At 42.9% G+C, this 144,179-nt stretch overlaps 5 protein-coding genes and 1 pseudogene across 8 annotated transcripts in view; 1 reads left to right on the forward strand and 5 right to left on the reverse strand.

The window, feature by feature from the left end:
* Positions 1-24,472: 24,472 nt before the first annotated feature.
* Positions 24,473-29,059, reverse strand: LOC123832072 (annotated as a pseudogene).
* Positions 29,060-29,109: 50 nt separating this feature from the next.
* On the reverse strand, positions 29,110-42,346 carry RRAGC (Ras related GTP binding C). Its single transcript, XM_045859892.1, has 7 exons — positions 42,026-42,346; positions 39,763-39,966; positions 38,906-39,105; positions 35,708-35,822; positions 34,598-34,740; positions 32,425-32,573; positions 29,110-30,620 (listed from the first exon to the last, which is right to left on the reverse strand). Exons 1-7 carry the CDS (start codon positions 42,260-42,262, stop codon positions 30,469-30,471), a joined length of 1,200 nt encoding a protein of 399 aa, XP_045715848.1. The 5' UTR covers positions 42,263-42,346; the 3' UTR covers positions 29,110-30,468.
* Positions 42,347-45,546: 3,200 nt separating this feature from the next.
* On the reverse strand, positions 45,547-52,220 carry LOC123832183 (MYC binding protein). The gene is made up of 5 exons (XM_045859739.1): positions 52,089-52,220; positions 51,836-51,908; positions 48,362-48,410; positions 47,994-48,123; positions 45,547-46,753 (listed from the first exon to the last, which is right to left on the reverse strand). Exons 1-5 carry the CDS (start codon positions 52,170-52,172, stop codon positions 46,709-46,711), a joined length of 381 nt encoding a protein of 126 aa, XP_045715695.1. The 5' UTR covers positions 52,173-52,220; the 3' UTR covers positions 45,547-46,708.
* A 1,102-nt stretch (positions 52,221-53,322) lies between these two features.
* GJA9 (gap junction protein alpha 9) lies at positions 53,323-54,802 on the reverse strand. Its single transcript, XM_045859585.1, is given in 6 exon segments — positions 53,323-53,468; positions 53,471-53,602; positions 53,605-53,793; positions 53,796-54,173; positions 54,176-54,588; positions 54,590-54,802. Coding segments are annotated over 6 exon segments (1,353 nt in total). The 5' UTR covers positions 54,685-54,802.
* Positions 54,803-60,559: 5,757 nt separating this feature from the next.
* On the reverse strand, positions 60,560-115,371 carry RHBDL2 (rhomboid like 2). 4 transcript variants are annotated; one of them, XM_045859736.1, is made up of 9 exons: positions 115,129-115,371; positions 114,257-114,349; positions 88,316-88,559; positions 85,419-85,567; positions 82,386-82,498; positions 68,012-68,112; positions 66,261-66,321; positions 61,889-61,950; positions 60,560-61,119 (listed from the first exon to the last, which is right to left on the reverse strand). In XM_045859736.1, the coding sequence occupies exons 3-9, from the start codon at positions 88,553-88,555 to the stop codon at positions 60,940-60,942; spliced, it is 906 nt and encodes a 301-aa protein (XP_045715692.1). In that variant the 5' UTR covers positions 88,556-88,559; positions 114,257-114,349; positions 115,129-115,371; the 3' UTR covers positions 60,560-60,939. The 4 variants fall into 4 exon arrangements, with proteins under 4 accessions (XP_045715692.1, XP_045715691.1, XP_045715690.1 ...); XM_045859735.1 differs by lacking the exon at positions 114,257-114,349; XM_045859734.1 differs by lacking the exons at positions 114,257-114,349; positions 115,129-115,371 and adding an exon at positions 105,696-105,742.
* Positions 115,372-135,992: 20,621 nt separating this feature from the next.
* Positions 135,993-144,179, forward strand: part of AKIRIN1 (akirin 1) — a 10,818-nt gene continuing 2,631 nt past the window's right edge. The window contains exons 1-3 of the mRNA XM_045860039.1: positions 135,993-136,335; positions 140,707-140,847; positions 143,176-143,310. Of these exons, the coding sequence (XP_045715995.1) occupies positions 136,119-136,335; positions 140,707-140,847; positions 143,176-143,310 (493 nt within the window). The 5' untranslated portion in view covers positions 135,993-136,118. The remainder of the gene's footprint in view (positions 136,336-140,706; positions 140,848-143,175; positions 143,311-144,179) is intronic.

Consider the following 144,179-nt stretch of genomic DNA (forward strand, 5'->3'; position numbering starts at 1 on the left):
AGTAATGATAAGAACAAAACCTTTGGTCTGTCGACCACGGAGACAGATTTTTGGTCAAACTAGAAATAACGTTTAGGTTTCAGTTGTGTTTCAGCTCCAGGGCCAGAAAAGCAGCAAAACCAGACAAAGTGATGCCATAACTGACATCAGGACCAGCTATATTGACTAATGACCCCTAAGCTGGTAGGTCAAACCAATCAGCAGAGACCACAAGCCTGAAAAGGACAAACTTGGATCCTCCCCTGAGACCTCCCCTAAAATCCTCACCTTTGGAAGACAGACAAAATCCCTTAGGGCGAAGGACCCAGCGCTCTCTGGCGCTCGCGTGCTCGTTCACACTCTCTCTCTCTCTCTCTCTCTCTCTCTCTCTCTCTCTCTCTCTCTCTCTCTCTCTCTCTCTCTCTCTCTCTCGTACCTTTCCTTCCCCTTTCTTCCCTCAAGGCACATACCCTTGCTTTCTTTCTCCTCAGCTCCAAGAGCCCTTCTTTTTCCTCTGTAAGTTGTTTTACTGAAACCACACAGCCCAGCTGGCTCAATTCTTCTACCTCTGTAACATTCTAAATAATTTTTCTCTTATTATTAGAGTTCTTGACTGAATTCTTTCTTAACCAAACTCAAGGACCAAGCTCTAACGTTGCCGGTTACATCTGGCGCCACTCACCCTTAACATTTGTGATAGTTGCACAACTTTGTGAATATACAAAATCACTGAATGGTACACTTAAAAGAGTGAATGTTAAAGAATGTAAATTATATCGAAATAAAATTATTGCTGATAAGAGTAGGGGTTCCCTGACTGGTGTGGCTCAGTGGATTGAGCACTGGCCTGCAAACCAAAAGTTTGCTGGTTCAATTCCCAGTCAGGACACATTCCTGGGTTGCGGGCCAGGTTCCCCAGTTGGGGGTGTGCGGGAGGCAACTGATCAATGTATCTCTGACACACTGATGTTTCTCTCCTTCTCTTTCTCCCTTCCTTCCCCTCTCCCTAAAAAGTAAATAAATAAAATCTTTAAAAAACAAGGGAGAGAGACAGGGTTTATGCATTAAAACCCAATGCAAGTAAAACTCATTTTAAAAGTTAGGTAGGTTGGACAGCAAGGATAAGCGAGTTCTAGGCAAAGGGAACAGCATCTGTGAATCAAAGCCTTGACAGCAAGAGAGGAGGTAAGATGGGGAAACTGGAGGATGTCAGAAGGGCTGGAGAATAGACTGTGAGGAGGTGAGAGGCATGCAATTGGTAGAAGACAAATTCCAAGGGCCAGGTGGTAGGCCCCGGTAAGGAACTGAGGCTTTCTCCCAAGGACAGCGGGCAGCCAGCTTGTCCCTCTCACTGACACCCACCTGCACGGATCTGGACTCACACTCTCCCACGCACGGACCCAGCCTATGAGTCCCATCACATCCCTCAATACACCATCTTCTCTTACCTCCACACACGCTCCTCCCTCTGTCTGGATCTCCCATTATTCTCTCATCCACCTGACTGATACCTGTCCCTCAAGATGCAGCTCAGATGTCACAGCCTCTGAAAACCACCCCTCCAACCTCCCACTGCCTGCTCCCACCCCCACCAACCTAGCCACACCCCATCTCTTCCCTCTGTCAGAGGGCCCAGAGCAGCCTCTGTCCTCGGGCTTCTCACACTGGGTTGTGAACCCTGAGCCTCATGGGAGAGTGCCATCACGTTCACTGCTGAGAACCCAGCGCCGTCCCCATGCTAGCGAGTGCTCTCTCTGCATCTCTGTTGAACAAGCGCCTAAATGCCAAGGTGAAAGGATGACTCCTCACGGGGTGTTTCAGCCTCAGCTGGCCTCTGTCCCAACCTGCCCGCCCTCCCTGCTGTACCGTCCACTCACGTTCCCCTGGTCCCTGGAACACGTCTCTGGGCTCCAGCAAGCCCCTACACTGAAACCTCACAGGCACTGCAGACAGCGTCACCGTGGCCCCTCCTGGCTGTGTGAGCTTGCACGGGCTCTCCTGAGCACTTGCCAAGCAGCCCTCAGTGTTTGCCTGACTTCCCTTCCAGGGCTATGAGGCTAAAATGGAATGTGGCAGGCATTGAGTACAATCTTCAAATTCAAGTGTCCAAGGAATATTTTTATTTTTGTTAAACATGCTTAAGTCCAGCTCTGAAGATCCGGCCCTCTAAAACCATGAGAAATTGAATCAGTTGTTACTGGGGCTCTTCCCTGCCCCAGGGTTGCCCCGAGATGCTGGGGTCTTGGACAGCTCCAAGCCTCAGAATGACCCTCTGGTCACCAGCAGTCATCTGTCCTGCTTGTTCCTGAGGACATGCCCATCCCGAGAACATGCCCAGAAGGCCCAGCCTCACAGCCCCTTTGGCCTAACAGCTCTGCTACCTCTATGCCAGGCAGTCTGCCTTCTAAGGTCATATTATCTCTACTGGAAACGGGTCCCTGTGGTTTCCTTGGAGGGACCCGCTACCTTCTTCCATTCCAGGTTCATGAAGGCTCTATCCTCTGTCTCTGAATGCTTTCCAAGCCACTCCCCACTCTAAGACACCCAGCATCATTTATTCAAGGAGCCTGACTTCTGCATAACAAGAGCTCTCTCTTCAATCAACTGCTTTGCCCCATTCAAGAAACCCTGAGGCAGAGGAATTGGTAGGGCCAGGCTGTTGGCTTGGAGCATAAGGATTGGGGAATGGGGTTGGCGGGGGGGGATGCATTCACCTATCAAAAACAGATGCTGCCACAAGCACACACCAAAAGCCTTATGAGATCGTGCAGGGCCGGGCCTTGCACAGGAGCTGCATGAGGCCAAGTCCAGTCTGCACGGTGCTTCCATTCCCCCATGTGCTGACACCATTTGGGAAGTGCCCGTCGTAGTGAGCCCTTAACAAACCATCATTTGTGGGATGGATGAAAGAACAGAAAGATCTGACTTCTTCATTCCCAAGCAGCAAGCGTTTCTGACTTAAGCAGGGCTGTCAAAATCTGAAAATCAGATGCTCGACACCTGACATCAGCCTTCAGGCCCTGTTTGGTTTCTCTGTTGTTCTAGATCAAGCAGGATCTGCAGCCCAAGTGCCCGTGCTGATGGCCCTGCCTGGGCTGCTACTTAGGAGACAGGATCTTCCTGAGCCGCCTTTGGAAAACCCACAGTAGTCCTCACATTGAAGTAGTGCTCACAAATGCCAGGCACCCTCCTGCCTTCAATACAGTATTTTGTTTAAACTGCACGAGAGCCAATTGCATTCCTCATTTTACACGGAGAAAACTGTAGCATGAAGAGGTGGGTGACAGCCTACATCTGTCTGACTCCAGAACCCGTATTCCTCACCGCAGTCTCCAGGTGTCTGGGGTTTTGTGTTTAAGTCTAGAAATGTGCCCATGATGGAAGAAGCAAACTCAGTAGCTTTGCAGGGAGACAGTTACTGGTTTCCAGCAGAAGTTTGAGGGAAGGGGCTGCCCTGTCCACTCAGCACAGGCCCACAGCCAAAACCAGTAGGGTTCCTGAGTCACCACAGCTCTGGTGTGGGTTTTACTGCCCCTGACGCTAACCTCACACCTGGGATTGCCCTGTGGTTCTGGGGCTCAGAATACAAGGTCAAAATGCCAAGGTGGTCCCTACCCTGCCACACCTCTGCTCAGACATCTTCAGCGGCTTCCCCTCACCCCCATAAACAGACCCCGGATCCTTTGCCAACCAGCTGTGCAATGAGTACCAGTCTGCAGTCTGGGAACCTGAGTTTTGTTTTCCTCCTGGAAATGTGGCTTCCTTGTCTGTGACACGAGAGTCCCCATCTCCCAGCCCTTCTAGCTCAGATGGCTTGCCTTACTCCATGAGTGACTCTGCAGCCTCGTCTCCCAGGAAGTCCCTTCCTGTTCCACCCAAAGCCCTTGCCTTGCCCTGGATTCTTCGTGCCTTCTTGCCTCTGGGTCTTTGTTCACGATGCTCTTCCTGTAAAACCTCTTCCTTCCCTTCTCTGCCCAACCAGTCCTCCCAGTACTCCCAGTCCTCCCAGCTCCAGCACAAACACCACTTCCTCCACAAAGTCTGCTCTGATCCCAAGAGGAAGCAATCCCATCTCCTCGGAACTTTCCTAGCACAATGCCTGTGGCTGTCCCAAGGGACACAGCTCCCTCACCTTCTTTTAGTGGAGTTTTATGCCCTTGCAAGAGGCACAATATTATTCAAGTTAGCAGCACAGTTTTGAGTCAAATAGACCTAGGTTCCAATCCCAGGTCCCCCGACTGGGATAATCTTGGGCAAATGACTTAATGGTTCTGAATTTCACTTCCCTCAAGTATAAAATGTGACTAACACAGTGTCTCCCTCAGAGGGTCATCATGAAGATTAAATAGTAGGATGCACATAACAGCTCAGTAAACAGTGGGTATTGCTATTGTCTTGCCTTTCCTTGTGTGCAAGCTCCCGAGGGCAGACATAGCTTCTTTCTCATCTTCTTACAGAAGCTCAGCACAGGGCCCTTTCTGAACATGGCTACACATTTTTAGAATAAATGAAACAATCAAAAGTAGTTTCAGGCTGTATACCTAAGTTCATAGCAGTGTTACAACAGCCAAAATGTGAAAGCCAGCCCAAGTGTCCATCAACAGATAAATGGATAAACAAAATGTGGTACCTACATAAAATAGAACATTATTCAGCCTTAAAAAGGAAATTCTGACATATGGATAGATGAACCCCGAGAACATTATGCTAAGTGAAATAAGCTAGTAACAAAAAAACAAATACTCCTGCCAGTGGATTTAGTGCCGGCCTGTGAACCAAAGGGTCATCAGTTCAATTCCCAGTCAGGGCACATGCCTGTATTGGGAGCCAGGTCCCCAGCAGGGGGCCCGAGAGAGGCAACCAGACAGGGAAGTTTCTCTCCCTCTCTTTCTCCCTCCCTTCACCCTCTCTAAAAATAAACAAATAAAATCTTTTTCCAAAACAAACCCAATACTATATAATTCCACTTAAATGAGGTATCTAGAGTAGCTGAAGTCACAGAAACAGAGGGTGGACTGGCGGTTTCCAGGGGCTGGGGGAGTGGGGAATGCGGAGCTGTTGCTTCGTGGCAGCGCAGCCTCAGTTTTGCAGGACAGAAAGCGTTCTGTAGACCGGGGCACAACAGCGTGAACGCACTGCCGAACCATACACTCCGAAGCAGTTTAGTGGTCGATTTTACGTTATGTATATTCTACCACAATTAACACTAAGATGTTAAATTAATAACTTGTTTAGACCTTTTTTAAAAGTAGTAGCTTTAGGCTGAGTCCCTCAAGGGTCTCAGCAAAAACAGAGCAGCTGAAAGATGCACTTCGAGTTTAACATGTTTGGGTATAAATTTTTTTTTAATGTCTGTGAGTCACTCGTATATACACACATACACTCAAAATGAGCTCATTTTTCTTCTTTTCTCCGCTCTGAAGGGTGACATAGAAATCATCAGCCCAGGAAGGATCTGAACGACCTGCTGATTACAGGATAATATTCATACAATGAGGTTAAAAGCACTGGCTGAAAAGTTCTTTCATAAAACCTGCTACATGAGAAGAGAAAATAATTTATGAGAACATGAACAATTAGCACTTTGTAAAAAAGAAATAATGCACTTAACTTGATCCCTATATTTAACATCAATTAAAGATTATCCTCATGAATGAAACTCGACCTGGAAATTAACAAGGGATTTAAATTGCATTATGCAAGCGAAAGAGAGAAGCTGGTGCACCAGTTCAGGGCTCCTGACGTTCAGCTGGAAAGGCATCTGTGCAGCGAGGCCCAGCCATCTCTTCACATCGCTCTGGGCTGCAAGGTGCTGCTGCCACCGACAGAAGCATTTCTTTCAGCCCGAAAATCCTGTGATAAAAATCCCTAGGTAGCTACAGGGACAAGGTTGACACCTTTCATTTTTAATAATAACTTCTGGGTCATTTTTTTTTACCAATAAAACTAACCAAGAGACTCCCTTTAAAAAGATGTCTGCACTGCTCCTTGGTTTGAATCTGGATCGTTTCCCTAGACCTATTCAAGTGAACAGACAGGGCAAGGCCAGATCAGAAATTATATCCTGGGTCACCTGCTTCCAAGTCAAAGAACATTTTATTCCCTGAAATGAGCAGCTCAAAGGGTGTAAAACAGGTCTTAGAAAACAAGTGTGGACTAAAGCGATGTGTGGTTTTTTAAAAATAGTTACCACATACAGGGCCAGACTCTGAGCTAAGCAACCCACACACAGCCCACGAGGCTGGCATCCTTACCTTCAGTTTACAGATGAGAAGACTGAGGCCGAGGAGCTCAGTTATCCGGGTTCCCGCGGCAGATCTGGGCCTGGGACCCCGGTGCCTCTGTTTCCATAGCTCACAGGTAGTCACTGCCCTTCACCATGGAGGGCAGATAGGATGGCAGCAGCACGGAAACCCTCACACGGGACAAGCACAAGTGAGTCCCCTCCCACCCGCAGTGTTCCAGGGCTCGTATCTAGAACTAGACGCTGAGCTCCCTCCGTTTGTCTCCTTCTGATACCAAGCATCCTGCCGCTTCCCAGGGGATGTGTCAGGACCACAGCTCCGATGCTGATTGCTAAGAATTGCCCCACCGGGAGGAAACAGAGAGCTTCTTGCTATCTTCCAGACCCCCCGGAAGAAAGGGTCTTGTTCACAGCCCAGAAAGTGCCCCCTGAGAGACAGGCTTTGGTTTGGGGGGTTGTTGTTTTTTTTTATCACTGTCACTCTTGCTACATCCAAGTTTTCTGGTTATTTTATTGTTCCTAGTGCCAGATCCGGGGACAATTTACCTCTTTGCTGAGAGAGAGAGAAACTCGGCTCTCATAATCCTGGCTTAGTGTGTGTGTGCGTGCAGAGCACAGGTTTCCCCATTGTTATCTTGGGAAAAGAGAAAGCAGATGTTAACCATTACCCCTTGAGAATTCACCTTGCTGTGCTGTAAAATTCTGCATTATTAACATTCCAAAATCCTTCCACTCTTGTATGCGTCTTAGATGGGAGTCAATTTTTGAGAATTCAAAAATGTGAAGAGGATGGAGGTGGCAGAAGTTTATTAAATTGGCCCAGGGCAGTTTTGAAATGTGAAAGTTTCTCACTCTTTCCATGGCTCTGGGCCAACTCACAGCCAACTCAGCAGAGCAGCCTGCGTGGAGGTGTCTCATTCTCGGGAGGTGAAAGGCCAGTATGGAGGGGGGAGGGCACAAGGGAGGACAGATCTGCCCACCTGCGGCTGGACTCTGGGTCCCTCCGGGAAGAGTGACCAAAGGAAGACATTCCAGATAACTTCACAGCAAGTGCATTAAGTATTAGTTAAATTAATGGCCGTTTTCTTAGGGCAAATACTGGTATGGTTATTCTAAGGCAACTTCTCTTTATAGAAGCCAGCAATGAAACTCAGCAGTTTCTTCTTCCTCTGACCTGGCTGACCTGTTGAAAGTGAGAACTGGTTTTTGTTTTGTTTTGTGCTTTGCTCTGTTTTGGGAAAAAACAAGGGGTGGGGGGTGGGGAGGAGAAAGGCAGCAAAACCAACATCCATTCACTGCAAACTGTAAAATAATTTTAAAGGATACTTCCCGACACACACATGTGCTTTGCAGTAAGCTCCCTGCAAGTCTGTGAACCAGCAGAGCGGAGTGAGGGCGTCTAGAGCCTTCAAACCAGAAGGCAGGAGGAGCTTGCCCTCGGCCCCTTTCCAGCAGTGTCGTCTTTAACAAGTTCACTGACCTCTCTGAGTCCCAATTTCCTCTAAATAGGAAGAGCAATAGCACCTGTTTTATCGGTCTGCTCTGAAGATTAAGATAGATGACGGAGATAAAGCGCACAGCACCCGGCACATCGTGGGTGCCCCAAAACTGTGGCCTGCAGTACAGTATTTTCCTCCTCATTGTTACTGTTGGTGAGACGGTTTTTTAAGCACCCTGCTGTATTAGCATCCACGCATGCTACCCCGAGGCCACATCTGGGATTTGGTTCTGCATCATGAACTAGACCCAAGGACCCCCCGCCCCACATGAGGCAAACTGTGAAACAAAGGCTGCTCTGATAGGAGGAGCGCCCCCTCCCCAAGCCTCACCTCCAACCCCAAGTGTGTATTTCAGAATTCCCAGCTACAATAGATTTACTAAGGACATTTGGGGGTAGGGAGAGAAGAAAGTCAAAATAGAATCCAATTCCTGTAATTAACTGCTTAAGTAGAGGCCGCAATTAATGGAATTTTTAAATGCACTGTTTTTTAAAGAAGAGATGAGCCGTGCTTTCTGATCCACCTTCAAAGAGGCAGTTGTTCTCTAACCCAAGCGCAAAGTGCCACCCAGAGAAACCCGAGGTGAGTCCGGGGCCCTCCAGAGCCTCAGGCATCTGAGGAAGGAGGACCCACGTGGGTTTGTTGTGAAAGGTTGGGCCAGTGGAACCCGGAGGAGGAGATGGACGTTGGTGCAAGATTGCTACAGATCAGAATGAAACAAACAAACAAACAAAAAGATGGCCTAGTTAACGCAAAATAACCTTCCAGGTTAACTGACCCAGAGCCCACAGTCCCTGGGTATGTGAGGAGAGGGAGTCTGACGAAGCCGCAGAACCAGGCTGGCGTGGGAGGCTTAGCGCGCTCCCTGCAGAGGGAGCTGTGCGGGCGTTCCCCGCCTGAGTAGACAGCCATCCATCACTTCAGGAAAGGCGGCGGTGGGGACGTGAACTCGGTCACCTCCTCCTCCTCTCCCCTCCCGGGTCGGCTCTGAGTTGCCGAGGCGGCGGCAGCGCGAGGAACAGAACGCACTGCAAACTGCTTGGCTACACCCTTTGCAAGACTGATGCCGCCGACACAAGTTTTTCCATTTCCCCAAACAGCCTCTCCGGCTGCCAATAAAGACAGCCAGCTGCTCCAGGCCCTCGCACGCGGTCAAAGGGGGCCTTACCCAGCGGGTTCAGAGAGGCCCTTTCCGCCAAGAGCGTGCGCGGGGGCCCTGGGGACACTCACCTTCCCTCTCCGTCTGCATGGCTGTGTGGAATAATTACCGGGTAATTTGATGGCGGGCCTGATAGATGCCGGGTCCAAGTCCCCTTCGAAAAATCGAATTCTGCCACCTTCTGCACCTATAGCACCTAGGATCCCACATTCACAGGGTGTGTCTAAGCCATTTCTGCCTAAGGCAAGTTGACAGGCTGCATTAGAGAGCAGCTCTGTCATGGAAATTGTGATCTTAACAGTGGGGTAGGTGGTGGGTACCAATTACTCACAGCTCCCTACCCCACCTGGCAGGTCCCTTTCCTAGGGACTGCTAACTTACGGGATCAGTGGGTATTCACACCACAACTCCCTGACTCCACAGGCCTGCAGGGTCCCGGTTGGGTAAGGCATGGCCTGGAGTCCCACCAGTGAGAGGGAACAATGCCCCTTCGACGTTGGACCCCACTCCTGGGGCCCACTGGTCCATGCATTCTTGGACAAAGCCTCAGATAATTCTCAAAATTAATGCCAAGGGCAGAGTTTGCAAGGACTGTCAGCTCTCAACTAGAAGTCTTTTGGGCAGGACTCACAGCAGCAGCAAGAGTCCTGGAGTGAGAGACCTAGGTGCCCAAGAGTGGCCTCGACAAAGCCCTGCTCCTGAGCTCCAGTGCCTCCCCCTCCGTGTGCCATGACGAGGCCCCTAGTCCGTCCCTGAGCAGCTCGGGTCCATCCCTGGCCAACGCATCAAGATGGCTACTAAGCCAAGACAAATTCTGGCTGAGACCCCTGCCTCCTGGAAAGCAGAGAAGCAACGCCTTGAGGATGATGTTGACTGGAGGAGGGAAGCGAGAATGTTTGTAGACCTCACCTGCCCAGGAGGCAGCTCTCAGCAGCGCTATGCAGGACCCTTACAGGCAGAGACTCTAAGACTTGGCGCCCAAAAGAAAGGGGCCAATAAAGTGAACCCATGAATTCTGTCAACATAAGAAACATCCAAACCTGGGGAGAATGTTTATGAGTTCCTTGGAGCCAACCACTCACTGACGACAATTGCAGGGAAGCAACATCTCAACGGATTGAGAAAACACTCCAGAGAATGGCGGGTTTTGCACCTTATTTTATACATTAGAATCAAAAGAGAAGACAGAAGGGGATTACATGAAATCTACTGGCGATAGGTTAGGGAGAAGGGAGAAAGCAAAGTGGGGAAGTCCCTGGGACTGGATAAAAAGAAAAGGAATGGACACAGACTTCTTTCACACTGGTGGGTACAGGGTAGTTAACAGTGAACAATTAACACGGTGACAGTAACAATGGGGGGTTCTGTGGTCTCCTGCTCTGGTGCAGTGATTGTGCCCCCAGGGGCCTGAAAAAGTGACACTACCCCGACACTCCAAAAGTATGTTCTGTAGATGCAAAAAGACAATAGACAGGATCAGTTCAAGTAAAGATTGACCTTGGTCAGGGGGGAAGGACACCAGGCCAAGAATGTGACTACCTGCATGACTCACTTGTAGTCAGAAAGCTTTAATTTCAGGCCATCCTATGTGGTTTCTTTTGGTCTGAGTTTGCAAGGATACCATGCGGGCCTCCCCTGAGCTTGTCAGGTTTAGTATGTGGCCCCTTTTCATGCACAATTTCGATACAGTCCAGAGACAAGAGGACTGACCCCAGCCCCCTGGGTCCCACCTCCTCTCTACTTTGGGAAAGGCAGTGTTGGCCGCACCACCACCCACATCTCTCTCCAGCTGCTGGACCCAGGCCCCGAGATGTGCCAGCTCAGACATGCGCCAATCCCAATCACTCCTTCCCTAACTGTGTGGCCCCAAGGATGGGCAGAGGTGACTCCACCTGCCATTGGTCTTGGGTCAAGGGAGCATCACTGTGTCTGAGAGGACGGCAGTGACTGAGCCAAGTCCCCACGCAGCTAGTGCGAGCCTCAGAACGCCTAAGTCTGGGGGAGAAGTAAAGAAGAAAGCTTAACTGTTGGTCACCTCCAAAGGGGCCAGGTCAGAATATGTCGGGTGTCTTCCTTCCACGGATTTCACCTCACACAACCTCATCAACACACCCCACGCCGCCCCTTAGTGCCCTGTGCGTGCACCCCAGCTCTCTCAGGTCTGAAAGTGTCTGTCACCCCGCAGACTACTCCAGAAGCCGCCATGCCCTGACACCCAGTTGGAGAGCCGGAAACAAGTCCCCATTTCGTTTCAGGCAGGGGAGCCTGAACTGCTTCCACCAGCCCTCCACCTTTGCTCACTTGGACCCTGTAAACCCGGGCTTGGGTGCCAACGGCAGCGCCTCTGACAGAACAGCCCACGAATCATCCAGCCAGACCCTTCTGAACTTGGCCGCCGCTCCCGCGGAGTGCGGCGGAGACCAAGGCTGCCATCTAGCGGGCGCGCCAGGCAGGTGCCGAGGGTGACCGGAGCCGGGCCAGGGTGGAAAGGGCTGCCGGATCTGTGGCAGCTGGGCTGGATCTGGAGGCCAAGGACCCGCATGCAAACTTCAGCACGAGCTGTGTGACTTTAGACAAGTTTCGGGCCCTCTTTGAATTAAACCTCCTTTCCCGGTTCCCCCAAAGACGGGAGAAGAAGGAGGCTCTGTGGAAAGCCAGCAAAGCAGGAATGCGCACTGAACAGCAGGATCCTTTTCTAGGAATTGTAAATCCAGAATTGTAAATAAAATGCTAATGATTTATTCGTGCTCATACTCCGGGGGCTGCATCGCAGCTTTTGAAGACGATTCCAAGCGAGGCTTTCCAGGAAGGCGGGCCTCCCCTTCTCACCTTCCAGGGCTCCGTGGAGCTTACAGGCTGTGGTTCTGGCTGAGAGCTCAGAACTGCCCTTCTGAGACATGGATAGGGGTCAGAGGTTATTTTCCTTCACTCCACAACTGAGTCAGGCCCCTCAGCGATCACCCGCATTTATTCAGCAAATATTTACCCATTACCATGTACCTACTGTACTAATCCGTTACCTGAATACTGGCCAACAAAACAGAGGTAGGATTCACATCTGGGTAAGGTTGATTTAATGAACAATCTAACAAATAAATATTTGCAAATTATAGTGAGTGCTTCCAAACAGAAGTACAGTACAGATTTTTAACTTCTAGGATCAATTCCATGAAAGTTCTGGAGGCCCCAGGGGCCCTGGAGGGGTGGCAAGATTTGATCCTGCGATAAGCTTTGATTGTCCTAAGTATTCTAAGGTATTTCTTTAAGGATGAGCTATTTTAAAATGCCAGAACGATTTGCATGTACATCTTTAGCTATCATCGAGACTGCCCTGATGCCTGACCTGGCTGGGTAAGGTGAAGGTCCCTGAGCACCAGCAGGTGGAGAACACAAAGAACCCATCAGTCTGCTGTCCAGCCAGCTCAACCCATGGAAGCTGCAGGGACAGGCTCACTTTCAGCTTCCTCTCCCCACCAAGCAGGAGGCTGGCTCATAGACCCTGGCTCAGAGCCACCTGGAGACGCTTCCGTGGCCACACACCCTGCCCCACAGAGCAGGAGACCTGAAACAGCCCCACCCAGCTCTCCAGTGGCTCCCTGCAAAAGCACATTGCAGGCTTTGTTTTTAATAAGAGATTCTCTTCCCACACTCCCTTTTATGTAATTTCTTGAGAAATGGTGAGTCTCTGGCTAACACCGACCTTTCTAAGGTTCTTTTGAACATAAGATACAAATGTACTAAGGATGATCAGGGGTCTTGCCTTTACCACGAAGCTGATTTGTCTTTTGTTTTTGTTTGTTTTTGCAACTGGGGGCCTCTGCCAGCCCACCAAGGAAATGGTTCCTCGGCCACTGGTCAATGAAGACCCTATTATTGAGGAAATGCAGGCTGAGTGACCTTTACTATCTCTCCTACTATGGATTAACTATACTGGGCCTTGGAGATAAAAGAGTGAAAACAGTTCCTGCCCCCAGGGGGCGCACAGTCTAGATCAGGTGCCTCATTGGCAAAGCAAGGAATTCTGGGATTCCTTTTCCCTGCCCAGTCACCTGGAGACCTAGAGCTCCACACAACCCTGTTCCCCTTAAATTACTGTATGTTTTGAGGGAATTTATGAAATGATCAGGTCCCTAAAGCTAAATAGAAAGAAGTTGGTACTTGGTCAGGACAGCCAGAACTAAAGTTCAAAAATCAACCTTTTGGGGGCACCCTTGTTCCAATACCCACCCCTTAGGGTGAATTACGTTTAGATCACACTTTATTTCACAGGGGCAGGCTCAATGGGTTTCTTTAAGATAATTTTCACGTAAAAAATGCCAGCAACGAAAATGAATGAAATTCAGCTAAGGTGACACCACTAATGAGCCCCACAATTAAAGAAGACACAAAAGAGCACATGTACCCAGGACGGTTCCCTTTACGCAGAGTTTAAATGCAGGCAGCAGTAAGCTGTTTTTGTGGAAAAATTATGAGGAAAGGCAAGGAAATATTTATCACAAAAGTCAAGATTACTTCTAGGAGGGGAAATTTGAGATAAGGGGGGCACACAGTGGGCTTTTGACCTTGCTGGTGGTTGCAAAGGCACTTACCTTATGGTGTATTTATCACATCGTAGCTGTTTTATGCACTTTTTAAAAATGTGGTAGCACGCTTAAAAATATATTCAAGAAAAAGGAGGAAAAGGAATATACAGTATGCAGCCTATTTTAAAACATGATTGTTAGAAACGGGATTGTTCACTTTGGGTGTCTATATCCTGCCTGAATTCTCTACGGCTGCTTGTATCAACCCTTTGATTCTCTCATGTGGCTGCAACAGAGTGGAATCCTGACTCAACTTCATAGATAGAGGGGGATGAAGAGGTTGGCCCAGGAGACTCGAATTCTAGTTCTGCAGCATTACTAATTCACTGGATGACCTTGGGCAAGGCCCTCTCTGGGCCTCAGTTTCCTCTACTGCACAAGGAGAAAACTTAGAGGAGATGATCCCCCAGGCCTGTAGCTCTGTGAAAGATGCCTCGTATGTGGGGTGAGGTTTTCTCTGTTCCAGACCCCCTTCCATCTCCTGCAGCACCCACCCTGGGAGCCTGGGAAATCCTGCAGTGATGTCACACTGCACAGGCTGTGAGCATCCCCAAAGCAAAGCCATCCAACACGCAAAGTGGCTGTCCGAAACTGCCACATAGGCTGTTCCTGGGGGTGGGCACCCACCCCACCCCACCTCCCAGAGTCCACGCAGCAAGCATCACAGCTCCATCAGTTCTCAGATTGCTCCCCTCTGCCGACACAAGAGCTGTCTTTGGGCCTGACGTCCCTCGGGAACGTGAGCACCGCTAAAATCCCATTGATTAATCGGGGCCCACCCTTGGATCAATGGCTGGCATTAGGCGAGCTTAGCACAGTTTTATTAGTCTGGCTGCCCTCTTGCAGATGTTATAGATGAAGAAATAAAACGAGGAGGAGAGGGAAAAGGGACAAAATCATTAGTCTAAAAGGAGCAAAAGAGCATCTTCTCTATTTTGTATTCAGATTTAGAGCTGCGCTGGGAGCACACACAACAATCCATTTTTATGCTCTTTCCAGAAGTTCAGCTCAGCCTCCTGATTTCCCATTTTGCCCGATATCTCAGATCCCAGGAGCATTTGGTTGGTAGCAACTGCCAGCCCAGCCTCTGAAACCATTTTCCAGAACCCAAGAAAACACCTGAGGTCCCATTCATTCGTTCATTCATTTCTCACAAGGGCTTTTGCATGATGTAAGGAAACAGGCCTAACTGTTTGCCAGATAATCCATCTTGAAAGCACCATATTTGCTCTGAAGGAACTGGTCCTTCCACAAGTCTTGAAGAGAGAAGCCTGCTATATATACACAGTCCCCACCTTGCCAAAGCTTTAGTTCTGACGGAGGAAACCTGTGGCCTCTACTCACTGAAACTCTCCAGAGAGGCGCTTTGAATGAAGATCAGAAATGCTTTTAAAAGACATCATTCGGTCCCTGGCCTTCTAATGATGACCTCTTCCTTAATTTTGCGATGGCTTCTTCTGCCTCCTTCGATCATCTCGGTAGCTATAAAAAGCTAAACACCTCCTACTAATCCCATTAGGATGAAAGTGGAGGATTTTATTATTCATTTTTAATAGGAAGAAGCTCAAACTCCCCCAGGAAGTATAAAAGGTAGGCTTTTGATGTATCTGGTATGGAGAGGTTGTGACAAAGCAGCACCCCCACCCCCGGAGTGGATGAATGGAAGTGATCAGGATGACGGGATCACGCACAAAAGTGAATGATCTCCAGCAGCCCAGACTGACCCAAGGCCCCCGAGCCCAGCAGCACAGACTGACTGCAAAACCAGCCTGGGAATCCAGGAAAAACCCAAATCCCCCCGAACATCGTCTCCTGATAATTGTGTGTTAAACATTTGCAACTCGCACACAAAGGTAACTAAGTGGAATGGCTCCCTCTAGAACTGCGCTGTTCATAACAGTAATAAAGCCCCCGCCACAGAGAGCGGCATTATCCAAACGCCATCAACATCAATATTCGTATCAAATGCCATCTGGCAAAGGAGTCTGCAAACCTAAACCCCTCCTACTCGGAGACTTCACAGCCCGCCCCTCTCAGCCTGATGCTCAGGGCAGGGGAGGCCAGGCCAGCCAGCTGGTCCCTGGAGGGCACTAAGGTATACAGGAAAAGAAGGGCAGGGAGAGCGAAAAACATCCAAGTCTAATTTATTCACTGTCATTGACTTTTCTTCAAGTCTTAATTATGAAGATGCAACCAACTGCTCCTTCACATTGTCATAATAGGAAACTGATTGAGTATTTATATAAACCTCAAAGGAATCATTGTTTTGAAGAGAAACAGAACTTAACCTCCCACCAGTCCTCTGGGTTGTCTTGCAGACAGCGTCACATGCAGAACCCTATACTTAAGTTGAAAGAGCCTTCTGTGGGGAGTAATTACATGACCTCGGAACTCCAGTTCTTCCTGGAGAGAGAGTCTGGGTGCCTGCAGCACAGCTCAGCTCCTCCTCTGGGCTGGATCCCGCCTCCCCAGCCACTGCATCAATGACACCCCATGGCCTCCTGAGAACTGGAGGTCACCCAGCCATGAGACTCAGCATCTCTGAACCGGGGCATGTGAAAGGAAGGACGAAGGCAGGAGTCATGGAGGTCTGGCCTTGACAACATGATGCTGGGTGCAGGCAGAAAGAAATACAACAGCAGCCCTGACCAGGGTGGTTCAGTTGGCTGGGTGTTACCCCGAAGAGCAAAAGGTCACCAGTTTGATTCCTGGTCAGGGCACATGCCTGGGTTGCAGATTTGGTCCCTGGCCGGGGCATGTGTGAGAGGCAAACAATCAATGTTTCTTTCCCTCTCTTTCTCCGCCTCTTCCCCTCTCACTAAAAATAAATAAATGCAAGAACAGACTTTAAGGACATCCTAACACCATGCTGAGGCTCATCTTTCCTTCTGTCAACTTTAGCTATTATGGCTATAAAGATCAATAAATGAATAAATGAATACCTGCTGTATAGGGTTATGGTGAGATTTGAACGAAGTAGTGATGATGATGATGATGAGAGCTACCATTTACTGAGTTTATTTATCTATTTTTCCATTTACTGAGTTTAATATGTACCAAGAGCAAGTCTGAGTGCTTCACATCTCATCTCATTTAAATCTTACCACAGGCATGCAAGGTGAAGAAGTTACTTAACTCCATTTTATACAAGATGAAATAAAGGCTAAGAAAAATTGGGTAAGCTACCAAAACTCATCCAAACTAAGTAAACTACTAAGTGGGAGAGCTGGATTTTGAGCCCAAATCTACCCAACCACAGTGGCCACCCTCTTGACCACTATCCTGTGCTGCCACCAAAGGTATTTTGTAAACCCTGATACACCGAGCACAGGGTTTAGAGTTGGAAGGCCAGGGTTCTCATCCTGGCTCCACTGCTTCAGAGCTGTGTGACCTTGGGTGAGTCACTTTGTCTCTCTGGATCTGTTTATCTGCCAGTCTCACGGACTGGCGGTGACATTCTTACTAGGGCTGAGACTGACGGCTCCTCCTGATGGGTAAAGCACTGCACAGATGAAAAGAGAGACCACAGGAGCTTCACTGTCAGGAACAGCAATGACAGCAGTAACCAGTGGGGAAGCAGCAGCCACTGCAAAGAGGAGTAGCTTTAAGGGAGGGCGGGGGGCTGAGCCCAGGGCCTGGGGCAGTCAAAAAGCAGGACAACCATTTCCAACCGCTGTAGGCTCTCTAGAGAGCAACCAGGGGCCAGAGAGAGGCTGCTTGGGCCACAGACTAAAGACAGGACTTTGGCCCCACACAGACCTACCTGGGGACAATAATATTCCCAGAACAAGGAACCTCGACAATCGTGACAGGCACATCATTACTCTTAGCAGCAGCTGCAGCATCATTCATACTGAGGTGTGACTGGCTGGTAAGAACTGCTCTGACTTGTACTGTCTCAGGGAAAATGAAGGAGATGTTATAAGGCAGGAAGCCCTTCTCCACCCCCACTCTAAATCCTTGCAGGAAAGATACAGCTCTCAGTAAGTTCAGAAAAACGAAACAGAAAGAAGTGAGCCTCCCAGCATTAGAAGCATCCACACACCACCCACCAAGGATGTCCCAGGGATGGGTTTCTATTTGAGAGGGAGGTCTTCAGTCCTACAATAGCCCTTCCTTTATTTCTTTTTTTTTTTAAGATTTTATTTATTTTTAAAGAGAGGGGAAAGGAGGGAGAGAAATACCTGACATGTGAGAGATACATTGATCAGTTGTGTCTCGCACGCTTCCAACTGGGGACCTAGCCCACAACCCAGGCATGTGCCCTGACTGGGAATGGAACCAGTGACCTTTCAGCTCGCAGGCCGGCACTCAGCCCATCGAGCCACACCAGTCAGGGCTGTAATAGCCCTTTCTAATCACCCAGCACAAAGCCTTCTTACAGGAGACAAGGACAGAATTGGAGAGACGCATCTATTCTCTGGGAGAATCTTAAGTCTTTGACCCCATTGCAGTACTGTTCACATTCTACATGTCTCCTGGGAGAAAGTCCAGTCGTTCCGCACCCTTCTCACTCTCCGCATGCCTCCTGGGGCTGGCGTGGCAGACACTTGTCAAGGGCTAGAATGGGGTGGGTCTGGAGGCCAGGATGGGTGGGTTTCCCTGGCCTGGGAAAGAAGATGGTACTGCTAGAGAGAGCGGAGTCAGAATGCAGCTCAGTCCAGCGAGGCAGTTCGGGATCTCATGGGAAATCTGCGAAATCACATCGAATGTCAGCCAGCATTTAGAGCTCCCCTTTATGGCCCATGAGGACGTGCCTCACAGCCTGGTCAGCCCAGTTCAAAAGGAGACTGGGATGGGATGGGTGCCTGGCGTGAACGGGATCGGCTCCCAGCACCAAGCACCCCGATGCCGAACCCTGCCCTCGGCTGCCTGCAGTCCCCTCCGAAAACCTCAGGCACGATTTTCTCTGCCCGCCCCCCACCCCCGGTACTACAGCCACCCTGGCACAGAGAACTTTTTCCGCTTCTCCCTAATGCATCAGGCAGAAGAGTCATTAACACTTCACAAGAAATGAAAAAAAATCAAAGGAGGAAGATAATTTTTTTTACTGTGTTTTTTAAACATTTGGGAAAGAAAAGTCAGATGTCAAAAAAAATCCCCGTTTCCATCTTCTAAAATATGAGCAATTAATATTTTCCATGGAGGTTCATGCTCCCTCTCTTCACTCCGTGCGCAGGGTATTGTTAAGCCACGCTTTGTAATTTGTTGCTTGTTTAAATATTCAGTCTGTGTTTCATTTGGGCTACACATTTAATTCAGCCAACATGTTCATTTTAAGATCAATACTGTCATAACTATGCTGAAAAATTAAATTATTGTAACTTTATTTACATTTCTTAAAAGTACTGTGAAAATTATTCTTAACCAGGACCTAATCAATGTTAGAGTCTAAAAATATGCCACTCTGCGTGAAGCTATAAAAAGATTAATGTACATTTTTTTACAAGAAATTAGTAGCTTAATGAAGTGGATAAAAACGCTGTCACAATTTTTATTGGATCTAAATTGCATAGTAGTGGAGGTACAGTAAGTGCCTTCCACATAATGACATAATGAGTCATGACTGATGCTGGAAGGCTAATTTGCCCTTAACTGACACAAAACCAGGGAATTAACATCCCAGTCGCTCGACGCCAATAGCAGATGCATTATTTCATTGCACAGCAGGGTTTTTAACTAAACTCTTAACTGTAGAAATATTGATCTATTCTTCTGTGAAATGATGAAATTGGAATTTTTTAAAAGGACGTCTTAAATTATGGCTGCGGCTGTGACATTTGCTTTCACAGGAGCAGCCTGCCGACGGAGCAGAGGCGAGAGGAGTTTGGAGAGGCTGGTACCTGGGTTTTGGAGTCTTTCGTCAGAGGAGAGAGGAAGGGAGGACTTTGCAGGAGAGCCAGTGCTGGCGTTTGAGAGAATGCCTGTCTACAGGTACTCAAGTTCTGGAGTAAATGTTCTTAAACATGTCCTAGCCCATACATTGGTTTACTTTGAAGATTATTTAGAGCTTGCAAGTTGTTGGGGGTAAAACATCACCAAGACAGTGATACTCAACTTAAGTCTGAAATAAAAACTTAGTGGTAAATGGTACAATGGGTAGAAGGAGCTAGAGACCCTTATTGGAGACAAGTATAGAGACACAGTGCCATCCCGGTTTCAACCTTGTCATTCACTCATTTATTTATTCATTCATCCATCTATCCATCCGTCCTATATTAGACACCGACTAAGTGCCAGAGATAGATAAATGCAGTAACTATCCTGGGGTGGCTAACTACTGTTTCTGTCAAATAGTTCAATGCAACATATTTCTTTATTTAACCAAGTGAGTCAAAATTCATCTTGCTTTCAAATATTTACAATAAACCTGGTACTAACTGTAGATACTTTGAGCAAACGAACATAAGCCAGGATTTCAGAAGAAAAAAGAATGGTGTACTAACAAATACACAACTGATACCTCCTCTGTGTGTCTCTCTGACACATCAGAAAGGAAAAGGAAAAAAGGAGTGGTAAGACCAGGATTCTTTGCACTTGAGGAGCCGGGAGACCAAACCTGTTTAAGTCCATTCAACAAGCCTGTATTATGTCACATGACCTAGGCCTGGGTGAAGAGCTAGATGTGGTTAGATCCAGCGGCTCTCAACAACACTGACATTAAGTCACATGGGGACAGACTTATTTCATTGGTTTGGGATGGACCTGGTACCACTATTATTTAAAACCACCCCAAGTGGTTCCAGAGTGCAGCTAGGGTTGAGAACCACTGCTACAAAGGCACGCACCATGCCTCTCGAACCAGAGGACGTGATGACCAGGCTCTGATCAGGAGCTGCAAGGCAGAGAACCACAGGCAGGCCGGGTGGGGAGGCACAGGAGAGCAATTCGACACAACGGAAACTGCGGACAATGAATACAGTCCCCTACTCTGGTTCTAGGACCACGCTCTCTTGCAGGTTAAAAACCAGTCAACATCTCCTCTGCATCTTTCCTTCAATTGCATAGGATTCTTTAAAATACACATATGTTCCTTGCTAATTATAAAAACAGGATACATGTTCACGGTAGAAAAACTGGAAATCACTGTCAAAGATGTATAAAAAAGAGACTTTTCAAATCTGTTACTTTAAAGAGGTACAAATCAATCAGTTTAAAAACATCCTAAAATTGATTGCAAAATCATGTGTGAAGATTCTGTTCTTGAACTCTCATCAACACGAACATCACCCTTTGGGGGAAAAAAATGCCTGTTTGATAGAGAAAGGGAAGCCCTTTGTCACTTTCACATGCATTTCCCTGTTACTTACCAGGCTCTGTGGCTTCTCGGTGTGGGGCCTCTTCCGCTGTGCATGGGTCACACGCTGGTATCTTTTCCTCATTTTATTTTGGAATGTGCTTCTTCCCAGTTTGTGAAGTTGTACTGAGAATATTAACTTTTTCTATTATACACTAGCAAACATTTTTCCTAAGGGTTTCTCCTGTTTTGTGTATAGTACTTTTGACATAAAGCTTCCCATTCTCATTATTTAAAAAGGGCAATAAACAGAACTCTTTGTTAAACTATTTCTAATATCTTTTGTATCTCTCCTCTCTACCTTCTTTGCGTGTTGACAAGCCCCTGGGACTTGGAGTTCGAAGATGGACAGTCACCTACAAACTGTGTAATTTAGGGCACACCACTTCACCTTTCTGGGCCTCCGTTTTCCTCCATCTGCACCCCAACTTTTGTCTGAATGAAATTCAGTCATTACTCTAATGGCAAGAACGTTGCTGTCTTACTCACCGATAGATCCCTAGCACCTAGAACAGATCTCTGCACCTGGCTAGGTACTCACTAAATATTTGTTCAATGATGAATAAATATCCGGCGTGGACCCTAGCACAGAGCAGGCAACCCGTAAATACTGGTCACCCACGGCAAGCCCAGACATCACTGTTCCTGAGAAGTCTTTCACAGGTCACAAGTGGTATCTCCCAGTCCTGCCATTTACATTTTCCCCTTATTCCCAGCACAGCAAAGTAGGTATTGGGTGTGCAGTAGAAGGCCAGGCCTATTCTGAGCACCCCTGGCGAGTGCAAAATGCATAGAACCTACCTAAGCCTAGTGCTGGCCCTTGCAGGATTTCATAATACATGTAGAACCATTAAAAGAGGAGGTGAGATGGGCAAGAACATGGGCCGGGAGCCTCACGGAGAAGGGAGATCAAGAAGAGGAAAGCAGGGGCAGGGAAGGCTCGTCAGAGGAGAGAGCACCAAGGGACTTGAAGGATGAGGGCACTTCGACACAGAGAAGAGGAAGCTGGCAGGCCAGATGGTAGAGCACGATCTAGGCTGATTTTCATCCCTAAGACTATTGGCCGAATGCGCTACTTGACCACGAGAAAAGTACATTTTATATTCATGGTTTCCCTCACCCGGGCTATTTTACTGGCTCATTGACACTTGTACCATATGCTAATGTATTGGTTTCAAGAAAAGCTCTCCTTTTATAGTTTTTACACATACAAGGGGGAAGTTTGGAAACCTTATAAAAAAATGTGAAATCCAGAACACTCAGCCAAATCAAGTTTTTCTTTTCTGTTCTAAATATGCTTCCTGAGTGGTTCGTGTTCAGATTCACAACTGGTTCTTCACCTTTTTTAGTACAGACCCCTTGGAGAAAACAGAGAAAAGACAGACTCCTCTGTCCAATCGGTACACGTAATTTTGCACATAAATTCGGGAGCTCTCAGAACTGCTATAGCCCATCCATTGACTCCAAGAGCTATACAGTGAACTCCTTGCATTAGAAGTTGGCCCTGAAGAGCATCCAGCAAACCCCAGACTTCAAGTTCTGTAGTCATAATCACTTTGGCTTAAAAAATATTTTTAGCATTTTGTAACTAGCCACAAAAACTGGATCTTTCCAGTTTACTTCTTTCCAGAGGTTATACCATTTTTCACTCGCAACCTACCTGAGCTCCTAGCCAAGAATCATGACCCATACAGCATGTAGGTGCTAAGTTAGGATAATACCAGCTGCTATGACAAACAAAGCCCCATGATCTGAAAGTCCTCACATAAGAGACATTTATTCATTGCTTGTGCAACTGTCCAGTGCAAGTGTTTCTGTTCAGCAGAGGAGCCTTCCACGGTGTGACCCAGGAATCCAGATTCCTTCCACATCAAGGCTCTGCACTGGCAACAGTGTTGCTGTGCGCATGGATAGCAATCTGGGGGAAGGGGAAAGGATCATGCATGGAGGATCCCACATAAGAGTGTTTTAGAGGCAAGGCCTGCAAGTGGTATACATCGCTGCCACTCACCTTCTATTGGCCAGAACTCAATCACAACACCATCCCCAATTGCACAGGAGGCTGAAAATGTCATCCCTGTGCCCAAGAAGAAGAAATGTGTTTGGTGAACAGGTATCCTGCCTCTGCCACAATGGGTGTCTACAGCTACTTTTGAAGAGCTCTGGGGCAAGCTGTCCAGAGTCCCCATGTAGCCATTATCCTTCCTCCTTATGTAGACTGTTTCTAAGGAGCTCTACCACTACCTAGAAGGCAGATATTTGCTCTGGCCTGAGACACATGGGACTTCAAATACAAGCTCTGCTAATGATTAGTGATATCCTTACTCCCTCTGTGCCTCAGTTTTCTCATCTGTAAAATGGACCATAATAATAGACCCAGCCTCATGACATTGGGTGGATTATATGAAAAGACACAAGTGGACCTCTTAGCACAATGGCTGACAAGTTGTAAGCACTCAAATGTCATCACACTAATGATACTAATAATTATTGTAACAAAATAATACTATTATACTATAGGCTAGTCCAGATTTTGAAAATAAAGAGAAGCTAAGAGATAAGCTAAGGCTCCTGTAAGAACTGAGAAAAACTGATAAGGTCTGGCCTGGATGGGGTAAAATGAAAAAGAATACCAGTTAAACAAGTGCTTCTATAACCATTATCTTGGATCAGAAAGAAATCAAAACTAAACAATTTGGGGATTTAAAGATACATTGGGAGAAGAGATCAGGACCTACAGAAATATAAAGTGACCCAGATCTCCAGTTTGGAGGTCCTTCAAGGCCACTCCCAGGCAAAATCAAGGTCTCTTATTTGTTCTCATTCTTCAGGTCTCTGCCACATTTCACAGAACACCTGGTTTTCCTATCACTGCAAGCGTCATTCTGACTTCTAGCCTAGCTATCCTCCTTCCATCGACTGACCACGCCTTCCCGGAGATCTTCCCCTGTCCCCTCAGTGTGCAGGCTCAGTCTTCAGCTCAGCCTGTTCCCCTCCATCCAGCCTCATCCCTGCAGTCGTCTGGAGAGCATTGCCAATGAGATCCAGTGACCCCTGACACCTAAATGAGTTCCTTTTCGCCGAGTAGCCTTTCTCAATTATCCTATTTCTATCAATAGACTGCCACAGGGGCCGTGCAGTGAGGAAACAGAGCCCAAGGAACCTTCAGTCCAACCAGGAAGAGCTACAGTGCAGCAAAAAGGCAGCCTCTGAGCATGAAAATGGCAAAGAGCTCTATTTCCAAAGTCAAGACAGGTATTAGGGGAATGGTCAGTAGGGCTGTAAGCCCACTTCCTAGGCTGTCTCCCAAAGCTGTAAAGCCAATGAATTTCCTGGGACAAAGCCCCAGTACAGAGAGTTCCACCACTGCTTTTCAGAACAAGATAGGTCCGGCCTGCTCAAACACACTCACATTCCCTTCTCAGCTGACTCAGTACCTGGAACACCAAGTTTGCATATCTATTTGAATAGAGACCAGAGGACATGGAAATAAAAGAAAGAATATTTACAATTTACCAAAATGAGTGTGTTAGTATCTTTTAAAACAAAAAAATTGTAGATTAAATTCCATTTTTATAGCCCAAGTTTCCGTCTCTTCTACAGGTTGTGTTATATTACATCAAATTAATTTTCTGATATCTGATCACTTTAGCTCAAAAGATTTTTTTTTAAGAAAAACTTTTTTTTTAAGTGGTCTCTGGGAACAGAAGTTTAGTCTATTTGGGCCTTCAGTGTCCTGGTGATTTGTCCTTGTCAATGATATGAGCAATGGCTCCCGTGCCTGGCACTGCGTCACAGTCCACAGCGTTCGGCATGGCGTGTGAGATGGTTCCAAACAGGTATTCTGGATCCACACTGAGCTCCCAGAGGGATTCGAACATACTGTGTATTCGTTCGGCGCAGGTGCCACTGACCACAGAGTCACCATGGGGCAGCCAATGGGGTCTACAGAGCAAAAGAAGAGCTTCAAGGGCTTCTGGTCCAACCCAGCAATGACTGGCTTGGGGTCGTAGGGGCCAAACAGCTTCTCATACAAGAGGTGGGCCACCATGCTCATGAGGGCGATGAGGCTTGATCTGCCCACCTTCCTTCAGTCGATAGAACTTGAGGCGCTGGGCAACAGTCTGGATATCGGTGGCTAGCCCAGCCAGGCCAATCGCCCACGGGAAAGATCTTCTGGAAATCCGTGGTCACCATCTGGGCCTGGATCCCTAAGTGCCTGCTGGCAGTGATGGCCACACAGTTCTTCCCCTCCATGGACACGACGGCCCGTCCATTATAGGGTGTAACAGACAGGATTGTGGTGTAGTAGGACCTCCAATCACCACAATCCAGGAGATGTTTTTGAAAGTGTTAAGGCTCTTCTCTTTTCCTCCCTGGCTGCTTGAAGACGGGCCACCATCACAAACGACACAGTAACTATCTGGACCACAAGTTCATGAACAACAGACTACTTCAGCAGAAACAAGAGGTCATCGACGTCCTTCACCGTGGGAAGGCAACAGTACCTGAGACAGAAATTTGGGGGAAACGAGCCAAAATGTGCAAGACCACACCGGACGTCATCTTTGTGTCTGGATTCAGGACCTGTCTTGGTGGTGGCAGGACAAAGGGCTTTGTCACGATGTGTGGTTCCTTGGATCACACCAAGAAAAACGAGTCCACAGACTTGCCAGACACTCTGCACGAGAAGCGCTCAGGAGCACAGAGGGAGGAACACAGGAGCAAAACGGGAAAGTCAGGGGCCTGCACAGCCCAGCACCGGCACCAGCAGAAAGCAATGCTGGGCAGTAGGAGTAAGGATTCCTCAGTGACTGCCTGTGTGAGTGTGCAGATTTTTCGTGAGAGGACCAATAAACTAAGAACTTTTATGTGAAAATAACAGTGTAAAGATCTTCAAGAAGTAGCAGCACTTTTAGGCCAACACACTGGCAATAACAGGCACTGAAGTTGGGGAGACGGGCTCCAACTACTTCCCTTCTCGATTCCTCATTATAACTGTCCTTTTGCAAATTTCTCAATTATAGTTTAAACAGTCCAGAAGATGCACTGATGTTATCTAATTCTGTTTACATTAAAATCTGCCTTTGCAGAACAAAGTCACAGCTGGGCATTGTGGAGAGATATGGTTCGGTTCTAAAAGAAACAAAAGCAAGTGTCCATGGTAGGACAATGGGCTGTGGCCTTTTCCTTTGCAATATTTTAACCCCTAAGTGCGAAATGATTACAACAAACCTTTTTTGAGGCAAAGGAAAGTGATGAAAGCAGACATTTTTATTCAGATATGTGGCATTTCTTTCCTTGGGAGCATTTAAGAGTACATACGTCTATCTACAACAGATGGCGTGTGTAGCAAGCAGTTCGCCTGCTACAGGAAAGTGGACAGAGTGGTCTTCTTAAAGCCCATTTGTAACCCATGATCCATAAAGCAAATGATGCTGTGACCTTTGTTCTAGCCAACTCTTTGTTAAAAAGTGTTAACAGATACGATAAGGGAAAATCACAAGCTGCTCTGGTTCCAAATAAAATGCCCCAAATCAGCCCTGAATATTATTTCAGAGGAAATAATGTCAGCAATTCTTTGGATCTCGAAGTTAGGTGTACACTTGGGGTGATACAAGCAATTCCAACTTTGAACAGAGCGGGTAAGTATGAGCCAGGAAGCTAGAAGCCATGCTTAAGTGATACAACACCACCACCTAGAGGTTAAATACTAAGGAACTGGACGCTACAGCTAAACCCGGGGAAAAGCTGGACAAGCACCGCCCAGACCAGAAAGGCACCCCTGCCTGCCTTCACACTGAGCTGCAATGAGAGAGGATTTAAATGAAAACGGGTTTTCTTCAACATATGAAATACTGAGGAAACATTAGAGTACCAAGACAAGGTTCCCCCATCACCACCTACAGACCAGGTCTCAGCAGAGAACAGGCCCACCCATGGCAAAGTTCAGCGAGGAGTGCAGTAGCCTTTTGTGAAGAATGTGGCATTTAAGCCAAGCTTAGTAGGGTAGTAGTTTCTACAGCCCAAGGGAAGCAAATTCCAGGCTCCAGGAACAGCATGAGCTACTGAGCTCAACTGTGAAAACCTACAAGCTTTACAACCAGTTCATTGAAGGTTGTGTAGACACTTGAAAAATGGAATAAAAATCTTTTTTATTCCACAGAAAACTTTTTAGTAGAGTATCCTTCGGTACACTTTATTATATGCTGCTTGAATAGGCACTTCATAGAGGGTCAAATAAACTTAGGAACATGGGATACAGACCACGGCAGACCTTTCCATTGCAGGTCTTCTCAAATATTGCGGAGCCTTCAGTATTTGACTGCACATAGGGACTTCCCAAGAAGAGAGTGCAGAATGCTGTTTCCCAAATTTAACTATTAAATTCATTTTCTGCAAAACATCTCCTGAGCAAACCCTCCCTCCCCACTGGGGAAGCAAGGTCAAGTGGCAGTTGAAGGATGCAGGTTCTACAATCAAACTGCACAGATTCCAGCTCTAATACCACCACTCACACCTGAGCCTCCCTCGGACTGTTTCTGCGACTGCAAAATAGCGACGACGTACACCTACCTTGCAACCTATTGTGAAGACTGCAGAAGGTAATACACACAAACCACTAAAATCACTGGTCCCTCCTTATGCTCAGTCTCCCAACCCTGTAGGAGCACTTCAGGGAAGAGGCTATTAACAGAAATGTACTCCAGCTATGCCCAACCGCTTGCTGCCTACATTCCCTGAAAAAAACTATGCTCTTTCCGGCTCTCTCAGGGTGGGAAGTGTTTGTTACTTTACTGGCTTGGATGGAAAACAATAATGTAATTTACTAACCTCTCTGGGGAGTAATTGGAAGAGCTTTCAGCATTAGCAAAACAAAGCAGGACAAAAAACTGTTAACAAAGCCTACAGATCACACACATTGCTGTCCCCAACTACAAAGTTTGTAACTACCAGAATTTTATCTTTGAAATCACTTCTGTGTAAGTACAGAACTCAAAATTTGGAAGTAGATTAGCACAACTCACGGACACCATTATACACGTCTGTGTGTTTATGTGCATTGTGTGTGTGCAAGAACACACAAATGTGTGAATGGGGGAAAAAGTGCTGTGTGGAACAGATGGAAATACCTTGCTGCAAAAGACTTTAAAGGTTTTACTTCACCATCTGTCCCAGCTCTCTCTGAGGTAGCCTGGTAAAGGTAAACATCCATTGGGGTGGAAAAAAATATCAGGCAAATCCTTTTTACTAATTTAATGATTCTTCCACTTCCCTTCTTCTGAGTTATCTCCTTTCCTCATTCTTATTTCTATTTCATCATTTTCACCTCTTCTCCTTTCTCCGAACTTATAATTTACCATAGTAGTGATTAAAAATATTTCTTAGGCACTTATGTGCCACGTTAGTCATCTAGAGGCATCACCTGCATTCAATCAACGGGAGGAGCCTGAAGCTAAAGGTAAAGGCAGGCAGCACTGGGCTGCCGGACCTGGAGCACAGGCCCTGCCAGGCCACCAACCAGACCTATGATGAGGCGGCCACCCTTGGTTTACCCAGGACAGTGCAGTTTACACCTATAGCGCTGGCATCTCTCTCAACAGTATCCTGGTCTAAAGCTTAAGTTATATGGTAATACCACCTATAATCCTAGAAGAGGCTGTTTAATCCTCTGGACTAAAGTTTCCATAATTTGAAAAAGAACACAGGATTTGATAGTATTTTAAGCTTTTCTTCCCATTCTGTTTCTGTCATTTCTATTTCAGAGTTTTAAAACTGAACTACCAAAGTAGCCCAATCATAAAAGACCTTTCAGTTTCCCACCCTTTTATAAGCTAATGTATACTCCAATCAGTTTAGTCCCAACCTAACTATATAAGCATCTATATAAACAAACACTGATTTAACTGACATTTAAGGGTCAATAATGAGTATCTTAGGGACCAGAAGAAATGCATCACAAGCTGGAATCGGTACAAATTTTTAATATAGCGTTGTACTTAATTCATCTCCTCCCTAGCTTGGATATAATACATCAATTATGCCAGGCCCTGCACATTGCCCACCATGAGTGAGATCTGTTCATATGAAACACCACAACCAAAAAGCCATTTCACCTGGCTGCAGACCCCCTATCCTAAGCAGAAATGGCCCAGGAGAGCTGTTTGGATACGAGGCATGAAATTCCTGCATCATGACATAACCTGAAGTCCTGAAACAAGCACGTTACCTGTTGGAGGCAGCAGGGGAAGGAAACGGGTGGTAACACGAGAGTGGGGCAGCCCTGTGTTCTACCATCCCACCCACCCCCCCCCCCGCCCGACATCTTAGGCAAAGAAAAAAACTGATTCTGGTGTAAATACATTTATTGATACCCATTTTATATAGCTCAATGAAATAATCTATAAATATAAAAGCATTTTTCTTTTGGATATCACCATGGTCCATGTAAATCCTCAGCAGTCAGTCACCTGCAGAAAGCACTCCACGTCACCATCAGGCTTACACACCTGAATATACATATTTCATTAAACAGTGGCACTTATGTACTCAAGTGGTCCAGTGGCTTTGGAATATGTGACTACTGGGCACGTGGAGGAAAAATAATGTGTGAGTTTAAATCAATAGGAAGGGTATCAACCAACGACGAAAAGAAACAATTATGAACCAACATGCTAGGCGAAGGAAGTGCCACAGTTGACACCTGGTGGCAGGAGACTGACGACGAAGTATGCTGAACGATACCTGTGTGGTGCCAAGTGCTCCCCACAACTCCCAGAGGGCAGTCCACCAGTGCCTTAGGGGTCATTCATGGTCAACAAAACAGCAGTACTTAAAGAGTCTAGACGGCTTAAAATAAAAGGTATGTAGCTGCTGGTATCAGATTGAAAGAAAAATGAGTTGAATATTTCAATGACATAATGAGTTTCTCCCCCAGAAAGAGGAGACTATGAGAACATTTTAATTCCCTTTGCTACACTGATCGTGATCACTTATCTTATGCAGGAGAAAGAATCCAGTATCTGGTACCCAAAACACAGGTGCACAAATTTTCTTCTGTTTAAAATTTTTTCCTCAATGCTTCCACTGTTGGACTTTGCCCTTGACCTGATGCAGCACAAAATGTTCTCATTTCTTCAGTAACAAATACAGGAATGTCCTTTGCTACAGTCAGACCATGAGTCTTCTGAGTGAGCAAGCAAATGCATTTAAAAGGTCTTAGGTATGCAATGCCCGAAATTGAAATCTGAGGCAGTGTTAGAACTTAAGCAAGGCAGCATTTTTAGAGACTACTCAACTGAAAACCTAAATGAAGCATATAAAAAAAACTCAGTTCTATTATTTTCAACTGGTAAATGATGGCAACATTCCCTCCTGGTAAGGATGGGTAAGTAGTGTTATCTCCAGTCCAAAATATCCCAACTACTTAAAGTAGGACCCCAAAAAGGAGAAACACATACTTGAGTTCTGTAGGTTCTAGAATTCTTTTTTTTTTTTTGCCATTTTTTAAAAAGAAGAAATAGTAGTTTCAGTTGTACACCACTGATTGAAGGGGTTTTCATCCAAATGAAAAACTCTGCCCCTCATCTCTAGTGGGACAGGCACCAGATTCCCACAAGCAGCAACTCCCATGTCCTGTGTCACATGGCGTCTGACCCTGGAGTGAAGAGTAAGCTGACGCAGAGCCCCGACCACTGGAATCCAGGCTAGATGGCGTTTCGTGGTGTGCCGTTGTGTGCCAATGCTTTCAAGCTGGGGACACTGGTCTGGTGACCACAGCCCCTGTGAGAAGTCACGCCCACCTCAAAAACCTCATGAATAGCTTTTCGGAAACAATGGAAGTTGTAGTCTATTAAACCTGCAAGAGCAAAAAAAGAAGATCAGTCCTCCTGAATGTCAACAGTGAAATTATTTACTAGGACACACTGGTGACAGAAATAAGTCATTGATACGCATTATACAAACACACATCCAAATAAGGAATTCTCAACACCGAAAACAAACAAAGCATATGCCCAAAGTGTTAACACTGGTTACCTCTGGAGTCTGGGAGTGGACAGGTTAACATTAACAAAATAAATGAAATAATATTAATCGTTTAATATTCATTAAAATCTCAGGCAAAAGGGTAGGGACTTGTTGCAGTGAATAACAGATTCTGTAGATCCATAGGTAGTTAAATTAATACGATGTAAGTACTTTCTGAACTCTAGCGTTCTTTTGAAACAGAAGATGATACATACACAGGGTGAGCGAAGGAGGTTTATAGGTGTTCATATGGAAATAATGCAATTAATAAACAGTAACACAAGAATGAACTCTGTGCTTCACACACCCACAGCTACAAATCTACTTTCTGCCCACCCCCATACATGCTGACTTTACAACCTCAGGGAGGAGGTTGCTGCAGCACCACCAATCTGCAGGGATCTCGATCCTGGAATCGCTGATGGGGGAAATAAAAAAGAAACCCAAGACACAGTTCCAAGTAACAAACAGTAAGTTCTAGCGAAGATTCATTGTGAGCAATACAGGAAAGGAATGGAAAAAGGAGGACACTGAATGCCCTCTTACCTGCAAGAGTCCTTCCAGCAATACCACCGCACAATTATCTGACCATGAAAAAAGTAACCTTGGACACCAAAAAAATGCCGTAACTAGTAACAGAGTAGGGTGGCCAGGATGGCCGTGAAACAAAGGGGAAAATGTTCAACAGCTCTTGACACCATGGCAAGATAACAGTCAAATATTTAAATGGGACAGGAACATGGGCCCAAGTCAGAGCTGCAGATGTGAGTTTTTCAGTCAACCACGTAGAGAAGATGAATGGAAGCCAAGGGCTGGATGAGCTGACCGGGAGACATGAGCAGAAAGATTTGACTCTGAAGAACTCTCAGAACCAAGAAAAAGAAAACAGTCCAAAGAAACAGGAGGTGGGCGGTCAGAGAAACAAATACATGAAACAACCAGCAGGTTCAGCTTTACGACAAAGCAGAGAGAGAACAAGACTTCAAGTGGGGAAGAAGAAAGCTTCAAGTAAAGAGAGAAGGACAGAGTAATATTCTTCAGAAGGCTGAAGAGGCTACAGAATGAGGAAAGGCCACTGAAGGCAGCACGGAGGTAACCTGTAACCTCCAAAAGAGTGACCTCAGGAACTGGTTCAGCTGGAAGCCAAATGACAGGAAGCTGGGTAACGAAAAGATCTGAAATAACAGAGGTTGGAATTAAAAACTTGATTTAAAATAGAAGATCGAAAGGAAGGAGTAAGTATGACTATATATGGAAGGGAAGAGACAAAAGTAGTTTGAGCTTTTAATCATCTAACAGCAATTTTCAACCTTTTTCATCTCACGGCACCACAAATTACATACTAAAATTCTGCAGCACACCAAAAAATTATTTTTTGCCAATCTAACACCAACAAAAAACAGGTAGCATTTTGATTCATTCACACCAAACTATGTTTTTATTTGGCAATTTAAGGAAAAAGAGGTCAGTGCTCCTGACTAAATAGTCAGTTATTGCATATTCTAAAAATTCTTGCAGCATTCCAGTTGAAAATCGCTGGTCTAATACTGCATTATTATTTTCTCATTTTCAAGAACCTACAAAATTATGGCAAGAGACCTTAACATAAAGACAGCGTTTTAAAATGCCATTACCTTTTCGTTCAAAACTTTCTTCCCTAAGAATGCAGACCAGTGCCAAAAATTTAGTCACTTCCTTCAAATAAAGGACAGTTGTATTATTCAGCTTGATAATTGCCATAGATTCTTTGTCATAGGCACTGCCACTGCCATCTTCCTTTAACCTGTTTCAAAAGAAAGTACTGCTCATTACTGGGTTCTCAACTAGGTACTTTGTCGCATTTCATTTGCAAAATGACAAGTTTTTCTACCCAGTTTCCCAAATATCTTTTGAGAAAGAAGAACACAGGCTTAAAAATACTGGCACAGATGTTCCTCTTTAGGTGGACAGGGTTCCCAGACCTTGTGCAGCACCCCAGGCATTCACACCTTCATCTCATTCACCTACAGAGCAAGAAACACAGCAGGCTCACACCTTCCCTCGGCTAATCTGTGCTGACACGGTCTGCAAACAGTGAAGGCCCTAAAATACAACAACTGCCACTAGTGCAAAAAGAGTAAGAAAAAAACTAAAAGACGCAGTCTATCAAAGACACTGGAATCCCAATGCCTGAAAGTAAGCCAGCCTTACAGGGTTTGAGAATTCCCATTCATTAAACTAGCACTGTCGTTCATTCTAGAATTGTTCAATGAAGTCTCCCTTCAAAAAATGTTAATCAACAGTCAAGTAAGAAGCAAATTAAACTATAATAAAGCAAACCAAAGTGCACGCGTTGATTGTGTTAAGAATAATGTGATAGTGGGTATTTTTCTTTCGTAAGTTACTTTATAATGTATTTTACAATATACCTTATACTGAAAATAAACTTTATATCTCCTTTTCACTTTTTTAATTACAGAAAAAATTGGTTCATAAAATTTTTATTGGTTTTAAAGAAAAAACAAATGTTCTACTCATTCGTTTTTTAAATTAGGAATGAAAACATGAAACTCTACTGAATATTATAAACGGACATCTCATTTTCATTATGGAAAAAGTTAAAACAAAGAAGGCCATGTAATCACAACAGTGAAAAAGACAAATGGAACAGACAAGTAAAGAACAGGTGAGACCAATGCACTCTGCTACTCAGAGGCAGCTAAAGAAAGACACTGACAAATTAAGCAAAAACACCAAGGTGAAGCGTAGGGACAGAGAAATGGAAGAGGAGCTTCGACTAGGTTGAGCAGAGAAGAACAACAGATAAAGGGCGCAGGTTCAGAAAGCAAAGGCAATGTCAGAGCATCAGACAGTGCTGACATTAACAACACGGCAGTGATCTTCAACCTCTTTCATCTCACGGCACACGCAAACTAATCACTAAAGTTCGGCAGCACACCAGAAAGCATATTTTTTGTTGATCTGACAAAAAAAATAGATATAACTTTGATTCATTCACACCAAATGGCTATTGTATTGGCTGTTGTCAATTTTTTAATTTGACAATCTAAGGGAAAAGAGGTCCGTCAGGTATTGCACGTTTTAAAAATTCCCGCAGCACACCGGTGTGCCTGCTGTGGCGCACCAGGTGAAAACGGCTACATTAGGGGAGTCAGGGCTTTCAGAGGCAACAGAGGTTATTGGCTTTTGAAATACCAGTAATTCTCCAAAGTTTTCACTCATCCTCTGGGATAATGTACAAAATCATATCTTTGTTGGCTTTTGTCAATTTCTGTATGGAGTTTGGTGAATTTCTATAAAGGAAGAGTTTATATTTCAAAGATTTACTTTGGAAACTCAGTATAAGGGTCAAATTTTTAAATGTATAGTCCTTCTGGCACCCAAAATTTCAACTTCCTTAGGGATCCCTCATTCCACAAAGCCTGAGGTTAAATTAGGAACCAGTACCCACTATGTCATTCAGAGTGCTTTAAATAAATTAATAGTCCCTTGATCTAGCTAAGTCCCTAAGTAAGGAGATGCAGTACAACCCTCCCCGCCACCCCCGCTGCCAAATAATGGCTCTATTAATTGCTCTAGAAAGTCTGGCTCTAGTCACACTTCTTCAACTGTTCTTACCCATCCTCTCTGAAGGAGTAAGACCCAGCAGCCTACCTACAGAGAAACCATGTGCTAGACTGAAGCACTGTGGTCAGAACAAGTCCACCGCAGGCAGTACTTACTAGAGGCCTCAGAAATTAATCCCCCTGACAAATCAAACTGGTGGTTTTCCACCTGAGATCCTGGAAAAATACATACATAACTTACCCATATATACAAGACACATCAATTACAACATCAATCATGTCACAACAAAGTTCGTAAGATTGCATATCCACAGGAGAACTATCTGTTGCAATGTAGATTTTGCTGACAACATCGAAGAGAAAAGCTTTTTCAATACCTGAATTCTTGGAAAAAAACAAAATAGGAGAAGTGTTCAGTTTGCCTTTTTTTTTTTAAGAATCACAATTTGCAACTTATCAAAGATCTTGAATTATTGATGAATATCCAAGGACATTTTTAGTGGTACAACCCGATACCAAAACAACCAAATAGTACTGGGTTGAGGCACTTCCGTTGTCCAACAAATAAAAATGAAATTATTTCTCTACTACGACTTACTGACATAATTGCATCAGTCAAATTTGTGTTTTCTTCCTCCTCTTTACTTAAATGAATTATTTTCTAAAACACCATAAAAAAAGATTAACAAAAAAATTCCTCCAAAAATCAAGCCACACTACATTTTCATTAACCTTTCTTGTTAATCAGTTTGATTTGAATGACCTTGCCATAAGAAAGGCTTTACGTGACCATCAAAAAGCCTAACACAAAAGCCCAAAAGAACTGGAGATCACTACACACTGAGTCCTTCAGTAATGTTTAGAAAATATTAATGGCTGAATGCTAAACTTATTGGAGGGAAATGCTTTATTAAGCCAAATCCTCAAAATACGTGAATGTAAAATATGATACCAAGATTAGTTAGCCAGAAAATGAAAAGATCAATTTTTCAATGTGACCTCCGTTACAACAGACAATAAACTAAGCCAAATTCCCAAAACTCAGTCTTTTCCAGGTGAGTCTTTACTCTTCTTTCAGGAAACAGATATCATGAAGATATTTTTAAATTAAGAAAGCACGAGAAAACTTTTCATCAATTCATTTTAAGACAAAATTGGTTAAGTACTAAGGAAAGAATTCAGAAAATAACAAGCCACTTTTAATGTTATTTATTTTATATGTTAAGTGTGTCATTCGTCTTTAAACTTGATCCAGACAAATTCAAATGATTTTCTTTGGAGAATTTGATAATACAAATATATTCAATGAAAATGAAACCAAAAACTATAGTGAATTAAATAGCTCACTTACTGATATAAAAATATTTAATAGGTTTTCCAAGGTTGGCAGTTGTGGAATCAGTTTCTGTACCACCTTACTAAAGGCTTCAAATATTGAATGATCATAGATACTAGTCAAATAAAAGCTGAAAAACATAACACAGTTTGATTAATTTGAAAAGTCTCAAGTTGGGTGACAATTATCACAACACACAAAATTTTAAGTTTCTTAACATTGATTTCAGTAAGTTCAAAGAAAGCCTTTTTATCTTGTCTACCATTCCCAGAGTTCAAGGTGACAAATGAGGTATCCCCGCCTGGTCTGGCTCTCCAGCCCTTTTATTGCACTTACACATCAAGCAATTGAAATAATACTCAGGAAAGTATTTTCAGAAGTGGAAACTTGAATATTCACCTAAGTCCTTGCAATTTGATTCAAAAACCCTGGTTTCTTAAGCCCATAACTAACAAAAATCCAGAGAAATCTTTGAGGAGCCCTGATCAGGTGGTTCAGTTGGTTGGAGCAGTGTCTCATACACCACAAGGTTGTGGGCTCAATCCCTGGTCAGGGCACATACCCAGGTTGTGGGTTCGATCCCTGGGAGTTTTGTGTACGAGAGGCCAATCGATCCAATGTTTCTCTCTCTCTCAAATCAATAAACATATCCTCAGGTAAGGATTAAAAAATAAAATTAAATTTAAAAGTAATTTAAAAAAGAGAGAGAAAGCTTAGAGAAGACATGTGATAGTTAGTAAACAAGTATATGTAATTTGGTCTCTACTGAAATGTCACCACCTCCGAAAGTTCTTTCCTGACCCCCCCCAACTTAGAATAGTACCTCTGTACCCATTGCTTTCTACCTCTTTTCTCTAATTTATTTCTCTTCATATCCCTGACAAGAACTTAAAACTACACTATACGTTTATTTATAAGTGCTTTTGAGCTCTCATTCATTAGAATGTAAGCTCCACGAAAAGAGACTTTGCCCGTCTTGCCTGTAGCTGCAATCCCACTGCCCTAAACAGTGCTCATAAATATTTGAATAAATAAATATAACTGGTACTTAGAATATATGTAAATAACTTATTAAAAAGGATGGGACAGACACCCTGGCTGATGGAGATCAGTGGTTGAGTGGCGGCCTGCGAATCAAAGGATGCATGGTTAGATTCCCAGTCAGGGTACATGCCTGGGTTGTGGGCCAGGTCCCCAGTAGAGGGCCCGCGAGAGGCAACCACACACCGATGTTTCTCTACCTCTCTCTCTCTCTCTAAAAATAAATAAATAAAATCTTTAAAAAAAAAAAAGAATGGGTCAGGAATCTGGTGGACTAAAAGGATGTAGAGTGGAGAAATAACATCTATATATTTAACAAAACACATGTATTTGAGAATGTGAGTGGAGGGGGCAGAGTGGGACCTTGAACAATTTAAAGAGCATGAACCCTTGCTGTTTATTGTTATTCTGCCTGCTTTTTCACTCAGGGAGTATACTCTTCATTATACAGTTGTCTCCCTGACATATTTGTAAATACATATTACAAAGTCAGAAAACACAGAACTGTGGGTATCACATTTTTCAGGTAATTTAAAGATACAGTACTTTCAAGGAGCTGACCTAAGAATTCAACCTTATGCAACATGAGGCTCTACTCCAGACAGAAGAGCAAGGAAATAGGTGAGGCCAAGATGACTCCCTAAAGGCACTAAGGACAAAGGAATATTTTAGTGTTTTCTTAGGCAAAAAGGTTAACAACGTGAGAAGGTCCTACAGGGACAGCGAGGCCTGGAGGTGGATAGGGACTGGGAGAGCAGGGTATTTTAGTGTGCTGAGTTTCTGGAAACCAGAAATCAAATGGAGCCTCATCCATAGGGCTGCTAGTAATTATTAAAAGCTTGATGCAGAATTCAGAGGTTAACAAGGCATGGGGCTTTAAAAAGAACTGGGGAGTGGGGCACCCTGGAAAGGGACATAGAGTATCAGAAGGATTCCCATGGGCACTGGGGAACACAGGACCAGTCATGGCTTCAAGTCCATTACTAGTAATGGATTCCCAAAAAATGTGATTGATGAATTTTATGGGGAGGCACTTCCACTTTCTCTTATAAATACTGTACTGCTGTTTTTGTTTGATACATGAATTACTTAAAATATTTTTAAATTTTAATCTAGGAAAACTAGAGATCAACGAGACTTTTCTATATGAGTTCCTAGAACTGAAAGACCAGAGTCTGAAGCCCCAGGGGATAGATATTTCAGGCAAGGATGGGGCTTGGCTTCAACCTAGAAGGAAGTCATTGTAACAGACCAGGGATAAGGAAATAGCTACACTTCTGTCTCTCCCATGCTTCCCCTTTAAGCTGTTTCTATCATCAGCTGTTTATATCACCAAAAGAACATTTTTTTGCTCATTTCTAACTGTAACACCAAAAAAATATATAATAACGATTTAATGGTATTTAATTATGAATCAGCAGTTCTTCAAACTTAAGAGCAGCCCTACAGATTTACAGGATAAACTCACCTAACCCAAACTTGAGTTTCATAAAAGCATAAAAGTGTTTTTGAAAAACATGAACAAGATACATTAGAGTCCAGACTTGAATGTATACCCTCTTTAAAAGGCTCTTCCTACTGCCTGGCCAGGTGGCTCTGTTGGCTGGAGCATCAATCCACACGTCAAAAGGTCGAGGATTTGACCCCCTGTTGGGGCGTGTACAGGAGGCAGCCAATCAATTTTCTCTCTCTCCCCTCCTCTCCTTCCACACCCCCCTTCCTCTATCTCTAAAAATAATAAAAAATTTCTTTAGATAAGCATTTTAAAAAAAACTGAAAACTCAAGCTACAAAGATCTACAGCAAATGTAATAGCCCTCGAACTGAGGTAAGGGGGGGAAAAACTGATGAGATCAAAAAAGAAGGAGAGTCCCAAAACAGTTTTAAGCCATGAAGAAATGGACTGACTCCAGTCTCTTGGGATGAATTTGGAAAAGCACCAACAGAAACACTTCATGTGACTTCAACCTCTAGGAAGATGAAAAAAAGAGGAAAAGTAACTTCTCAATAACATCAGGTTCCCAAAATTGCTTGAATTCAACAAAGAGGTCAAAAAATGTATAGATTTGGGATGCATATACCAGTAACAGAAAGTTATGTGTCTGCAATGACAGAGATGGGAATACATTTACACACAGTCCAGGGCTCCCACACCAAACACACACGTTGTTACCTAAGGTGGAGTTTTTCTAGCCCAGCATCTGCAAGGTCATCATTGGCCCTTTGATGAATGTCCCTCTGTGTTTCTATTTTGTGATCATCAGATAGGCCATCAACTTTGTGAATAAAAACCTCAAAATTCATGTCTGGGTTAACTTTGTAGGCTTTAGAAACAGTAATGTGAAGTCTTGTTAAAGCCTCCATGTAGTCATCCTGTAAGTCAGAACAAAATAGTTTTAAAAAAGAAATCTGATAAAAGTCATGAGTTAAGAAAGCCTCAAAATACCTCCTTTCCCAACCACAGAAAATATAGTATCTTAATTATTCATAAATATGCAAACATTCAAATACATTCACTTATACCACTAAATTGATTTTTAATCTCTTAAGATTAAAAATTGCAATTACCAAATTAATCTGAGGGTCTGCCATTTGCTAGGTCCCAAATAATGCTTGCTGGGCTGAACTCAAATCTGCACCATTAAAGAAATTATTCACTTTAATATTTACTGACTCAGTTCTTACATTCCTCCTTATATTATGGGCGCTGAGGAGATCTTTTCAGTGACATCACCATCGTAATAGTGAAGGAGAACAATATCTACCATTAACAAATAAAAATGGGAAGCTGCACATTAACTAGAACGTAAGGACATAAATCGTATCTCCTAATCATCTGCTATTCTGTGCTCGCACGATGGCGAGTTTGCTCCCGAGGCACATCCGCGGTGGCATCTCTTACACTGCTAGGGAATCAACTAGCAAAGAAATGAGCTGTAAGAAGCACATGACAAAGAAGATAAACAACTCTGCTTTGTTTCTACATCTTTTGCCAGCAAAGAATTGAAATAAACGATCACTCCTAACTACCTGTGCGTCAATGACATATATCAATGCTCCTGTTCCCCTGAAGATCATCTCGTAGTCAAAAGTTGGGTCAAAAAAGTCCATTTGCCCTGGAAAATCCCATATTTGGAAATTCACAAAGGAGCTATTGGAAATGTCATCTTTATAAATCTTGTTGGTACTTTCCAAAAAGAGAGTCTCGTTGGGTGACATTTTATGAAACACCACCTGTTAAAAGAAAGACAATTTCATAACTGTTCAACTTTGTATTAAAAGTTGAAAATTCTCCCCTGAATTAACCTGAACAACCTGATCCCACAGCAATAATTTTGAACAAGGTAAAAAGTAAATGGTGTATTCACTGGTAATCACCATCCTTCTACTTCCGACGAAACAGAACACAATGCCCTGACAGACATGGCTCAGTTGGTTGGGTGTCACACAGCAAAACAAAAGGTTGCCGGTTTGATTCATGGTCAGGGCACATGCCTGGGTTGCAGCTTCGGCTCCCAGTTGGGCTGTGTGAGAAGCAATCAACTGATGTTTTTCTCCCTCCCTCTCCCCCTCCCTTCCCATGTCTCTAAAAAATAAATAAATAAAATCCCCTTTTAAAAAAAGACACCAAATTACTTCCCATTCAACCCATTATGAAGCTGAAACTTTTCTATTTTCTCTGCACCATATTCAATACAAGCAGTAGCACTATATCTCATCTCAATTAATTTTTTTCTGTTGAATAGTATTAATTTTACAAAAATCTGCTTTAAGATTATGAAAGCTTATAGCTAAAGCTAGAGAAGTTTCATTCATTGAAAACTTATTGGATGCCTACATTAGGTTCCAAAGAAGGGTTAGAAATTAAACGGAATGAACCCTGCCCTCACTGAGTTTGCAGTCTTGGGGAATAAAACAAAAGCAGTAATTTTATAAAGTAGAAAGTGATATATGAGGTAGAGGAGAGTTAGGAATTGACAGGGAAATCCCATGAGAAAAGAAATGGTAAACGCAATTGTTAAGAATCACAATAATCACATTCCATAGAACTCTAACACAAAACTAATTTACCTCTGTTACTTTCTAGAAGAGAAAATGGACAGTCACTCCCAAGGTTCGGTCAGCAATAGTAATAATAAAAGAATTAAGACCGGTTTGCTAAAAACCTACCATAAATGTACCCAAATTTTGTCGTAGAGGAGAAAAGCAAGCAATCGCATAAATTGAAAACAATGACTACTTTTCAAAAATACTGTCTACAGCGCAGGCTAGTGTGGCTCAGTGATTGAGTGCCGGCCCACGAATCTAAGGGTCGCTGGTTCCATCCCCAGTATAGGGCACATGCCTGGGTTGCGGGTCAGGTCCCCATTGTGGGGCACGCAAGAGGCAACCACACATTGTTGTTTCTCTCCCTCTTTCTCCCGCCCTTCCCCTCTGGCTGAAAAGAAATCAAATCTTTAAAAAGTATATTGTCCACAAAATATTACATAGAAGTGTATTTTGGATAGACCTTTGCAACAGAGTGGAAAGAGCCAAAAAGCAGTTATCTGGCATTTTACGACCTGGTCAACCTTGCCTCTATTTCCCCCTTACAAAAAAGTGCATAGCCCTCCACTCGATCCTGACAGACCCCAAGTGAAAGCAAATGGATTGACGACCTAAGTCTGCAAATATTCTTAAGGTCTCAGAAGATTTCTGTAACCACACACAGGAGTAGTATCACCAGCAATTACACACGCCAAGTCACAAGTACTAAAATAAGTAGAATAGCCCCCAATACCCAATAATGTTACAGTAAACTGCTCCGTACTAGTGACTGAGCAAGCATTAAAATTGCCAGTGACTTTGTCACAACTCTTTCTTATGCTATTCCCTGGGGCTCACCTGGGAAGCCCTTCAAACCTCAGGTCACCTAAAGTGCGTGGAACACACAAAAACTTAGCAGGGGAACGAGTCCGTTAAGTTCTCCAACTCAGAATTGGGGAGTACATCAGTTTCGTGTAAGGCACAGGGCTGGGTCCCAGAAGGCGGAGGTCCCCAGCGGTGCCACAGGCACCTGCCTCCCGCCAGCCAGTTTCGCCTTCGGGGACCCACTCGGCCTCAGCTGAGTTGGGCGTGGACTCAGAGGTCGGAGTCCTCGCGCGGGTCGCGCCTCGACTCTAGTCCCCAGAGGAGAAGAGAAAGTGTGGTGGGAGAGCCTTGCAGGCCAGCTCCAGCCACCGCCCTCCTCGGGGGCCTCCCCCGCCCGGCCCCCGGGGCGCGGCGGAGGGACGCACGGCATGGCCCCACTCACCTTCTGGATAGAGGACTTGCCGCTGCGCCGGAGCCCCATGAGCAAAATCCTCGGCTTGGAACTGTCAGCGACCCCTGGGCCACAACCTCCGCCAGCCCCCGCCCCAACCCCGCCGCCCGCGGCTGCCGTCTCCTCTTCCTCCTCCTCCACGCCGTAGCCGAAATCCTTCGGGAACGAATCCGCCGCGTTGTAACTGCCTGCGAGGGGCGTCTCCTCCGCCCCGTACTGCAGGGACATGGTGCTACAGAAGCCACCAGTGCCCTGCCAGGACAGGCCAGGCCAGGCCGCCGCCTCCCCAATTTACCACCGCCACCGCCCCCGGCAGCCGCCACCAACATGCGGCCCACCCCCCCGAGCCCAGCTCTCATTGGCTCTACTCAGAGGCCCACCCGTTCATTGGCTGCCCTAGCTGCCATTCGGGGACAGCAAGGTAGGTGGTGTGCATCACGTGCCCGGAATCACCTGACTCGGAACCAAGGAGGGGGAGGAGGAGTCACAAGGAGGGGGAGGAGGAGTCACGAGGAGGGTGGCCCCGCAGGGGAGCCCTCTGCTCTCCGCCCCAGCCTGCACCTCTGTCCTGGCCAACCACGTTCATTGTTTCTCACCGGCCGCCCGACTTCCTCGAAATTCTGGAGACTAATGCAACGGGAGATGCCCTCTGGGTATTTAGAAGAACTGTCTTCCCAGTGCAATTGTACTCGCCCAATCGAATACTTACTGATGTCTGCGAAGTGCTGGGGCACAAAACTAGAACCGACTCGGACCCTGCCTACCCTCCAGTCGTTTGTAAGTAGTGTCGGTACCAGTGGGGCAGTCAAAGGTACAAATAATAATGGTTGTTGGTAGTTGAAAGGGTGAGAAAGTCTGCAAGGAGCTGGTCTGTGGTCAGATGGATAGATATGGTTGAGAAATGCAAAAGTATGGATAAGGAGCCAGACAGGGCCAGGGCAAAACCTCTAACGCGACAGTCGTGAATGTGATACAGTTGGTTCTAGTAGGTAGAATAAACTTCAAGTCATTGACAGTGGATACTGCTACCACCTCAAACTCAACATGACTCAATTTTCCTCCTTCCCATCTAGTCAAAGTCTACTCCAGTAATTCCATGCCCCCGCTCCCTGCGGAGAACATTGCACCCCCACATTGACCAAAAGAATAATGAAAGCAAATCAAAAGAAATCCTTGTCACCAAATGTTTCAGAAAGCTTGAGGAATTTTCACCCTTGATATGTTTTAGAATTGGAAATTCGACAAAAGATATTCCTCTTAAAGTGGGAGTGGGGGGTGGTACTGGTCTTCCAAGGAAACTAACTTCTTGAAGGGAGAGCATGTTCGTGCACGTCTGGGACTTGGTTATATCTGAACCTAGAAGTTAAAAGGTGGACACATCCTTAGCGATCTAGTCCAACCTATCACATAAAGAGGATCCACTATACAGCATTTGATAGACAAAGCATGCACTTCAGTAGTTCCAAGACAAGACAGCTTACTATCTCAAAAAGGAGTCAATCCCACTGTGGTAAAACTTTAAAATTCTCTTATTCAGGCCAAAAGTGATACTCACTGGAGCTTATAGTGGAGCAACACAGGAGTAGTCTTCTGTCATGTCAGCCCTAGATTGCAGCTTTCCTTATCCACTAAATCTTTTCTGTTCCACGCTAAACATATACAGTTCCTTCAACCATTCCTTCTGTGCTGATGTCCAGTAGAACATTCTGACAGAAATGTCCTACATCTGTACTGGTCACTATAGTAGCCAGTGTGTACTGAGCACTTGAAATGTTACTAGCGTGACTACTAACTGGATTTTGAATTTTATCTTAATTTTAAATGCCAGATGTAGCTAATGGCTACATTAGACACATATCCATGTGTTTTCAAATGCCTTCTATTGGTCAGTCTCCTTTACATGCATTTGAGCTTGTCAACATCCATCAAATGTCTGGCACCTACACTGACCAATACAGCCTTCAGTGTGACTGCTTAGCACCTGGACAGTGATTCTATTAATGCTTTCCAGAGTGGATTTTTAAGGAAATATTCATAAAGTACAAGTGGACCCCAATGATAATCACTGGAACTAGTATTTTCTCAACAATCCTAGTACCTTAATTTGTATAACTGCATTTTTTAACCGAAATATAAAACTTATGGCCCTGGCTGGTGAGATTTAGTGGATTGAATGCCAGACTGCGAACCAAAGGGTTGCCCGCTCAATCCCCAGTCAGGGTGCATGCATGGGTTGCAGGCCTAGTCTCCAATAGGGGGAGCCACACATTGATGTTTCTCTTCTCTTTCTCGCTTCCCCTCTATAAAATCTTAAAAAAAAAAAAAAACACCTTGTATTTCAGCTTTGTTTGGCCCAGAGGTTTAAGTATTCCAAGTTGTTAAGCATTTTCAAGCTTGTTTCAATATAGTCTACCAATCAGCCCTTCCAACTCTGGCACTTACAGATTTGGCATTACTACCATCTGACCCATATGTAGCTCTCTATAATTTGCAAGGCATTTGTCATCCATTGTATTTAATTTGATCCTTACAACAACCTTGTGAGGTAAGCAAGATATGAAATGTACATTCTATAGTTAAGTTTGAAGAAGCATAGCAGGAACTGAATGGATAGGATCCTTTTTGTACTCCATGGGGCCTCTTCTTGTATACGGTCTTAATCCAGATCATTGATAGAAATGTTGAAGAGGACCTCCAGAGGCCAGACTGATCCTGAATTCTTAAATAGCACTGACTGGTACAGCAGTTTAACAGGTCAGTGCCACCAAAAAGTGTGATTATCCAACCCACAGGTTGCCATTCTTTTCAAGAGGATGGTACAAGGGATAGCCACTTGACTTACATAAATATTAATACTAGTCCCAAGGGAAAAAAAGCAATGAGTTAGCTGCCAGAAAAAAATTTCTACTAGTCTGTATTCACAAGAGACTGTCAAACCAACAGCTTAAAGAAGCCAAGTCTCCCTCTCTTCCAAAACTCCATGGGCCCATGTTTTATTATGATTCTTAGCACATCCTAGCCCACACTGTAATTGTTTATGTACATGTCTTATAACTAATTTCAAGTTCATTTTTGTAATACCCAGCATTCAGCCCACTGCTGTCCATGTAGAAGGTGCTCAGGCTGGTAAAAGATAAACCAATTGAAGTGAATATTCTTCCAGCAGTATCTGGCCCTCCTTCAAAAAGAAACTTGTGACTAGAAAAGGCACAGACCATTGCCATATTCCTGCCAACGTGACTGATTAAAATGCCCTTATAATTGGCTTAGTCAGTTTCTAGCAGGTACTGAAACTTTTGCTAGTTAAACTTTCAATGGATTATTTTCAACTTTCAATGGATTATTTTTTTGTGTCTTTTGACTAAAAAATAAAGACAGGTTCTCTAACAATTGGGACAGGATACATGAAATAGGACTACTACTTAATAATGTCAGTCAATCAGTAAGGAACATAAATGATCAAGAAAATAAAACATCAGTCTGTAGGCCTTCCAAAAGAAAGGAAAAAGGACTAACAAACAAGAATATAGTGCTTTACCATTTACAAATCTTTCACATACATTCCATTTGATCCTCACAACAACCCTGTGAGGTAGGCAGCACAGATATTATTAGTCTCATTTAACAGATAAAGAAAGTAAAGCTCAGAGCAGTTAAGTCATGTGCCCAAGGTTCTACAGTTAGTAAATAATTTGTATTAATATCAGTCTTTGACCTAAAAAATCAGCACCCAACCTCCCCTTGTACTTGCCCTACCTACTTCACAGGGGTAATGAAGATAAAATGAATTCAAGGCTAGAAAAATACTTTGAGAGAAAAAAGCACTATATAATTATACCCACAGACTATAATTTTCCATGATATATGGCTCATTCCCCTTCTCATCCCAGCTTGTGCGTGAACCCAGAGTTTTACATTGCCTCTGTTCTGTGCTCAACTGAACAACTAAGGCAGGGGAACAGTGTGATCCTGTTTAAAGTTATATAAATTACAGTAAGGGTAACTGCTATTATAGCAAATTCAAAATCAACACAGAAAGGCCAATGTGCAAGTAGGATTCATTGAAGCACAGAGCAAGCAAGGCAGCATTATTAAACAGGGCATGATTGCATAGAAGGAAAACCTGGTGTCGAAGTGGCACACCCACGGTTACCTAAGGCAAAGTGGTGGCAAAGAAGAGTTATTTGTTCTGCATTATATAAATGAGCAAAAGATTCATGGGAACCCATGCAAAAGCATCTCATGTCACACAGATCTCTCCAGCTACCTACAGAGAATATAAACGGTGTCATCTTCATTTTAAACAATGACTGTATCTGTATCCTGAACTAAACCAAGGAAAAGCTAACCTTCCTTGGCTCAAATACAACCAGTACCACCATTCCTAGTCAGACTAGTAAAAAGAATGTCTTTTAAGGAAATGAATTAGATGGTTGTGTTTAGGTTTTTTTCAGGATTCACTTTGGATTCTCCTGCTTTTAAGACCCAAAGAAAATTATATTGAGTTTTTATTGGTGATTCTAAGAATATGTGTGTATAACAGTAAAAGTGTGATAGGTGAATTTAACATATTAAAAGAGTTCTATAGCATCTGTTCAGAAAAGATTATATACTATACAAACTATTCAAGTCTTACAAAACCATTTTTCAGTGTCTTTTCAACTGAGAAGAATCCTATTCAGCACGCTTCTCCTCCTGAGGTGGTTCATACTGAGCAAGCTATAGGGCAAAGACAGAGGAGTTTAAGTGAATTTTATTCTAAATTGGGTTAAAAAAAAACTTAATAGTAACAAAATGAGTTAATTGTCATATTCAATTTAATTATTGAATCAGTAAGTTTATATGTTTAAATCATTAAACTACTCAATGATTTTAAGATTTAATACAATCAAACCTAATGAAGGCTTTTTACATAAACCTTTAATATTACTAGGAAACTAAAATTTAATTCCAATTTATGGCTACACTGATAAACATTTGATATGCAATAATCTGTATCTTCCCAAAGATGATGTGACTTATAAGGAATTCTTCCCCTCCACCAAAAGTTTACTGAACTTTCTCCTACAAAGTAGAAAAAATTATGTGATATAAACGAAACTAGCCAGTCAATAAAGAGCTGCTATCTTTGATTTTAAAAGTGCCCAAGAATAACTGGTAATTGGCATATTGTGGAATCTTGGTAATTTAAGACACTGCATTGTCTTTTATGCTAAGTTACTACTCTGGAAGAACACTAGACTCAGATTTGTTTCATTTAGCTGTCAGATTTGAGAAACGCATTAGACTTCACTGTGCTGTAGTTTCCTCACCCGTGTACCTGTTTCACTTATCTCGAAACGTTATTGAAAAACTAAAACACATTATGAGAAATTCCTAGAGTAATGTAAAATGTACTGTGTGATTCAGAATGTAGTGAAACCTCAAGGACTTAAAAGTTGACTAATTTGAAGATTATGAAAATTCTCACAGTTAAACAAAGAAAAAACTTCAGCACTAGACAAAATTAAGTGCAAACACATTTGCAGAGGTACACTAACACATTACAGGGTCACCACATGACTAGGTAGATTGTGCACTGCACAATTCTTACAAGGTGCCATTCACACAGTAACTTAAATCAACTGTTTAAGACTCTTGAAAATTTCCATAGACTTTTAGAAGTAGCAATTAACCAACATTCTCATCTTTTTGTTGACGCAGGTTCCCAAGAACCTCTTCTTGACCACACTTTGCTAACTGTCCTATTTATAGTGTATCTGTTGTTTTCTAGACAGGGCAACAGTTCGGCCTTGCCATTAATTGAGATTGTTATGCACCATTCTCCCTCTCCTACTGTCCATTTTAGTGAGGTTTTGATCATATTATTAACATGAATTTATTAATTATTACTAGTAACAGGTGAGATTATTAACTAAAGATGAAGTTAGGTTAACATGAATTCTTTTTAAAAATTTACCTTTGTTTTCAGTTTTTTATTTTCTTCTACAATAGCTTCATATTTTTCTTTCATTTCTGCCAATTCTAGGCGAAGCAGCTCTATTTCTGGATTTTCTGGGGTAGCAGCTCCTAAGTGATGCTTTAAAAAACTAATCTCAAAGTTAAGAATTTAATTGAGCTGAATGAAAGTAATGAAATAGCCCAGAGTAGCATCTCTGATCAGAGTCATCCCACCCCACCACCCACGTTTACCCACAGATCACCACCCAAAAATTCAAAGGAAAGTAACTTTTTCAATAATCAAAAGTATTTTAAAGGCTATCTATGTGGAGAAATAAGAGTTCCAAAAATAAGGCCTTTTTCTGACTTGAAAGATGAAAAGGATACTCCAAAGCACTATTAGGTTTCTCTGGTTCTTCATATAAGGCTACCAATACTGCAAATCAAAAAGCAGAAAAAAGCAACAATTAAAGTCTTAAATTTCAATGGCTGAAATTAGTCTATAATTCAGTCTATTATATATCACATTATATATTATATAGCACATTAGTGTCCATACCATGGTGAATAAGACAAGGTTCCCACTCTCAATGAATTCACAGTCTAGTGCAAAAGATAAGCAAGGAACAAGACACAAAGAATCAGGGACAATCAGGATAACAGGTTATGGGAGCACATTGGAAGAACACCTAAACCTGCAAGTTTGGTTGGACTTTGATCCTAAGAACAGGCACAGAAATATTTTAAGCAGGAGGATGACAGGGTCACTTTCTACTGCTGTGGAAAATCAACAAATAGAACAAGAACAAAGCAGTTAAGAGATTGATATGGTAATCATGCTGAAAAAGGCAGTGACTTGGCCGTGGCTAGGTGGCTCAGCCAATTGGAGCATTGTCCCATACACCAAAAAGTTGCAGGTTCGATTCCTGGTCAGGGCACATTCCTAGGTTGCAGGTTAGATCCCCAGTAGGGGCACATTTGGGAGGCAACCGATCAATGTTTCTTTCTCTCCCTCCTCCCCACCTCCATAGAAATCAATAAACATATTCTTGGGTGAGGACTTAAAAAAAAATAGTGACCTGTCCTAGAGTAATAGATGGATAGAAACATTGTAGATAAATTTGAGAAAAATGCAGGAGAGAATTGACATGGCTATGGTAATTACTAAAAATTTTTGAATTCAAAATGTTCTTAAAGAATGAAATTTCATACATAAAACACTAAATAACCACCAGCCAAAAATTTTACCAATAATTAACATGCTCAAATCAACATTAAAATATAACACTTCAGTGGTTTCATATCCAGTAGCTCATGACAGTACTACCTTGCTCGTCTTCTAGTGAAGAAATCCCTACTAGGATTTACTACTCAGACAGTCTCTCTAAACCAGTGTTAAACTATTTTGTGCACGGAACCCTTTGAAAAATCTGATAAAGCCAAAAAAAAAATAACTACTCACAAAAAATGTGCGTATCTAGACCCCAAGTTAAGAACTTTTTTGTAAACCAACTTACATGCATCCCTTCTATATTTTAGAATTTCAGTAACTCATCAAAGACAGACAGTATGGAAAAACTCACATATGGGCAACTTCTTTGAGTTATGGTAGTTACTCTTCATCTCTCTAAACATACTTACAACACTATTTTTTGAGGAATTGATATATTCAATATTGAGGTAGGATGTCACTACTACCCTCCCCTCAACCCCCCTTTCAATATGTGACAGTACCCTTTAATTCCTCTTACTACCTTTTTCTTTAAATTACATCCTCAAACTTCTGCTTCTTCCATTAATTTCCACTGATCTCTGTTGAGTCCTAATTTTATAAGACATGAATATGTATCCTTTCTTCCTCTTCTTTCCCTCTCCCATTTCTTTCAACTTTTAAATTTCTGTCAGTGGTAACAAGGTTGATAATTACACAACATGATGTAAATATCAAGTTCTCTGTGCTTTTCTATAGATGGAATATACTTCCTTTTAATCAGACAAGAAAATCTCCATACTTGATGTTCCCCTTTTTGCTTTAGCAGTGAGGATTTTTAGAGGTTTATACAGCGCTCAAAATAACTAAAATGCCTCTTCTTCCAAATGATTTATCATCTTTATCTTTAGCCATCCTGTCTTTTAGTGTTTTGATATTAGAAGCAGTTTCAAATCTTCTTACAAATAAGCTAGATAAAAATTATAAATTAAATCTATGTAAAGTACCTATGTCTGGAGTTGAAAATCACATTTGAAATAGATCACATCAGTAGACAACATGTTAAGTTGTCCGATGTCATGTAGGAAACTGGAAGTGTGGGGAGGAGGAGGGTTAGACACCAGTAGATGTGAGCAAGGGAAAAGAAGCCTCCAGTGGTTTCCCATCTCTTATGAAGAAAAATCCACGTATGGCCACAAGGCTGTACTTCAGTCACCTCCCACAAGGGCCCTCCCATAAGGGTCGCTTCTCTGCCCTTTACCATTCTGCCTTTCTCACTTGCTCTATCCACCCACTCTGGCCTCTCTACACTTCCTGGAACTCCTAACATCAGCTATTGTAGCATTCAGGTCTCTGCTCAAATGTTACAAGAGAGGCCTCCCCCCACCACCCATCCTACAAACTGGCACACCCGTCCCTCTTTATTCCCTACTTTGCAACGTTTTTATTCCTAATACCACTGGCTGGCACTATGTATTTATTATGTCTCCCCCAACTAGGATATATAAGCTCACTTAGGGTAGGGAATTTTTGTTTCCACTGCTGAATGAACACAAACAGACCTGAATGAAATGGTTAAATAAGTGAAAGAAATGAAGTTGTTTTTTTGAGGGGAGAGTGTTACCAGAATCTGTGACACCTCCAGCAACAAAAGAGGACACAGCTTTCATACAGCAGTCCCTTAGTGTTTACTGAAATCTATTTGCAAAGAGGCAGAGAAATTCGTACCTGGACCCCTCCAAGGTAGGTAGCCAAATCAAAATTACCAGCCCATGCTTGGGAATTAACAGCCATGCTTTCTGCTACGACACACAGTTATTCTCTTAGAATTTTCTCCTAACCTTTGCTTCTGGCCAAAGAACAGTTACCAAATTATTTCCCAGACACTTACTGTTCTTCTTGTTTGGACCCAGTCATTCCTGGGCAAATTACTGCTGAGCGAATTAAACAAGCAGTTCCCCATCCACCTCTTGAAACCCTCCCGCTTTATGCGCCCTCACTTCGATTTTGAGCCCCGGAGGAAGAAACACAGTGTAACAGCTTCCATTTTAAAAAGTGAAAACAATGTGATCATTTTGATGAGCTCTCAAGCTTCTTAATCTGTAATAATACTTTAATTATGAAATCGGCACAGTGTAGGAACTGAGGTGTCAAACTATGAAACGGGGGGTTTTTCAGCCACAGCCTAATTGACTATGTATCAGTCGCCTACTTTGGGGATTAAACTCACTTAGCTTTCATATCTGTAAAATGTACTACTTTGTTCGAGGTTTAATGTTTCTTAACAGAATTTTGAGGACTCAGCATAAGCTGTAAGGCTAAACTGTAAGGCGGGAGGAATTGGGATCTCAAGATCCTTAGCAAACATGCCCTCAGCGGCTACTCGAGGCAAAGCAACGGAAGTTGAAGAGACTTTGCAACAGCTGCAAGAGTTTCACTCCCGGCTGAGGGAGTGGTAGCGCGAGCTAGCTACCCGACTCGGGCTCGGGCGGCGTCCCATAGCCCGGCGTGCGCCGAACGCCGAGGCCCACCTCGCTAGACCTTGGACAGGTCCCACCTGTACTCCCTCCTTCGCACGCCACGGACCGTCAGGGGCGCAGCCCTGAGGAGCACGACGAGCACACGAGGAACCCTCTCCAGCACATACTCACCCTTGGTCAGTGTGTCCAGCACTCCTGACTTCTCCAAGTACCTCCGGAACTGCTCGCGCTTCGAGTCGGCGGCCTGAGGAGATACGGCGGGTCAGTGGCCGAAATCGGGGACCGGAGCAGGAAGAAGGCGCTGAGAGTTCGACAAACCCCGCCTCCGCATCGCTACCTCAGACCCCCAAAACCTGCGCGCGCGCGCCCCAACTCCCACCCGGAGCCGACCAGCGGCTGGCCACCGCCCGCACGCCCCCCTCACTTTGTAATGGGCCATAGTGACAGCGGCAGCGGCGTAGCTGGCGCCGGAGACCGGGGCTGGCGGGCTCTGAGCAGCACTGCACATGCGCGGTAGGGCGCGTGCACCTGCGCACTTGCTAACTACGGTCGGGGATGGCCGGGGTGTGGCCTGTTTTCATGGCGACCAGGACGCTCTGAATGCCCCATGGTGGGCTGACACGAAGGAGTCTGCGTAAGCCCGCCCATTGGCTATCCTGACAGCACTTTCCTCTTCCGGTCCCTGCAGCGAGTTGGTTGCCTAGGGAGAAGCGGAGTTTCTGTAACTTGGTCTCGGCGTCCAGGTGGGACCAAAGGTGGGCGTGGCGACCCGGAGGCGGAGCCTCCGAAGCCCGGGAGCAGGGAGTCTATTACCGCGGGAAGGATCTCCCGGTACCATTAGTGGGCGGACCTCCCTCTACTGGGACCTCGAAGCCGAGGTAACCTCTAAGTATGCTCTGACTTTTTGGCCTTCACTCCTAACAGTGTGCCTGCAATTGACGCGGGGCGACCCTTAGAATGCCAATGGCTTGAGGCATGTGTTTAGAATCGTATGTGTCGGTTCTAGCTTTTACGTTTGCAGTTTCCTTGTTTTGTTGCCTACTTAATGTGGGCCTGTGGAGGGTGAGAGGTAACGAGTTAATCATAGCTTGCAATTTTGAGTGCTTTCTCTGTGCCAGACACTATAAAACACGTTTCTTATTTTAATCCTCACACTGTGCCTGTAAAGTAGGTAATGTTAATAAAGTGGGGAGGTTAGATGACCAGTTAGTAGTAGGACCAAAATTCCAGTCCAGGCACCAATCGCGATGCCATAAACTAGTCAAAGAAAGCCACCAGTCTTTTTAAGATTTTTATTTACTGGATAACAATTTTATGATTATACTCACAACACATCAGGTAGAAGTTTATAAAGAAACTAAGTTGGGTCCCAGGGGCAAACAATTTAACCAGTGCTCACAAAAGATCAGTAACTAAAAGAAGGAATTATATACATCAAGGACAATCTCTGAAGGACGGTGGTCCCTTCAAAGAAAAGCCTGGTTCCAATCCATTTAGCCTCAATTCTGAACAGGAGCTCAGGAAAAAGTAATCCCGATTCAGTAACTATGCTATTGTTTTTAAAACTACCCCTTCACAATTTCAGAATGGGAACTGTTTTCCCTTTTTAAAATGGATTTGCATTTGCCTGTTTTAAGACCTGATCTTTAGAGCTGTCCTTAATCTGTTCTGATTGTGCCTTCTGTGAACTGGCCCTTGAGGCTACCTTTAGAAGGTGATTGAGGTGACACCCAATTTTCATTTTCTGTAGAGGGACTCCATGTAGCAGGAAGCCACCTTGGTTCCCCGATGCAATTAGCTGGCAAACAGCTGTTTGGGGGGACTGACCCATGTGGTTGTCCAAATCTACAGCACCACCTGGAATAATAGTGACCTATGGAGTACTGGTTTCTTTTGCTGTCTTGCCATCAATTTCTCTTTTTTTCCTTAAATTTTTTCATTAATTCCTTTTCCAGGTATTTTATGAGTATTTTCGTTACTATTTGAGTTGATGCATAGAACATGACTACAGGTAGTATGAAGTGTGCACATCTCATTAGAAGGTACAGTTTCCTGTTCATCCAAAATGCATTTCTCATCAAATCTATCTTGATTGTTAGGATCTGCCTGAAATGCAAAGGAATTTAAACAGGATACACTGTTGTGTGTGTTTGCTTTTCCACTATCAGATTATAATTAGGTGCAGAAGAGAGTGGCTTCAGTGAATTTGCAGATGTGCTCTGATATTTAGCAAGATGTCATTTTGACCTGTTTGAATAGAATTCATTATGCTCATCCTTCAATTTATATTGTCCCCAAAGCCCTCTTTTAATCTTTTTAAAGCCTAGGTGGAAAATTTCTAAGGCATTTAAAAAAAGTGAAATGGTGGCTATGAATTGCATAAATAATAGGAATGTTGTCTTTTCTGTTGGCCTTGAGACAAAACAATCAATTATATTTGGACATGGATAGCCATGACATTTAAATAGAGGCTCCAAATGAAATCCATATAAAAGATGTTGCCCAATCAGAACCCAACTTCAACTACAGACCAAGCAAAAATGTGTATCACATATGTGCAAAGCAAGGTTCCTCTGAGGGGAGCTTTATTAAGTTTCCTTTGCTCCAGTTGACAAAGTTCTTACTTCAATATCCTCCGATCCCCAGACATTTCAAACTCTACCCTCTCCAGTTCTCCTCTCAGTTGAACTTTCTCCATCTGCCCTTCTTTCTCCAGAACTTTCAGTCAGTACAAAGCATGGCCCATGTAGACCAGGGATGGTGGCGACACAAAAATCACCTGCAGAACCCAGCATCTAATGAGGGAGATAGGAAAAGCCTGATCATAGCATATATTTCTGTAGCCAGGTGGTTCTGTACTACAGATGAAGCCAGACTGCTCATCATTCCAGACATTTTCAGCTGCTACACTCAGAAAAGCAAACAAAATACAAAAGGGTGGTGAGCCAGATCTTTCCAATCATGGTGGAGTGGATTTGAACTTCCTCCAAAATGCCTCCAGGGAAATTCCAGTCCCCCATGCTTGTTTAGTCCACCATCTTAGCCCCATCAACTTGGAGGCATAAAGTCTTCCATTCTGATGGCATGCTATTTCTTAAAGCCAACCTGTGGCCAAAATATCAACAAAGCATCACTCTGTCAGTGCCTGACTGTTTGCTTGACTTTTTCCCTAGAGAGTTGAGATAATCTGTTACTAAGAATATATTTAAGATATCAGGAATTTAAATTCACTTATATTTAGCCCTCATAAAGCAAAATTATGGGGGGGGGTATGATATTGGGGAGAGGTATATATAATCTCTACAAAGAATAGAATCATAGGACTCCTTGTAAAGAAGTCTTCTTACTCAAAATTTGTTGTTTTATTTTTTTTAACTCAGAGCTTTTGGAGAGGTTGCTAAAACTACTGATTTGATCTTACAAACCAAAGGTATAACCAAAGTCAGTGATTTTTAAATCTCATTAATACACAAAGGAAAGTGAATGTGTCTCATTTCATAATTCAGTTAGTTATAGCATTTAATGAAGCCAGAGAAAACAGGTCTGGCTCTTGCTATAAGAATTTAGATTAGTGGGGTGGGCTGGGATAGGGGGGAAAGGCAGAAAACTGTACTTGAAAAACAATTAAAATAAAAAAAATACCTGGAAAAAATTTAGAAAAGTTTTTTAATTCCCATTTAAATATCTAAATTCTGGTTTCTTTATGGCAATTTTCTCAACATTTTCAAAAATCATTTCAGTAACATCTTTATGAATATTTATAAAATCCTTATTGTACTTTATTCATACTATACTTGTAATCCTTATTATAATAATCCTTATTATACTTTTCTATGAAAAATGTTATAAATTTTTATCATCTTAAAATTAGCTCCAAAACTTCTAACTATTTTGTACTACCAGGATGTTGTTAGATATTACTTGAAATAAAGGGAACATTGGTGTGGTGATGGTATTATAGAAATTTTCATTGTAACGGTATTTGACCTATTTAAGACATGTAGCTTGCTTTCATGGGAACAATGTGACAAGTTATAATGTATGTGGCTTGAATTATCAGCCAGTAGGTTTTATATTAAGGTTGGTATCCTAGGATATCGAAGACAAAATATATCCCAATGGAAAGAAAAAAGAACGAATGTTTTCATTCACTTTCATTTAACATATAAATGTATGTCCTATACCCGTTATAGAAAGGGAAGTGTTACACAGTCAAACAACATACTGGGATATTAAAGCTACATGATCCCTGGCTGGTGTGGTTCCAGTGGATTGATCGCCCCGCTGTGTGCGAACCAAAGGTTGCAGTTCGATTCCCAGTCAAGGCACATGCTGGGGTTGCAGGCCAGGTCCCCAGTGGGGGGGCATGTATAAAGCAACCACACACTGATATTTCTCTCCCTGTCTTTCTCCCTTCCCCTCTCCAAAAATAAATAAATAAAATCTTTAAAAAATAAATAAATAAATAAATAAAACTACATGCTAACGTTCATCACAAAAATCCTATGAGGTAGGTAGGTCCATATGTTGCTTCCCTATTTTACAGTGAGGAAACTGAATCACACCTTAAGTTATCCAAGGTTACATAGCTAAAACTGGAATTCAGATTCAATCAGTGTGGCTCTGAAGTCAGCTCTTAACTGTTTGTACTAAACTGTTATGTTTTTCTCTTTAAGCATATTTTTAAAATTTGCATAAAAGATTTAAAAATTTTGTTTTCTCTTGAACGTTTAATAATTTAAATAGTGATAGTTTTGACTTTTTGAAAGATTTTTTATCTATTTATTTTTAGGGAGGGAGGGAGAGAGAGAGAGAGAGAGAGAGAGAGAGAGAAACATCAATGTGTGGTTGCTGGGGGTTATGGCCTGCTTATGGCCTGCAACCCAGGAATGTACCCTGGCTGGGAATCAAACCTGGGACTCTTTGGTTCCAAGCCCGCGCTCAATCCACTGAGCTACGCCAGCCAGGGCTAGTTTTGACTTTTTAAATAACTGGTTAGAGCCTTTTTGAAAACTTTATGCAGTTAAAAAAAGACTTGAAAAAGCATCAACCTTCTAAAATTTAGTTGCATTTTTGAGATAGAGAAAATCCCTTTTTAACCTTATGTTAACAATTATATACTCTTGACCCAACAACCCAAAGCACTTTAAAGTGTAAGCAGAGTATTATTCATGATAGTAATCATAACTTCAAAACATCCAACATAATCATCAATACAAGAAAGACTATTTTACATAAGTAATAGTACATCCACAGTGTAGTACTATGCCAACAGTAGATGATGAATATATGTTAATATAAAGAGACTTTTGATAAATTGTTTCTGTGACATTCAGATTATAAAATAGAGTAGTATGGTCCCATTTTTGTAAACTTACTTAAATGTAGAGATGCATACAGAAAAGCCTAGAAGGATTATTATCAAAATGTTAACTGTTATCTCTGGGTAGTATGAGTACAATTGACTTGATTTATATAGTATATATTTTATATATATATATATTTTACCATGAGCACTTTACTTTCTAATCACAAACAAATAGAAGATTTTTTTTCCCCTTAAAGTGCATGGTATTTAATGAAAGAAGGAGCAGTATTATTTTGTTACAAACCTTAGGTTCTAAAGCTTTCATAGCAAATGACATGGATACTAGTATACATAGATACAGTACTGTAGAATTCAAAAGCAAAAAATAAAAACATTTGAAATGGCTCTTAATTAGCTAAAAGGAGATTAACACACACATTTCTTAGTTTAGATGCATTTAAAGCAACTCATTCTTAGGAGTCATGCCACAGCCATTTTCTGCTGGTTCTCTGCACTTTCCCCTTTGCAGGTGCAGAGCAGATTCCATTCAATTCAGTGCAGTGAATGAGTCAGCCACCAACTAAAATCCATTTCTCTTTCAGCCCATTCTTGCTTCTAAAACAGGCTGTCCAATAGAGCTTTTGCACCAATGTTGACGTAGACTCTAACTGCACTGTTCAGTAAGGGGGTCCCCACCCGCATATGACTTCTGAGCTCTGGCAGCGTGGCTTGTGTAAGCTACCTGTGCCTAACGGCTACATTATTGAACACAGACAAGAATACTTGCAGTATTTCCAGTAACCGAGTACAGTTGAGAAGACGAAAGTTACGAACCCCAAATTAAGCTGAATAAATGATCCCTCTATAAGTCAGATATATCAAGTTTAAAAACACCAGATGTTTTTGTGTTTCATGGTAATTTTGCCCTCTGGGGAACCCAATAAGACAACTACTGTTTTTGGTCATATGAACAGTGCTTCTGGTGCCTAAAAATCTTTCTGACTAGATAACTATTGAGTCATCAGTCTCAGTAATCAATAGGTCATGTCTGATTTCATGGTTAGATGAATGCTGCGGCTCTGTCCAGATTTCTATTAACAACTACATTGCCCTTAGGTCATTAAAGGTCTCTCCTCAGAGCTAGTGACCTGGTACCTTCACTGTGGCGGATGAGTGTTTCTTCCCTGGGCCTCTTTGCACTAATAACTACTTTTCAGATTAAATATAAACATTTCATGGGGGGAGAATATACATTCATACTTGTATGTTATATGCATTATATTATGTGTAATATATAAATTATTCATAAACTGGAAAAACACTAAGCCTCAGAGAAATACAAATTAAAGCGTTTTTAACTATCACAATGCAAATATTTCAAAGATTTATAATATCTGCTTTGGGAAAAATATGAGAAAACTGTTACTCATATACGGTAAAACTGTAAAATGCAAACAGCTACTTAAAAGGCAGTTTAAATTTATCCAGATTAACATCTTATTTCTGTTTCTGGACACCTGAAATATTCATTCATTCTGGAACACATACTCAGAGACACACTGCATAGCACTGTTGGTAACAGTAAAAATCAGCAACAACTTCAGTGTCCAATAGAGGAATGGTTAAATAAACTGTAGTATATCTTTATCATTCAGCAACTCAGAGAATAAATATCTCTACAAATGAACAGAGAAAGATCTGTCACAGTATAAAGCAAGTTCCAAAACAATACATGTAGTATAACTTCTTTTATCCTGTTAAAACCTACATTTCACATGTATATTTAGTTAGCTAAAACAAAGAGATAGTTAACCCAAATCCTTCTTAGAGCAGGTAAATCTGAAGCACATTATGCTTAAAAGTGACACCAGGGCCATCTTCAAGTTGTTCTGTGTGTTTGGCCCCTTGGGGTGTAGAGCTGAGTCAGCGCAATTCAGTGCAGTGAGTAGAGTCAGCTGTCAGCTAAAATACATTTCCCTTTCCGCTCATCCCGGATAGAAAAAGGTGTAGAATACACACCCAGCTGTTCCCAGTGGTCGTCACCAGGGACAAAGCAGGTTGAGAGGGGGAGAATAAAGGAGGGTTACCTTTTCAAGTCATTGCTCAAACCTTTGTTTAACCAAGAACACATTCATATTCTCATACTCAAAAAAAATTTAAACGAATTCCAGACCAGCTTTTCTTAAAATGCTAGAACATTTTTCTCACTGTATTAAGTGTAGGTGCTCCTCTCAGAAGACAGCAACATGTTTAGATGGGTGTGTATGCATAAAGCATGTTGATAAGAGAAGGAAGATTGTACTTTCTGTGTTCAGATAAACTAAAAATACTGTTCTGGAAAAAGAATGGCCAGCAATCTGGGTTCTCTACAGGAAAAGGACACAGGCATCTCAGCTTCAGATGCATTTTTACCTTCTGTAAATAAACCCTAACCACTCCCAGGAGAGCCACTAGCACCGTGTGAAGGATGAGAATTGTATCATAGGTGAGGATCCAGAGCCAGGTGCACAGTGCACACTGGAAAGCCAGTTGCAGGTTCCTTGGGATGCTAGACGAGCTATCAGAATCTTTTCTTAAGTGTATTTTATTGATTATGCTATTACAGTTATCCCACTTGTTTTCTCCCCTTTATCTCCCTCTGTCCTATACTCCACCTCCCTCCAGCATTCCCCCTCGCCCACTCAGTTCATGTCCATGGGTTATACATATAAGTTCTTTGACTTCTCCATTTCTTATACTATTTTCAACCTCCCCCTGTCTATTTTGTACTTACCAATTATGCTTCTTATTCCAGTCTTACACTAGCAGTCCAGAGAATTCTGTCTTCTCCTGTAAGGTGTTTCTACCATCCCTGGTGCACCCACAGAAGTGTTTATTCCTGTACTCCTGCAGTGTTCGTAACTTACAGTATTTGGGGACACAGCACTGTCAGACCAGTAGGGGAGGACAATACAGGCTTTCAAGTCTTTGCCCGTCTTAAACTGTGCTTCCTCTTAGACAACTTACTTGATCTTTTAAGAGTCTCCATGTCATTGCCCTGACTGGTGTGGCTCAGTGGGTTGAGCATTGTCCCACAAACCGAAAGGTTGCTGGTTTGATTCCTAGGCAGGTCCCTGGCTGGGAGAGCGTGAGAGGCAACCGATTGCTGTTTCTCTCCCTCTTTATCCCTCCCTTCCCCTCTCTCTAAAAATAAATAAAATCTTAAAAGAAAAAAGTTTCCACGTCCTCCTCTCTCAGATGCAGAGAATAGCCACCTTTCTGGGTTCTTAAAAAGATTAGCAGAAGCTGTGGCCAGGTGGCTCGGTGGGTTGGGGCATTGTCCCGTACCCCAAAAAGCTGCTGATTTGATCCCCGGTCAGGGCACATACATAGATTGTGGGTTTGATGCCCAGTCACAGTGCGTATAAGAGGCAACCAATCAATATTTCTCTCTTTCTCTCTGCCCCCACCTCTAAAAATCAACAAGCATATCCTCAGGTGAGGATTTTTAAAAAATTAAACAATAAAAAAAGATTAGCAATGTTGTACATAAAACACCTCAGTGATCTGTCCGCTGGAACAGCGATCAGAAGTGATTTCCAGTAGTCTGACACAAGTATGAAAAGTTTTATTGTCAGCATAGTACAGTACTCATGGACTCCGTCAAGCCCTCTCCATGATACAACCTCCAAGAACAAGTCTCTTTTACAGGATACGTGCGTTTACACCATATGCCTGGGAAAGACCCAGTTTCTGGTTTTTACTTCCATTTTCTGTCTTCCTCTTTCCTCCCCTTGCATTTAGAAGCTCCTTCCTTAAAACCTAAGTCCTTTTGTTAGAAGTCTTTGCCACTGATGACCTCAGTGGCATTCTGCCTTCTTTTAGAATTGTTGGCACTTGCTGGGACTTCTCTGTTTCTTCATAGAGTTCTCCAGTTTTCTTTTCCCAGATGGCTCTTTTTTATTAATTGGTTTCTATTAGGGGCAGATCAGTTTGCTGGGGATAAGAAGATGTTGAAAAACACAGCAAACAAGACACAAGCTAAATACGCTGCAATTGCCACCCAAAACCGTGGGTCTTTCAGCAGTGTCTTGTCAAAGCAGCTGAACACAGTGTACCCTATGGACATTCCAGCAAATGCACCTGCAATGTGAGCTGCAAAAGACACCTTGGGAGAAAAGGGGAAGAAGTGGGGATTAGTGGGAAAAATGCTAATCACATATTTCAGTTGCATCTCTCGTACAAAGCAACGAATACCATCACAATCACGCAAGAGTTTTAAACGTCTGAAGAGCAAGCTGCTCAGACAAGAGACACAGAGCTCCATGTGCACAGAGAGGAGGTGTTCTAAAATATGCAGAGCTAGAAAATGGCATTTCACAGGCTCCTGAGTACACAAGACACAACTATTGTTTCCCTTTCCTCTTGGCCATCATCCCATTTTGGATGGTTCTACATAGAGCCGACCAAGACAACAGGGTTGAGTTGCATGAGGGATCTCTATAGCAGCACAGCCTGATCCTGCATAAATGAAATGTCAGATTTAAAACACAGAAGCCACCAAATAAATTCAAAGGCTCGTTCCAACAAAATAAGATCTTTGTAAGTTTTCCTTATATTGTAAATTCATCTGAACCCAAATTTTCATTGCTGATTTCCAGCCTGCTTTTTTATTCCCTGTGGACAGTAAAATCCCTTCTCTCCTGTTCTGGAATGGCGACCAGCATGGCAAGTGCAGAGAAGCAGAGCCAGTGGTCAGGGCCGTGAGAGTTAAGTGCAAAGGACAATTCGAAAGTCTGATCTTCTCAGGAGTTTTCTTCCAGGTGGAAATTTGACTGCTCTAACTCACAGAATCATTGCCCCTATCTGATGACCCTTTTTAGCTATTAATGATAGGTAAACCAATCTCCATTGAGAAAATAATAAGCCAAACTCACCAGTGATCCATTTGCAGGGACAAAGAACCTTCGGTACAGAGCAAATCCCATGTCCGACGCAACTAGAAGGAAAGGCAACCTGATGAAGCATCAGAGTCTCCACAAATGTGCACCAAATGCTTTTGGTTTCCCTCTTGTAATGGTAGCCGGTAACATTTATTGAAATTTATTCTATGTGAAATGCTGTTCTACGAGCTTTACAATCAGTAATCCTCACAATGGTCCTATGAGATTGGTACTGTCATTATCCCATTTTGCAGATTTATTTATCCAGCAAGTATTTATTGATTATCTCCTATGGGCCAGGCACTATTCTAGGTGGTAGGCATACTGCAGTGAGATCAGCCCTGTCTCATGGAGCTAATGAGTGAGGCAAATAAACAAATAAGACATATAGTGTGCCTAGTGGTGCTAAGTGTTGTGGAGAGACACAAAGGGAGGAAGGAGAATGGGGACTGCTGGGAGTAGAGAGAGTCATGAAGGATCTCACTGAGCAATGACATATGATGGAAATAAATGAGCAAGCCATGCTGACCTTTGAAATAAGAATCTGCCGGCAGAGGGGAGAGCAAATGCGAAGTCCCTAAGGCAGGAATGTGCCTGGTATGCTGGAGGAATGCAAAAGCAGTTGATCTGGTTGGGTCAGTGGTTTTCAAAAGTGTGGTTCCCTCCCCACGCCAACACTGCAGTAGCAACATCACCTGGAAGCTTATTAGAAATTAAAATTCTCAGGCCCACATCAGACTCAGTGAACCAGAAACTCCGAAGGTGAGGCTCATGGTCTGTTTTAACAAGACTTCCAGAGTGATTCCAGACTACCATTAGGGACAAAGTGATAGGTGATGAACAGGGGACAGACCAAGGGACATTTTGGCTTACTCTGAGGACTCTGACTTTTATTCTGAGCAGTAGGAAGCCTTTGAGAGCTTTTGAGCACAGCAATGACATGATCTATTGTAGGTTTTTAAAGGCTCATTCTCATGGTTACGTAGGGAATAAGCCATAGGAGAGCAAGGACAGGAGCAGGAAAACCAGCTAGATTACTACTATTTCAGCAATCCAAGTGAGGAACGATGGGGCATTTTATTCAAAAAGAAACCAGGACAGAGGTTTAGTACTTGCCCAGGTACTTAGCTCAGAGGCAGGGGCAGCACTAGAACCTTAAGCAGTATGACTTCTCTCTCACCCACCACACTGAATGCATTGCCTCTAATTCCTCCACCCTTGGAGCACTGAAGATGGCCAAGAAGGGGAATGAGTCCATGTTCTCTCTCTAATGGAACAGTGAGAGCCAGAACTTAGACATTCTTCAAACAAGTTAGATGTGTGCTGCAAAAGGAAACTCCGGGGTTTCTTGGCCTGGAGCTCTGCCCTACATGTGCACAACTTGGAAACATCTCATGCAGCTGTCACATTCCACACCCATTCCCCAATTCCCTGTGCTCCACTTAGTGAGCCATTGTGTCCTAGGAGATGGAAAGACCTAGTCCTTGCCTTTGGGAAAATAGCTTCAGGACCATGTGTTCTGGCTCCTTTCCCTCTCAATACTCTATTGACGTTGAAGTCACTGGACAGGAATTGAGGTGGAGGAAGTACTCAAAATTAATTTAATTGTAAATAGCTATTATACAATGTTCTGGCTAAATGTGGCTGTATGACATTTTCAATCATTTGCATTTCCCGATCCAGTGTAAATGACACAGATGGGACCACAAAAGTATAAGAAAAAAGCTGCCAGAGAATAGGGCTAACTGCTTGGAAACAGTTACTCTGGTCTGGTCTTCGGAGTAGGAGGCCAGCTCTCAGAAGGTCTTTGTAATTCTTAGCCTGTCAATTTCTCTATTTCATTTCTCTTTTATCTTGGGCCCCTCACCACAACACTGCCTGGCTCTGCTTCCTGTGGGAGTTTGCTTGTAAGTTGCTGCAGTCACTTTACAAGGAAACATGTTTTCCCACCTGAAAAGATGCCTTCATTCCAATAAACTGAATCATTATCCTCACTAAAACTTTGCACTCATTTAAGAGAGTTGCCTTTATACAGATTTTTTTTTTGAAGGATGAAAATGTGAGTTTTCCTTAACCTTTTCCAAAGGGAAGCTCAGTTGCTTTGCCAGAAAACACATCCAACAAATGCTTAAGGCCAAGTGTCCTCCACAATTAAGAACAATTTTTACCTTTAAAATATGTATATACACACACATACACTTTTCCCAAGGGAATGTGTTTAAAATTAAAATGTTCTTGTATTAATCTAGTGTGTGTTTGAACTCTTCTAATTTTCAACAGTAGGTAAACCAGGCCAAAGAACTTTTAAAAACGAGTGCAGGGCAGTGGGCAAGGTTAATGTTGGCATGCCCTGCCTCTATTTGTAGAACTTAATAAAAGCACACATTCAGTGACTTTATCACTTACCTCAAGGGACATAATGTTACATAAAGTATCTTTGGAGAAACTGCTGTGCGGAGGAACATTGGGTTTTTACTCCAACACAGAAGAGTGTAAAAAACAATTTCCCCATCAAAGATCTGAGGCTTATTTTATAAAGTCATTCATAGTTACCCCAAAGAAGCAAATTGAACAACCAGGTCATCAGTGTAACATGCTTCGGTCAAAGGACTTGTCCCTTGGTTCCAGTTGTGACTCAACAACTCAGCAGCACCTCAGCTCCCCAAGGACTCTCCCACCTAACTCCCCGACTCGCTGTCCTGTCCGTGCTGACAACTTTCCCTCACCTTTTGGGTTTCTTCTGGAGTATGCGACCCAACACAGAATCATAAATTTACTTAAAACATTATGAGATTTTTTGTGTGTGATTACCTGTTGCAATGTATTTAATGTGTGGCCCAAGACAACTCTTCTGCTTCCAGTGTGGCCCAGAGACACCAAAAGGTCGGACACCCCTGATGTAGAGCATGGTATAGACTATAAAGTCACATATTTCCTCTCAGGACCAAACGTTATTTTTACAGTTAAACTGTTCATACACTAAGTCTAGTCACTTTTCTCAGAAGTGGTTGTCCCCATTCCTGCAGTATGTATAATTGAACTCTTAATACCAATAAGCAGAATCATTTTTTTCTTACCATGCAGACAGCCAAACTCTTAAGCTTTATCAAGTGTCTTCTCTGTCTTGGCCCTCCAGTCTGTCACCACAGTCGGACCCCAACATCTGCTCTTTTCCCCACACCCTCCAAGCGGATACAGCTTCAGCTGATCGGCTCTGGAAACACAAGTGACTGGCCCTGCTTTCGCTCTTGCTTCTGTGGGTGAAGAAAGGGGTCCTAGAGAAAGTAACCTCACAAGGTGAGCTTACTATAAATTCCTAACTGGCCAGGTCATGGTGGATAGGCAGTCATGCCCCAGGCCTGTAACTTCTTTAGTGAAAGGTTTGAAGCCAACCCTGTCCATTGTCCTCATGCATCTGGGTTCACACACCTTTGAAATGTCTACATACCCCTGGAAGGGGGTATTCACCCTCAAGAGAGCACATAATCTTGCTAACTACCTTTTAATCCAGTCCCTGCCTTGCTTTCTCCAATCTTCCTTACTTTCCTCCTTAAATTCAAATGCATAACAGATGCTGCAGAACTATTTTCCAGAGCATTTGAAATCTTGCCCCCCGAGTGTATGTCATCAGTTTGGCTCCAAGAAACTCATGAAAATCCTCTACAGGTTTGGACACTCTCACATTGACGTTTTCTTTTCTACCTTGTGCGGTCTGCTGCCATCCAGAAATCTAGCCCGACTTTCAGACTCAGCTAAGATCCCATCTCCTCTCCAGATCGAACACTCTTCCTAGAATTTCTCTAGCACATAATGCTCTTCTGTAGTTCCTGGAGCTGTCAAAGGCCACATTAGTCATCCTCTCAGTTCCCTGAACTTTCGGGCCTGTCATCATCCACTCTCATTTTCAGTCCTCAGCTACTACTCCATGCTTATATCCTAGATGAGTTTTTTTAATCTGAAAATTTAGAAATTGAGGAAGGAAATAGTATCAGTGGTTTTCAAGCTTTCCCTTTTCAGAAATAAAAAATATGTACAGAATCCACTGTATGAACAAGAAAAATCCATTCTGTAAAACAAATGAAGTCACTGTGGGTGCAGTGGACAGAGCCTAGAGTCCACTCTTTCGACTTCCCTCACTTAAGAAACTAAAAGCAAAACCATATTACTAAGACACCTCCAAGAACCACCCACGAGGGTCTGTGAAGACTCCACCATTTACACCTTTTGGCTCAGGGCGTAGGGAGCTGACAATTTTCTGACTCTAGGCTAGCAGTTGTCCTCCATGTTGGCATACAGGAAACGTGAGGAGACCTGAAGCATGAACTGGTAAAACTGAGGGTGTGAAAAGTCCACAAAACCAACTTACTTATGAGGATGATGATCAGTAGTCTGACAATTCCGAAGGCAGGAATCATTTCTCGAAAATTCTTGCAAAGAGATAATAAAAATAAGATAAGCTCTCTATTGGCAAATGAAACCTCAACTGTGCTCTTCATCTTCTTTTTCACGTAGAATAAAGTCTGAGTGTCAGGTACTTGCAAAACAAAGCATTGGATTAATAATAGCCCAGTTTTCAAATCAATTTGGGAAGTACAACTCTGGTGCACTTTGGGGAACTAAATTGAAACATGACATTTAGCCATGCATGATATAAACTAGACACAATTTTATTGTCAGGAAATGATCTAACTATAAGTAACATAAAATCAACATGTAACATTAGATGGATAGACAGATACGCTGTCAAACTACGTCTGATGAAATATTTTCAAGTTTTTTTGGTTAATGTTTATTTGATACTTCTTTGTCCTCTTTCTGAGTAAGAGTTAGGAAAGAACTAATTTATTTGAGTACTACCTTATTTTTTTTAGATAATTTCAAAAAAATCTAAAATGTTGGTCAGAAAAAAACACATCTCAGTCCAGCTTGCAGTAACCTCACGGGTTACAGAGAATGAAGTCAGAAAGACATTGCCACTTTAATTTATTGAGTTACATACCATTTCCTTTCAAGTTATCCACTCTCTTCCCAAGGAGTAAACATGCTGGATTAGCCATGTTTATTCAAAATAAATTATTTTCAAACTGTTGTGACTATGACTCACAGTAAGAAATAATTTACTTAACAATCCAGTATACAATAAATCAAACTAATTCTTACTATACATGATGCATACTGAAAATTTTTTTCACTGTTTTCTTTTTGCTTAAGTTTTCACAACCCTTAAACTGAGTTCACTACTACTAATGGAATGCAATCCAAAGATTGGAAAAAATTTTTCTAAATGACTTCCATTTTTGGAACAGTTTTCTAATTGCTTCATATTTTTCAACTTATAGTATTTTCAAAGTAAAGATATATAAACATACATAAATAAACTAGAAGTACTTTATATTTTAAAGTATACCTACATGGTTAAAATATTAAGAACTAGACAGGATTTTAGCCTGTTTTAAAAAAAGGTTGACATTCTCACATACTAAATCATGAAAACATAAAATAGTATGCAAGCTTGGAGGATGATTTGGCATTGATACCTGCTTCTAGAGAGTTATCCTACCAAAAAAAAAAAATCACACAAATGCAAAAAGATAAACGTAGAAGAACATTCTTTATGGCATTATTTGTAAATGTGAAGAGCTGAAATCACCGCATATTTTTTCCAGTGAAAGATTAAGTAGTCAGGATACAGCTCTATAGAGAGGGCTATGGAGCACTTGAAAAGCTGGAGGTGGATTTCTGTGTCCTGACATGGACAGATGGTCAGGATACTACTCTGTTAAAAAGCAGAACACTATAAGGGCAGTTCTATTTTTGTAATATTAATATTGGTAGGATTTTTTAATACAAAAAGAAGATCTGAAAGGATGTATATCAAACTGTTAACATACTACATTGGGGATTTTGACTTTGTATTTTTCAATTTAAAATTTTGTTGAGTATTCATTAGTTTTGAGACCAGGGGAAAATAAAGATAAAATGTGAAAAAAATGGTGGTCAAAAGGAAGATGAGTGCTCATTAAATATTGATAAATGAAGATTCCCTAAACCAAATACCAGTTATTGTTCAAAAAAAAACCCCAAAAGTCCCATAGATTACATTCCCAAAGGTCTTACCACCAGAACATTCATAAAATAGCCTCCCATCAGAGCATAGACGCCTCCGGAAGCACCCACAAGATACCTGAGTGGGTCAAAGACAGAGCTGGCCAGGGACCCTACAGAAATAAAACACAAAAGGGTCAGACACAACTCACAATAAGAATCATGGAAGATGAATCTTTCTAATCTAACATAAAAGTTTGGGAAGCTTGGGTCACTATCATACTAACAAACAACATATTCACTTTGTCCCTTCCACACTATAAAAGTATAGTTGTGTGTGCTGACTACCTCAGTTTTCCTGTAACATTGAATGCTCAACATGAAGACAGTAAAACAGTGATAAAAACATAGATGCTGGAGCCAGGATTACCCATCATGTAACTTGAGCAAGTTTCTAACCTCTATGTGCCTTAGTTTTCCTACCTATAAAATGATGATATTAACAGAACTTACTTCAATGGGTTGTCAGGGAGAGTAACCGAGTTAGTTGATATGTGCATTATGCTTAGAACACTACCTGACATTAATTATATACTTGTTAGTTTTTTTAGCCAAAACTATCAAAATACCTGAGACACACCAACATTTTATCTTATCTAATGGCTAGCTTTCTCATGGAGCCAGGATTTGGCCTCAGAATCCTTCTCAACAAACCAATCAGATTCACCAACCAAGATGAAATCTATTTGCTAACCGAATCTTAGACTGCCTGAATCAACAAAAGGGAGGAAATAGATCTTCAAAACCACCTCTCTATAGTGCTTAGTTCTAGCATTTGATCTCTCGCTTTCAAGGCCCTCCATTCCGTAGGACACAGTATAATACTACTTCATGCAAGACAGACCAAGTGTCTGACCTTAGGAATCTTACAAATGGATGAGCAAACAATCATAAAATGCAGAATATAACAACTGTGATTCTTAATGTAATAAATTTGCTATGGAAGCACCTAGAAAGGAATGACTTCCTCAGCAGAAAGGTGGAGGCCCTGCTACTCTGAGAAGGAGATGATAGTTTTTTTATTAAACACTAAAGAACCTTTAAATTTTGGACAGGGAAAACAAAGGAGAAGAAGGTATTCAGGATGTAGGGATATGGAAAACCAAAGACATAGAAACAAAGGCAAGTGGATGACTGAAGATCAGCGATAAGTAGTTCAATGGGGTTAGAGCAGTGGTTCTCAACTTACAGACTAGGGTTAGCTAGGGTGCTTGCATCTAAATCATACATACACATATTTATTTTTTAAATACATACACATATGTCCACTTCATGACGAGTCTCAATGATAAGTTTCACCCCCACCCCATTTGAAATAGCTAATAGCATTGAACAATATATGAAACAATGGTCTTCAAGATACTGGACATCAGAGAACTAAGCACAGTCAAACCTGAGAGACCCAAAAGAAATTAGATGAGTTGTCTGATTGCCCAGCTAAGTGCCTTAAGAGAAATTACAGGCTTCAGTGCATGGAAGGGGAACATGAGTAGATCTCAGTAAACTTATAAGTTGATGAAATACAGTTTAGAGTCCAGAAAGACCTAGAGTTCAAAAGACAACACCAGAAAAGAGAGACCTGCATAGAAAGAGGACTCCAAAGAGAAGCATGTGAGGAAATTATCCAAACCAAGAAAAGAACCACCAGAAAGGAGTATAGGAAAGAGCACCTCCTGCTCAACAGCACCAGAGAGGCTGAGTAACTTTCCAAATGAGAAAACATCATAATCCAAAGGGCACTGAATAATGTACATAGGAGGGTCCTGCACCAGTAGTGGGGAATAATTAGCATTAAACATGACTCAAAAACATAGTTTTACATACCAAATCTTACCAGAAAAGATCAAACTGCTTTTAAGTAACTAAGTTGCAGAATAAATCTAAGGAATATTTATAGGGAAACAATAATACCCATCATCTGAAGGTAAAATGTCTAGTTTCCAAACTAAAGTTTTCAGACACGCAGAGAAGCAAGAAAATGTGACCCATAATAAGAAGAAAAAATAAATTGAAACCTACCCAAACTAACACAGCTGTTAGATTTAGCAGTTAGGGCAATAATTATTACAACTATATTCTATATGTTAAGTAGAAACATATAAAATATAAATTAACTCATATCAAACTTCTAAAGATGAAAACTACATGTTTAAGATGGAAAAATAAATGTGAGATTTTTGGCAGAATAGACATTCCAGAATAAAAGATTAGTGAACATGAAGACATGGCAATAAAACTATCTAAAATGAAACACAGAGAAAAATATTCTTAAAAATACATACGGTATCAATGAGCTGTGGGTCAATTTCAAGCCGACTAATAAATACATAATTGGAGTCCCCAAAAGGCAGTACATAAAAAAATATTTGAAGAAATTATGGCCAAATTATTCCTCGGTTTTATGAAAACTATAAACTCACATATCCAAGAAACTCAAGAATACCCCAAGCACAAGAAACATGAAGAAAACCACACCAAAGTACAACAAAATCACATGGCTCAAAACCAGTGAAAATCTTACAAATAGCCAGACTAAAAATACATGTTTGAAGGACTTCTGATCAAGATTCAGGCATAAGTAAATATGCTTTGTTTCTTCACCCAACTACAGAAAAAATTACATCTAGACTACAAAACAAATAACACACTGAACCATCAGAAAATCAAGCCATATGGAAGTCCAATAACCAAGGATTTAAAGAAGCTACATTCATCCAGATGTGTAGGAGGGGCAGCGAAGCACAGAGTGATGGGTATGGTGTGGAGCAGCAGGAGTGGCGTGGAGAGTTGGCAGAACAAGGAGGTACACGTTCACTTGTGGTGGGTAAAAATTGGGAGAAATACATCAGGAGCAAGAGAATCCCAGCTCCAAATCAGCCCACCCAGTAGCCCAGGGCTCTAGTGCCAGGAAGATAAATCCCTATAATTTCTGGCTATAAAAATCAGTAGGGGTTGGGGCAGCAGAAGAAACTGCCAGATTATCAGAAGACTCATCTAAAAGGGCCTGCATGGACTTAGAATTTACACAGACCCACCCCTTCAGGGCTTCAGCACCAGGACAACAGCAGGACACAAATGGCGTACGGGAAGAAAATGAGGAGACTGGAAACAGGGCAAGTGCTGGAAGACAGCTTCCTCACAGGCAAATCTCCATAAGCCAGGCAGCAGTGTTGTCCTCTCTCAAAGCCCTACCCCAATGCAGAGCCACAAAGCAGTGAAATGGGTTGTCCCACCCTAGTGATCACCTAAGGCTCTGCCCCACACAATTTACAAGTTCGCTCTTCTGCAAAAGGCCATGCTCCTAAGACAAGAAGTCAAAGCAGCTCTACCTAATATACAGAAACAAACACAGGGAGGATGCTAAATTGAGGAGACAAAGAAATATGGCCCAATTGAAAGAACGGAACAAAACTCCAGAAAAAGAATGAAAGGAAACAGACACAACCAACCTGTAAGAGGCAGAATTCAAAACATCTGGTTATCGGGATGCTCAAAGAACTCATTGAGTAAAGCATAAAAAAGACCCATGCAGAAATGAAGGTTACATTGAGTGAAATAAAGAAAAATCTATAGGAAAATAACAGTGGAGGGGATGAAACTGAGTATCAAATCAACAATTTAGAACATAAGGAAGAAAAAAGCATTCAATCAGAACAGCAAGAAGAAAAAAGAATCCAAAAACCAGGACAGCATAAGGTGCCTCTGGGACATCTCCAAACGTACCAACATCCAAATCATAGTGATGCCAGAAGGAGAGAAAGAGCAAGAAATTGAAAACTTACTTGAAAATATAACAAAAGAAAACTTCCCTAATTTGGTGAAGGAACTAGACATACAAGTCCAGGAAGCACAGAGAGCCCCAAACAAGGTGGATCCAAATAGGACCACACCAAGACATCATAATTAGAACACCAAAGGTTAAAGAAAAAGGAAAAAGTTTAAAAGTAGCAAGAGAAAAGCAGAGAGTTACCTACAAAGGAGTTTCCATAAGACTATAAGCTGATTTCTCAAAAGAAACTTGGCAGGCCAGAAGGCACTTCCAAGAAGTGTTCCAAGTGATAAAAAGCAATAACCTACAACCTAGGTTATCCAGCAAAACCAACATGGAATGGAAGGCTGATGGAAGGGCAGATAAAGTGCTTCCCAGACAAGGTAAAGCTAAAGGAGTTCACCATTACCAAGCTGTTATTCCATGAATGTTAAAGGGACTTATTTAAGAAAAAGATCAAAACTATGAACATTAAAATGGCAACAAATTCACAACTATCAACAACTGAATCTAAAAGAAAGACAAACTAAGTAAACAACCAGAACAGGGACAGAATCATAGATATGGAGATCATTTGGAGGGTTATAAGCTGGGAGATGGAAGGGGGAGATTGGAGGAAAGGTGCAGGGATTAAGAAGTATAATTGGTAGATACAAAACAGAGAGGGGGATGTTAATAGTATAGGAACTAGAGAAGCCAAAGAACTTATACGCATGGCCCATAAACATGAACTAAGTGGGGGATTGTGGGAGGGAATGGGGATACCAGGCAGAGGGGGGCCAAACAAGAAAATTTGGGACAAGTGTAATAGCATAATCAATAAAATACACTTAAAAAATAAAAATAGAAAAAAGAAAAACAAAATCCCATTAAACCTTTTTTGTAGAAATTGACAAGTTGATTCTAAAATTGATATGGAAATACAAAGGACCTAGAATAGCTAGCCAAAATAACCCAAAAGAGTAAAGTTGGAATACTAGCACTTCCTGATTTCAAGACTTACTAGAAAACTACATCAATCAAAACAGTGTGGCATTGTGTGGACATACACAAATATATGAGTGGAACACCTAGTACAGACATAGACAAATGCATACACAGAGTCTGGCAGAAGCGAGGCCTGCTTGATTGTGGTTGGTAGGGCAATAATATGGGTGTAATAATTTATAGTTTTAATTTGAACATTTCACCTAAAATGTCATATGGTGTGATATTGTCATGTTACAGAACTACATGCTTATGATTTTGTAATAAAAAAATGGGCATTATTTGTGCTGGACCCTGTATATAGACAAGTGATTTCAACTAGATGCAAAAGCAATTCAAACCACACAGTGCTGGAACAATTGGATTTCCACATGCAAAAGCAAATAACATTTCAATACATACCTTGTACCATGTATAAAAATGGATCATAGCCCCCTATGTAAAGCTTAAAATTACAAAACATCTAGAACAAAACACAGGAGAAAAATCTATGACCTTAGGCTTGACAAAATTTCTTAGATATGACACTAAAACCCCACTCCCAAATATTAAAAACTGATAAATTATACTTAATCAAAAATTAAAACTTCTGATCTCCAAAGGATACTATCAATGTTGAGAGAATGAAAAGACAAACAATAAACTAAGAGGAAATGTTTGCAAGTCATATACCTAAAGGACTTATAATTAGGATATATAATAGATGCTATTATATAATAATAAGGAATATAATCCCATTTTTAAATGGGCAAAGGATTTAAATAGATACTTTACCAGAGACAATATATGGATAGCAAATGAGCACATGAAAAGATATTGCCCTGGCTGGTGTAGCTCAGTGGATTGAGTGTGGGCTTGCAAACCAAGGGGTCACCGGTTCAATTCCCAGTCAGGGCACATGCCTGGGTTGTGGGTTAGGTCCCCAGTTGGGGGCATGTGAGGGGCAACCACAGACTGATGTTTCTCTCCCTCTCTTTCTCCTTCCCTTCCCCTATCTCTAAAAAATAAATAAAATATTTTTAAAAGATATTTATCCTGAATAATCATGAGAAATTTCAAAATAAAACTCATTGAGATACTACTATACACCCAATAGATTGTCTAAATTAAGAGTGACAATATCAAGTGTTGATGAGGATGTTGAAGAACTAGAACTTATGGTGGACATGTAAAATGGTACCACTTTGTACCACATGACCTAACAGTTCCACTTGTAGGTTACAAGAGATACACATGAGATACCCAAGAGATACACATGAAAACTTCTACACAAATACTCATAGCAGTATTATTCATAACAGCCAAAAAGTGAAAACAACCCAAATGTCCATCAATTGATGAATGAATAAAGAAGATGTGGTATAGCCATACAGTGGAATATTGTCCAGTGATAAAAAGGAATGAAGCACAAGATACATGATACAACATGGATGAATGATGAAAATATTATACTCAGTAAAAAAGACCACATATTGTATGATTCCATTTGTGTAAAATGTCCAGAATGGGCAAATTTAAAGAGACAGAAGGTAGATTAGTGGTTGCCTGTGGCTGGAGATGGGGTATAAGATTAAAAGTACAGTGTGACTGCTAATCAGTCCAGGGTTTCTTTGGGGGACAAAATTATAAAATTAGATTGTGATGACAGGTGCATAACGCTGTGAGTTAACTAAAAAAAAAAAAAATACAGTGATGGGAGTAAAAGATAGAAAACTGTACTTGAACAATAATTAAAATAAAATTTTAAAAAATATTTAATTATATACTTTAAATGGGTGGATTTTATGATGGATTATATCTCAGTAAAACTATTTTAAAAGTTTGGCAGTTTCTTAAAAGTTAACCACACCCTGTGAAAGGATCCAGCCATCCTATTCCCCAGTATTTACCCAAGAGAAATTAAAACATTGGTCTGCACAAAGACTTACACACAAATAAATGTTCATAGCAGCTTCATTAGTAATAGCCCCATACTGGAAACAACCAAGTGTCCATGAACAAGAGAATGGATAAACAAATGGTGATGCATCCATACAATGAAATACTATTCAGCAATAAAAAGCAACCAGCTACTGAAGTACATAATAAGGATAAATCTCAAAATAATCATGCTGAGTGATGAAGTCAGACAAAAAAGACTACATACTATAAAATTCCACTTATATGAATGAAAAAATACAGAATCAGAGGAAGTGGGAGAATGGCAGGAAGAGGAAAGAGGAGGATGGGATTCCTAAGAAGCACAAGTAAACTTTTGGGGGGAGTGACAAATACATTCATTATCCTGATTGTGGTGATAGTTTCATGGTTATAAACTCCTATGAAAACTTATCAAATAGTACACTTCAAATGTGTGCAGTTTATTATTATATGTCAGTTATACATCACTAAACAGAAGAACACATGGATCCCATGGCCATATCCCCAGAGATTCTGATTCAGTTGATTTGAGTAGGTTCTGGATAGCTTCACTTGTAACAAGCTCTTTAGGTGATTTTGGTGATCGGTCTGGTTGTTGGGGATGGGGAAGACCTGGGCTGGAGTGCAAAAAAAGGCAAAGCAAAAAAGACAATGGGCAGGAGGAAACTTTTGGAGGTGGTGGATATGTATATAGCAAAGATTGTGGAAATGGGTTCATGGGTGTATACTTATCTCCAAATTCATCAAGTTGTATACATTAAGTATGTACTAATGTATGCAATTCATTAAATATTTTTAAATGTATTTTATTGAATATGCTATTACAATTGTCCCAATTTTCCCTCTTGGCCCCCCTCCACCTGATACCCCCATTCCCTCCCACAGTCCCATCACTTAGTTCATGTTCATGCGTGTAAGTTCTTTGGCTTCTCTAGTTCCTATACTATTCTTAACACCCCACCCCCATCTATTTTGTACCTACCATTATGCTTCTTATCCCTGCATCTTTTCCCCATTCTTCCCCTCCAGCCCCAACTGATAACCCTCCAAGTGATCTCCATATCTTTGATTTTGTTCCTGTTCTGGTTGTTTGCGGGTTTGTTTTTTTTATATTCAATTGTTAATAGTTGTGAATTTGTTGCCATTTTAATGTTCATAGTTTTTATCTTCTTTTTCTAAAATAAGTCCCATTAATATTTCATATAATAATGACTTAGTAATGATGAACTCCTTTAGCTTTACCTTGTCTGGGAAGCACAACTGAAGGGCTTTATCTGCCCTTCAATTCTAAGTGATAGCTTTGCTGGATAGAGTAATCTAGGTTGTAGGTCCTTGCTTTTCATCACTTTGAACACTTCTTGGAAGTCCCTTCTAGCCTGCCAAGTTTCCTTTGAGAAATCAGCTGATAGTCTTATGGAAACTCCTTTGTAGGTAACTCTCTGCTTTTCTCTTGCTACTTTTAACATTCTCGCTTTACCTTTAACCTTTGGTGTTCTAATTATGATGTCTTGGTGTGGTCCTATTTGGATCCACCTTGTTTGGGGTTCTCTGTGCTTCCTGTACTTGTATGTCTAGTTCCTTCACCAAATTAGGGAAGTTTTCTTTTGTTATATTTTCAAGTAAGTTTTCAATTTCTTGCTCTTTCTCTCCTTCTGGCATCCCTATGATTAGGATGTTGGCATATTTAGAGATGTCCCAGGGGTTCCTAAGCCTATCCTCATATTTTGAATTGTTGTTTCCTCTTTCTGTTCTGGTTGAATTTTTATTTCTTCCTTACATTCCAAATTGTTGATTTGAATCCTGGTTTTCTTCCCTCCACTGTTAGTTTCCTGTAGATTTGTCTTTATTTCACTCAGTGTAACCTTCATTTCTTCTTTATGTTTTTGCCATACTCAATGAGTTCTAATCACCAGCATTTTGAACTCTGCATCTGAGAGGTTGGTTATGTCAATTTCATTTAGTTCTTTTTTGGGGTTTTGTTCCGTTCTTTCGATTGGGCCATAGTTCTTTGTCTCCTCAATCTGGCAGCCTCCGTGTGTTTGTTTCTGTATATTAGTTAGAGGTAATTATACTTCCTGTCTTAGTAGTGTGGCCTATTATAGAAAAGGCACCCGTAAATTGTGTGGAGTGGAGCCTTAGTTAATTGCCTGTGGGGATCAACCTGCTTTACCACTGTGGCTCTGTGTGGGGGGAGGGCTTGGAGAGGGGACAGTGAAGCTTCCAGGCTTCTGGAAGTTTCCCCAGCCCTTGCCCCATTTCCAGTCTCTTCACCTACTTTCCTTATGTGACTAACACCCTTCCAGCTGCTGCCCCGATGATGAAACCCAGAGTGGGTGGGTTTGCATATGTTCTAAGTCTGTGTGGACCCTTTAAGCAGTTAAAATCCAGCAGTTTCTTCTGCTGCCCCTTGCAGGCCCTTTAAGCAGGGAAAATCAGGCAGTTTCTTCCACCGCCCCAACCCCCACCAGTTTTTCAGTCAGAGGTATGGGGGATTTGTCTTCCTGGTCCTGGAATCCTGGGCTGTGATAGCTCGCTCCCAAGATATCCCTCCTGATTTTTATCCACTATACGTGAATGTGGGATCCTCAGTTCCACTGCCACCACTGCCTCTCCGTGCCACACCCTCTCTCCACCTGTTCCTGTGACTCCGCTCCTCCTGCCTGTCTGGATGAGTGTGGCTTCTTTAAATCCTTGGTTGCTGGACTCCCATACAGCTCAATTTCCTGACAGTTCTGGGTGTTACTTGTTTTGAGACTGGTTGTAATTCTTTCTATGGTTGTACCAGGAAGTGATGAATGTCTATATGCCTCCATCTCCTCCAGAAGTCCTGTACTGATTTTTGTTTGTCAACCATACCTCGATAAAAAGATTTTTTAAAAAATCAAGTCTTTCTCTAACCTTTTCACATATAATTTATTTTTGAATATTAGTAAAGAAGTTTATTCTTCAAAAAAGAAGACGACGAAGCAGGGGGAACAGGGAGGAGGGAGGAGCCAGGGGGTGGTGGTTGATAGGGAGAGGGGGAGTGAGGGGGAGGAATGGAAGAAAGGAAATAAAGGCAATGGACCCAGTCAGTGAAGGGTAATGAAAGCAATCTTGGACATTTCAACTTTCTTTTGGCTACTGAAAATGGCCCAGGAATGTTATAATATGACCTAAGCTGTATTTGAGGAAGGTGACCCAGGCAGCAAGGGTGAAGGGTAGATAGCCCATAACAGGGAAAAGATAGCTACCAAAAAGCTATTGCAAAAAAGTAGGCAAGGATCTGAACAGGTTATTCCTGTTTTCTCTTTCTCTGGAATTGGGGCAGAGCTGATTCCACAGGTTGAAATTAAGCTGTGGGTGAGGGGAGTGTGCGTGCTGGAGCCAGGCAGGGCCTGATCATCACAGAAGGTCAGGACAAAGGTGTGTGAGGGAATATAAGTAGAGGGTGGAAGAATAGGATCCACAAAAGTAGGAAGGAAGGAGGACGGGGAGCTGTCACCAAACCTTGCCAAGTCTATCTCATGACTGCCTGCTGCTCTCCATCCCACTGTTCAAGGAGGCTGGCAAAATTTTGATTGGCAAAAAAATGTCAAGCATTGGCACAGATTAGATTGTGATATGTGAAAGTCCTAACCCCCAGCACCTCAGAATGCGACTTTATAAATAGGATTCTTACAGATGTGATTAGTTACAGGGAGGTCGTATTGGAGTATGGTGGGACCCTAAACCAGTATGACTGGATCCTTATAAGAAGTGACAGGGACACATGAAGGAAGAATGCCACGTGACAATGGAGGCAGAGACTGAAGTGCAGCAGCTACAAGGCAAGGATTGCTGAGCACCGATGGCTAGCACCAGAGGCTGGGAGAGGGAAGGAAGGATTCTCCCCCACAGACAGCAGAGGAAGGAGCGTGGCCATGTGGATGCCTGGATTTCAGACTTCTGCTCCAGAACTGCAAGGCAATGCAGTTCCGTGTTGCTATGCCTGTGCATAGGAGACAGAGGTGTTTGGGAAACCTCTGTACCTTCCTCTCAATTTTCCTAAAACAGCTCTCTAAAAAATGTCTTTAATTAAAAGAAGAAACAACCTTTCAATGAACAGCATTATTAAATAAGTTTCACTATTGTTTCAAGTCCTGATTAAATTTCATGACATAGAAATATAGATAATATAGCCCACCCACCCACCTTATCTGTGGTTTCACTTTCCACAGTTTCAGTTACCCATGGCCAACTGCAGTTCTAAAATATTACATGGAAAATTCCAGAAACAAACAGTTCTTAAGTTTTAAGTTGAGTGCCATTCTGTGTAACGTGATAAAATCTCATGCCGACCTGTTCTGTCCAGCCCAGCACATGACTCATCTCCCTTCGTCCAGCACCTCCGTGTACTGCAATATGACATGTCAAGGGACCACAGTCTCGTAACTTTTATTACAGTACGTGATTATAATTGTTCTAGTTCATTATTAGTTATTGTTAATATCTTACTGTGCACAATTGATAAATTAAGCTATCATAGGTATGTATGTACAAGAGAAAACAGTATATATAAGTGTGCGTGTGTATACATATACATGTATGTATATATACATGTGTGTACACACACACACACACTGTTTTTGGTACTATCCATTGTTTCAGGCATCCATTGGGGGGTCTTGGAATGTATCCCCTGTGGATATGGGGGCACTGCTGTATACTTTTAAATTTGGTTATTTTTCTTTTCTTAAAAAAGATTTTATTTATTTTATTTTTAGAGAGGGGGAGGGAAGGAGAAAGAGAAACATCAATGTGTGGTTGCTTCTCATGCAAACCGTACTGGGGGCCTGGCCTGCAACCCAGGGATGTGCCCTGACTGGGAATCCAACTGGTGACCCTTTGGTTCACAGGCCAGCGCTCAATCCCCTGAGCTACACCAGCCTAAATTTGGCTAGATTTGGTTATTATTTCTATAGAAGTTTTCTTTTAATCACTGTCATTGCCAAAATACAAAATTTTAAAGATGATGTTTAATTTAAAATAGAAGAATTGCATCATTGGCTGAGCTTACTCCAGTTATGCAAAAATATTGTTGTATTACAATAATTCTGGCTATTAATTCTCACCTTTCCTAATATCAGTCATTAGTTCTTACAAACTAATCAGAAAGTGTTTCCATAAATAAATTTAAAATGCACTAAAACTCTTCACTGAAAAATTTTAAAACATTAGGGAATTGTTTCCCAGCCTTTTAAGTGTGAACTTTTAAGAGTTGTTGCATCACTTTCAGAAGCAAAATCGCATAAACATGAAAAGATTTCCAATAACCAGTTTTCCAAATACCCTTTTCATAGCAGGAGTATTTTTGAAAAAATAGTTACATTCTTATTCCTTTGGTGGGGGGGATGATATTATGTCCTTGAAGAGATACACTTCATGTTTGTTTTTCAACATCTGTTAAATAGCTTACTACTAAAAGTCCTTTTGTTGTCACAGAAAAAAAAAGCCAGAACATTATATAACCATCTTTTTTTGAAAGTAAAATGCATAAACAAACTTTTTTTATTTTTTAAATGGGCAAAAAATGAGAGGAATCACTCTGATTTTAAGACTTGTGTGGCGGCAGTGGTAGCGACTGTGTGGAGGGACAGACACATCGTCTGTGAACAAAAAGGAGAACCCAGAAATGGTCTCACAACGACAGCCAACTGATTAGTGACCCAGGTGCCAGCGCAATTCAATGAAAGAAGAACGGTTTTTCCCACAGATTGTCCTGGAGTAATCAGACATCCATAGTGAATAAGCAAACAAAGAGAACCTCAATCCCAACCTCACACCTTCTATAAAAATTACCCAGCTCAAAAGGATCACATATTTAAAGGTAAAACATACAACTGTAACTTTAGAAGATAACATAGGAGAAAATATTTAAGACCTAGGACTCAGTGAAGAGTTCTTAGACACAGCACAATTCATTGAACAAAAACATGGTAAACTGGACTTCATCAAAATTAAAACTTCTGCTTTGTGAAAGACCTTGTCCAGACAATGAAAAGACAACCTGCAAACAGAGAAAACATCTGTAAACTACATATTTGGCAAAGGACTAGGATCAGAATATAAAAAGAAGTCTAAACATTCAACAGGAAAAATACGTCTAATTAGGAAATGGGCAAAGACATGAACAGTTTCTCTAATGACGAGATATGGATGGCAAACAAGTGCATGAAAAGACGTTCAACACCAGCAGCCACCAGGGACGTGCTCGTTCAGACCGTGATGAGGTATCGCTACCAACCTCAGAGCAGCACAACTGAAATAAAAAGTAGTGACAACACCCAACGCTGGTAAGGACGTGGACAGCTGACTCCCTTATACATGCTGGGAGGGGTGTAAAATGAAATAGCCGTTCTGGAAAACATTTGGCTGCTTCCTGGGAAACTAAATATGCAACTGCCATGCAACCCAGCATCTGCGCTCTTGGACATTGACCCCAGAGAGATGAAAACTCATGCTCATGAAACTCTCTACTGATGCTCACAAAAGCCTGAACACGAGTGTCTGTAGCAGTTTTATCTGCAATAGCCAAAAACTGGAAACAACCCAGATATCCTCCAGTGACTGAAGGGTGGATGGTACATCCATCCCATGGACTCCTACTCAGCAATAAAAATGAATGATCTATTAATACAAGCAACAGCCTGCATAATCTCCAGAGAATTATGCCGTGTGAAGACCAATTCCAAAATGCTGTCTACCTTATTCTTCCGTTTACATAACATTCGTGAAGTGAGAAAACTATACAGGGATGAGCAAAAGTAGGTATATAGTTGTGAGTATGTAAAACAGTTTATTCATGTACTATTAGTTATGAATTATTGTATTATTTATTTGTATTACAACTATGAACCTACTTTTGCCAAGCCCCTGTAGAACCAGAAAACAGATCACTGGTGCCGGGGGGTAAAGGAGGGCGTCAGGTTGGGAGGGAAGAGAGTGCAGCTTGAGGGGTTGGAAATGTCTTCCACCTGACCACCTGACTCCCACAGCGAGATCATCCTGATGGCGGCACCGTAGTGCAGTTTCGCCAGCTGTTACCGTTGGGAGTAGCTGGATACAAAGGATACAGGAGACCTCTAAGGTCTCATGTATTTACTTCTCACAACTAAAGTGCAAATCTATAATTATCTCAAAATAAAAAGCTTACTTTTTAAAAAGTGTTTCCAACAAATAGCGGATGAATAGGAGTTCTAGCGTTCTCCACCCACACCGAAATGAATCACCTTAGGCACACGCGATTTCAGAGATCACTGCTGGGAGCTGCCAACGCCTACTGGGCCGTTCGGCCCCTTTAACGCTTCTCTGCACTCTTTCGAAGTTACCTTTCCGAAATCGTGTTACTTCCCCAAATCTTTCCTCTGACACATAAGGGCCTTTATGGTCTGGCTTTTGGCCTTTCCCCAGGGTACACACCTGGGCACCAAACAGCTCAGTTTTCAATTACGTAAAACGCTGTCTGACTGTGCAGTTCCTGCGGATAGCCACAATGACTTATTTCTGTGTGCCTATCTTATCTCCAGTGTCTCTAATTAACTTATCTCCAATGCTTATCAGGTTTCCTAGCACATATTAGGAGAACATCTTAAATTAGAAGCCCATGATCAAAGTGTATTACCTTTGTTTTGTTTATAACTTCCTAAGAGCCCAGAGGTGTTGGTTTTGTGTTTTCCTCAGAACACTGACCTGCAATCACTCCTGCCAGGTACACCAGCCCCACTCGGAGGCCTTTGTGGACCATTTCCAAGGGAATGCCCAACACGAGCTGCATAGCAAGATTCCCCAAGATGTGCTGAATTCTGCAGAGACAAACACATTTGTCAAGTATTAGGGCCGATCCAGGCAGTTATTTCCTTGGAAGAGCAGCAGGCGTTGAGGTGTTGTTTATAGGTACGGACTCGCTTAACTCAAATTCCACTTTCTAATTTTTTGTAGCTGGTGAAAGAGCATTTTAGAAGTCTACATTTATTTCATAAGTTCTGTTTTATAACAGTTACTGATACAACATCAGAGCAATGAGGCTGGCCTAAGGAAAATAAACTTGAAATTAGATTTAGATGACAATTGGCAACTTCTGTCAGCTTCGGCATCTGATTTTGTCAGGGTTGCATAGTATTTAGAAAATCTTAATTCACTTAAATTGAGTTTAAATTTCAATAGGTTTCTAAACAACTTGTCCTGCTGTCTCAGAATGTTCTTTAATAAAAGAGGTGGCAAGAGGAACCTCATTCCCAGTTTTACATTTGAAAGTTTTTTTTAAAAAGCTTACGAGAAAGGAAGAATAAGTTTACCTCGTAACACTAGCTAATGTTGGTACCTCCCATGCACTACAGTTTGGCATATAACATATTTGAGTATAGGTGTTTTTATTATAGTTCTTAAATAGGTAAAAATATTTTTAAATAAAAGTCATTATTTTGCTTGTCAAACCCCATGAGTATCTCTGGAGAATCTCTGAGTATAATTTGGTAAATGCCCACATTAGAGTAATCCTCAATTTAGTTGCTATGCAGCACAATGCTAGGGTTGGGTTTTTGTGGTGGTGTTGTTTTTTTTTAAGATTCTAGGTTAAATCAAAAGTTAAAAACCAAAATAGGTGTTGGACCTTCAACAAAGTGCACCAGCTTTTATATTAGGTCTAGGAGTTGTGTTTTACATTACAATTTACTTAACAAATACCAGCAGACAGCAGACCGCCGGGGCGGTTCTCTGGGCACACCCGGCAGCCCAGAGGGCTTACCTCTGTGGCCCCTGCACACCCAGCCACACTCACTGTCCGAGCCGTCTTCAAAGACATGTGAGAGGTAACAGAATTCAGTGCAGAATTGTCTGGCAAGGACAGCTACACTCGGCTTATGCAGACCTCAGGCATAAAGGGGATTTGGAAATATCTGTGCTTTGTGAATCTGAGCAACAATGTCAAAGAAAGCCATCTCATCCTGTCCTCTGGCAACAGCTGGGAGACAAGATGACCAATAGCACAGAAACCCCAACAAATCAACCCAAACTCTCTTTCTTCTGCTCAATATCATGAGTAAAAGTGGCAGAAAGATGAGATCCTGTCATATTCTCAAAACAGAAATATAATTTTTTTTATTCTGAATTTTATCTACCCTTCCAGGGTCCAGCTGGAATCCATGTCATTTGTGAAGCCATCCCCACTCTGATCTTGCCCTCTTTCGGTTTGTAGTGCTGTAGCTTCCCCAACACTCACATCCTGTCTCTCCCTTTCCTCCTCTAGTGAGGCTGGAAGAGCTGATGTTGACCTCCCCAACCTCTCTTAGGTAGGGCACATAGTTCTGGTCAGTGAGATGCAAAGAAAAGCAGTGCTTCTGTCTTGACAAAAGGGACGATGTCACCAGTACCTGGAATTACCTCTTCCCCCTTTCGGCTTTGAATGCAGAGCTACAGCAGTGAACTTGCAACCATGAGAGAAAGGCTAAGGGAAAAGCAGAGGAGGTACCAGTACAGGACCAAGAGTCCTGGCTTCATTAAAGTGATGAACCAACCAGCCTACCCCTGGGCTCCTTATATGGGGACAAATTGACCTCTATTTTTTTTAAGTTCCTGTTAAATATTTTTTGTTACTTGCATATAAAAGCATTCCTAATTTATGCAACCCCATAAATTAGGGTTTATTCTACATAGCTCTGCAAATTCTTTTCGAGTGCCTTAGTACGTGTCAGACACTGTAAAAATTATGTTATAATCATTGTTTGATTTAATCACAGCAACCTTATGAGGTAGGTATTGCTACTCCATTTTATAGGTGTGGAAACTGAGGCACAAAGCAATTAAGTAACTACTGTATACTATAACACTATACTGCCATATGTTACTAGTTAACTGTTCCCTCCTTGTTATTTTCAAGCCCTGCAGTGCAGAAGCCACATTTGCTCAGAGCATACTTGTTAAATGGAAAACCAAAGTGTGGAAATGTCCACAAAAATGGGCAGTTGATGATTTTGTTCCTGACTTGTCAAGGCTCTGAGCCCTGTGTCCTGCCATGGATGCCTGTTTACCCACAGGCCAGAGTCATCCTTCAAAGTTGAGACAACTCTTAGACAAAGCTGGCCTCATCCGAAACCCCAGGGGTCCCCCGGAGAGTGGGGCCCACAGCATGCTGTTCACTGTCGGCAGTGGACGTGGCGAATCGTGGATTCTGAGCAGGGTCCTACATGGCTATTAGCATTTAAGAAACTACGAGCAAAACTAAAAAGCAGACACTGAAGCTCCTACAGCTTGTATTATTCCAGGAGGATAAGAGTATTATACACTCATCAAAATGTCCACGAGTTATTTTCCTACGTGTGTGGTGGGGGCAGAACCCGTGGGAGTGTTGTTTCATATCCTAACATTTAACAGCATCGAACAATCAGGGGAACATACCTTTGGTATGGTAATGATTTGGTTTCTTCTTATTAATATTCCTATGTGCATACCAATATTAGTTAATTATAACGCAACATAAAGTACAATGGACCTGGAGTTAGCACAAATAGGTGGAGGTCCTAGCTCTACAACTTAGCTGTGTGACAAGGAGCACGAGACTACCTATCCTAAGCCTCAGACATAAAACGGCGAGAGTAACACCTGCCTCCTAAGGGTGCTGGGATGATCATACAAGATCATGGACATGAGATGCTTTGTCAGTAATAGTGATATGACATATCATTTATCGTCACCTCCGACATCAGGGACTTAACTGTTATTCCTTACCCAGCATGCACCAGCATGTATGAGATAAACCTCCAGGCTTCCTCCCTCTTCATAGGACTGTAGATAAATGGACTCTCCAAGATGCCCGTGTCCAAGGTGATCCACTGTTTATAAGGCTTCCACACAGCATAGTAAATAAACACAGCCAGCTGACGGGAAGGGCAAACATGAATGTTAACCATACCTTCTGCAGAGCACCCACTCAAGCCTGTGGGCACTATCTTTGTTTCAAAAGATTAGCTCTCAAGTGGGCCACTTCACAGCATGTGCTCAGAGGATGGCAGGGATTAAATGTCCATGCCATGCACCTGACCATTTAACTCTGGTCATATCCTACTTCCTCCAGTGGCTAGGAGCAGCCCTAGACCAAACTGGAGAGAAGACTCTCTCTGAACCCCTTTTCCCTCTTAGATGCCCACTGCCTTCATCTTCCTACACCCACCATTTGGTCTTTCACTTCCAACTTAGTGTGAAATTGAGTGCTGGCTTCCCAGGAACAGGGTAGGGAAAGGGAAAAACAGTAACTAAGTCTATAGTGGAAGAAACAGCAAACATGACCTCAAACAAGTGATGAAGGCTGATGTCACCAGGAATGTCATGTCATGCAGCTGTCCCCTGCTCCCTGATGATGTGATGTGATATGATGTGATGAGAAGGACATGTCACCTCTATACTGTTGTTCCCCAAAACCCATACCTCCAGTGTGATCATGAGAAAAATGTCAGATAAACCTCAATTGGGGGATATTGTATAGGATACCTGACCAATACACCACAAGCTATCAAAGTCACAAAAAACAAAGACCGAGAAACTGTCCAGAGCACAGAGATAGGAGACATGACAACTAAATGCAGTGTGACACCTGGGTTCAAGGGTACAGGAGGGACATAAAGAGATTAATGGAAAAATTACTAAAATCCAAACTAAGTCTACAGTTTACTTAATAGTTATATGCCAATGTGAGCTTCTTAGTTTTAACAAATGTAGTGTGGAAATATAAGATAGTAACAATTTGAGAGGCTGCGTGATGGGTATACAGGAACTGTCTGTACTATCTTTGCAACTTTTCTCCAAAGCTAAAATTATTCCAAAATAAAAAGTTTATCGGAAGTAACTTTTCATTAAAAAAAAAGTTGATCTTTCTGTGACAGGGAGATAGCTCAGCACCTGCCCCATGACCCTCTTGTGGAAAACTACCTTGTCCCTAGAACTCACTGTCAGGTGGTCATGTTTTGTGCCATGTGACCTGATCCCTTTCTCCATCACCCCCCCTCCCCGCAACACATACACACACCCCTGACTAGACCACGGACAGGCCAGCCCATCTGTCGCATGGGAGGATAACATGAGGTGAGGTGCTACAGAAAAACAGGAAGAAGAATTCTGATGGCTCTCTAGTCACAGGCTGTCTCACAATGAGACCCCTTGAGAGATTTAGACCTATGTCCCTCCAACCAAACGGCCTTGCCAAAAGCTTCTCCCAGCAATGTAATCTTTACACAGTAGCTTTACCTTTAAGCCACAAGAGGCTACATCCCTGTGATCATTCATTGTATGTGTCCGCTTGGCTAGACCACAGCACCCAGGTATCGGGTCAAACATCATTCTCGATGTTTCTGTGAAGGTATTCTTGATGTGATTAATGTTTAAATCAGTAGACTTTGAGGAAAGCAGACCACCCTCCATCACATGAGTGGGCCTCACACCATCAGTTGTGGGCCTTCATGCCACAAAGACCGGCCTCCTCTGGGAAGAGGGAGCTCTGCCAGCAGGCGGCCTCTGGACTGCGACGCCAGCTCTCCTCCCCGAGGTCTCCAGGCTGCTAGCCCACCCTGTGGTCTGTGAACTTGCCAAACTTCCACAATTGCATGAGCCAATTCCTTAAAATAAGTTAATCTCTCTCAACATATGTGTGTATGCACAGATGACTGACTGAGAGAGAGACATAATATGTATGTTTATGTGTGCATATCCTATTGGTCTTGTTTCTCTAAAGAACCCTAACAAATACAGTCCCTAGAAAGGAAAATGAGGCATCGGTAGGAACTAAGAGGATTACATTAGGGGCTTCCTTATGCCTCTGAAGTCCCCTGCCAATTCCTTTATGAGTCTTCATGGTGAGGGAGAAGAAGCTAAGTTTGATGAGGTTCAGAAGAAGCCCCGTCCTGGCCCAGTGACTCCGGTCATTTACCAGAGACAAGCCACTCCACAGCTCTGGGCCTTGCACTCTTTTCTGGAAAACAAGGGGGCTGACTAGATGGGAGTCTGAAAACACAATACAAACTGCCCATTGTATGCATCGTTAGAGGATCCCATTTTGTCCCTGCTAAAATTTGGGGGAAACCACTCTTGTAACTTATAAGTCTTACTAGCCAATTGAAGTTGGTTCATAAAACCAAACGAATTTGCAATCCCATGATTATTTGGTTTCTAAAGCCCCCACCAGCTAAAATGAAGTGAAGCCACTGGAATTGTAGTCACTACTGGGGAGAGGACTTATTTACCAAAGGGTGTTGGTTCAATTCCCAGTCAGGGCACATGCCTGGGTTGCAGGCCAGGTCCCCAGTGGGGGCCATGTGAAAAGCAACCACACATTGATGTTTCTCTCCCTCTCTTTCTCTTCCTTTCTGCTCTCTCTAAAAGAAATAAAATCTTTAAAATAAAAATAAGAAAAATAGTGTTCAACCCTTGTCTGACAGTGACTGGGCACATAGGAAAGAAAACCTGGGACGAGAGCTCCAGAGGGTGAGGCGGAGTCCCGTGTGTGCTGCACTCGCCACCACCCAGCTCACTGCTTCATGGCGTCCAGTCTCTGACCCAGATCTGATCTAAACCTTCAGCTCGTTTGCGATTCCCCAGTGGCTCTCGCCCTACTGCTCGCCACCCCGAGTACCTACCTCGGCGAGGCTGATGGAGATGATGAACACTGGGGGTGGGAGGCAGTTGGCTCTCTCCAGGTACGTTCTCCGGGCATTTTCAGGAAGCATCCATTTTGAGACAATCCTGTGGACCTTTTTACTCTTGAAGGGAACTTCACCTTCCCCATCCTCTCTCATCTTCTCCTCTTCCTCCAGCGCTCCTTCCACGTCTCCACCCACATTCTCCACCTTCATCTCCAAACCATGAGTAGCAGCCATTGTCCTGCACCAGAAAGGGCCATGAGAGTCAGGGGAAAACATGACCCTACAGCCTTCCTGGTCCTTTCCTGGCTTCTCTGGCATGACCACTGGTTTCCAAAGCCTTTCCTGTATGTGAATAGAAGGCAAGTGAAGACCTGGTGTCCCAATATTCATAATATCCATGCCCTCATCACCATGTGTAATTGTGACAAAGTACTACAGTCCCCCCAAATGAGGGAGAGGGCTCTCAGTGGTCACTTCAGGTTTCATCCACTGCCACCACCCAAGGGGTGGACTGGAGCCTTGCACTGCTTGTACACCCCATCCTTCCCCTCTGCCACGGACTTGCAAAGTGAACCATTAGCTTTGCCCTGAAGGTAATGTGTCTCAGAGCCCAAACCATGCACAATACATCACTGAACTCAGATTTGTCTTAGCTTAACTGAGCAATCTCCTTTCCCCTCCTAGTTTCATCTTGCTCTACTCCCAATTTTCTTTTCTTTTCTTTTCTTTTTAAGATTTTACTTATTCATTTTTAGAGAAGAAAAAGAAAGGAGAAAGAGAGGGAGAGAATCATCAATGTGTGGTTGCCTCTTGCCCACCCCCTACTAGGGACCTGTTGGGAACTGCCCTGACTGGTATCAGAAGCTGAAACCCCCGCCTAGGTTAAGGCTAAGGGAACGCCCTGGGAACTGTAAGCCAGCAAGGAGACAAAAGCTTATCTTCCTGGCAGGAGCACTGCTTCTGCTGCTTCATTCATAACTGAACCCCAAAAAGCTTGGTCGGTTAGCCAAAGACGGGTAAGATTCCCCACGAGGGGAACGACCTAAGACAGGCACGATCACTTTGGGAGGCCCCCCAAAAGAAGGACTTGGGGGGCTGCAGCAAAAGGGGGTGATGGACCCTCGCTCCTTGGCTTTGACATAGCCTGAGTTCTCATCGTCTGGGAGAAAATCTCCTTATCTCTTGGTTGCTTTAGTTCCCTCGCTCCACCTAAGCCTGAAACAATGACAGGGTGGTGCAGCTCTGTGCTGAAAAGGGCGGATTCCCCGGGTGATCAGGCCTAAGAAAGAATATGTAAATTACTGAGAAACCTTCTTTGTTTATAATGCTCTCAGTTGAATGAGAAGGGTCTTAGGAGGAAGTTTGTTCCTCAAAGTCTTACAGCTCTTTGACCCCGACTCAATAGACTGGCAGGGTTCCTTGTTTTCTATAGTTCCTTACTTCCCCCTAATGAGTACTGTACTTTACCTGAATTATTATGCAAAATGAGCCCAAAAAAGCAGGTATGGACGGTAAATCGGGGCGCTCCCCACTAGGGGGGTGGCCATTTCGTCCCTACTTCCCCACAGAAACTGGTCTGTCTCTGTGCATGTTTTTTCTCACGTGTTTATCGTCGAGCCATCCGCAGTGTTCCGTGGTCACTGCTGACCGGGGACCCACGCGCATCAGGGACCTGGCCCCGCAACCCAGGCATGTGCCCTGTCTGGGGATCGAACCAGCGGCCCTTTGGGTCATAGGCCAGCACTCAATCCACTGAGCCACACCAGCCAGGGTTACTCCCAGGTTTCTGATTCAGAATCAAAAGTCATTTGTTGAGCATCTGCTGTGTATGAGGCTGAGGACTGTCTCATCTATTGACTTATTAGATTCCCAGAACCCCAGGAAGTTGTTACCCCATTTCAGATAAAAGACTGAGTTCCCACCCACCCACCTCCCCAAAACAGCATAACTTTGATAAGATTCAAACTTACATCTTCTATTTCTACATTAACAGTGTCCTTTCTAAGTCACCACCACTGCCCGTTCTGTAGCACACTGGAGTTAACAGGGCCATTCCTTACTGGTTCTTCAGATGCAACATCAACTCCCTTGCTAAAACATGTCTTCCCAACAACTCTCTGCCACCCAAAACCCTTAGCTGAGTGTCTACTAATTTCTACATCCAGGATTCCCTTGAACTCAATCCTTAACATTCAATCATTCAGACAATTATTCAACAAACATCTATTGAAAACCTACTATGTTTCAGGCCACCATCCCTATCCCAAAATGTTTACAATGTAATGGAGGGAACAGAGGTCAATGAAAATAACACAAATAATTGTATCATTACAACTGTGTCAGTGATACCAAGCAGAGGCTAGGATACTGGGTGGCACATCCGTAACAGAGAGGCTTTGTCTGCACACTCTCCTCTCCCTGTGCCGTGGTGCCATCTGTCTGTCCTTTTGCTTTGGGTCTGTTACTCCCCCCCCCCCCACTGCCCTGGTTAAATGATTTAAATCACTCAATCAAATGTTTCATGGTCAAAACAAAGCAAGGAGTGAAGGCAGGGTTCAAATACATTAAAGAAATCATTTTACAAACTAGGACATAGTAATGATCTTTTTGTAAGAAGTAATGTGATGCGTGCCCACCAGCCTGCAGTGAGCATGGAACGCTGTGGATGTGGATGGTTCATCAAAACACGGGAGAAAAACATACACAGAGACAACCAAGTCCTGTGGGGAAGTAAGAACAAAATGGCCACTCTCTCTGGTGCAGAGAGCGCCCCGTTCCCTCTCTAGAGAGGCTTTTTATTGGTTTCCTTTGCATAGGAATTCAGGTAAAGCTCATTAATCATTGCCAGGAAGTAAGGATCAAACAATAGATAACAAAGAACTCTGAGGGCCTATTTTGAGTCAGGATCAAAGAGCTGTAAAACTTTGAGGAACAAACTTACTTCCTGCTTGGGCCCTTATCATTTAATTGAGAGCATTCTAAACAAAGCAGGTTTCACAGGATTTTACATATTCTTTCCTAGGCCTGATCACCCCAGGAACCCGCCCTTTTCAGCACAGAGCTGCACCACCCTGTCATTGTTTCAGGCTTAGGTGGAGCAAGGGAACTAAAGCAACCAAGAGATAAGGAGATTTTCTCCCAGATGATGAGGACTCAGGCTTTGTCAAAGCTGAGGGGCAAGGGTCCATCACCCCCTTTTGCTGTAGCCCCCAAAGTCCTTCCTTGGGCACCTCCCACGTGATCGTGCCTGTCTTAGATCATTCCCCCCTTGGGGAATCTTATCCGTCATTGGCTAACTGACCAAGCATTGGGGTTCAGTTATGAGTGAAGCAGCAGAAGCAGTGCTCCTGCCAGGGAGATAAGCTTTTGTCTCCTTGGTGGCTTATGGTCCAAGGTCACTGCCTTAGCCTTGGTGGGGGTTACAGCTTCTGATACCAGGAAGGGCGGTCCCCGACAGTAATGTACTAACACGCACCCAGGAAGAGATCTGGAGAATTAACTGTGATTATATCTGCATGGTGGGATTTCCTAGATTTTTTGCCCTCTATGTAGGAGTGGGCCCAGATTTGGAGGAACCTAAAGCTTAAACGATGTAGGGGGGTGGTTTCCTTGGGAAAAAATTATATAAAATTAAAGTTGCAAAGTAAAAAAAAATTACAAACGTAGATACACAGCCTTAGAAGGAACCCATGTGAGAGGTATGAAACTTAAGCTTTATTAGTTGCACAAATAATTCATTTCTATGTCTATTTTTATATATTACTGTTTTAATTTTTTAAGTCAATTTTTTAAAGGTTTTATTTGTTTATTTTTAGAGAGAGGGGAATGGAAGGAGAAAGAGAGGTAGAGAAACGTCAATGTGTGGTTGCGTCTCATGTGCCCCAACTGGGGACCAGGCCGACAACCTAGGCATGTCCCCTGACTGGGAATTGAACCAGTGACCCTTTGGTTTGCAGGCCTGCACTCGGTCCTCTGAGCTACACCAGCCAGGGCCATATTACTATTTTAATTTTATAAACCTAATAAAGCCATACCTATGAGACCTTTTCTTGACCCTAAGTCCCAACTACTATACTATGTCTCCCTTCCCCTTGTAGCCCAGTGCCCTGGAGGATGGGTCTGTACCCACTAACCATCTTGTCCCCTGGGTCCCCCATCGAAACTGCTCTCATGAGTTACGTCCTTCAAACACATCCTCTTCAGTAGTGATGTGGGAGTCCTAAGGTGTGTGTATGCAGAGCGTCCTTGGCATTTCAAAGCACATCCCCATATACAATCTTACGTACTCCTCAGAACAATCTATGAAAATAAAGCGAAGGCAAACAGTATATTCCCAGTTCTCTGAGTCTTCAACCTTGCCAACAGATATCTCTGTTGAAATCCCTTCATCCCCACCTTTCATCTCAACCACGTTCCATTCACTGACTGCCTTCCCCCACTCCCCAGCCATAGGCATGCCTCTGTGCACTTCAACAACAGCACTCTCTTCCTGTAACAGGGCTTCTCTCACTAGATGAAGACGGGCATAGCAGCAAGGTCACAAGAGGACAGGAACACAGGCTTTGATGCTAGCCAGTCCTGGGGAAGAGCAGGTCTTATTTTCCTTTGCAGCCCCAGTCAATAGCCCTGGGCCTAGTACCACGGGCCATCGACTGGTGGTTGCCAGGGCCTGGGAGAGCAGGAGTGGGAAGCTGGTGTTTAATAGGTACCGAGTGTCAGTTTGGGAAGATGAAAAAGTTCTGGAGATGGATGGAGGTGATGGTTGCACAATGTAAATGTAGTTAATGTCTCTGAACTGATTATTTAAAAATAGCTAGGATGGTAAATTTTATGTTACATATATTTTACCACACATGAAAACTAAACGGTAAAACAAATTTTAAAAGTCGTTATGAAGACTGGATAAAATAGAGTGTTTCTCACCAGTCTGTGCTTTAAATAGTATCTTACACTACTGATATTTTCAGCTTAGTCCAATGCTTCTAAACTTCCTAAATGGCCCCAAAGTAGTTTCGAGTGTAATTCTTTTTAAAACGAGCAATGGAGCCAAGTGACTGAGATTAAAACACGGCTCTACTACATACTAACTGTAAGTAATCTAAATCCTCTGGGCTGCAAATTACACTTTTAAAAAATTTTAACTTTTTTTTTTTTAGAGAGAAAGAGGAAGGGAGAAAGGGAGAGAGAGAGAAACATCGATTTATTGTCCCACTTGTTCATGCATTCATTGGTTGATTCTTGCGTGCGTCCTGACCGGGGATCAAACCTGCAACCTTCGTGTATGGGGACAACACTCTGACGAGCTCATCTACGATGCCAGGTCTCAAATTACATTTTTTAAAATTGTGATTAAATACACATAACATAAAATTCACCCTTTTAACCATTTTAAACTGTACTGTGAGCAGAGCTGCTATGAACATCCCTGTACAAGGTTTTTTTTAACATCTATTTTCAATTGTTTGGGCATATAACTAGGAGTGGAATTGCTGGATCGTATGGTAATTTTATGTTTAACTTATAGGGAAAGCCTCAGGTTCCATTTTAAAGTAGAGATAATAATAGCACTTACCTCATAGCATCCATGGGAAGATTTTTGAGATAGTGCATGTAAAACACTAGAATAACAGTATTCGGCATGTAGTAAACACTCCATAATTGTCACTTATTATTGGCTATGAGTGAATGGGTGGGTGTATGGATGGGTGGATGACTGTAAATCAAGTCAAATGTATTTCAGTAGGCAAGGTTCCACATCAAAGTAGGTTATACTCCATAAATTAGGGAAGAAGAGAATTCCCCTTTTATTTTTATTTTTTCCAGCAACTTTTTTGGAACAAAAAAGAAAATACTTTTTCCTTCACCACATCTTCGACCCTTCCACTCACCCAGCCTTGCAGGGTCAGACAGTAAATCCATAGACCCAACTATTTCATTAATTTTCCTTGGATATTGATGATCATTTCTAGTTTTTTGTCACTTCTCCTAATTGGCAAGATACAGTGTGGGTTTAAGATTAGCAGTTTTACTTATTTTTTATGAAGATTTTATTTATTTCTTTCTAAAGAGAAGGGAAACAAGGGAGAGAGGATGAGAAACACCAATGTGAGAGAGAAACATCGATCCGTCGCCTCTTATATGTGCCCTGGCCAGGGACGGAACCTGCAACCCCAGCCTGTGCCCTGACTGGGAACTGAACCAGTGACCTTTTGCTTTGCAGGCAGATGCCCAACCAACTGAGCCACACCAGTCAGGACAAGTATTAGCAGTTTTAACCACAAATGTTAAAGCATTTTTAAAAATAAGTTCAATTAGGGATGATTCACATTGTATTAGTGAGCTCTATTGTACATTTATGCACCATACACGATCATGGTATGAGGAAATAAAATTCCACGTGGTTAACAATGTGACCTGACATCTATAAAAGGAGCTAGAAAAATGAGGATTACATTCCCCCCACCACCACAATTTTGTCTTTTCTGCAGATTTCAAATTTTCCAGAAATTCAACAACTTCAAGCCCACCATTTTAGGTATTTTAGTGAAATATATTTCCTGGGCTGCAAAGATACCTGACTGTTGGGAACCACCCTGCCTGGTTTCAGAAGCTGTAACCCCACCAAGGCTAAGGCTGAGGGAACGACCTTGGACTGTAAGCCACCGAGGAGACAAAAGCTTATCTCCTTGGCAGGAGCTCCGCTTCTGCTCCTTTTACTTCATCCGTAACTGGCCCCTAATGCTTGGTCGGTTAGCCAATGACGGGTAAGATTGCTCAAGGGGGGGAATGATCTAAGACAGGCACGATCACGTGGGGGGCCCCCAAGGAAGGACTTTGGGGGCTACAGCAAAAAGGGGTGATGGACCCTCACCCCTCAGCTTTGACAAAGCCTGAGTCCTCATTGTCTTCAAGAAATCTCCTAATCTCTTGGCTGCCCTACTTCCCTTGCTCCACCTAAACCTGAAACAATGACAGAGGGTGGTGCAGCCCTGTGCTGGAAAGGGAGAGTTCCCCAGGAGATCAGGCCTTAGAAAGAATATGTAAAATCCTATGAAATCTGCTTTGTTTAGAATGCTCTCAGTGAAATGATAAGGGTCCAAGCAGGAAGTAAGTTTGTTCCTCAAAGTTTTACAGCTCTTTAGCTATCTGACCCTGACTCAAAATAGGCCCTCAGAGTTCTTTGTTATCTATGGTTTGATCCTTACTGCCTGGCAATGATTAATGAGCTTTACCTGAATTCTTGTGTAAACGAACCCAATAAAAGCCCATTGAGGAACAGGCTCCTGGCCCTCCTTTGAGAAATCAGCCACCTTTCCTCCCCAAGCAGATCATGTCTTGGTAGACTTATTCTCATCCGTGGTGGCAGGGGTGGGGGGCCCTGCGGGTGGAGTCCCCCCACACCTGACCCATTCCATTTCACTGAGACTCACTGTGTGTCTGCCTTCTTCCTTGGCATCTACAGTAAAAGGATCTGATGTGTAGTCCTCATTAATTTAGGCACTAGCAACAGATGAACAAACCTGTAGTCACTGCAGCATTTTGTGACCTCTCTTCTCAGTCAATCACTATCACATTCTAGCTTCCACACCTCTCTGTGCGCCCTTCTCCCTGAGATCAGAAGCCTCTTCCCGCTCTCCTTATCTCCAACATCTGGTGCTGGATGCTCACAGGTGCTGCTTCCAGTCCCTCACAGGCCCCATCCTCCCTACTCCTGTTTACCTTCTGCTCCCACACCTGAATGTCTGAGCACAGTTCATCACCTTGGAAACTTGACTAATTAGTTTGGCAGCAATGAGAAAGGCTGAGCCATACTGATCCATAGGAGGCTGTGTGGAAATGGGGTGTGGTTATGGGGTGTAAATTGATGCAGCCTTTTGGGAAAGCAAGGAGCAGTATCTGTGAATTATGAAAAGCAGATCCATCCTACACCCAGAAATATACCCTACCAATGAATCTGAGCAAGTACACAAAGCTGTCTCTTAAAGATATTCTGTGCGGCACTGTTTATAGTGGTGAAAAATTACAAAGAACCTGAATGTACCTTCAGGGTTGTTGCATTTTCTGAATTCTAATTCTTAGGTAGTTCTTCCTTATACTGTGCTGAAATCTGCTCACCAGCACTCTGCTCCTGGGTCCAAGGTTCTCCTCCCTAGGGTCTCACAAAGCAAGTCTAACCTGAGGTCATGTCATTCATTTTGTCCCTGCATGGGTATAGCCTCTGTAGATCAAAGTCAGGCTAGAATATCTGGGAGAACACTTTAGATTAGCAGAATTTTTAGAAGTCCAATTGAACAGGAGTCTCAAAACAAGTCAGCCATGCTTACAACACATTACAGACTTGCATAGTTACAAAGGCATCCACGGGCATCAAATTATTTACTTGGCCACTCTCATTGCAGTGTTACTTGCTGAGTGGAATTACTTACTGCACTGACTGTGCTTTCTCACTCACTAAGCAAAGGTCATGCAGGTTTCTTGGACTTTCTTTAATGTTGGCTTGATGTCATGCTTCACCTTTTCTCTACAGCAAATGACAGCCAACTGTTAGTTGAAATCACACACATACCCTGCAAAAACACTGTAAATTACATAAATACCAACCACTATGCTATATATAAATTAATAATGTCAATTGTAGTTGAAAAAATAAAAAATTAAAATCAAAAATAAATTTTAAAAATATAATATCACACACGCATACCAAAACGTTCTCATCCTACTGGTAGGGAACCATTGGGGTAGTGTTAGTGTGGATAAGAAAGGAGCCACATACTAAGCCTGATGAGCTCAGAGGAGGTCTTCATGTTGGCCTTACTAACTCAGAGACCAAAAGTAACCACACAGGATGGTCTGAACAAAAAAATTCCTAACTAAAACCCGGCCATGACAGGTAGTCATGTCCTAGACCTGTAGCTTCCTTGACAAAGGCCAGTCTTTACTTTTAGTGAGCCTGTCTGTTTTCTTTTTGGATCTAAAATCACATACCTTTGAAATGTCAGAGTGATCCCCTTTCCCAGGCCCCTCAGAGTACACCCACCCCACCAGAGAACCAGACCACAGAACCTCTCGTTTTTATCTCGTTCCCCACATACCATCTCTCTGTGCTCTGAATGGCATTAACTTTCCTGTGCCCACCAACGTAAAAGCCCAGCATTTGTTTACTTTGGCCAAATGCAGGCCCTGTTTCTGTTCTCTTCGGCAGCAGCGCTCGCTATGCTGTAAACGTTGAGAGGAAGGAGGCTCGAAACAAGTGCTATAAATGTCTCCTGCCTTTAAGGAGTATTTTAGATTACTAATCCAGAGAAAAATACAAGCCTCTTAAATGTATCATTTTGGATGTTGTCAGACAGATAGGTGTTAACCCCAGAGATTTCCCCACTTTGCTTTCTCCCACCGGCTTAATCCCCCACCAGTGAATTTCATGTAACCCTCCTAACGTCTCCTCTTTTAACTCTCATGTATAAAATAAGCTGCAAAATTGCCACTCTCTAGAGCATTTTTCTCAATTTATTGAGATTTTGCTTCCCAGAAATTATCATCAGTTTGGTTCAAATAAAATCATAAAAATTTTCCACCAGTTTGGACATTTCTTATGTTGACATTAGAGAGAATATCTCTGGGGAAGTATAAAAGACTCATAGCCTTCTGGTTAAAAGTGGAGATGTTCCCCCTGCACCCCAAGAACCAAAGACCTTCCTTTCATGGCCAGCAAGTACTCTTCAGAAGAGGAAAAGTGGGAAGAACTTCCCTACTTCCGGACCTTATCTCGTAGCAGCAGTGCTTGTATTATGAATCATGGAGTAGGTGTGTTGGCCAAGGATTAGAAAGGGCAGGGCTGTGCTCATTTACCCAGAATAGTTGCCAGCCTTTTTTAATTTTTTACTCAAATATATTGGGGTGACATTGGTTTTGATGTAAACCATACAGATTTCAAGTGTACTACTCAATAAAACATCCTCTGCACACTGCACTAGACAATCTTCGTCCCAGCAAAGTCTCTTTCCATTCCCGTTTCCACCCCCTTTGCCCCTTGGCCCAACTCCACCTAGTCCCCACCCCCTTTCCATCTGGCTATCACCACGCTGTTGTTGTCTGCCGTTAAAAAAAAAACCTGTAGAATTATCAATTTACATAAGGAGTGCTACACAGGAGGCCCTTGACATCAGCTGGGGATTTTTCCACAGACCCCCCAAGTGTCCTCATTCCCCATATACCACGCCGTGTCCCCCAAACTCATGCTGTAGATTAGAGCCAAAGAGTGTTCAGTGATTTCATTTCAGACCCTCAACGATTCTATAACTGCAAAAGTAATTCATAAAATCTGTTGTGTGAGGGATATTAACCATGTTCATCTGCACCTGAGTTTCCAAAAAAGAAAACTTGGTTTGTTAATGGTATTTCTTTTCATGTTCCATAAAGTTTAATCTCTCAAAGAGTGGTTTCTGCACTGGCTAAAAAACATACTAAAATCACTTTCCAAAGCATTTGTCCTTGTATCTGTGAGACACACGTAGTGGATCTCTGGATGTCAGAGAGCCTACACACCATTGAACTTGACATTCCGTGCCAATGTAGCTAAAGCTTCTCTTTATGGACAAAAAAAAAAATGTCACTTTCTCAGGCCTCTTCACTTTGTTTTCATTTTTATCACTGGCACTATCAAGGACCTATTTTTCTGAGTCTCTTATACTCCTCCAACAAGAAATGAAGATTTTAGTCACTGTGTGCATGTTGCATAAAGGCAGTATCACTAGGAGACAATAAATAGTAAAGTCACATGAGATGTCAAGGTAGGACAGTAGGCCTGGCTCACTATTATAGTAAGTGGCTGGCAACAAGCATAAGTATTTTTCTTTTTTTATTATTTATTTATTTTTAGAGAGAGGGGATGGGAGGGAGAAAGAGTGAGAGAAACATCAATGTGTGGTTGCCTCTCACACACCCTTTACTGGGGACCTGGCTTGCAACCCAGGCATATGCCCTGAGTAGGAATTGGACTGGTGACCCTTTGGTTTGCAGGCTGGTGCTCAGTCCACTGAGCCACACCAGCCAGGGCCAGGCGTAACCATTTTTCAATTCATTCATTTACAACAGGCCATTTGAGGGTAGCTAATGAAATACAAAAACTGTAAGTGATGAATCTGCAAACGTGGAGGACTTCTAGTGTATTCCTTTAATAACACTTACGTAGTGACCATTAGTCAGTTTTCTTGGAGAATTCCTCATCTGATGCATCTTGGCGGGCAGCAAGGACCATTTCCTACTACAGAAGCCCAAGCTAAAAATACTCACTTTTTCCAATCCTTAGCAGCCAAGACTAAGGTACATGACGTAGATTTGACCCATCAGCTGCATTTGCTTAGGATACTTCGGGCCAGAAGTATCCTGGGGGTGGGGAAAATTCTTTACAGCAGTGGACTATGAAGCAGTGGCAGCACTATCTGGTTGGTGTCCGATGCCAGCTGTATCTTTGACAAAGGCTGCAGCAACCTGCATACAGCCGAGACAATGAGGCCGTCTTTGCCTACCTGGCTCTGTGATGTGATTTGTATATAGTTCCTGGTCTCCCTTTGTTTCTGCTTATTTCCCAAACCTTGTTTATGCAGCCTTCTAGTGCTTTTATAATCTATCTGTGAAATTATGATGTGCTGAGAAATATGTATTTGGTCTTTATCCCCATTTGGAATTTCCAGAGGGACGGAGGGGATAGGAGCATCTTCGGTTATTTATAATAAGCCTCTTTCAACCGTATCTGAGTTTATGCTAATGAAGTAACTCTTGGAGGATGGGGGCTGGTTGCCAGAGGAAACAATCACGTGATTAGAGAGTTGGAACTTTGGGCCCCAACCTCTGGGGAAGGGAAAAGGGCTAATGACTGAGTTTAACCACCAATGGCCAAGAATGTAATCAATCATGCCTATGGAATGGAACCTCCAATAGAAACCCTAGACAAAGGGGTTCAGAGAGCTTCCAGGTTGTTGAACACATCACGGTGCTGGGAGGGTGACGCACCCAGAGGGAGTATGGAAGCCCCACATCCCACCTCACACACCTTGCTCTACGCATCTCTTCCATTCAGCTGTGCCTGAGTTGTGTGCTTTGTATGCAGTGAACTGGTAATAGTAAGTAAAGGCCTCTCCTGTAAGCAGATTGTTGAGCCTGAGGAGTGGGTAATAGGAACCCCAATTTATAGCCATTTGGTCAGAAGTACTAGGAGGCCAGACCCGCAACTGGCCTCTGAAGTGGGAAGAAGTCTTATGAGACCGAGCCCTTACCCTATGGGTCAGTGTCAGAATGGCTTGGTGTGAAAAACTCACACATTTGGTGTCAGAAGTGTGAAAAGGAATAGAGAGTAGTTTTTCTTTTACTACCCAATGTGCTTCCAATAAAATTAATTTATCAGTGTAATCAGCCAGAATCAGTTTATGTCCCTTGCAGCCAAGAACCAAATTAATACACCTGAGTAGCCAAGAAACTCTTCTCATCCATCCTGCTGCAAGTTAAACTCGTTTCTTATCCTGTGTTTGGGAGGCATAGTGTAAGGAAAGCACAGCGGAGACGTGTTTTCTGGTCCGGACTCTGCCACTTCCCAGCTGTGTGTGACCCAGAGCAAGTCCCTCCCCAACTCTGAGCGACAGTGCGCTCACAGGCACAGGGAATCGTCCGCACCAGACCAGAAGTTTCCCAAACTGGCTGTGCCTGAGCACCCCCTCCGGCACTTGTTTTTCTGTACAGACCCCTGGGCCCATGCTGAAGAAACTAATTTAATAGATTTAGTAGGTCTCTGACAAGTACACCAGTGAAGTGGAGGCAGCAGCACCTTTGAGAACCACACACTCGGGCTCTCTAAGGGCCATTCTGTCGCACATACTCTGTGACCTTCTAATGGAAGGCAGAGACGGTGTTACTGCTGTATTCCTCATGCCCCAAAAGTTCCTGGCACATAGGAGATGCTCAGAAAATACTTGTATCTAAGTAAAAGGTAAACAGAAACTCCTTGCAAGTTTTTGGTAAATCTAAAATTATTCCAAAATAAAGTTTATTGAAAAGAATACTGGAAAGAAGGAAAGAAGGAAGAAAGTAGGTAAGGAGGAAGGGAGGGAGGAGGAAAGGTAAGGAGGTACAAAAGAAGGAAGAGGGAGGGAAGGAGAGAAGGAGGAGCGATGGGAGGAGTGGGGAGAGGCATTTTACCCACACCACATTAACTAAGAGTCTTATATCACTGTGTTGAAAAGCACCTCCCATCTTGCTTTTCCCCTGCACACACGCCCCACCCCATCCCCACCACATTACTGTTCTGCCATCAAGGGCTGCGAGAGGAGACCTGTGGAGCCGCCATGCTGTAATGGCTGCAGAAGGGCCTGTGGCCTTTCTGTGAGGAGCACTGTTCCTTGTGCTTGGCACTGCAAAGACCTGAGTTCTACCCCCAGCATCCACACTCAGTTTCGCTGGGCCTCCGTTTCCTCAGCTGTGAAACAGAGCTCCTCTGTCCTCTGGATATCCTACAGAATTATTATAAGGATCAAGTGAAGTAAGAGTTGTCACATTACTGAGCACTGCATGCTGGGTTCCATACTAAACACTTTATGGGCATTCTCTTCATTAATTTTCACAACTACCTTGTACAATAAGGTAATAACACCTCTATTTTATGGATCACAGAACTCAGGCATCCGGAAAACTTGATCAAGGTATACAGCCAGTGAGGGGAGGGCTGGGGAGGAGCCCAGAGTGTCTGACTCTGAGACTCCATGTGTTCCTCTGCTCTGTGACTTCAACACACCTAGTCACAGAAATGTACATCTCTGTTTTGATTATTTCCACCCCTTCCTTCCCTCTACCCTAATCTCCCTCTTCGTCCTCCAGCTCCCCAAACAGAGCCAGACTAGACCCTGGGAGTTCCCAAATGGGAGCTGCCAAAGAACTGGCAGGTCACCAGCTCTGGGGATGGGGCTGGGAATCCCCACCACTCCCATCGCTGCCACAAGGAGTTGGCATGGAGACAGGCATCCAGGAAAGGAAAGGGTTTGCTTGTCTGAGAAGCCAGACTCACCTTCCCTTCTTCACCTCACCCAGGAGAGGCCACCACTTTAGACAACTCCTCTTTCGCAGAAGAAAGTTTCGATCATTTGCTTGTGTTTCTTTCCTAGCTGCATTCAAACAAGTAGGTTCTAAATAACTGAATTGTTTTTGTAAACTGCTGGCCCCACCCATTCACTGGTACCAGGCAGGCCCCTGCCGAGGCTGTGTGCAGCCTTGATGTGGCTGGCCGGCAGGCTATGCAGGGCGGCAGGCTATGCTGGGTGTACCCAACTGCTGCCCAGCTAGGCCTGGTGAGGAGGCTTTTGGTAATGTTGCGAGGCAACCTGAGTAATTGGAGAGGCCACAGATTGGGCTACTGGGCCACAAAGATTAACAGTGTCCTTCGTCATACTGCAAACCGTCATTATGCCCAATTCCAGAGGCCTGCAGCAATCTCTGTGGTTATGATCTGAAAGAGGGCTTTTTTAGCTACAGAACTTGAGAGCCAGCTTTTCAATATTATGGGTTTGTGGCTGTGGTTGTTTCTTTTTGCTACATCTCTGAAGATACACTTGGAATAAATAAGCAAAAGATTTAAAAACAAAAAAAAATGCCCTTTTCCCCAAAAGTTTTCCTTCTTCCTAAAGCAAAGCACTCTTGCTCTCAATTGTGAGGGCAACCCAGGCAAGGACACGCTGCTTCCTAAGGTCTCTGCACGCCCACTACATGTTAAAATCTTCTTCCTTGGAATCCCACAACTGTGTCACGATTCAGGGCTGGGGGCCAGGGCCTTGGTCCTGTCTTTGTGCCTTTCTCATTCCAAGAAAATCACGATGCCTCCCTTTCCCGGTCTACAGAACTACTTTTACTTATCCCATTTTAATGGTTCCTCCCAGTTGCCCTGTGAAGAAGATATCATTATTATTCCCACTTTATCGAGGAACAGCTAAGGCCCAAAAAGGCACCCATGATTACATACCAAGTCACAGCAAAGCTGTGGCACCAACCCATTTTTCTGAGGCCAGACCCTGGGCTCTCCACTATACCAGAACACCTCTGCACAGAGCTATTTAAAATGATACATATATTTTGTACCCTATTAGAATATGAAAAATAGTAATAATAATACACACTTGTGAAGAGACACAGAATTTCACCCTATATCTTATAATATCCTCAATTCATCACGTATATTGATGGGGGTCAGTCTTTCAAAGCTGCCTCGTGTACACTGAGGAAGACAGTCTGGAAGAATTCCCAAAGGTGGACACACTATTTAACTAGTTTAACAGACCTAGCACAACAGAGCATGGGGCTGAAGGAAAACCCTGACCCTGAGCCATCTCCTTAATTCAAGAAGTTAACTTTATTTGAGAGCATTATGACACTATATCAGTCTCTTAGGTAAGGAGGAAGAATCATTGCTTTCATTACATATTGTATGTATAGGTGTTTTTCAGAAAGACTTACACTGGCCCTGGCTGGCATAGCTCAGTGGATTGAGTGCGGGCTGCGAACCAAAGCATCGCAGGTTTGATTCCCAGTCAGGGCACATGCCTGGGTTGCAGGCCACGGCCCTCAGCAACCGCACATTGATGTCTCTCTCTCTCTCTTTCTCCCTCCCTTCCCTCTCTAAAAATAAATATAAATAAAATCTTTAAAAAGACTTTCACTGCTTCATCCACAATATTTCTTAAATGGCGGTCCATCAATAGTGACCAACTGTGCTGGTTTGCACGGGGCTAGGGATTTCTTGGGATGTGGGACTTGGGCAAACTGAGGACAGTCGGTCACCCTATCATTGACCACCTACATCAGAATCAACTGAGAATCATCTGAGGATGTCAGGTGAAGATGGCCGGTTCCAGTCTTAAGGCATTGGTCCTTAACTCTGGCTACACATCAGAACCATCCGAGGAAGCTGTAAAAAGTATCTTTGCCTGAGCTTGGCCAGATCAGCGGAATCAGAGCCTCGGGGCTGGGGCCAGGGCACTGGTGGTTTTCATTGGCAACCAAGACTGAAAACTCCTGCCCCGGAGATTTGGATCTAGAGGGTCTAGGCTAGGGTCTAGCTCAGGAATCTACTTGCTTTTTCCACAACTCCCCGGGGGATTCTACGTGCACCACAGTCTGGTAACCAGTGCTGTGTGCATTCCTGGGACAAGCATACCTTAAATGCCTCATCTATGACAGGCTCTAAAAACACAAAGAAAAATAAGCAGAAGAAAACCTCCTGTTCCCCAGGCCCTCCCTATGCAGTGGGGAATAAAGACCTATGAACTGTTCCAACACAGTACACTGCGATTTTAAATTTAAAAGTGGGTCAGCATCATCAGGGTGGTTATGGTTACTCAGTTCCCAGAAGCCTTATGTGGTAGATTAAAGATGGAGCATGTGATTTTCCATTCCTTCCACCAAGAGGTGGGGTTCGCTCCTCCTCTCCTTGAATCTGGGCCAGCCCTGTGACTGGTTTTGACCAATAATACGTGGCAGAAGTATAAGACCTGACCTCTCAAGGTCAGGTCTTAAGAGTTCACTTTTGTGATCTCTTGCAGGCCTCACTTTTGTTCCTTTTGGAAGGCTCCCTCTGCAAAGCCTGACACCATATAAAAAAGGTTGACTACCCTGCCCTGCCTGGGTGGCTCAGTTGATTGGATATCGTCCTGCAAACTGAAAGGTTGCCAGTTCGATTTCTGGCCAGGGCACATACTGGGTTGCAGGTTCAATTCCCCATTGGGGTACTTATGAGAGGCAACCAATTGATGTTTCTCTCCCTCTCTTTCTCCCTCCCTTCCCTTCTCTCTAAAAATAAATAAATAAAATCTTCTTTCTTTAAGATTATTTATTTTTAGAGATAGATGAAAGGAGGAAGAGAGGGAGAGAAACATCAATGTGCGGTTGCCTCTCACATGCCACCCCCCCACACCAGTGGGGGCTTGGCCTGCAACCCAGGCATATATCCTGACTGGGAATTGAACTGGCGACCCTTTGGTTTGCAGGTCAGCACTCAATCCTCTTAGTGACACCAGCCAGGGCTAAATAAATAAAATCTTAAAAAGAAAAAAAAAGAAAGAAAGAAAGGTTGACAACCCCGAGGCCACCGTGCTGTGCGGAAGCCCAAGTTACTCGAGTGCAGAGAGGCCATGTGGAAGAGTGCCAGTGCACCGGACCTGTGAGTGAAGCCATCCTGGACCCTCCAGCCCATCCACCCACCAAATGAATACTCATGCTCCTTGACTTCCGATAGGGTCACACCCTGATAAATCCATTATGAGTTGAAAATATCATAAGTTGAAAATGCATTTAGTAAAGCTAACTTACCAAACATCATAGATGTGCTCAGAACACTTACATTAGCCTACAGTGGGGCAAAATCATCTCACTGCCACTGCCCAGTACCACAAGAGAGGATCATACTGCATATTCTAGCCTAGGAAAAAAAATCAAAATTCAAGGTACAGATTCTACTGAATGTACATCACTTTCTCACCATTGCAAAGTCAAAACCAAAAAAAATAAGAAGTCAAACCATTGTAATTTGGGAACCATCTGTCCAGCCAAGGGATTGTCCCCCACTGACACCATATGGAGCAGAAGGACTACTCAGCTGAACTATGCCCCAATTCCAGACCCATAGAATCATGACAAAATAATCCACTAAATTTGGGGATGATTTTTTTATACAGCTACCAACACACCTCATTAGAACTAGAAGACAGAAGGACACCCCATACCATTCTGCCTTTCCATTTCCATTGTTCATTTTCATAGCCCTCCATACAACAGAGTACAGTTAGTCTCCATCTGTGTTTCCACTGCTGCTCCTCTCCAAAACAAAACAAAAACACAACCATAAATCAGAAATGTCAACTTTGCTTAAAATTCTTCAATGGTTTCTCACTGTCTGCAAGATAAATGCAGGATCCTCACCATGGCTGATTATACCCTTATGACCTAGCTCCTGCCTGCTCTGTGGAATCCTACCACCCTCCCCCAACATCTCTGTGCTGCAACCACAGGGCCTCCTTTCAGTCCCGAGAACACACCAAGCTCTCTCCTGCCTCAGGGTCTTTGCATTTGATGTTCCCTTTACCTAACCCTTTCTCCATCCCTCACACACACCCCAGCACATTCATATAAGGTTAGCTCCTTCACTTCCCTAGGAAGTCTTCCCTAATAAATCAGCAAGCAAATGAAGAATGAAGGAAGAAGGAAGTATGGAAGAATATAGCACTGAAATTACAGTAGTCAGAAAACCTTGATTCTTGCTCCAGTTCTGCCCCTGCTTACCTAACCAGGCACTCACCTCGCCTGATCAGAATCCGCGTCCCCACCACGATGCACATGGCCAGAATGTGTATATGTGCCACACACCAGAAGTCTTCACAGTTTTTGCTCAGAAGTCCCCATAAGAATTTTGAAAAATCTATGACATTCTCACACATTTTAAAATAATAACTAAAATTATTTTTCATGCCCTGGCCAGCATAGTTCAGTTGGTTGGGCATGTCCTGCAAAGCAAAAGGTTGCCAGTTTGATTCCTGGTCAGGGCACATGCCTGAGTTGCAGGTCTGGTCTCTGGTTGGGGTGTGTGCAAGAGGCAACCGATCGATGTTTGCCTCTTACATCATTGTTTTTCTCCCTTCCCTCCCCAATAAATGAATGAATGAATGGATAGGTAGATGACAGATAGATAGATAATAGATAGATAAAATCTGTTATAAAATTATTTTTCATGAGTATAAATAGGTTCCAAGGTGGAATTTTCTAGCACAGTTTTAACTAGGGACATGATTTAGATATACAGGGTCCAGCACAAATAACACCCCACTTTTATTACAAAATCATAACCATGTAATTCTGTAATATAACAATATCACACTCAAGCACACCATATGACATTGTAGGTGAAATGTTCAAATTAAAACTATAAATTATTACACTGTATATACTACCCTATCAACCACACTCACGCAGGCCTCACTTCTGCCGGACCCTGTATTTTCATCCAAACCTTGTAGCAACAGCTTTAGCTTGTTCCATTTATGGAACTTGCCTACCATACAAACCAATTGTCAAAGCCAGCTCTCACTGTCAAACCAATCAACCTAACCAGAATAATGTTCTGCCTGTAAGAAAATCCACCTTCATCTTTAAAAATTTCTATAAATGAGCTCATTTGCATCCCCATGACAACTGGCTCAGCTCCCAATTATAATTTTACAAGACATAGATAAAAAGCTAAAGTATTTATGTTTAGAGTAGAGTAGCATAATGGTTCAGAGCACACATTCTAGAGGAATGGTACAAGAGTTCAAACCCTGATTTTGCCACTTAATAGCTCTATGACCTGGGGCAACTTATGAAACCTCTGGGTGTCTTGGGAACCTCATCTGTAAAAGAATAAGTATCTACTTTATAGGTCTGGTATGCATATCAAATGAGTTTATTAATCTGTAAAACCCTTAGAACAGTGTCTGGCATATAACTAACATTAAACAAGTACTTTTTTAATTTTTAAAAGATTTTATTTATTTTTTAGAGAGAGGGAAAAGAGAGGGAAGGAGCCATTGACGTGTGAGAGAAACATTGATCAGTTGCCTCTCACACACCCCCAACAGGGGACCTAGCCAGCAACTCAGGCATGTGCCCTGACAGGGAATCGAACCAGTGACCTTTCAGTTTGTAAGACAACGCCCATCCACTGAGTCACACCAGTCAGGGCAGTTTTTTGTTTTTTTGTTTTTTAATAAATACTGTAAGAGTCTGTAGTAAGGCACCACCCCTTCAGTTCACTTTATCTAATCTCTCTCTCTGCTTAATCTCTCTGGAACAAATCATTCTCCAGTTATCCTTTTGGTTGTTGTATTCCCACATAACTCACCATGAAAAGATTCAGTAAGGATCTAGTAAAGCCAGAAGGGAAACAATGGAAGCAGAATTGAAAAGGAGAATTTAAAAGAATCAAGACAAGCAGAGTATTTTCAGGAAAGAGTACATATGGAATGTGAGGATCTTGAAACTGATTCCCTTGAAGCTATCCAGGTCCACGTCGTCATCCGTCCCCCACCCCACCACCGTCCAGGGCCACATTTGGCACAAACTCCCTGGACACATTCACAGCTCCTTGTAATGCCTGGTGTCCCATCTACAACTGCATCTATTTCTCCTTTATATAAGAAATCACAGCTTTTGGCTTTCAGCTTTGGGCTCAGAGGAGGCTTAAATGAAACTCTCTTTAGTTGGTCAGTCCAAATTCAGGTTCATCTGACAACAGTTGCCTCCAAGATAAAAGTCGTATACTTGAGGTGTACTGGTGGCGAAGTCGATGCTACATCTGCCCTGGCCCCCAGGGTCAATCCCCTGGGTCTGTCTCAAAAAAAGTTGGTGATGACATTGCCAAAACAACAGGTGACTTCAAGGGTCAAAAGATTATAGTGAAACTGACCATTCAGTACAGACAGGCCCAGACTGAGGCAGTGCCTGCTGCCTCAAAGCCCTCAAAGAACCACCAGGACACAGAAAGAAGCCAAAAAAACATTAAGCACAGTAGAAATACCAATTTTTTTGTAATGTGCGGTTGCTAGGGGCCGTGGCCTGCAACCCAGGCATGTGCCCTTACTGGGAATCGAACCTGCGACACTTTGGTTCACAGCCCGCGCTCAATCCACTGAGCTATGCCAGCCAGGGCTGAAATACCACTTTTGATGAGATTGTCAACATTGCCCTACAGATCCAGCACCAATCTTTAGCTACAGAACTCTCTGGAACCATCAAAGTTTTCCTGGAACTGCCCAGTCTGTGAGCTGCAATGTCGACAGCTGCCATGCCCATGACATCATAGATGGTATCAACAGTGGTGCCATGGAATGTTCAGCTAGTTAAGAACTAGAAAGGAAAATATTTCAGTTAAAGATCATTTGACAACCAAAAAAAAAAAAAAAAAAAAAACCAGAAAGCACAAAGGATTGCAAGTTAGCAAGCAGTATATCCTAAATTTGTTCCAGATTATACAAATGTAAAACATTCATAAATTTCAGTACTTTTATAATATATTTTTAAATTTCAGTTACCCAGTATACAGCTGTAACCCAGTGTACAGCTGAAAGCAAAGCACTCATAGATCAGGACAGACACGGAACAAGTCAGGGTGCCCTTCACGAACCTAAAGTCCTAAAAAGAAAGACTCATTTCCTCAGACAGGTAGGAACCCCATCAGGCCTAGAGACCATGGTATCATCTCCTCAACCCTCAGGCATGAGCCACACTTCTGAAATACAAGTCAGATGGTGTCCTCCCTTTGCTAAGTCCCTTCAATAAGTCACCCAGTGCTCTTGGTGTAACATCTAGGTTCCTTAACAAGACACACAAGGGCCTCATGACCTGAGCCCTGCCTATTTATTCACTCTCATTTCTTGCCATTCCTCCATACACACACCCTACACTTCAGCCACACTGAGCCCCCAGCAATTCCAGCTCTCTCCCTCTGCTAGGCCTTTTTCATGAGAATCTCCCTCTGCTAGAATACTTTTCTCCCCCAATTTGTTTTCCTGGTGAAGTCTTAACACCCCCTTCAAAGATCATCCTAAACACCTCCTCTGCAAAGCTGTATTGAGCATCTACTATGTGTGTGCCACAGTGTAGAACAAAGCAGAGATGGTAGAATTAAATGTACCCCTTAGTACCTTTAACAACCTCTGTTCCTGTCTAGGGTACTAGTGCCTTCTATATATTATCACCATCTCCTCTGCAAGGCTGTAAGTACCCTGAGAACAGGACTTCTGTTTTATTCATCTTCAACTCCTTCTTATGGAGCCCATGAAATGCATCAATGACTGTATCCTGGAGAGTTCCAGTTAAGATGGCAGCGTAAACACTGCTTCCCTCCTCTCACAACCACATCAAATTGACAACTAAACTATAAAACAACTATCATTCAGAAACAATTACAAAATTAAAGAAGAAACCATATCGAAACTGGCAGGAGGAGCACAGACACAGAATGGGTGGGTCCCACACCCATGTGTGGCGGATAAAAACTGCGAGGGATATCTCAGGAGCGAGGGGTTCTAGCCTCACAAGAGGCCCCAGAGTCTAGCTATAAAAACCAGTGGGGAGTGAGGCTGTGAAAGACATAAACTGCTGGACTCCCTAACAGTTCCTCTTAAAGGGCCCATACACAGACTCACTCGGACTCACTCCTTCTGAGCTCCAGCATGGGGGCAACAGATTGAAAGGCATCAGAGATATATACAGGGAGTAACTGAATTATCCAGCATCAGGGCAAGAGCTGGGGGGTGGCTTTCTCCCAGATAGAAGTGCTAGCAGAGGCTACTGTTCCTTTTCTGAGCCCTCGCACTGCAGAGCTAGAGTCAGCAGGCGGGCACCTGAGATTCCATCAACCTGGCTTACATTGTTTGTCCCACCCTTGTGATTCCCTGAGTCCCTGTCCCACCCAACTTTCAGGCCTACCCAAGCTGTTTCCAGTGGCTCTTGCATATGAATGGCTTGTCTTGGTCCATGCTTCAGATTTTCCTAAATTCTCTCAAACAGCATCTGGCTTCAGCAAGCCCCATACATCTAGCTAAGTTGCCCCAGGCCAGCACCAATAACAGCTAGCCTTGGTTCACAGGTTGACCTCACCTGGACACCTCTAAGCCAGCACGAATAGCAGCCATCTACAGATCACTCTGTAGCTTATGCTGTGTGACCCCAGACAGAACACAGACAGTGGCTGACCTAGGAAGTGCCAACAGCAATCAATGCTCAACTACAAAAGGGGAGTGTATGTAGCCCACACAGTGGGCACACCTTGAGTACCCAGCTTGTGTAATAGGGGAGGCTGTGCCACTGGACCTTACAGGACTCCTACTGCATTAGGGCCACTCATATCAAGCCTGGGAGACATAGCAGCTCTACCTACTACATAGAAACAAACATAGGGAGGCTGCCAAAATAAGGAGGCAAAGAAACATGGCCCAAATGAAGGAAGAAAACAAAACCCCAGAAAAAGAACTAAACAAAATGAAGACAAGCAATCTACTAGATGGAGAGTTCAAAACACTGGTTATAAGGATGCACAAGGAAATTAATGAGAACCTCAGCAGCCTAAAAATGATCCAGTCAGAAATGAGGGATACACTAATTGTAATAAAGAACAATTTACAGGGAAACAACAGTAGAGTGCATGAAGCCGAAAATCAAATCAGTGATATGGAATATAAAGAAGCAAAAAACAACCAATCAGATCAGCAAGAAGAAAAAAATTCCAGAAACATGAGGATAGTATAAGGAACCTTTGGGACAACTTCAAGCTTACCAACATTCACATATTGGGAGTGCCAGAAAGAGAAGAGAGAGAGCAAGAAATTGGAAACTCATTTGAAAAAAATAATGGCAAAAAACTTCCCTAACTTGGTGAAGGAAATAGACATACTTCCTAGACAAACTTGGAAATAGACAAACTAGGAAATAGACAAACTTGGTGAAGGAAGTCCAAGAAGCACAAAGAGTCCCAAACAAAAAGAATCTAAAGAGGCCCACACCAAGACACATCATAATTAAAATGCCGAAGCTTGAAGACAAAGAGACAATTTTTTTAAATGATGTACTTATTTATTTTTTTAGAGAGAGGAGAAAGGAGGGAGAAACATCAATGCAAAGAGATACATCGATTGATTGCCTCTCCCATATCCCCAACTGGAGACCTGGTCTACAACCCAGGTGTGTGCCCTGACTGGGAATCAAACCAGCAATCTTTTGGTTCACAGGCTGGCACTCAATCCACTGAGCCACACCAGCCAGGGCAAAGAAAGTATCTTAAAAGCAGCAAGAGAAAAGCAGTTACCTACAATGGAGTTCCCACAAAATTATCAGCTGATTTCTCAAAAGAAACTTTGCAGGCTAGAAGGGATTGGCAAGAAATATTCAAAGTCATGGAAAGCAAGGACCTACAACCAAGATTACTCTCTAGATAGCTATCATTTAGGATCAAAGAACAGGTAAGGGCTTCCCAGACCAGAAAAACCTAAAGGAGTTCATCACCACCAAACCAGTATTATAAGAAATGTTAAAGGATCAAGAAAGAAAAAGAAAGAAGAAGGAAGAAGGGAGAAGAAGAAGAAAGAAGAAGAAAGAAAAAGAAGAGGAGGAAGAAAGGAGGAAGAGGAGGAGGGGAGAGTGGAGAAGGGGAGGGGGAGGAGGAGGAGGGGAGAAGGAGGAGGAGGGGAGAAGGAGAAGGAGAAGGAGAAGGAGAAGAAGAAGAAGAAGAAGAAGAAGAAGAAGAAGAAGAAAGAAGGAGGAGGAGGAGAAAAAAGGAGGAGGAGGAGAAGGAGAAGAAAATATGAATGGCAATAGCCCTGGCTGGTATAGCTCAGTGGATTGAGCATGGGCTGTAAACCAAAGGGTCACTGGTTTGATTCCCAGTCAAGGCACACACCTGAGTTGCAGGCTAGGTCCCCAGTGGGGGCCACATGAGAGGAAACCACACATTGATGTTTCTCTCTCTCTTTCTCCTTCCCTTCCCCTCTCTCTAAAAATAAATAAATAAAATCTTTTAAAAAATAAAAGCCCTTTAAAAATGTGAACAATAAAATGGCAATAAATATGCATCTATCAACAACTGAATCTAAAATTTAAAAACAACCCACAAACAACCATGCAGAACAGAAACAGAATCAAAGACACAGACAAGGTTTTGATGGTTGCCAGATTTTGGGAGGGGGCAGGTAGTCAGGGGAATAGGTGAAAAAGGTGAAGGGATTAAGAAGTACAAGTTGGTTGGTACAGAATAGCCATGGACATGTAAACTGCAGCATAGGAAGTAGAGTAGCCAAAGAACATATATGCATGACCCATGGACATGGACAACTTTATGGGGGCTGCCTGAGGGAGTGGGGGGTGAGCTAGGTGGAAGGGGCAAGGTGGGAAAGTTGGGACAACTGTAAATAGCAGTTTTATCATCAATAAAATACAATTTTTAAAAAATGTGCCCTGGCTTGTGTACCTCAGTCGATTGAGCATGGGCCTGTGAACCAAAGGACTGCTGGTTCGATTCCCAGTCAGGGCACATGCCCAGTCAGGGCACATTCCCTTGCAGGCCAGGTTTCCAGCAGGGGATGCATGAGAGGCAACCACACATTGATGTTTCTCTCTCTCTTTAAAAAAAAATGCTTGCTAGACTCATTTACTCAAGGATTCATCAAAAATATTCAGCAATACAAGTTGCTGGTTATATAACCAAACCAACAGACACTGTCCCTGCCCTCTTGGGACCAAAAGTGCACTTGATAGAATGAATGATGTGTGAATGAATGAATGAGTTAACGATGAATCAGGGAAGGAGTGTGCTCCTCCCCACCTGGATGGGGCAGCCCATAGCAGGGGATGTGCGGGAAGGAGAAGCTGGTGGCTGGGAAGCTGGGGAAGTTGCTGTCCTTTTGTTCTTTCTGATACAGGGAAACTTACTAGCCATGGGACCTTATGCAAATCCTTTAGCCTGTTTGCACTTTCATTTTAATGATATCATAACAGGGTTATGATTACAGGGTTATGATTACACGAGATACTGCATTTAAAAGCAGAGGGGGTCTAGGAACTGGTAGTTCTCATTACTTGCTCAGTGTGAGTGCACAGTCTCAGAAACACAGCAGGAGAGCCTGCTGGGGCTAACATCCCCCTGCGGCCCAGGTGCCATGCCTGGTCCAGCGCTCTCACTTCAGACCCGCTGGAGGCACCTCCCCTATCCAGCCCAACCCCCAACCCTTCTTGGCCTCCCTCTCTTCACTGCCCAGTTCTGTGTTTACTTCCCAGTGCTTTCAGGGCCAGAGGTTGTCTTACATATCCTTACAGGCCTAGAGAGGGGGATGTGGCGGGAAAGGGCCCAAAGAACAAGGGAAGAGCGCCGAAATTTACCGAGGTTTCAGGTGTGCCTGGCGCCAGGGTCGGTGCTTCGCGTGCCTTATCTCCTGTCATCTTCGTTACAGTACCATTTTACAAACGAGGAAACTGAGGCTCGGGAAGATGACAGAAGTGGGACATGAAACCAAGTGTCTCTATGATTCCAAAATAATTTTCCTCTGTGCCACACTGCCTACCAGCTTATACATGATCATTAAATGTTTGTGAAATAAATTTCCATTTTCCTATTCCCCGGAAGAGCAGAAATTGTGTTTTTCTGCCCCAGAGAATCCAGATACATATTCAAACAATGATGAATAAACAAATAAATAATAAAAAATATGGATGACTGAAATCCCTCAAATACCCCATACCAGGAAGGAGGAAACAACCCTGAGGGCGGCGCCTTGCAGGAAGAAGCCCGAGACCGTCTCCCCTCGCTGTGGTCTGCAGTGCCCAGAGGAGGGGCAGAGGGCGGGCAACACTGGAGGGCTAGGAACTGGCTCAGTTGTTGGGAGTGGGGAGCTGGGAGGCAGGAGGGAGGGTGGGGATGTTACTGGGGGAATGTGATGTAGGGGGAGAGAAGGCGGATGATTGACCGGGGCACAGAAAGGGAATAGAATTACCTGGCACCCCGACCACGCCCCTCGGGAAGGAGCCAAGAAACAGCCTCCTGACTCCGGGTCAAACACATTGCCAACTTTGAAAAGAAAGTTGCAAAATCCCAAGGGCCACTCCGAAAGGCTACTCCGGAAGGGAGGTTGCTAAGGGAACAAGGTACGATCTGCCTCCTTCTCATTGCCCTCTCTCTCACTTCCTGCCCTCAGCCCCCCTGGCCACACGGAGGGACTCCCTCCACCGGCTCCCAGCACCCGCACGCAGCTTACCTCCTTCCCGCGGGAGGCGTCCGAGGCAGGGCAGGCTGCTTTCCGTGTTACCTCCCGGGCGGAGGGGTGCCTCTGCTGCCCTGAAGTTCTTGCCCTTTTTCTGGGTGATCCTTGGCCCCTCCTCGAACTAAATTTGTCTGGCAAGTTCCCAGCCACCCTGCCTTGGGGGAGGGAGCCTGAGGAAATCCCCTCCCAGCCTTGAGCCTGGGCCTGGGCCGCCGCCAGCCAGCTCCGCAGTCTCACTCCTGGGCTGGCCCTCGATGAATGAGTCTTCCCCCTCCGCCTGCCTGGGACTGAGCCAGGGAGCCTGTGCCAGCCTCCCCGCTCTTTCTCCGTGGCTCTGACAGGGAGCCCCATTCCTCCTCCAAGTCCTACCCTACTGCTCTATGACTGGGTCTTCTGCCTTGCAATCTCAGCTCTCTAGGAAAGCCCTTAGCAAGGTGGTCTCTACTTATCCAGTTGTGCTCTGGTAGAAACCCAGGCCTGGTACTGGGCACCAGGGTAGGTGACCTGATGACTCTCAGCAGGGGTTTAGTCACAAGCCCCAGGCTCTCTCCATTAAACTGGTTGTACATTGGGCCCTGGTGAAATATATCTGCCAGTTTCTGATTATTCATTCAATGCGTTTTGAGAATAACTCGCCTGTGCTAGGCCCTAAGGATGAAGAGGTGAATTAACATGGTCTCTGACATCATGCTGTACGAGGAAGAGAACAAAGAAGTATTTCTGTAGCTGTCCGCCCAAAATTCAGGCATCAGAAAACGGGGGATTCATCCCCTGCGGGAGGTTCTGGGAAAGCTCTTGGAGAAGATGACAGGCAAGGTGGGTTTTGAAAGATGAGTAGTTCTCCACAGCTGCAAGGGGGAAGGGAAGCGCAGGCGGACCCAACAGGCCAGGCAACTGGGCGGTCTCTGGCAGGAGCCTCTGGAAGTCGGAGGAGGCGTGAGCCGGGGTGTCAGATCAGGAAGGGCCTTGTGCACTTTGTTAGAGGACTTGGATTTATCCTACAGGCACTGAGAGTCACAGAAAGGTTTTTAACAAGGGAGACAAATTTCAGATTGCACTGGAAGCGGATGGCTGGGGCCTGCAACGTTAAGAGTGGTTTTGAAGGGACAAGATTGGAGGCAAGAAGACCAGCCAGACTACAGTAAATGCTAAGGCAACAGATGATATGGGCTTAGCCAGGACCCAGGCAGGAGCCAGAAGGGAAGGGATGGTTTCAAAGATGTTAAGGGGGTTAGCACTGATGGGGGTTAGTGAGTAAGGGAAGAATCTCCCTCTCACAAGCTAATTATCTCCCAAGGACATCTCCAAATGCCAGCACATTGGGGGTTAGGGCTTCAGCATATGAATGGAGGTTGGCGGGGTGGGGAGCGGGGGATGATACAGTTCAGTCCATAGCACCAGGCATACTGCCCACCAATGAAACTGGGCAAGAAGGGAAGACTCAGAAGCCATAAGAGAAAATGAGAACTGGAGGGGACAGAGCAAGTACGGTGAAGGGGTGGGGAGCCCTGGGAGGTGCCTGGAAGCACTAGAGAGGGGCAGCTGAGGCAGCTTGTAGGGAGCTCATGCCTACGTATGAGGGAGGTGCACCCCGCCCCTAATTTCTCACTCACATAGGTGGCAAGGTCACTTGCTAGAAGTTAGAGAGATCAAGGTTGAGCGGAAGATTGAAGCAGTTTGTCAAATGTTTGAAAAAAAGAGCTGGGAGGAGAGAGAAAAGTGACCGATGTAATGTAGAGGTCCACAGAGAGATGCCCAGAACCCCAGCAGAAAGGCAAAGGCTCATAAGGAGATGAGCGTGAGGAGCCCTCAGAAGTGAGAAACTAAGAAAAGCAGGTCCTGTCCTGAGTGGTATCACACAGTAAGGTCCATGCAAAATGGATGAAGCCCAGGGTGAATGCCACCACCCTCATTCAGCCCCTAGAACTAGAGACTGAGCTTTCCCATAAGATAGAACGTGTCTACAGAAAGAAAGTAGACTTCTCTTTGACCCCAGCTCAAAAGGTCTATGGGCAGCCATAGAAGTGCAAAGAGCACACGGGACAAACATTGGCACCGGGGAGGGTCGCAGAACTGTGGCAGGTCCACCCTGGTTCTCCCACCAAAGAACACTGGACCCACGCTGTCAGACATGCAGCTGACCATGTCCACCTTCCAACCAACCTCCCTTGTTCCCATTTCATCCTCAGCGAGCTGCTTCCTAAGCTGTATGATTTCAGAAAGGGAAGGCCCTCTGCCCACACCCAGCACACATCCGTTAGGAAGCTCTCAGAGAACAAAACCTGTATCTTATTGTCTGTGTGTCCCCAGCACCCAGCACGGGGTGTAGCATTGCGATGGGATTCAAAAAAGTTATTTGCAAAACAGATCTGAGGAGGGGTGATATGAATATTTTTTGTAAATTAATAAATTCTTATTCAGGAGCTGTACATCGGTGGCCTGCAAAGCTTATTAATGTGAATCAGTACCTATAAATCACATGAGTTCTGAGATATTAACAAGCTCATGTTTCTAAGCTGGCAAAAAAATAGAGTCTGCCCCTGGACTGGGGTGTTTTCGCCGAGATCATGCCGCTTTGGGGCCAATGAGTCAGTCTGTTTGGCAATGCTACCCCCACCTAGTAACATCCCTCCCTCCCTGTCATGAAGCTTAAAGGGTCTTTTCCAGTTTGGATGTTTCAATTAAAATTCCTACAAATGTTTGTGTGGCTTTTTTTTCCCTCCAGCAGCTCTTTGCTGCTCAGGTAAAGAACAAAGAAGCAGGGTGTAGGATTGATTCAGGCTTGGGCACTGCAGAAACACGAGGGCTAGGTGTCCTTTCAGATCACCACGTCCCCATTTCTCCGAGAACAGCTCCTATCCACCCTCCCTCGGGACTTTGACTGTCTTGTATGTATCTGTGACCAGCATTGGTCACCATGGCTGGACCAGAGAAGAAAAACATTTGACTCAGGTAGGGCCAATTCATTTCCCTTCCCTAAAAATCTCAGTGGAGACAGGAAGACCCTCCTCCATCTCTGCTTGTAGCTACAACTTAAAAAGTAAGTCTGGGAGCTAAGGGGAGTCCGTGTGTGGAGGTGCAGAATAGACTAACCTCTTTCTGGGCCCTCTGAGCTTACCACATTGTACAGGGAAACCCCAGTCTTTCCCTCTTCTGTGTCTCCTTCACTGCTCACACAGAATGCTTCACCTCGGACAATTCTGGTCACCAAATGTGAGTGGGGGCTCCCCCACCAAACAATTCTCTGACACTAGCGGGTGTCCTACCATTTAACTCAATCCTGACACTATCTACCTGAAAATAGCCCACAGATTAAGGGCCCAGTCCCACCAGACTGCCCCCCACTTCAGATGCCAATCACAAATAGTAAGCCCCCAGGTTACCCACAACTTCCGTCCGACTTGACTACAAATTGGAGCTTCTGTATTCCCCTCCTCAGGGTTTGATTAATTTGCTCCAGTTGCTCAGGAAACTCAGGGTAACACATTTACCAGTTTATTAAATGATACGATGAAAGATACAGATGAAGAGACACTGTGGGTGAAGTCTGGGAGGGTCCCAATTACAGGAGCTTCTGTCCCCGGGAGTTGGAGTGTGTCACTCTCTCAGTATGTGGGTGACTTTACCAACCTGGAAGCTCTCCGAACCCCATACTACCGGGATCTCATGGAGGCTTCTTCTCGTAGGCATCAATTACTAACTCCATTTCTAGCCCCTCTCCACTCTCCAGAGAGTGGGGATGGGGCTGAAAATTCTAAACTCTAGTCCTAGCTTGTTCTTTCTGTTCAGTGCCCGTCCGGGCGCCCACCCTGAGTTGCCTCATTAGAACAAAAGATGCTCCTACTACTCTTTCTACCTGAGAAATTACAAGAGGTTTAGGAGATCTGTGCCAGAAACTGGGGGCAGAAACCAATATATACTTTCTATTATTTCTCACACATCCTCACACCTACACAATGTATTACATTTTCTGTATGTGTCTTCTTCTTACCCTACAAAAGGGCATGCCCTAATATTGTGAGTTCTTCCAGAGCAGTAACCTTCTCTGTTTCATCTTTGTATCCATGCAGTTATTCCCAAAATCCAAAACAAAGTATGAAACAGCTTTGTCTGATGTGGCTCAGTGCACTGAGCGCCCGGCCTGTGAACTCAAAGGTCACCAGTTTGATTTCCAGTCAGGGCACATGCCTGGATTTCAGGCCAGGTCCCCAGTTGGCAACCGATTGATGTATATCTCACACATTGTTGTTTCTCTCAGTCTCTTTCTCCTTCCCTTCTCCCCTCTCTAAAAGATAAATAAATAAATAAAATCTTTTAAAAGCCTGTTCTAAATGTGTCAATTAGAAGTACTACTGTCTGGTGTGGTTAAGTGGACTGAGTGCCGCGCTGCAGACAGGAAGATTGCTGGTTCCATTCCCAGTCAGGGCACATGCCTAGGTTGCATGCAGGCCAGGTCCCCAGTTTGGGAAGTGCAAGAGGCCCGATGCTTATCTGACCTTGGCTGGCATGTAAGGAATCTGTGGGAGAAAAAAAAATAAACAATGGTGAGAAGCCTACTTGCTCTGGGGGCACATATGGATTCCTAGTGACCTAATACCTGTGTTTTCGTGAGCCACGGGGGTGAGGGACCCTGAGCCTGAAAAGAGTAGAAAGTAAAATCAGAGATCAAGCTTTAGCCTTGCCAAGCCCCAAACCACTCATATCCTCAGTTAGCAGTGAACAAACTAAAAAAAAAGAAAACAACAACAAAAAAAAACCCCACCAAACTAGGGGGACAGTGGGGATGTGGACCTATCTTATCTTAGCCTTGGATCAAAGTAAAGTAAAAAATAAACAAACAAGAAAAGGTCTCTCCTGAGAATCCAGCACTCCACACCTCCACTCATATGTATTTACTTAGAGACATAGTCAACTTACCTGTTTCAACTCCAAGATGAAAATCTGAAGTGTTTCTGGATTATTAGAACCTATAGGCACCTGGAAGAAGCGAACCCAAACTTTCTCTTGAAGCATGCCCTTCACCCCAGACCACAAGGATTTCCCACCAAATTTCACGTAACATGTCTCACAAGGTTTTCTAAAAGTCTCTAGCCACACAAGAAAACAAATCCCACAAGTAGAAGCGACCAACCTCAGAATCATACCCCTAAAGATCAGAGACATTGTTATCAGCTATCTAACATAATTTAATTATGTTTCAAGTTAAAATAAATTGAAGAGGGAATTTAAAAGTACAACCGAGGAAAAAGTTATCAGTTAAGTAGATTGCCTTCCCTACTGTGAGTAGGCCTCAAGTGCCCTGAGGGCCTGAACAGAACAAAAGGTGGAGGAAGAAGGAATTCATCCCTTTTGCTTTCTGCTTACTTGAGTTGGGACGTCTGGCCCTTGGACCCTGGTTCTCAGACTTTTGCACTCGCACTGAATTACATCACCAGGTAGATTTCCTGAGTCTCCAGCTTGTCGACAACAGATGGTGGGACTTCTCAGTCATATATTTGTATATATACACATCTGGAGAAACCTGATTAATACAAGTAGAATGCATGACAGCATCAGCGAGTCCACATACCACTTAATGCCGTACACTGTTAATGCAGAATGTTTCTTAAACTGCAACTCTTGCTGGCAAAAACCCTACCCAAGTAGGAGGATTTGTCATATAAATATAAATATGTAAATATAAATAAATATATATATCCATCAAGATTCTTAACTGCAACGAAAAACAAACCTGGGTCTTTTAAGCCGAAAAAAAATATTGAAAAGATAATAACTAGCTCATAGAATCAAGGGGAAGACTGAAGAGAAGGATTCTGAAGTTGCAGAACTGGTCTGTTGATAAGCCATGGCTGTGAAGGTCTAGACACGTGGCTTGTGCCACTGGTACCACTAGCAACGAATGCGGACTGGTCACCACCCTTGCAGTCACTGCTTTTCCCGGAATTGGTCTCCCTGAAACCAGTTTGTCTAGCTAGCTCTCAGGCAGGTTGCATGACTGGCAGAGCCCAGTCCACATGCTAGTGCTATAGCAACAAACATGAGAAGGGACATGTTTAGCACTTCCAGCTTTTGCAGAGGACGATAGGCCCTATACCTCAGATTCATAACCTGAGGGAATTCGCCAAATGCAAGCTAGGGAGTTCCAATACTGGGGACCTCAAAGAAATGTCCGGTGTCCACTCTACCCTTATCCTTCAAGACATCCCTGCCAGGGGCATCAGCTTTCGACTGATGCCAGTATACCTCACAGAGCCTTCTTCAAACAAGACACAAATTGTACTGACCTGTACTTAGAGCTGGTCATTGAATGAGGGTTGATTTAAGTCAAGCACAAACTACCATCAAGAAAACCTCTGCCATACCAGAAAACTGGGAAATTGGCAAGCTGCTGTCCAAACTATTTGCTCCAAGAACACACTACCTTAGCCAAGATCTGGGAAACAGGAAGCCACTGCCAGGGCTATTGGCTCCAGAAGCATGACTTCCTACATCCTCTTGTGCTGCCTCATTTCTCTCCCACTTAGCTCAGTTCCAGATTCAAGCCCCCCAGGGAACTGAAAACACATCTGGAGACATAGCTGCAAAGAGGTCTAGGACAGGCAGTTTTGCCTGGAAAGCTGAACCAGGGTGTATAAGGAGGCAAGATAGGAGTGGATTGGTACAGATGTTGAGCAAGCTATCTACCCTATCTGCTTCAGGTATTAGCCATTTCACCTTATTCAACCTCTGAATGCTACAATAAAAAAATTTACATGCATAAATAGAGAGTAAAGTTTTCATTCACTCTCCAAGAAAGAAAAGGGGAGGGTGTGGAGAGATATACCCGCATCGAGAGGTGGGGGCTTTGAGCTTTTATTGAATGATAATTGGATTAAACGAGGGTGGAGAAGGCTGTTGTGAGGCCCTTGTGCTGTGGAGGGTGTTGCAGGATGAAGCTGCAGTTTGTTCCAATGTTATCTTCTGCCTGGGGCTGTAGGGAGCAGATAATCATGTTCTGTACTTCCTTTCCAGTAATTTTCAGTCCGATCCCTGGCCCTGAAGGTGAGTGAGAAGGACACTGTCTGCAGAGTCCAGAGAGACGGAGAAGGATTAGAATCTTCTCTCTAAATCTCACAGGGACAGGGTTAGGGGTTCGGCCCAGGTCGAGATTCCACTGCCCACTGCTACCCTAGTCGCAAGTCTCAGGGGACCAGAAGAAAGGGAGAAATAGAGAATGTCCCCATATGGGCCATCAAAACATTAGGGTGGTTGGTGACATGGCTGTGAAAGAATTCACGAAGAGAAGAAAGTGTAAAGATTTTATTCACTCTCCAAGAAGTGAGAGGGACACAGTGTGGAGAGGTACACGAGCCTTAAAAAATATTTTGTAATAGGCAATGCATTGACATGGTAAAAAATTGCAGCCACCACCACCAGTAGACAATGTAAAGTAAATCTCTTACTCACTTCTGTCCTCCAATCCCCTAGTTTTCCTCGCAAGAATCATTAACTTTTACCAGTTTCCGGTTTATTATTCCAAAAATAATCTATGCATATGTGTATATATCCCTCCCATTTTTTACATATATGTACAGCATAAAATACACACCCTTTTTCTTTCCCAGTCTACTTTTAAGAGCAGTGAGAAAAGAATCCCAGAGAACCTAATACTAGGTAAGGACAGTCCGACAGCAATGAGAACTCTGTTTCTTTTTCACTCAGTCTTTGCTTTTTAAAAAATCTTTAGCCCTGGCTGGTGCGGCTCAGGGGACTGATGGGGCCTGTAAAGCAAAGAGTCAGGCCAGGTCCCCCAGCTGAGGGCTTGTGAGAGGCAGCCAATCAATATGTATCTCACACATAGATGTTTCTCTCCTTCCTTCTCCCTCCTTTCCCATCTTTCTAAAAATAAATAAAATCTTTATTTTATTTATTTCTTATAAAATATTGCAAATATTTAAATAATACAAAAATGAAAAGAATAAAAAAAGTAAATCTTCCTCAAGCTCATTTTCAAAAGTAATAACTATAAACAGTTTGTGTGTCCATTTATTTCTATCTATCTACCTGTGTGTATATATGAGGTCTGTCCATAAAATATCCAACCATTTAATATGAAACATAGAGATATTTATTGAAGAAGATACAAGATACAAGAAACATTGTACATCAGATAATGACACCTCAGTCCCCTTGAAAGCAGGTACCTTGGGACCTCACACAGTTCTCTCAATCACCATCAGCTACCCTGTCACATTTTCCTGAATCTCATCGACAGTCTGAAATCTCTTCCCTTTCAGAGGTGATTTTAGTTTTTGGAAAAGCCAGGAATCTCAGTGCACGAAATCTGGGCTGTAGGGGAATTGAGTTACTTGGGTGATTTGATGTTTTGCCAAAAAACTGTGCCAGACGTAATGCATGAGTAGGCATGTTGTGATGACGCTGCCAATCAGCAGTTGCCCATAGCTGCAGCCTTCTGAATCATCCAAATAGTTTCCACAGAGGAGTGTTCAAGCTTAACACAAAATGTGATGCACACTCATTGCTTTCCTCACTCCATCATTTTGAATGTGATGACCATACATGCTCACTCAAGGGCAGTTACCGCCCCCACTGACTAGAACAATGAAATCGTCATTGTTCATACATGTGCATTCCAGTCCTCTCTCCTTGGGTGCCAAGTTATGTTGATGTTGCACAAACCAACTCTCATACTAACAATGGCTGGACTTTTTCTGGACAGACCTCACTCATATATGTGTATTTTTTTTCAGAATTTTTTAAAAATTAAATTTATTGGGATAACATTGGTTAATAGCATTATATAATTATATGTGTATAGTTATTATGGCTTTGAAGTCCTTCCTTCCCTGGCTGGTGTAGCTCAATGGATTGAGCACGGGCTGCAAACGAAAGTGTCTCAGGTTCGATTCCCAGTCAGGGTACATGCCTGGGTTGCAGGCCATGACCCCCAGCAACCGCATATTGATGTTTCTCTCTCTCTATCTCTCTCTCTATCTCCCTCCCTTCCCTCTCTAAAAATAAATAAATAAAAATCTTTTAAAAATTAAAAAAAAGAATTAAGAAGATTTAAAAAAAAGAAAAAAACTAATCCTTCCTTGACATTGTGCCAAATTCTTCATTGGCTAGAGCATTGACTACAAGTTTGTCTCCTAGCCTTGTAAGGTGTTCTTAATTAATTCCTTCAATCTTGGGTCTCTACTGAGATTCCTCAAAGCAAACAAACAAGTCTGACCTCACTGTGCACTGGCTGTTCCTCAATGGTAGACCCTTGACATTCAAGCTCCTAGTTTCTCTCTTGAATTCTGCCAAAATTCTCCAGGCAACTTCTGCAACTCCGCATGTATTCCCTACCAGGAGTGTTCAACCCACAACCCATGGGCCACATGCAGCCCAAGATGACTATGAATGTGGTACAACACAAAATCATGAATTTACTTAAAACCTTTTATTTGCTCATCAGTTTTCAATAGTGTCTGTGTATTTAATGTGTGGTACAAGACAACCCTTCCTCCAGTGTGGCCCAGAGACACCCAAAGGATGGATACCCCTGCCTGCGCAGTGGAATCCTGATTTTGTCCTCCCAGACTTCTCCTGTTGGGGACCAATTTGTGTGGCATCAGAGACTGTGGCCCCACTAGAGTAAGACCTTGAAAGAGGCCTGTAAGTCTTGATCGGAACACTGGGAATGCCGGAGGCAGCCATGACCTAATGCTAGCACCGAGGGTTCCTGTGGGAAATCAGGCCTGAGGAATGCATTGTACCCTTTGAAGCTTGCTTTGCTTTGAATAGCCCTGTTGGTATAAACCAGATAAGCATAAGGAATGAACTCCTTATCTCATGAAACGCCCCTTAAAGGCCATCTGGCCTCAGAATGTCTAACAGACCCTGACCTGAGGCAGATCTCTGTGTTTCCTCAATTGTTATCTATAGATAATATCTGTTTTCTATTAACTATAGCCTCTGAGTATTGATTGATGAGCTATGCATGCATGCTATATACTGCTGCACACACCAATCCCAATAAAAGCCGTTTCAGAAAAAGACACAGGGCATTTTCCACTAGAGGGAATCGCCACCCCTTTTCCCCGCCAAAACAACAGATTATGTCCAGGATGACTCATTCTCACCCGAGGCAGCTGGGAGAGCTCTGTGGGATGGGTTATCCCTCACCACCCTCTCTTCTAATCACAGATCTGTGATTTCCCTGGGACACAGGAATGGAGCATAATCCAAAACAGGTTAATCAGCTTTTTCCCTGAGATTTTTCAGAATAGAATTGGGAGAAAGATGCTCCTTTCCTTTCTGGTTAAAAATACTGTAATGTGATTGGCCCTGACCGAGTTGCTCAGTCGGTTATAGTGTTGTCTTAATGCACCAAGGTTGTGGTTTCAATCCTTTGTCAGGGCATATATTAAGAATTAACCAATGCATGCATAAATAAATGGAACAACAAATCAATATTTCCTCTCTCTCTTCTTCCCTCCTCTCTCTCTGTACAATAAATTTTATTTTTTTTTTAATATATTGTGGTTATGTGAGTCGAACTGCTGACCACCACAGACCCACCTTCATGGTGAAGTCAGATTTTGCTTCCATGGCCATTTTACCATGTATTACAATTCTCTAACTGTTGTTGCAACTTAATTCACATAACAGAGATAAAGGCCAGTAACATTCTTTATTATACAACAGGCAATGCTCTAGATTCTCTTCAGATCAAATAAATCTTTCACCTTTTTACAACAAGGAATAATCACCATTTTGACACATTCACAGGTTCTGAAGACTAGGAAATAAATATCTCTGGGTGTTGTTATTTCGTCTACCACATAGGATAACAGTGGAACACACCTTGTATGGCTGTTGTAAGCATTAACAGAGTTAACACGTGTAAAACTTGTACATAGATAGCTCTCAATAAATGTTGACTATTACTTTTATTATTATTCATTTCTATAATGAACCTTGTAGTTTTGGGGCCATGTCATGCCTGAATACCCTTCTTATTTTGAGGGAAGGTCCTGTTTATGAGTCTCAGGTTAGAGAGAAGCCCAGCTCATTTTACTGAAGTTTAAAGAGAAACACGTATTTGCCCTATCGTCTAGACCAGTGATTTTGAAACTTTTTCATCTCATGGCACACATAAACCAATTACTAAAATTCTGTGGCACACCAAAAATGTATATTTTTACCAATCTGACAAAAAATAGGTATGTTTGATTATTTACAAGAAATAGTAATTACCTACCCTTTTTGCTCCAAAGTGACTTTTTAAAAAATCAGGTGCCTATACTTATACATAAGAATTTCTGTTACCAAGAATTAATCAAACAGACACAACCTTATTATGTGATGTGATCAGTAAGATGTAACTTGATTATATCACCTATATAGTTATGGTTCAAAGCAGGGCATTCACACCGGACGGCTGTTGTTGTGTTGGCTGTTGTTATTTTTTATTTGACAGTCAAAGGGGAAAGATGTCAGTGTCCCTGATTAAACAGTCAGGTATGGCATGTTTTAAGAATTCTTGAGGCACACCAGTTAAAATTCACTGATCTAGGCAATGGGTCAATACCCAAGGCGTGGCTAATAAAATTGCCCGGGACACTAGAGTCTTAAAAAGACTCAGTTTGAGATTATTAAGGGCTGTGGCAATGGTGTTGAGTCCAGCAGCAGCAAATTTTCAGTGGCGGTGTCATGGTTATACTTTTCTTGTTGTGAGAGATGATTAAAGTTAACAAGCTCCTTTTGGTCACATGCCTTTCTGTTCATTTTGCAAGACTGCTTCTCCTATTTTCTCTTCCTTTCTGTGAGGTACTTAATATCCTTCTGGTAAATTCCTTTTTTGCCTAAGTTAGCCACTTTTGGCTTCTATTGTTGCAACTAACAGTCCTGATTGGCATTTTATCAGAATTCTAGTGGGTCTGCTGTTTGTGGAACTTAGTTAACTGTGATTGTTTGACTTCCAGATGATGTGCCCCCTGAAGGTGAGAGAGACACTGAGTACTTGATTAGAACAATTTCACAAGCTGAAACATGTAAGAGAGAGTTAATGAATGACTTTATGCCCCTACAGCAAGAAAGGCAAAATTCTAGGTTAGTTTTCCCACTTCCAAACAAAATTTAAAATCCAGAACGATCAGGAAATGTGGCAAGAAGACTTTCTGCCTCCATCCAGCACTCTGGTCCCATTGAACACCTGGTTCAACATGTACTGATTTTCCACAGATGGTAAAGGGACACCTGGATATCCACATGCAAATGAAATTGAACTTCCACCATAATTGATGAAAGAAAAAATAGATAAGTTGTGCTACCTCAAAGTTGAAAATGTTAGGCCATAAATAAACACCACAAAAAAAGTAAAAAGGTAACCGACCAAATGAGAGAAAGTATTTGCAAAATCATATAACTGATAAAGGACATGTCCGTGGTATATAAAGAACTCTTACAACTCAATACCAAAGACATATAGCTCAACCAAAAACTAGGTAAAAGATTTGAATAACATTTCTCCAAAGAAGATATATGTGTCCAATAAGTACATGAAAAGATGTTCAATATCATTCATCACTGGTCATTAGAAAAATGCAAATCAAAACAATAGTGAGATATCATTTTACAGATATGTGATATCTGCTTGACCTCTGGGGAGGTCAAGGGGAGAAAGGACACTGAATTCAACCAATGATAAATGGCCAACCAATGGCCAATAACTCAATCAATTGTGCTGACATAATGAAACCCCAGTAAAAACTCTGGATCCTGAAGCTTGGTAAAGCTTCCTGGTTGACAAACACACTGATGTGCGGGGAGAGTGATGTGCCCTGACTACGCAGGGAGAAGGCCTGGGAGCTGTGCATTTGGGACCCCACCAAACCCTGCTTTCTTTGTCTCTTCGTTTCGCTGGATCCTGACTTGTATTCTTCATAATAAACTGTAACTGTAAATATAGCAGTTTCCTGAATTGTGTGAGTTATTCTACTTAATTATTGAGCCTAAGCGGGTTGTAAGAACCCCCCAATTTATGGCCAGTTTGCCAGAAAGGCAAGTAACCTGGGAATGACTGAAGTGAGGGCAGCTTGGCTGGGGACCATGCTCTTTAATTTATGGGTTCTGCACTAACTCTGCATGATTAGTGCCAGACTTTTATTGTGGTACACTAGCTGGCTTCAGAATATTACCTTATGCGGCAAAAGATATAATGAAGTTAAGGGTTTTGAAATGGGGAGTTACCCTGGATAATTTAGGTGAGCCCTAAATCCAATCACATATCCTTTCACTAGAGAGTTAGAGAGAAATTTGACACACAAGAGGAAAAAGCAGTGTAACCATAGAGGCAGAGACTGGACTAATACAGCCACAAGCTCAGGAATGCTGGTAGCCACAAGAGCTGGAAGAGGCAATGAACAGGTCTAACCCTAGAGTCAGATGGACAATAGCCAACACCTTGATTGTGATCCGCTGAAACTGACTGCCGACTTCAGACTTCTAGAATTGTGAGAGAATACATTCCTGTGGTTTCCAGCCACCAAGTTTGTGGTCATTTGTTACTGCAACTACAGGAAACTAATACATCCACTTACTGATGAAACCGAGTCCCAGGGAGGTGAAGAAACTTTCCCAAAGTCCTCCAACGAAGCCAGATTCATATCCAGAGTATCTGGTTCTGATTCCAGGGCCTATGCTCCTAAGGTCCGCATTATTTACAGAAAGCAGATTCTTATCGCTCACCATGTTGCTGTGGTTGCCACATTCATTTTTTCACAACTTCTGAAGGTCTGCTCCTCCCAGCCCCACTCCTGGTGCTGATTTCTACATTATAAACTCTTTGAGGCTAAAGGAAACAAAAGCGTCCCCAGCTTGCCTCAGGAAATAGAGGTTCATTGTTGCTAAGATACATAGATAAGAAATATAATAACCATCTCAGGCTGTACAACCAGACTTTGTGGAATTGAACCCTTGTTCTTTGCCATTTAAGATATAATAACAGGTCTAATGACTGAAAAATAACTCCAGTCATCACTCACCTCCCCCACCCACAGGTAGCCACCTGTTGCTTCCTGTCCAAATCACTCCTCCCGTCCTGATGCAGGTCACCTCTGTCCTTGACCCTCCTTCTCCTTACTGCATCCACTGATGACCTCTCTCTTTATTCTCTTTACAGCTTCCTCTTGATTTCTTCTTTTTCCCAGATGCTATTACCTCCTGGCTTTTGCTTAGGGCCCTTTATTTCTGTTTCTACTAGTTTCACTTATAGACAAATGCCTAAAAAAGGGATATGTCTAGGTTGGTGAAGCACTAGTTGATACAGTACCCTTATTGGTCAGAGTTATCATTCTAGACCACTGTATAGTGTTTAGATTCCACTCAATATTTTCAAAACATTTATGTAATTTTTAAATGATATTGCAATATGTTGGAAATCCTATCTTTTGCAATATTTAATATTAGAGTGAAAGAACTTTAATGTCATCTTAAACAAATGCACAGGAGTACACAGTTTTTCAAAATTGTCTTAGAGGCTATGCAAGCAAAAACAGTTGGCTCATTGCCCAAATTCTTTCTTTATCAGAGTCTAACAGCAAATAATGGGAAGAAAGTTTATAAGTTGAAAAATAAAGGAAAACCAACTGAATACAAGTGCCTGCATTGAGAAAAACTTTCTGACTCTATTCATAATAAGATCTGTATTAAGCACTCTGGCTGGTGTGGCTCAGCGGGTTGGGCATCAGCCTGCCAACCGAAAGGTTGCTGGTTCGATTTTTGGTCAGGGGCACATGCCTGGGTTGTGGGCCAGGTCCCTGGTTGGTGGTGTGTGAGAGACAACTGATCAATGTTTCTCTCACACATCCATGTCTCTCTTCCTCCCTTTCTCTCTCTCTAAAAATAAATAAAACCTTTAAAAAAGATCTGTGCTAAGCATTTGAGATACATTATCTCAGTTAATTTTGATGATTAATCTGTGATGTAGGTTCATCTTACAGGTGGGCAAACTAAGGCTCAGAGAGGTCGTGACTGACCTAGGTTTAGACAAAGTAGTCAATAACAGAGCTGGGATTTGAACACACCTCTGCCTGATACCACCTGCCGCCCCTCCGCCCCCGCCCTGCTCTGTGTTTTAACCACATCATTGTCCAACAGCAGAGAGAAGAGAGGTCTCCATTAGCTGCCGTCTCTGGGAATGGTAGCAGCTGCACCAACAACATCCAGGCGCAGTGGCAGTCAGAGCCACACCAGCAGAAAGGAGATGGAGGAGCAGCTCAGGGCAGGACAGCAAGAAGACCCAAAGCACTGTGATACCTGTGGCCCAGACTCACAGGTTCTGTAACCCAACAAAGGAAGCCAGAGTGACCTCTGGTGGCCTAAGAAGTCACCATTTTCATGCCATACTGAAAGCTAGGAAGGGAGGCTTCTGCTGTACTCTCTGAGGGCGGGGGGACAAACAGTTGTTACCAGATGTTTATTCCCCACTTCGTTCTGTGCTCCCTTGTATTTGTCATCTTCAACCCCATTTCAAAAGTAACAGTACAGTGACTAAACTGGTGGACTCTGGGCCTAGATTTTTTTTTTATTATTATTGATTTGAGAGAGAGCCATGAATTTATTGTTCCACTTATTTATGTATTTGTTGATTCTTGCATGTGCCCTGACCTGGGATTGAACCTGAAACCTTGGTGTATCTGAAAGATGCTCTAAACAATTGAGCTATACAGCCAGAGCCTTGGACCTAGAATTTTTGAATCCTTGCCCTTACTTACCGCTTACTAGTTGTGCAATCTTAGTCAATTACATAAACTTTCCATACTTTAGTTTCTTTTTAAAAATCCTACTATGTAAATTTGCATGCTTCTCATCCATTACTTTTAATAGCTACATTAAATGTACCATACTTTTTTCAATGACTGCTTGAATGAAGAATATTCTCTATCTCTTTGTTTTTTAAGATTTTATTTATTTATTTTTAGAGAGGGGAAGGGAGGGAGAAAGAGAGAGAGAGAAACATCACTGTGCGGTTACTGGGGGCCATGGCCTGCAACCCAGGCATGTGCCCTGACTGGGAATCAAACCTGTGATACTTTGGTTTGTAGGTCCATGCTCAGTCCACTGAGCCATACCAGCCAGGGCTCACATGAAACTTCTGGATGAGTTTTTACCACTTCTCTCCAAACTTCCACTCCAATTCCTAGATTTTGCTTAGATAATTTGGTACTCTTTGTTTCAGGCTATAATTGGAATTTCCTTTGCAGTATGTTTCCTCCATCTCAATAATAATTTTTTTACCCCTTACATTACACAGTTTCAGATAGTTTATTAATATCCTAATATCCAATGGATATATAGTATATATTTCCAAGTAATCTATCAGTATCAAATGAATATCCAATTGATATTGATAGACTACATATATATAGTATATGTGTATTTATGTGTGTGACTAATTTTCTTTGTTACCTTATGTATTTTATTTATTATCTGTAAAAATTTTTTTAATTTCTTTATTTTTAGAGAAAGGAGAAGGGTGGGAGAAAGAGAGAAAGAGAAACATCAATGTGAGAGAGAAATGTTGATTGGCTGCCTCTGGTATGCACCCTACTGGGGACCAAATGCACAACCTAGGCATGTGCTCTGACAGGGAGTTGAACTGGCAACCTGTCCCTTTGCAGGACGACGCCCAACCAACTGAGCCACACCAGTCAGGGCTGGGTTTTTTTATTTTTTTATTTTATACACTTTAAAACATTCAGAGAAGGGGTTTATAGCATGCACACAAAAAGACTAAGAACTCCTACCCTAGATAATCCCAGCTGCCCCTACAACGTTCATTACCATTTCTATTCCAATGACTTTCCTAATTTTGTTCTCCAATCAGACTTCTCCTGAATTCCAGGTCCACATATTTATACACGCACACACCTCCCATTTGAGAACCCCAAGTGATACTTTAAAGGAACCCCCAACTCAACATGTCCAAAACCATGCTCATAAATTCCTCCCCCGCCTGGTCTTTGTCTGATGAAAACTTTTCAGAAAGTGGCTCTGAAAAAGCCAGAAGCCAAGGAGTCACCCTTGAGTCTTTCACCTCTCTCACTCCCGTACTTAACCCTCACCAATGTCTGTTACTTCATCTTCCAAACTGCTCTCGTCAGGGCACTTCCCCCATAGCTTGGAGATCACTGGTGACTCGACCTGTTTTAGTGGAATGGGAGGGGTAGAAATCAGATGGGTGTGGTTTGGTAGGTGGCGGGCAGGAAGTAGGCAAAAGGAGATAGGAAATGTAGACAACTCCTTTGGAAACTTTAGGCAAAGAATTCTGGAAGATTTCGTAAGATGGTACCCTTCTTTCCTTTCATTCCCAGCCTCATGTTTAGCCCATTGATGGCCATGGGTCAGACAACTGCTGGCCCCAGTAAATAGACAGAACCTCAGACCTATTGCTGAGCTTTCCCAGGGTGAACTATCATAAAAACACCCACAGATGGTGATATGAAAGAATCTGTGTATGCCAGGAAGTAGGAGGTTCCTTGTAATATAAAACTAATTCTACAATTCGTGCATCTGCACAGACAATAATCTTTTTACTGATCTCCCCCATCTATCCCTGCTTTTTCAACCAGTTCTCTACGCAGCAGCCAGGAATCTTTTCAAATGTAAATCTGATCATTTTAATTAAGCTCTTTCGTTTCCACCTTAACTCCTGAAGTGGCTTCCCACTGCTCTTAACATAAAGGTAAAAAAACCTTTTGGCAGCCTACATGGTTTTAAATTATTAGGCTCCTGCCTTTCTCATCAGTTTTTTCTCCCCTGCCTCTGCATTCATGCTCTGTACCACAGCGACTTTAGACTTCTTTTGATTCTTTAAACACATTAAGGTCTCTTCTGTCTCTGGCTTTGGGTGTGCTCTCCCGTCTGCTTGGGATGTCCTCACCCTCTCTTTTCTTATTTAGTTAACTCAGATGTGACTTCTTCAGGGAAGTCTTCATTGCTAAGTCAAGACCTCTGTTTTGACTTCCTTGTTTTTCCCTTTAGACTACTTGTCACAGTTTATAACTGTATATTAGCTGTTGTGATTATTTGATAAATGTCTGTCACCTCTAACAGACTGGAAGCCCTGGCAGGGCAGGAACAACGTCTCTTTTCATATCCTAGTATCCTCAACCATGATAGTCTAGTGCCTGGCACATGAAAGGTACTTAATAACGTGTGTATGTGTACACATGTATATGACTGGCAAAGTGTCTGGACATGCAGAGGAAAGCAGACCTGGACTGTAGTGACTTCATAAGGAGACACCACAGTGAGTGGTCGTCAGAGCAGCCCATCTGCTTCCCTCAAGGGCATCTCTCTGGTTGGGCTGCTGTCAACTGCAACTTATAATAGGATTTACCACCCACTTGTTTGTTTTCTGAATCATCTGAATCCACCCTCATTCAGTAATGCGGACTATCAGCTTTCAGGGACAGAGAGAACAACCTTGAACTAATTACCATTTATTCCTGCTACCAATATTTATTCTGTGCCTACCCCTACTGCATTCAAATACTGTTCAGAGGATGGGGAACCACAAATGAATGAGGCCTGATTATTATTTTCAAGGAATTTCTAATTTAGAAGCACAGTCAGATTTGTAAACAAATTACAACTTCCTGTTTTAAAACACTAATATTATAAGGCATACTCAAACTTTTAAATGACCACAAAGAAGAGAATAACCATCAAAGCACTTAGTAACACCCTAGCGAAAAGTGTTATTAGAATGATGACCCAAGGGACATACTTTTAAAACCTTCTAACTTTGAAACAGTTTACATCACAAGAAAACAATTTCCTTAGACTGCATGAGACATGCCCCTTAAAAAAAAAAATAACCATCAATCCTAGTTCTGTAGATCAGTTGGTTAGACCATTGTCCCGATACACCAAGGTTGTTGGTTTGATCCCTGATCAGGACATATACTAGAAGCAACCAATAAATGCATGAATAAGTGGGACAACAAATTGATGTTCCTCTCTCTTTCCTCCCCCCCAAAATCAATAAATTAAAATTTTTTAAATGATTTATTAAAAATAACCATAACTAGGTTGCTATTTATATCCCTGGTTTTTATTAAACTAAAATAAATAGCTATATGAATTTTGCTTTTGCATTTCTTGTCCAAATCTTCTTGCCCTGGCTCTTGTGGCTCAGTGGATTGAGTGCTGGCCTGTGAATCAAGGGTCACTAGTTCAATTCCCAGTCAGGGCACCTGGGTTGCAGGCCAGGTTCCCAGTAGGGGGCATGTGAAAGGCAACCACACATTGATGTTTCTTTCCCTGTCTTTCTCTTTCCCGTCCCCTCTCTCTAAAAATATATATCTTTTAAAAAAATCTTCTTGATTGCTTTACTACCTCATCCACCAGTTCCTAATAAAGTTATATGAGAAACTACCTTTAGAAGTTAGTGCTACAGAAAAAAAAGGTCTGTCTCCTCTGATGAATTGATTCTTCTCAGATGACAAGATCTACTCAATATGTACTGTTTTTGTTTTTGCCCTGGCAACCAGGAAGCTCAGAACTAAATTTCAAATTCAGTCATGTTTAATTATTAGGATGATTATGATCTTTTTCTTTGGCCATAATGTTCCATTTCTAGTTTTCTAGTCGATTGTACCTCTTCTTTATTATGGAAAAAAGATAGGATAGAATAAATTTAACGTCTGGTATGCACAGTCATTTTAGAATTATTTCTTATTTGTCAAACATAAATGCCAAAAAAAAAAAAAGAATGACCTATGTTTGGACCTTTATAAAATTTGGAGAAACTGGGGAGGACCCAGAGTAAAGCAACAGAAAAGGACAAAGAATGGAATGAGGTACAATACCATGCCCATATTCTTCAACTCAAATATCGGGGCATATTGATCAGGCATATCACCTGTTACAGGAAAAGTATCTGAAATTTAGATTCTTCTGGAAACTCCCAGAGATACGTCAAAGCAGACGGATCCCAGGAGTCATTGTCAATATTTAATATATATGAGTAGTTTTAGAAAGGTTTTAACCTTTTTTTGTATCACGGATTCCTTGGACCTGTTCCCCGGTAATATACAGGCACATATCAGTTTCTAAAAGTAGAACCGTCCTGTCACCGATTAATTTTTTCAAAATATCAAAAGCACCTGAACTGTCAAGTCAGCTGGGGAGACTGGCAAATCAGCTATCAGCTGAAGTTCTTAACAGTCTCACATCATTCTTAAATCATTTAAACCAGTTAGTTGTTTTCTGTTTGTTTTTAACTTTTGTGAGGAACGGACCCCTTTGAAGAGCTGAGTATGTCTTCTCTCCTAAAATATATCCACGCCCCCCCTCCACAATTTTGCATTTCCATGGGATTGACAGACTTCCTTAAGTCCATTCTCAAATCTTACGTTATGTTTAAATTGAGACTTCCTGAAGTCAGGGAAATGCCCTTGAGGACCTTTCAGAATCACCCTCTCTTATCACGGGGACTAGAATTAGACAGAAGGAGGTTAAGGGAAGCGAAGACGGCGACTCTCAGCCTCTCAACAAGCCCCTCCGAGAACACTCTTCCAAGCTCTCCCCTCCCCCACGCCCCGGCCGCGCAGGTGCGAAAACCTAAGGGGCCACCCGCGAGCGATGGGAAGGGGTGGGGGGAATGGAACCCTGGGAGGGGCGGAGGCGGGGGCCCACCCTTGGTTGCTTGGTGACCAAATTCTCCGCCTAGGCCATTCCATTTCCTCATTAGGGGGCACCGCGGGCCGGACTGTCGCTGATAGACCGCAAAGAGCGGCCTTCTTCCGGCTTCTCCCCCTCGACGGACGGTGACCAGGTCCGTGACGTCACAGGAGGCGGGGCCAGAGCCGCTGCCGGGTGCTGGAGGCGCCATTGGAGCCGGCTTGGCTTGAGAGCTCCGCTGAGGAGCAGGAGGTTGGACGGCAGCTTCCACCGCGTCCGCTCCTGGTCCCTGGCCGGTCAGCGGCATGGCGTGTGGGGCGACATTGAAGCGGCCCATGGAGTTCGAGGCAGCGCTGCTAAGCCCGGGTTCCCCGAAGCGGCGGCGCTGCGCCCCTCTGCCCGGCCCCACTCCGGGCCTCAGGCCCCCGGACGTCGAGCCGCCGCAGTTTCAGATGCAGACCCCACCGCCGACTCTACAGCAGCCGGTACCGCCTGGCAGCGAGCGGCGCCTTCCAACTCCGGGTAACCGACGCTGCGGGCTTGGCAGGAAGCCAGGCCCTGGCATTTGGGGGTGGGGTGGGAATGGGGGGAAGGGTTATGGACGCTAGGCTCATTTGCCCGCGGACCCCTTCTTTGCCCTGCGAAAAGGGAACTGGAGCGCTGCCGGGCCTGGTCGCTTCCGGGGATGGGAAACATCCGGGAGAGGTAGTGGGGTCACAGTATCGGTTTTCGGTTTTCCTGGAGCTGGCGAACCTGGAGGGATGGGCAGCAAGAAGAAAATGGGGATATCTTTGGCTGGTCCGGGCCCTCACCGTCCCCCCAGCCCCTCCTGCCTCCGCTGCTTGGGCCTGCACTGAGCCGCCCTGTAGATCGGTGGGCCCTGGGAAATTGGATTCTACTCACGAACCCAGCCTTGAGGGTGGGGGTTGGGGACTGGTTACTGGGAAGGGGCCTGAGTGTGTGCTGTTCCGCACTGTACTGTAGCTTGTAGGGAGACCTGATTTACAGAAGCCTTGAGGGACCAGAGGTCGCCGCAGAAGTCATGGAATCCGATTTCAACCTGACTAATTCTAAGGGATTGGCCATGTTCTTTTATTATATGGCTATTGTCTTGTACCATATATGGCTTGAAATCGGTAGGCCGTTAGCTAGAATTTGAGAATCTTTAAACATACAGAGGTTCCGAAAGCCAGGACTTCAGGTATCCGTAGCAGACAGACTCGCCTTCAATAAGGACATTGGTCAAGGAAGGGGAGAGCTGGTGGGACAATAAAGTTAAAAAAAGCACACAAAACCCTAACCATTGTGTGGGAGTTGAGGGAAAAGTGCATCAGAATTAATATTTAGCAGTTTTAAAAGGTTCCCGGAAATAGGGGGAGTCTCAAAACTGGACTTTGGCAAGTCATTTCTTTGTGGTTTTTTCCTTCTTTTCAAGCATAAGCGAAACTTTGGAATTGCCTTAAAATCATTGTTTCTTTATCCCTTTTCAGTTACCAATGTCTTTAGGCTTTATTTTCTTCTTTGCAAATCCACCATACAGATTTCAGGCCCTCATCCTTTGGCACTGGTGTTGGTGTAGTTGCCAGCCAAGCTTTCCTAGACTCATATTCATCTCTCTATGCTAGCATTTAAAGGACTTACCAGCTATAACCGTATCTCACCTAGTCTTTCATACATTTTCTTACCAACCTATGCCTTTGCTCCTTTTCCTCAGGCCCACTGGCTGTGTCTGTATTCTTGCCTTCCAACATGATGCTTTCCCCTCCTATTTGCTAATCCAAATGCAGTCAGTCTCCCATCCATTACCTGACTAACCCTGCCCTTGAGGAACTCTGTTCGACTTTAAATTCCCTGACCACTTAATGTTGCTCTGAGTGAGAATGTTTGCAAAAGTTCTTTGTGAAGAGCCCTTCAAGGGCAGAGGGTGTAGGTGCCCACTTAAAGTGATTTTTTTTTTCCCCTCTGCTCCTACAGCTATGCAGGGATAGTCACATAATCTTTCTGGGTCTGTTTTCTTCAGCAAAATAGAATTAATACTTGCTCTATCTATCTTGATGGGTATTAAGTAAATGCATTGTTTCTTCCAGTAATATTCTCTAGACTAATTTTATTGTAGTTCATAATACAGCAAACGCATAATAAGTGATTGCTGAATGTATTTGGAAGCCTGAATATGGCACAGTGCCATAATGGGAGCCACTGTTGTTGTTTTTTATCTTAAAATTTATTCTTTGCATAAATCATGCAAACTAGCATCTTGGTCATTTTTGGTGAAATTATTTTGTGTAAATGTTCATTTGTAAAGATTGATGTTTGTTATGTTCCTTAATGCTTACTGGAATATGGTTCTGTCATGAAAGAAACAAAGTATGAATGATTCATTATTTAATGCTTTGGTTTATGTGAAAGATGCCTTCTGGATTAAAAAGGAAGAATGAGGGAGGAAATATTAGTTGTTACACAAGTAGAAAGAATAAGGCCAACTAATAGAAAAGTGCATATAAAAATCAGTGACTTCACTCTGTAACATCCTGGTTATCTCAAGGGTTGTAAAGCTCTCTCAGAAATGGTCAGAAAATGTGTTTTTACTTCACTTTAAAAAAAGATAATGTCAGAGCACTTTTTGTAGAAAAGGCCTATAAAATTAAGTCTTTTATTGCTTAAATGAGTGAGGTAGATGGATGCCAGGGATGAAAAGGGGTTACTGACCTCAGGGAGATGTTTGTAAACAACGAGTGAGTCTAGATGCAAAGCAATGAACTGATCATGACTTCATCAGAATGAGGTATTATTTTAGCTGGGTCTTAAATGTTGGAAAGAGAGACACAGCCCCATTTTAAGCAAAGCAAAATTGCTTGAGTGAAAGAAAACCCACACATTAAGGACAGGATTGTTTGATGCAACTGGGTTGTAGTGGGAGCTGGAACTGGAAAAATAATGGACTTGCCTGATAAAACCTAGAAGCACAACCTCAAATAATGGGAGGCAAAGATTAAAATTGTCCACCGTTAAAAAAAAATTTGCATTTTCTTTTTTAAAAATGCCTTTGTCTGTTTTATGTGGCTTTCGTGAGAAGAAAAACACATCTGCTTCCTTATTTTTCTCCTGTGTATACCATGTTTAGATTCTTGGACTTGCTAGTCCTTGTACCATCCTCAAAGTTACACCTTTCTTTCCATTTCTTCACTTTGCCATACAGGAGGCACTTAGAGGTTTATCAAAGACCTGTTCTCATGAGCAATGTTCTCATACTTGTTCTTTCTTGTTTCAAGTTTTTTCAATTGCTTACAACCTTATATTGCATCTGGCCAACTGGGTGCTTGGAGAATATATTTTAAAGATGAAACAAAGGTTTCATGAATTCAGGGATCTAAAATACGAAGTTCATAGCATTCTTAAAAGAAAACTTTGCCAAATACTACATTGTTCCAGTGTTTAGGTTGAGTGTTACAGAATTTAGCTATGTGTGGAGCTGCTTTTGAGTATATGTTAGTTCCTGGACTGTACCATCACTTGTTATGGCTTTATTTATTTTTTAAGATATTATTTATTTATTTTTAGAGAGGGAAGGGGGGGAGAGAGAGAGAGAGAAACATCAATGTGTAGTTGCTGGGGGTTATGGCCTGCAACCCAGGCATGTACACTGGCTGGGAATCGAACCTGCGACACTTTGGTTTGCAGCCCACGCTCAATCCACTGACCTACGCCAGCCAGGGCACTTGCTTTATTTACTTATTTATTTATTTACTTACTTATTTATTTAAAAAGATTTTTTTTATTTTTTAGAGAGAGAGGACGGGAGAAACATCGATCACTTGCCTATTGCACCCCCCTGACTGGGGACCTGGCCCGCAGACCAGGCATTGCCCTGATTGGGAATCGAACCAGCAACCTTTTGGTTTGCAGGCAGGCACTCAATCCATACCAGCCAGGCCTGTTACAGTATTATTTAATATCTTTGATTCTGGTTCTCACAACTTATTGGGCAGGCATTTAACATTTATATTAAAGAACTAGGCTAAAGATCCTGCATGACTTCCCAAGGTCATAGTCACGTAGCTAGGAAGAAGCAAAATGGCATTGTTAACACCACCACCCCCTATTAAAAAAATACAGTTATAGCAAAGTGTACATTGGAATGTGAGTTGGGGGGGGTGACATAATTTTCTGGGTTTTATTTTTGATAAGGAGACTTGATTATCTGGAAAGTGAATGTATATCCTACCACAGAAACAAAAAAAAAAAAAACAACGTGAAAACCACATCCTTCCATGTTGTCTCTAGGAATGTATTTCAAGGTGGTTAGTGGCTTGTGTGTCCTGGACTCCTTTTAATAGTGTCAAATTCAGTTTATTATTACCTCAACTCAGAATAGCAATCTGAACCCTACCAAATACTGCCTCTTATTGAATCAGAAAGTTCTTTTCTATGTCCTGTTTATGAATTCCAAGCAATAAATTTCATGTCTTCCCCTGGCTGTGGAAATAATGGTTTTTGCCTTCCTCTTCCCTAAAGATCTTGAGTCCCAAACAGGTGGTAAGAGACCCCTAGTACCCTAGTTTGTGAAATTACAATTTAAAGAAGATTTTTTAAAAAGTAACTATTAGGTGAAGGATTTTTTCCCCTTTGCGTTGTACTAATTAATCCTATAGCAAGCAGCAGGTCTGGTCTTTATTGTCATAGGAAAGCAAAGGGAATTTCGTCTGAGTGGCTTATGTCAAAATAGGTGTTATTCTGCATGTTGAAATGATGATAAGAGGGCACACTTTGAGAGTTATAGGAGGAATGCTTTATTCAGTATAAATATTTTTCTTGTTAATATTTATAACATGGGGGGGCAGGAAATTTGAAGAAATCAAAGTGAATGCTTAAGTGTGTTTCTTTTTTATTTAGAGCAAATTTTTCAGAACATAAAACAAGAATATAGTCGTTATCAGAGGTGGAGACATTTAGAAGTTGTTCTTAATCAAAATGAACCTTGTACTTCAGAAAATCAGCCTCACTCCTCAGCACTCACAGCACCTAGTTCTCCAGGTAAGTGTGCTTTAATTTGCACAATACATTTAAGAGTTTGTAAATGGTGCTTAAAATAAGTTTCCTAATTTAGAATCAATTTCATCTGAAGTAATAAAAGTGGTAAAGTATATGTGTTATAAATACTATTAAAACGACAGAATCATGAAATCGGTGGAGACCTTTGATTTGATTGGCTTTCATCCACCCAACAATGCAGTGGTGCCCTCTATAACTACAAAGTCTGATACCATAGCCACTAGCCACATATGGCTGTTTAATTAATTAAATTGTAATAAAATTTTAACATTTAGTTTCCCAGATGCATGTAGTAACCACATTTAATGTGCTTAGTAGCCACATAGAACAACTATAGGACATTTTTATCCTTGCAGAAAGTTGTGTGACAGCATTGCTCTGTAATATTGACAGGTGATTAGGGAGGATGTGCTCAAATAGAATCTAAGGGTTGAAGTGAATCTTCCTGATCACATAGTTCAGCCACCAGCCTTGCCTGCCATTTCCCTGCAGTCGGTAGGCCAGTGCATAAACATCTCCAGTGCTGGCAGATTCTGTCCTTCAACAGTAGTTTATTTCCTCACAAAACATTCTACTTCTTAATAGTTCTGAGAATCAAAGTTACCTTGATGAAAAATTGGCTCTTTATAGAACACAAATTGTTGTGGGCCAGGAGATGGGGTGGGAGTGAGGGCGGGGGGGGGCGGGGTGCAGGACTCTTAATGAGTAAGAGGTGTTACTTCAGAGTAGTATAAATATTTTGAGACTCAGTCGAGATACTGCTACTATAGTAAATGCCACTGGATTGTTCACTTTATGTCAGTTTCACCTCACATAATTTTTTTAACTTTTAAAGATTTGATTTCTTTTTAGAGAGGGGGGGAAAGGAGGGAGAAAGTGAGAAACAGCCTCTCTCATGCCCCCAAGTAGAGACCTGGCCTGCAGCTCAGGCATGTGCCCTGACTGGGATTCAAACCTGCAACCTTTTGATCTGTAGGCTAGTGCTTAGTCCATTGAGCTGCACCAGTCAGGGCTCAAATGATTTTTAGATTTTATTTATTTATTTTTAGAGAGGGGAGGGAGAGAGAGAAACATCAATGTGCGGTTGCTGGGGGTTATGGCCTGCAACCCAGGAATGTACCCTGGCTGGGAATCGAACCTGGGACACTTTGGTTCCCAGTCCACGCTCAGTCCACTGAGCTATGCCAGCCAGGGCTTCAAATGATTTTTTAAAAATTGTTTTTTCATAACTCAAAAGTTTTGACTCTGAAACAACACCCTTTCTAATTGATCTTGCACATGCGTAAGTGCTAAACTTTCAATGATTGTAGCTAACAAGTCTCAATTTCCTCTCGAGATTTTAGTGATATAATTTTGAATTAATGAATATGTTATGGGTAGAGAAACAATTACAAATAATAATTGACTAGATGTTTTGGTCAGGTTTCATTTATAGAGAAAAAAATTGGTTTTAAGCAAAAAATTATTTGTTTCAGGCTGTTGAATAGTTTATAGACTAAGAGGGCCAAAGAAACAGATGCCAGACTATGCTTTGAAAAACAACTGAGAACTGGACTGCCAGTGGAGCTGCTGCTTTTATCATGATCAGGAAGTCAATTTCTGTGTTGTCTGGCATTCCAGTGGATATTTTGGTTCCTAACTATTATCTTAGGAACATTTCCCTTTTCTTGACCTAGATTCTAAAGGAGTCAAGGATGAGCTGTGTAGTGGCTAGTTGTCTCCTTCATTCATATTTTAGTGATTTTGCTAACAATTTTTATATTGGGCCAGTCAGTTGCTCTCCTAACTGTCAAACTTCTTGCCAGAATTACCTATGAAACTTAAAAGAGGCTGAAGCCCTACTCCAGAATTAAATCAGAATGTATATATATATTTTGTGAATTCCACAGATAATTATGATGCACAGCCTTGGTTAAACATAGGTCTAGATGATCTTTAGGATCTGAGTGCTATGAATCTGCTTTTCCTAATCCAGACAAGAGACTTTATATCAGCTTTAAACTATTTTTGTCATTTATAAGATGAGCATTGAGTATGGGCTGTGATTGTTATGGCATCAGAACTATTTTTTGTATGCAGACCAGCTAGCATACCTGCATACATGTTGTTCCTCCTTCCCAATTTACCTGTCTTTGCTTTGTAAAACAAATGTCAGAAACTCAGAGCATTTTGTGAAAATATTGCATGTAAAGTAGTGAAAAATGCCATTTTTATATACAATTTTTATATCCTAGGACTTTGCATGAAGTTATTAATTCTGAACCTTAGAACTAGAATTTATCATGTAAATTAGATTTGTCTTTTGGCCAGGTTCCTCCTGGATGAAGAAGGACCAGCCCACCTTTACTCTCCGACAAGTTGGAATAATATGTGAACGTCTCTTAAAAGACTATGAAGATAAAATTCGGGAGGAGTATGAGCAAATCCTCAATACCAAACTAGCAGGTAGGCTGAGGTAGTGGCAAAGGATTAACCCCAGTTAAATAAATGGTAATTTAGGAGTAGGGCATCATGCAAGAAGGTTTAATGAGTTGTGAGTGTTACTTCCTTTGGTGATGGTAAACATTTATATATTATATGGAAGGACTTTTCATTTACATTTCTGGAACAAGATAAACCAAGCTTTCGTCTGAGAATTTCCCATATGAACAAAGGCATTTTGAGTAGGCTGTTTGGGACAGGCAGCCTGTAAACAGGTGGTTGAGATAGTGCTAACCATCAGCAGATGGTTGGGGGGTTTCGTACTATTGTCAGCATAGTCAGACTTCTTGGTGGGAGTCGGTGTGTGTGGGAAATCATCCTGTGACTTGGAGGTACATTAAAATTTAGAAAGCACAGCTCAGGCAAGAACAAAGGGAGTGATTAATGGTGGCAAGTTAAAGCCTTTTGTGAAAGGAAGTGATCTGAATCAGAAGTAGAAAGTGCCTGTTTAGTGAAAGAGGATGATACTGTGATCAGAGTGGTTTTAGGCCACAACTTCCAGTAACAGTACTATTTCCTAATTTGGTGACCTACACCATGTGGTGCCTCAGAATGTTAATAGTTTTGCTTTAAATTGAAAACTGTTGGGTTAGCAACAAAATTCAATGGATTTCTTTACATCTAATAATGTCGATTATAAGAAGAAAGTCTATCATTTCCCTCTCCTAATACCACCCCAAAATTGTTCAGATCAGCTATCTGTAAGTCACTTCTGTGTTCACGGACGTCAGATTATCTTCTTTCAGCTGAGTTTCCCTTTAAAAGGTACTTCTGTGGAACAGTCTACAATTAGGTAGTATGGAATTTTCTCCTAGCTTTCTAGCCATCCCACC

The sequence above is a fragment of the Phyllostomus hastatus genome, unplaced genomic scaffold (genome assembly GCF_019186645.2).
Source record: "Phyllostomus hastatus isolate PE091 unplaced genomic scaffold, TTU_PhHast_1.1 phas_scaffold_182, whole genome shotgun sequence".
NCBI lineage: Eukaryota > Metazoa > Chordata > Mammalia > Chiroptera > Phyllostomidae > Phyllostomus > Phyllostomus hastatus.

Coding starts and splice junctions, on each gene's coding strand:
- RRAGC (XM_045859892.1), bottom strand. CDS start 42,262: ATGTCCCTGCAGTACGGGGCGGAGGAGACGCCCCTCGCAGGCAGTTAC. Junction 39,106..39,762: donor TATATGTCATTGACGCACAG/GTAGTTAGGAGT, acceptor TCTGACTTACAG/GATGACTACATGGAGGCTTT. Junction 34,741..35,707: donor TATTAAATATTTTTATATCA/GTAAGTGAGCTA, acceptor TTTTTTTCCAAG/AATTCAGGTATTGAAAAAGC.
- LOC123832183 (XM_045859739.1), bottom strand. CDS start 52,172: ATGTGCAGTGCTGCTCAGAGCCCGCCAGCCCCGGTCTCCGGCGCCAGC. Junction 51,909..52,088: donor TCACTATGGCCCATTACAAA/GTGAGGGGGGCG, acceptor GTATCTCCTCAG/GCCGCCGACTCGAAGCGCGA. Junction 48,411..51,835: donor GCTGGACACACTGACCAAGG/GTGAGTATGTGC, acceptor TTTGATTTGCAG/TATTGGTAGCCTTATATGAA.
- RHBDL2 (XM_045859734.1), bottom strand. CDS start 105,721: ATGATTTTGCCCCACTGTAGGCTAAT. Junction 85,568..88,315: donor TCTCCATCAGCCTCGCCGAG/GTAGGTACTCGG, acceptor CCTTCCCGTCAG/CTGGCTGTGTTTATTTACTA. Junction 61,120..61,888: donor TCCCTGCAAATGGATCACTG/GTGAGTTTGGCT, acceptor TTTTCTCCCAAG/GTGTCTTTTGCAGCTCACAT.